At 43.6% G+C, this 104522-nt stretch overlaps 4 protein-coding genes across 16 annotated transcripts; 3 read left to right on the top strand and 1 right to left on the bottom strand.

The window, feature by feature from the left end:
* The first annotated feature begins 17189 nt into the window (after positions 1-17189).
* Positions 17190-27988, top strand: LOC106581000 (arfaptin-2). 7 transcript variants are annotated; one of them, XM_014162640.2, is made up of 10 exons: positions 17190-17452; positions 17961-18062; positions 18222-18254; positions 18672-18780; positions 22128-22229; positions 22797-22912; positions 23129-23350; positions 23597-23754; positions 25480-25654; positions 26017-27988. In XM_014162640.2, the coding sequence occupies exons 2-10, from the start codon at positions 17970-17972 to the stop codon at positions 26170-26172; spliced, it is 1164 nt and encodes a 387-aa protein (XP_014018115.1). In that variant the 5' UTR covers positions 17190-17452; positions 17961-17969; the 3' UTR covers positions 26173-27988. The 7 variants fall into 7 exon arrangements, with proteins under 7 accessions (XP_014018115.1, XP_014018114.1, XP_045559680.1 ...); XM_014162639.2 differs by having other exon boundaries at positions 17961-18074; XM_045703724.1 differs by having other exon boundaries at positions 17961-18074; positions 25865-27988.
* A 4931-nt stretch (positions 27989-32919) lies between these two features.
* LOC106581001 (inverted formin-2) lies at positions 32920-43211 on the top strand. Of its 4 annotated transcripts, none has more exons than XM_014162646.2 (13): positions 32920-33245; positions 33674-34205; positions 36766-36827; positions 37935-38037; positions 38310-38395; positions 38532-38632; positions 38988-39058; positions 39254-39361; positions 39452-39522; positions 39647-39764; positions 40169-40333; positions 40598-40749; positions 40923-43211. In XM_014162646.2, the coding sequence occupies exons 2-13, from the start codon at positions 33762-33764 to the stop codon at positions 42346-42348; spliced, it is 2907 nt and encodes a 968-aa protein (XP_014018121.2). In that variant the 5' UTR covers positions 32920-33245; positions 33674-33761; the 3' UTR covers positions 42349-43211. The 4 variants fall into 4 exon arrangements, with proteins under 4 accessions (XP_014018121.2, XP_045559676.1, XP_045559678.1 ...); XM_045703720.1 differs by having other exon boundaries at positions 33584-34205; XM_045703722.1 differs by having other exon boundaries at positions 32920-33250.
* A 2610-nt stretch (positions 43212-45821) lies between these two features.
* On the top strand, positions 45822-74721 carry LOC106581003 (tripartite motif-containing protein 3). Of its 4 annotated transcripts, none has more exons than XM_014162648.2 (15): positions 45822-46000; positions 62129-62307; positions 64230-64470; positions 64754-64905; positions 65207-65387; positions 65755-65925; positions 66097-66393; positions 68147-68411; positions 69027-69130; positions 70088-70255; positions 70493-70661; positions 71098-71157; positions 71377-71447; positions 72202-72342; positions 72486-74721. In XM_014162648.2, exons 2-15 carry the CDS (start codon positions 62162-62164, stop codon positions 72636-72638), a joined length of 2319 nt encoding a protein of 772 aa, XP_014018123.1. In that variant the 5' UTR covers positions 45822-46000; positions 62129-62161; the 3' UTR covers positions 72639-74721. The 4 variants fall into 4 exon arrangements, with proteins under 4 accessions (XP_014018123.1, XP_014018125.1, XP_014018124.1 ...); XM_014162650.2 differs by having other exon boundaries at positions 62129-62465; XM_014162649.2 differs by lacking the exon at positions 45822-46000 and adding an exon at positions 55943-56401.
* Positions 74581-102016, bottom strand: LOC106581002 (complement C4-B). Its single transcript, XM_014162647.2, has 40 exons — positions 101719-102016; positions 99301-99496; positions 99021-99207; positions 98878-98948; positions 98697-98782; positions 98535-98617; positions 98349-98436; positions 98160-98265; positions 97886-98012; positions 97627-97742; positions 97224-97400; positions 96888-97085; positions 96459-96653; positions 96122-96268; positions 95190-95322; positions 94966-95034; positions 93496-93702; positions 93116-93233; positions 92797-92867; positions 92427-92566; positions 92039-92242; positions 91478-91529; positions 91286-91369; positions 90855-91058; positions 90532-90764; positions 90034-90138; positions 89680-89848; positions 86164-86378; positions 81963-82118; positions 81815-81874; positions 81613-81706; positions 81308-81488; positions 81106-81193; positions 79866-79940; positions 79620-79722; positions 79342-79431; positions 79138-79230; positions 78967-79050; positions 78620-78761; positions 74581-75111 (listed from the first exon to the last, which is right to left on the bottom strand). Exons 1-40 carry the CDS (start codon positions 101778-101780, stop codon positions 74970-74972), a joined length of 5151 nt encoding a protein of 1716 aa, XP_014018122.2. The 5' UTR covers positions 101781-102016; the 3' UTR covers positions 74581-74969.
* Between the last annotated feature and the right edge of the window lie 2506 nt (positions 102017-104522).

The raw sequence follows: 104522 nt of genomic DNA, 5'->3' as shown, positions 1-104522 counted from the left end.
GGTAGGGAACAACACATCTGCCACGCTGATCCTCAACACAGGGACTTACTCTGTCCCCTCCTGTACTCCCTGTTCACTCATGACTGCACGGCCAGGCACGACTCCAACACCATCATTAAGTTTGCCGATGACACAACAGTGGTAGGCCTGATCACCGACAACGACGAGACAGCCTATAGGGAGGAGGTCAGAGACCTGGCCGTGTGGTGCCAGGACAACAACCTCTCCCTCAACGTGATCAAGACAAAGGAGACGATTGTGGACTACAGGAAAAGGAGGACCGAGCATGCCCCCATTCTCATCGACGGGGCTGTAGAGGAGCAGGTTGAGAGCTTCAAGTTCCTTGGTGTCCACATCACCAACAAACTAACATAGTCCAAGCACACCAAGACAGTTGCGAAGAGGGCACGACAAAACCTATTCCCCCTCAGGAGACTGAAAATATTTGGCATGGGTCCTCAGATCCTCAAAAGGTTCTACAGCTGCACCATCGAGAGCATCCTGACTAGTTACATCACTGCCTGGTATGGCAACTGCTCGGCCTCCGACCGCAAGGCACTACAGACGGTAGTGTGTACGGCCCAGTACATCACTGGGGCCAAGCTTCCTCCCACCCAGAACCTCTATACCAGGGGGAGTCAGAGGAAGGCCCTAAAAATTGTCAAAGACTCCAGCCACCCTAGTCATTGACTGTTCTCTCTGCTACCGCATGGCAAGTAGGACCGGAGCGCCAAGTCTAGGTCCACGAGGCTTCTAAACAGCTTCTACCCCCAAGCCATAAGACTCCTGAACATCTAATCAAATGGCTACCCAGACTATTTGCATTGCAACCCCTCTCTTTTATGCCGCTGCTACTCTCTGTTATTATCTATGCATAGTCACTTTAATAACTCTACCTACATGTACATATTACCTCAATTACCTCGACTAACCGGTGCCCCCGCACATTGACTCTGTACCAGTACCTCCTGTATATAGTCTTGCTTTTGTTATTTTACTGCTGCTCTTTAACTGCTTGTTACGTTTATTTCTTATTCTTATTCATATTTTTTTAACTGCATTGTTGGTTAGGGGCTTGTAAATAAGGATTTCACTGTAAGGTCTACACCTGTTGTATTCGGGCACGTGTGACTAATGCGATTTGATTTGATTTAATAATAACTTTACCGGACCTTTTTAGCTGTACTCATGATTATTTAAAAATACCTCCTCTCCTGTCTGTGAGTTCTCTCAATAGTCATCTCTCAATATTCAATTTTTTTCTCCAGATTCTTTCAAATGTATTAAATAGCCCTGGTGGTTTTAGATAAGTCTTTCAGCATTTGGGGGGTGCCAGGCAAAGGGTACAACTCATAAAGTAGGGTAGGAAACCATAGTCTTGCAAAATGGCTCTTTTACTATCATGACGATGCAGAGGGTTTGTACTTCAGGCATTACACATGTCAGTCATGTCAGCCACGGCGGTAAATAACTGTGTGGTTAATGCCTGGAGGTGTGTGATGGTATCTGCTGAGGAGTTGGAGGGCCTGGTGCCATCAGGGGGAGAGGGACCTGGGGCTTAGGGGGAGAGGAGGACTGGGGGTCTGGGCAAGAGGGGGACTAGAGGTTGGATGAGGCTTGAGATGGGGAGTGTTCCGGGCCTGGGAGAATATGGGGGACTGGATGGCTTGGTGCAGTTGAGGGCCTAGGGCTTATGGGGAGAGGGGGTCTGGGGGTGAGGATTTGGATGGGGCTTGGGATGTGGTTTAGGAGGAGAGGGCCATGGCTGTAATTCACAGTGTGGTAATGCCTGGACGTGTGACAGGATCTTGAAACTGCTGCTCCAGTTTCAACTGTTCTGCCTGCGGCTATGGAACCCTGACCTGTTCACCGGACGTGCTACCTGTCCCAGACCTGCTGTCCCAGACCTGCTGGAACCCTGACCTGTTCACCGGACGTGCTACCTGTCCCAGACCTGCTGTTTTCAACTCTCTAGAGACAGCAGGAGCGGTACAGATACTCTCAATGATCGGCTATGAAAAGCCAACTGACATTTACTCTTGAGGTGCTGACTTGTTGCACCCTCGACAACTGTGATTATTATTATTTGACCATGCTGGTCATTTATGAACATTTGAACATCTTGGCCATGTTCTGTTATAATCTCCACCCAGCACAGCCAGAAGAGGACTGGCCACCCCTCATAGCCTGGTTCCTCTCTAGGTTTCTTCCTAGGTTTTGGCCTTTCTAGGGAGTTTTTCCTAGCCACCGTGCTTCTACACCTGCATTGCTTGCTGTTTGGGGTTTTAGGCTGGGTTTCTGTACAGCACTTTGAGATATCAGCTGATGTAAGAAGGGCTATATCAATAAATTTGATATGATTTGATTTGGAAAAATGGGTTCCAAAAGGATTTTTCGGCTGTCCCCATAGGATAACCCTTTTTGGTTCCAGGTAGAATTATTTTGGGTTCCATGTAGAACCCTCTGGGGAAAGGATTCTAAGTGTAACCCAATAGGGTTCTACCTGGAGCCAAAAAGGTTTCTCCTATAGGGGACTGTGTGAGGGGAGGTCTGGAGGCTTATAGGTGGTTCTGAGAAGGAAAAGGGTCCTGGACGTGTGACATGATTTGGTAATTAACTGGTTGGACTGGTGCTTGGTCATAATGTGACAGGGGGACTCTGGCTAGGGCCTGGGGTTTATTGGGAGAGGGGGACTGGAGGCTGGGCCCTGGGGTTTACTGGGAGAGGAGGACTCCGGCTAGGGCCTGGGGTTTACTGGGAGAGGGGGACTCCGGCTAGGGCCTGGGGTTTACTGGGAGAGGGGGACTCCGGCTAGGGCCTGGGGTTTACTGGGAGAGGGGGACTCGAGGCTGGGGGAGGGCAGGGAGGGATGGACTGGAAGGTGGGAATGGGACTGATAGAGAGACTACTGGGGTAGAAAGGCCTGTGTCTAAATGTAAGTGTATGAGGGGGACTGGTGGTTGGATGGGGATGTATGGGTCTAAGTGTGAGAGAGTGTTTAAAGAGTTTATAGCTGAGGAGAAAAAAAATAGCACTCTTTTCCCAAATAGCACTCTATTCCCTATGTAGTGCACTATATTTGACTAGGGCCCATACCCAGCCTAACCCTAGCTTCGTGTCCACATCCTGGTTCAACTCTAACCCTCTACCACAACCCTTATCCTAACTTTAATCCTTACCATAGCTTCATGTCCACATTCCAGTTCAACCCGAACCTTTAACCACAACCACAGAACTAACACTAACCTTAGCCTGAATCTTGTACAACCACAGCACTAACCCTAACCTTAGCCTGAATCTTCTACAACCACAGCACTAACCCTAACCTTAGCCTGAATCTTCTACAACCACAGCATTAACCCTAACCTTAGCCTGAATCTTCTACAAACACAGCACTAACCCTAACCTTAGCCTGAATCTTCTACAACCACAGCATTAACCCTAACCTTAGCCTGAATCTTCTACAAACACAGCACTAACCCTAACCTTAGCCTGAATCTTCTACAACCACAGCACTAACCCTAACCTTAGCCTGAATCTTCTATAACCACAGCACTAACCCTAACCTTAGCCTGAATGTTCTACAACCACAGCACTAACCATATCTTCATGTCTACATTCCGGTTCAACCTTAACCCTAGCTTCAAAAGTAGTGCTCTATACAGGGAATATAGGGTGCCATTTGGGACATAAACGAAGAGGGAGGTATTAATCAGCACATGCTATGTCTGCTGGCTGTGTGGATGTTTCATCACATCTGGCCTGCTGCAGTGATTTACAGGAACACCTGCAGGTGCTGTTCTGCTTCACTCTGCTCCTCACAGCATTCTGGGGAAGAGGGAGAGAAGAGGAGGGAGAGGTTAGGAGGGAGAGAGGAGGCAGGCCCTCCATTCTGTGGGAGACAACGGTTGCATCCTAAATGGCACCCTGTTCCCTATTTAGTGCACTACTTTTGACTAGAGCCCTATGGGACCTGGTCAAAGTAATGCACTAAATAGGGAATAGGGTGCTATTTGGGATGCGAACGAGAGAGGCAGACCCCTTCTACAGTAAAGTCTGCCATATGTTTCCACATGATAAGGAAGGGAAAGAGGGAAAGGGAGGTCAGACACAGTGCTGGAGTGAACAGGCCCCTCTCCTCCTCTGTTCCCTCATCCCCCTCTCCTGCATGTAGATTTATGTGGGTATCTAAAGGGAGCAGAGGGGGTCTGAGGGGGACTGTGTCTGGGAACTGTGTCTGGGGACTGGGGTGCCTGGTCCAGGAGGATGTTATTCTAAACAGTATCTCAGGGAACTAGAGAAAGAATGAACAGGACATCACAGAAACAACTTCCTCTTTGGCTCTGTCCCAAATGGCACCCCATTTATTCTTTACACAGTGCTCTACTTATGACCAGAACTCTATGGGCCTTGGTCAAAAGTAATGCACTATACAGGGAATAGGGTGCCATTTTGGACACAGTGTGAGTGTTTCAGCAGCACAGTATAAATTAGTCTGCTGATTGCAATCTACAAGGCAGTATATGTACAGTATACTGTGTGTTAAAGTAACATTACAGGAATCATAATCTCCCACAGGTTGCTCAGGGACTAGGGAGTGTGAATGTTGGGATTCCCCAGTAGAGTCATTAGCAGTGATGTAGCATTCAGGCTGCTGTTTAGAAGGGCAGAGTCACTGGTTAGGAGCCTACTTGATATCATCTCTCTGATATGACAGTTATTTCCTGCTGTACTCTATGCATCCAAAATGGCACCCTATTCCCTATATTGTACACTACTTTTGACCAAAGCTCATAGGGAATGCAGGGAAAAGGGTGCCATTAGAGATGCAGTGTATCACTGAATCTGTGGGCTTTCCATTGGAAAGTCTCCAAACTTGGTGTCAAAATAGCCACAAGTGTTAAGCACCAATGTACTCAACTGCAACACCACTCTACTTACCAAAACAGTGATGACTGAATTCCAAAGTGCAATGTAAATGTTAATGTACAGTAGGGCCATATTGTATGTTGTACATAAAAACATGTGCTGTACAATTTTTTTTACTTGCCTCTGAGAAGTTGTTAAAAAGAACATGAGAAAACCTGCCATTATGGAGCAGCTGTAGCTATACAGTACTGTGCCTCAGAGTTCTGCACATTCTATAAGAAATCAACTGAAAATCGACTGATTTATCCAAAATTCCCTGCTTGAATTGTTCAAATAAGTTTTGTTTTAATTCCATCAAATGAGATTCCAAGGTCTTTACTTTTCTCTTTCCCATTGGCAGTCCAAAGCTTCTATGGTTCAATCCACACTACTTTTATTGCATTCCTCAGTCCAAACAAAACTACTACAGTATCAGTCTCGCATTAAACACATTGCCATTGCTTCACTTCATTGAGATCCGTCCGTCAAAATACTTAAATTAACAATGAGGCTTAGGTCTGTATTTGAACTTGTTGTTTGTTATCCTCCTGAGGCCAGTAGCAATGCACAGTACAGCTGGTTCAATATTACTACTGGTACAATCCCTCTGACAGCTACTGTCTAGTTGGAAGACTTCTGGCATGTTCTAGATCTCGGTTCCCAAACCAACTTCATGTCATATTGCTCTCCTTAACCACCTTTTGAAACATGTATGTTCTCTGAGGAGCAGAACACTAGAAACAGAGCATATTTTTTCCAGACATTTCTATCAGAAGGATTTCAAGGAGAGTCTATCACTCCAGGTGGATCCTCATAGCTCAGGTCTGTCTAAGGGGGTTCTGTCTAGTTTTCAATAAATATTCCACTGACAGTATTTCATAATAACTATCAACCTTACAGGGATTTATGGAGAAGATAAAAAAAATACAATAATAGTCAAATGAATGTATTTTACCCAAATAGGATAGCATACGCTCTAACGTCCTTAGTTGGGCTAAATGAAACATGCATGGTCCTTAAAGGCTAAGTTTGTAGCTTACACAGCACTGTGAAATAAGAATATCTGGGGGATCAGAGAGTGAAAAAGCAACAGTGATAAACTTAACGTAAGAAAACACATAAAACAACTTAAAGATCTTCCTCTGCTGCTGCTGCTACGTGCGTGCAGGGCCCCTGTTCACAGCCCTCTGTGTGCCAACCACTGGTAGCTAGCTAGAGCTCACAAAAACTAAATTAAAAAGGGTTTTAACGCTTCAGTGAAAATGCCAACAGGCCCCTTGTGGGATTTACGACATCTAAATTGCTCAGTGTGTTTACTTGCGGCCGGCTTCTGACTAGTCATGGATCTGATGGTCTGTTGCTGCAGGTGAATTTAACGGGTGTATCAAGGCCTCCTGGTGGGGTAGTGGGGGGGGGGGATGCTGGGGCAGCTGCTCTCCTACTGGTTGGTGAATTTCCTGGTTGGGTTTTATAGGCAGCAGGCTCGCACGGCATCCACAGGGTCAGACTGGCAGACTGACACAGAAAGCAGCCTGTGAACCACAGCAACACTCCTGTGAATGAGGAGGAATGGAGAGGAATTACATCATATACACTATATAGTGCTATAATTTTGCCCTGGTCAAAACTAGTGGGAACTACATAGGGAATAGGGTGCCATTTGGGATGCATTTAAAGTCTATGTATCCATAAGCTATTTTTGTCCTTCGAAGAGAACGGGTTAATAAAAATACTAAATAAATGTAAAATAGTCTTTATTCCCATTCTCTTTGGACCCACTCTCCAGCTAAGGCCTTCTCTGAGGTCCCAAATAGGCCTGAAAGGATTTTGATGGTAAGAAGGAAGAAAAAAGTGTGAAAAAGAGTGTGAAAGACAGCACTCGGATTCCAATACTTTGGAGAGCGAAGATTTTTGCTTTTCATCCATATGATCTGTTTTCTGATTTTCTCACTTGTCAGGGAACTTACAAAAGTGAAAACTCCCAGTTCCTCTGCCTACACTGGAAAGAAGAAACCTTGAGAGGGGAGAGGATGAAAGGGAGAGAGCGAGAGAGAGAGAGAGAGAGAGAGAGAGAGAGAGAGAGATAGAGAGAGAGAGGAGAGAGAGAGAGAGAGAGAGAGAGAGAGAGAGATAGAGAGAGAGAGGAGAGAGGACGAGAGGGACAGGCAGGATAAACACACTTGAGTAAATACTGTTTCATATCTTCTACTCTGCCAAAAGCAATTTTATTGCAATCTAAATAAACCAAAACAAAAACACCATATATTCCTTAAGGATGAGGTCTAGATTAATGAGTGCCCCACGTTGATATGCAAAGTACTAATACATTGGGTAAAATATGTTAAAATCTGTTCCCCTATCCAGTTTCTACTGGAGAGGATAAACGATGATGACAGATCAGAAGTATCTCCGTTCTGTTGATGGCTTCTGTCCATATAGCTAAACTACTACCAATGGGAACAGCTGATGTATTTCATTGCTAAAAGGAATACTTGAGTAGTACATCTGTAATCTACAACCAAAATCTTACCATATGTTAACAGCCTATCAGTCTCTCAACACTTTGAGATAAACATATATATTAAGCTTGATACCTCGCTCTATACTCTATATATATCAACTCTACTCACTACTACTCAATCTATGCAGTGTGGTCTCATTGCTCTATTTTCAACCAGGTCAAGCTACAGGACTGTTTTGTAGCACAGATTGGAATATGTTCCGGGATTTATCCGACAACATTGAGGAGTTTACCACATCAGTCACCGGCTTAGTTAATAAGTGCATTGACGACTTCGTCCTCACAGTGACCGTACATACATACCCCAACCAGAAGTAATGGATTACAGGCAACATCCACTCTGAGCTAAAGGCAAGAGCTGCCACTTTCAAGGAGTGGGACACTATTCTGGACACTTATAAGAAATCCCGCTAAGACCTCCGACGAGCCATCAAACAGGAAAAGCAACAATACAGGACTAGAACGCCGGCTCTGACGCTCGACAGATGTGGCATGGCTTGCAAACTATCACGGATTACAAAGGGAAACCCAGCCGTGAAGCTGCACAGCAACACAAACCTACCAAATGAGCTAAATGCCTTCTATGCTCGCTTTGAGGCAAGCAACACTGAACCATGCATGAGAGCACCAGATGTTCCGGACGACTGTGTGATCTCACTCTCTGTAGCTGATGTGGGTAATACCTTTAAACAGGTTAACATTCGTAAGGTCGCGCCCCAGATACCAGGATACATACTCAGAGCATACGCTGACCAGCTGGCAAGCATCTTCACTGACATTTTCAGCCTGACCCAGTCTGTAATACCAGCTTGTTTCAAGCAGATCACCATAGTCCCGGTGCCCAAGAACACCAAGGTAACCTGCCTAAATGATTATCGCCCCGTAGCACTCACATCTATGGCCATGAAATGCTTTGAAAGGCTGATCATGGTCCACATCAACACTATCATCCCAGACAACCTGGACCCACTGCAATTCGCATACCACCCCAACAGATCCACAGATGATGCAATCTCTATTGCGCTCCACACTGCCCTCACCCACCTGGACAAAAGGAATACCTACAGCATTTAACACCATAGTCCCCTCCAAGCTCATCACCAAGCTTGGGACCCTGGGACTAAGCACCTCCTTCTACAACTGGATCCTGGACTTCCTGATGGGCAGCCTATAGAGAGGAGGTCAGAGACATGGCAGTGTGGTGCCATGACAACAACCTCTCCCTCTATGTCAGCAAGACAAAGGAGCTGATCGTGGACAACAGGAAATGGACAGGCGAGCAAGCCCCCATTCACATCGATTGGGCTGTAGTGGAGCGGGTCGAGAGCTTCAAGTTCCTCGGTGTCCATATCACCGAGGACTTTAGATGGTCCACACACACCCACACAGTTGTGAAGATGGCCCGACAGTGCCTCTTCCCCCTCAGGATGCTGAAAAGATTTGGCATTGGCCCTCAGATCTTTAAAAAGTTCCACAGCTGCACCATTGAGAGCATGTTGACTGGCTTGATCACCGCTTGGCACGGCAACTGCAAGGCACCCGACCACAAGGCAATATAGAGTGGGATGAGTACGGAAGAGTACATCCATTGGGCGGAGCTCCCTGCCATCCAGGACCTCTATACCAGAGGAAGGACCCAAAAATGATCAGACTCCAGCCACCTAGCAACAAGGCTGATGAATAGCTTTCTTTTAAGTAACTCTCTTGCACTTACTCTATGCACACACACTAGACTCTACCCACACACTCACACATACTTACAGTGACACCCCAACACACACATACATATACTTTCATACCCACTATGTGTGCTGCTGCTACAGCCCAGTCCACTATCTATCCTGTTGCCTAGTCACTTTACCCCTACCTATGTGTACATAGCTACCTCAATTACGTTGTACCCCTGACTCGGTACTGGTATAGCCATGTTATTTTTCCTCGTTATTTTGTTTCACTGTGTATTTCTTCCTTGTGTCACTATTTCTATTTAATCTTTTTTATCTTTATCTTTAACTCTGCATTGTTGGAAAAGGACCCATAATGAAGCATTTCACTGTTAGTCTACATCTGTTGTTTACAAAGTATGTGACAAACACAATTTGATTGACTGATTGAGGTCAACCAGTCTTTGGTATTAAAGAAGCCCAGCACAGCAGAAGCAAACTGAGTGCAATCTGCATACCAGCCAGCAGCGGAGCGGACTGCAGCCCCAGAGGCAGATAGTGTGAGAATCGCAGCAGGCAGCAGCATGAGTAAATGAAAGCGGCGCCGCCTCACTCCCGCTACACCCCTCTTCCTGTTATTGATGTCTTGACTGGAACCTCAGGAATCCTGGGTGATTACTATGGAACGGAACGCTCTGCATCTTGTTGCCATGGCAACACCCACATCTTTTGTCCAGCAGCCTGGACCTCACCTCTCACACCAGTGATCCATTAGTTTAACCACTACCACAACCCTGAACCAGGTCAATAATGGGTTGTGTTGCAGACATGAGTCGGGCTCCTTTTGGTCTAACCATCAACACATTGTTTTTTCCCATGGGAGACCCGTATTCAAGTTCCGTCGTGACAGTTGCGTCTCAAATAGTACCCTATTCCCTTTATAGTGCAGTACTTTTGACCTGGTCCCATATAGCTCTGGGTGCAATTTAAGATGCACACATGGTCAATGCAACTGTGGGCAATAGGTAACAAAGCATACAGGATCAAAGAAACCAAATTTACAGTCTACAGTAAGAATTTGCAGGCTAAAGTTTGAGGGAGTGTTGTCATTCTGTTCAGGTAGCAGGTAGTGGATTATTGAAAAGCTTTCGTATTGACTCTGCATGTCACGTCTGCCTTGCTCCATCCTCCAAACACAAACAAGCTGCTATTCCTCTCTTTCCTTCATCTGCTGTTTTCAAACCCTTGAGAAAACCACAAGGCTTTGATGGATATAAACGAAAATAAAAGAGAATAAATAATTGTTATCCGTCTGGTCATTTATTCTATTCCTATTGTTGTCTTTTCAGGGGTTTTAAAGCTGTATGTCTACTACAGTCACGCAGAATACAGATCCATAATGATGATGTACTGCTCCCTCCCAGATACAACACTGATTAAACCACTGGGTGGAAAAACCCTTGACAGCTTGTTTGAAATGGCACATTATAGATACTATAAAAGGATCATCTCCATATGCTATATACTATAAACACCGTGCAGTGTTTGTAATTGTTTTCCCAGAGAATAATGACATAGCAGGCAAGACATCCACAGTGTGGTGTATTGCCATGTGTTTCTACGGTTCTCTCTCTCTCGCTCGCTCTCTCTCCGGTGCTCTGATTGCTGCAGTAGGAACACACACTTTCTCTCTCTCTCTCCGGTGCTGATTGCTTCAGTAGGAACACAGAGGTCTGTGTCAGGACGGGTCGCCTGCCAACATCTGGAAGCGCGCTTAATGACCATTAAAACACAAGACGAACCCTTCACTAAAATGGCAGGAGGTAGGAGGACAGGGAGGGGAGGGCGGTGGTCGAGGAAGTCTCACGCTCCCCTCACATGCACTCATTGGCCTTCGCCAGGGCACATGTGACATTGGCCTTCGCCAGGGCTCCATACATGAAGCATTTAAATTTAATAGGACCTTGTTCTCTGTTAATGGCTGCCAGTGAACTCACTTTTCTCCTGTGTGTGGCTTTTTGTGTACAAGGTTAGCCTCAGAGCCATAGAGCCTGATACAGTATTTACAATACAATCATCTAGGGAGACCATTGAGGTGTTCTGACTGTTGACTTTTACATTGAGATTGTGTTCTCAGCCTGGCAATATAAGCATTAGATAAATTCAATTAATCAATAATTTAACAACCAGGACTGTACAGTATATTACTCATAATAACCATTATCATGCAATGTGATAAAAGGAAATTGGGACTATATCAACAATGGACTGATGAAACAAATTCCAAAATATATTTTGGGGGTGGAGTTTTCCTTGAACACAGCAATTGCACTGAAATGGACAGGATTAAATGAACATTGTCATAACAAAACAAAACACATGATCATAACAGAAAGGCATTTTTCTCTGCAGTTCTGGGTTTTACAGTGACATGCCAGTACAGCTGAGCATTTCCAGTTTCCTCTGGTCTTGTGCAACTCAGGCCAGGAAGGTAGCTCCTGTCCTGATCTCCTCTCTTCCGCTTGGAGAAAGCAAAACAACTGGTTTATCAATTCAGAGCAGCGAGTCCTTGAGAAGACGACTGGCGAGCGCACCTCTTTGTGGACCGTGAATAATGCTGGAGGTCAAGGGTGAGGTTAGAGGATGTTGAGTCTGTCACTCTCTTCAAACACTAAAAACATTCTACATGCATTTTTCACTGGCTAACACGGACGGAACTACTGGCTCGCAGGCAGTCGGACCTTCCAAACTCCTCCAAACACGCAACATGTGAAATGGTTTTAACATCCAGGTTCAAAACAGCTAGAGGAGAGACATTGTTTCACAGGCTTTTATTTCAGACACTCCCTCAGGCTCCTGGGTATCTGTTTGTAGGAGCATTGTATACTGTATACTGTAAATCAGGGGTGTCAGGTGATCTGGCCCCCAAGGGGGTCTAATCCGGCACAAGGGTGGTTTGACTAAAAACAATATATATATATATATATATATATATATATATATATATATATATACAGTATATCCTTGGGGGGAGAACAAACTCAAGATACTTTAAAATAACTCAAACCAAATCGAAACTGTGTAGAAATTATAATGGATCTACATTTATACAATTACTTGATTGTCCAGCTCGCTAATAATCACTAAACAATCAGGGAGCATCGAAGATTCCAAAAACAATGGATAGAGAACTATTTTTTGCTCATTTTGACAGCAAGGAAATATAACACATTTTCAGGGTGGCCCTCCGGACCTCATTGAAGACCAAATGCGGCCCCCGGGGCAAAAAGATTTTGACACCCCTGCTGTAAATGCATAGGCCTACTTCTAACTTTGCTTTACATATCGAAACACATGATTGCTGATGAGTAGTGTATTTATTAATGTAAAGTTTATGGAGTCTCTAGGTCCATTGCTTATCTGCTTCATGTTTTCCCCAATGATAAACATCCTGGACCTGGTATGTAAAGGTTTGTATTCTCTCTCAATCAGCATCTCAGTTTAAAGTCTCTGCTGGGCGTTTGCCTTGAAAGATGAGCTTCAGAGAGAGAGAATATGAACAAAGGAGACCTAGTTTGCGTCCCTAGTTGCGTCCCCTATTCCCTTTACGGGATATTCCCCTATAGGTCCTGGTCAAACGTAGTGCACTATATAGGGAATAGGTTGCCGTTTGGGCCGCATACCCAGCTTCTCTCCTCGATTGATATTAATGCATTTCAGTCCTGTAGCCTGTTGCTTTATGATGTTAGAGAGATGATAAGAGGTCATGTTCCGGAGGAAGGCACCAGCACCAGCCAACTGTATCATCTACATTCATGAACAGACTGACTCACAGCGGGAAGCATATCCCAAATGGCACCCTATTCCCTATGTATTGCAATTCTTTTGACCAGGGAGATGGGATTCCAGGCAATAGTAGTGCACTATGTATGGAATAGGGTGCCATTTGGGATGCACCCCTGATAAGTCTCACCGACTGGGACTGGTGTTATTCTGGGGTCGTTGAGGTGCTCTTTTTTTGTGTACTTTTTTAGGGTCGCTCCGATTTCTCATCTGATGGAGTTGTTTACACTCCTTTGCTTAAACAGAATATGTATATCTTCAGGTCATACTGTTAAGGGGATGTATCAAAGATTTATCAAAGACAAGCGGATCTGTCCCTTGTCAGCAACTAGGCACTTTCTCTACTATCTTTCTTTGACTATACTGACAGTTTTTGTTTTCCAGCATAAACTCCCTTCTACTTGGTCTGTGTCCCAAATGGCACCCTGTTCCCTTTTGACAAGAGTCCTATGAGCCCTGGTCAAAATAAGTGCACTATATATGGAATAGGGTGCCATTTGGGATGCGACCTTGCTCTCTTCTCTGTGATAAAAGTAGTGTGTCAAGGTTTTGACACGTTTTGAACAGCTTCTCTCCTGACTAAAAGGTAGTCTTAGAGACTACTACAAGACAGGTTATTCAGTCTTAACACCAGTAGCCATACACCCTTTTCCTGTTATGGGAAGTTCTTGAATTTCTACTGGAATATCTTTGGGTTGGCTAACCCTCAGTCTTGCGTGTAGTGTAGGGCCTGCAGTATTACAAAGCTCCTGACCTGTCCTGTGTCACTTAGTTGGTAGAGCATGGCACTTACGATGCCAATGCTAGGATTGTGAGTTTGATTCTCGCTGGGGACACACTTAAGAAAATATATGCTAATAAGACTGGATAAAAGCGTCTGCTAAATGGTATATATTATTCAGATTCTTACACAGTTGAAAACTTGGTTACCTCCATGTACCTTTCCAGGTTGCGCAACGGTAGCCAGAGGCTTCTTCAAACCTCTCTGCTTCTTCTGTTCACATCTGTAAACTTCATGAACTAGAACATTCAACAGTAGGCTATGCCAAAGATGGTTCTGTGGCTATGCTCCAGTCCAGTCATGTAAACCTCACATCCGTGACTGTATCAGATTTAAAAATACACATTTTCACTGTATTCCCTGTGCTTACAGTGACACCCTCTGGCAAAGTTTGGTACCTTACTTACTACATCATTATTATTTTTTAAATATGACAGACAATGAGACATCATAGAGTTTAAAAAAGAAGAATAATAATTTAACCTTTACTTAACTAGGCAAGTCAGTTAAGAACTAATTCTTATTTACCAAAAGGCAAAAGGCCTCCTGCAGGGACGGGGGCTGGGATTAACAATTGAAAATAAAATAAAAACATAGGACAAAACACACATCAAGAATTGACAAAAACATAAAAGACAAACAAAACAAAAACAGAAACATTAGTTATGACAGTATAAGATCATGTGACAATTACACTTATTCCTAAAATAATTTGTTATAATATTAGGCTGTAGACAAGCTTTTCTTATTATTTAGTAATTTTAGAGACTCAATTAAAAACATAAAGTCTATCAAAAACCCTTTAAAGCAGGGGGTTGATTAAAAAAAGTTGGTTTTGTGGATATAACATTTACTAACCAGCCAAAATCATGACATTAGTTATACATTTCAAAGAGTTCAGAGTACTGTCAAACAAGGATATAACATCATTGCATTTAATATCAATAGAGTGAGCAGTTTTCCTCAGTATGTTTTCCTTCATATCTATCCAAAATCGAATCATGTACAAACAACTGTAAAACAAATGTGTCAGCATTTCAGGTTCATCATTGCAGAAGGTAAACTTGTTGTCAATGTCTGTAAACCTTGACACCATCGTGTTGGAGGGATAAATGTTGTGTAAAATCTATAGGTGCACCTCTCTTATCTTATTAGAAATACATTTAAAAGGACAAAGCCAAAAGGATTTCCCTCTTGGTGTGATATTTATTTTGCTCTAAAAAAATATTATCTTATGTGTTTATTTGTACACTTGGGACTTTTGATATCAATACCATTAATAAATAGATTAGGTTCTATTCTAAGTGTATCTTGAGAACACATATGACTTTTCATTAGCTGGGAAATACCAGAGGGAATAGCATTAACCACCAGGGTTGGGGAGTAACAAATGACATATAATCCGTTACATGTAAGGGATTACAAAAACGGTAACTGTAATCCGTTGCATTACCAGCAAAAATATTGTAATCAGATTACAGATACTTTTGAAAAACTAGATGATTACTTCAAGCATTACCTTTAAATGACGAAAGGAGGTTTGTGGGAAAAAATATTTGACATTCAAATCAGCATTGAAAAAAGGTGCAAGTTTAAGTTTGTTCCACCTGTGCGAGTCTGACCACAAGTCAGAGACTTGAGACGTAGAGTAGGTGAACGAATGATCTCCGCATGTGTGGTTCACACCGTGAAGCATGGAGGAGGAGGTGTGATGGTGTAGGGGTGCTTTGCTGGTGACACTGTTGGTGACTTATTTAGAATTCAAGGCACACTTAACCAGCATGGCTACCACAGCATTCTGCAGCGATAAGCCATCACATCTGGTTTGTGGGACTATCATTTGTTTTTCAGCAGGACAATGACCCAACTCACCTCCAGGCTGTGTAAGGGCTATTTGACCAAGGAGAGTGATGGAGTGCTGCATCATATGACCTGGCCTCCACAATCACCCAACCTCAACCCAATTGAGATGGTTTAGGATGAGTTGGAGCACAGAGTGAAGGAAAAGCAGCCAACAAGTGCTCAGCATATGTGGGAACTCCTTCAAGACTGTTGGAAAAGCATTCCTCATGAAGCTGGTTGAGAGAATGCCAAGACTGTGCAAAGCTGTCATCAAGGCAAAGGGTGTTTATATATATATATTTTTGTATTATTTAACATTTATTTAACTAGGCAAGTCAGTTAAGAACAAATTATTATTTACAATGACCCCCGCCTAACCCGGTACTTTGAATAATCTAAAATATATTTAGATTTGTTTAACACTTTTTTGGTTACTACATGATTCCATATGTGTTATTTCATAATTTTGATGTCTTCACTAATATTCTACAATGTAGAAAATAGTAAAAATAAAGAAAAACCCTTGAATGAGTAGGTGTGTCCAAACTTTTGACTGGTGCTGTACATATATAATTTATAAGTCCAAAAATGGGTGTACTGTAGCAACTACAGATTGCCCCTTTAAGTCTATCCAAAGTGTGTGAGTTTGAGCATGTCAATTAGGCCTATGGATAAAAAAAAAATATCAGCATGAATTAGATTGAGCAATAAAAGCCTCCCTTTTATTTCATAGACTGGGACCCGCACTATGCAGCTGTTGCAAGAGCGCATTTTTCACTGGCTGTAAAAACAATGGTTGATAGGCAGCTTAAACTTCTTGAATTCAACCATTATTGTGTTCAAATACACATTTAGATTTGTGAACATCCATCCACAACAACCACAACTCGTAAGGTGCAAATAGCTAAATGAGAGAGTAGCAGTGTGATTCACATCAATGTGCTATGTATATATCAATAATAAGTGATATCCGTATCGGTGTAGACTACACCACTGCTGTCATCCTTACCTCCAAGCGTTTATTCAAATTGGATTATTTTTGGATGCAGCAGTCGCACCATTGGAATACATAGCTTGGACTGTAGCCTACAAAAGCGTATTCCTGCTATTTTCCCTCGATCCATCAAACACATTTGGTGTGTCATCATATTTGTCTCTGATTTATGGTCAGACTCGCTCACGTTGAACAAATTTAAAATAGCGAATGTTTTCAATGCTGATTGAGAAAACAGAGAAGTGTCAAACATTTGGTTTTCGCAAACATCCTTTCTGAATTAAAAAATAATCCTCGAAATAATAATTTCGTTTTTCAAAAGTATCTGTTATCTGATTACAATATTGTAGCTGGTAATGTAACAGATTACAGTTTACATGTAACGGATTACTCCCCAACCCTGCTGAGAACCATAAAGATGCTGGAATTCAACCATTTAATCGTAAAGGTATTATTCATATCCACAAAATCCAATAACTCAAAACCTCCTTCTGCCCTAGTTGCAGAGAGAACTTCATTTTTAAGGTGGTGATGTTTGTTTTTCCACACAAACCAAACAATCCAAATCACTAAATGTTTGAGGGCAGAGGGTAGTTGATGTCGTCAGCTGTTCGACGTGACGACTTGACGTAGCGACTTGACGTAGCGTTACGTGTAGCACCAGAGGAAGGAAGGAGGGAGGGATTGGGCTTCAGGGATTTCATCTGCATACTGTGTCCGGTTCTACCGGGGGATACTAACGGAATAACGACTATAGTCATGCGTTCATCAACAGACGAAAAATAAACATTGCAACGGTGTCATTCCGTTCATAATAGTAATATTTGATGAAATACCGTGTGGAATAAACAGCTACATTTGACATTTTGGGAGATCTGACTACTGCACCTACACAGCAGGTAACGTTAGCTAGCTAGCAGATCATGCTAACTGAGCTCATCATAATTTTCAGCAGCACCACCAGTTTAGCCAGCTGGCAAGGGACGCAAGGTTGGAGCTAGCTAGGTGTTGTATTGCTGGGACTAACAAGCTAACTAGATACAACACGAATGATGATCACGAATAGCTAGCTATGGCTGCTATAATGTGTTGTGAAATGTGATTGCTTGTTGTGAGAGCAGGTTATCGCTGCTTTCAGCACTGTAACTGTACCAGTGGACAGATCAGCCAGCTGGCTAAGGAATATGGACACTGCATATTTACATATCACAGCTGGCTAGGCTGGATATTATCCTGAATTAGGCAGATTCTACTCATATTTACATTGAAACCATTCCTATCATTAATGTGAAAAGCTCAGTGTGTGATGATCGTGCTCTCTCTCTTCATCACCTCACTCTTTCTCCATCTCTCCATCTCTCCATCTCCCATCTCTTTGTCTCTCTCCCAATGCTCTCTCTCCTGCAGACGACCACCATGGCAGACAGTTTTATGGGCAAAGCGGCTACCATGGAGATTCCTATCAACAGCAATGGAGAGACCCTGGCCGAGGATGACAGTTTGGAGCAGGTGGGTCATATGGTCTGTGTCCCATGGGAATAGGGTGCCATTTGAGATACAGTTACTATGTACAGTATATATATGTATACTGTGTGTGGTGACCTCTCATTACATAAACTATTTGTTTGTGTATTTTATTGTACTGTATTATGTCTCACTTCTGTGCAGGCTGCAAAGATTCAGTGGACCTTAGATGAGAAGGTAGGGATATGCAGTAGAAGGGATGAGAGAGAGTGTGTCACGTCGTGGTTGGAGAACTGTAGATTTAGATGTAGTGTACGTGTTAACATAGAAGACTTTCAGACTAACCACAATAAACCTTCATCGATAGTTTTTCTCCTAATTGTTTTTCACCTAATCTACTGAACCATTTTCATGTGTGTGAGTGTCTGTGTACAACAAAGATTAGGCCTATATGGAAGGTCTTCGACAGGTTGACAATAAACTCTACAGGAGCATTACGCATTAGTCAGTCCCTCCAGGATTCACATTTGTTTTTTGGCGCAGCAAAATCAAGTGTTTTTGGCCGCAAATATCATAAATCTCTGCGAAATCCGTGGGGGACTGATTAGAGTTAGGCTATATCTATTCCATTGATGTGTTGTGGCTTCACCTTAGGACCTGCAGCAGGTGATGGTGTCTGGTCCCAACCTGAATGAGACCAGCATTGTGTCTGGAGGCTACGGAGGACCTGCAGGGGGCATCATACCCACCTCCTCCATCAAAGGTACACACAGCTCTACTGCTCTCTCTAGCTCCATTAAAGGTACACACAGCTCTACTGCTCTCTCTAGCTCCATCAAAGGTACACACAGCTCTACTGCTCTCTCTAGCTCCATCAAAGGTACACACAGCTCTACTGCTCTCTCTAGCTCCATCAAAGGTACACACAGCTCTACTGCTCTCTCTAGCTCCATTAAAGGTACACACAGCTCTACTGCTCTCTCTAGCTCCATTAAAGGTACAGACAGCTCTACTGCTCTCTCTAGCTCCATTAAAGGTACACACAGCTCTACTGCTCTCTCTAGCTTCATTAAAGGTACAGACAGCTCTCTCTCGCTCCCTACTGCTCTCATTGCTTTGCATTGTCCACTTAATTATGCCCACTTAGGCCTTATTAAATCAATGAATAGCCTAGTCCCTTAAGCAATGTCTGTGCTGCTTGCTTGGTTTGTTAGCATTAAGAATGGTGAAGACTACATTTTCAACTGCCCCAATGTGGTTTGTCCTGATGGAAGTCAATTCAGTTTTTTGTTTATTTTAGGAGCTTTCCTGCATGCTATTCTGCATCAGTGACTCTATTTTGACATAATCTTCTTTCAGTTCTTTCAGGAGTCTCTATAGGTAGCAAACAGTCTCTCTACTGTATTGGCTATTTTGATTTTAAGATCTACTTCCTACTCTCTCTTACTGACTATCTTAACCAACCCTGTCCTCCAGGCCCCGCTATCCACTTCAACCCTCAGTATGTGGACAGGAGACGTCCCCATGCCCCTAACTGTGCCCCTGTCCCTGGAGCCGAACCTCAGCCCACAAGTGGCTTTACACCTCTCAACCACCTTCCACATAACTGTATACTTCCCTCTTTTAAAGGAAGACTCAGCGAAATGATGTTGCTACAAGCAGCACCGCAGCTATGGAGATGAGCGAGATGCAAGACTTCGCGTTCCTTTTTTATTTTTGTACTTTCAGTGCATTCGGAAAGTATTCAGACCCCTACATTTTTCCCCTCATCAATTTACACACAATACCCCATAATGACAAAGCAAAAACAGGTTTTTAGAAATATTGCATTTACATAAGTATTCAGAACCTTTACTCAGTACTTTGTTGAAGCACCTTTGGCAGCGATTACAGCCTTGAGTCTTCTTGGGTATGATGCTGCAAGCTTGGCACACCTGTATTTGGGGAGTTTCTCCCATTCTTCTCTGCAGATCCTCTCAAGCTCTGTCAAGTTTGATGGGGAGCGTCACTACACAGCTATTTTCAGGTCTCTCCTGAGATGTTAGATCAGGTTCAAGTCCAGGCTCTGGCTGAGCCACTCAAGGACATTCAGAGGCTTGTCCCGAAGCCACTCCTGTGTTGTCTTGGCTGTGTGCTTAGGGTCTTTGTCCTAATGGATGGTGAACCTTCGCCCCAGTCTGGGGTCCTGAGCGCTCTGGAGCAGGTTTTCATCAAGGATCTCTCTGTACTTTGCTCCGTTCATCTTTCCCTCGATCCTGACTAGTCTCCCAGTCCCTGCTGCTGAAAAACATCCCCACAGCATGATGCTGCCACCACCATGCTTCACCGTAGGGATGGTGCCAGGTTTCCTCCAGACGTGACACTTGGCATTCAGGCCAAAGAGTTCAATCTTGGTTTCATCAGACCAGAGAATCTTGATTCTCATGGTTTGAGAGTCCTTTAGGTGCCTTTTGGCAAACTCCAAGGGGGCTGTAATGTGCCTTTTACTGAGGAGTGACTTCCGTCTGGCCACTCTACCATAAAGGCCTGATTGGTGGAGTGCTGCAGAGATGGTTGTCCTTCTGGAAGGTTTCCCTTTCTCCCTGACCAAGGCCCTTCTCCTCCGATTGCTCAGTTTGGCTCGGCGGCCAGCTCTAGGAAGAGTCTTGGTGGTTCCAAACTTCTTCCATTTAAGAATGATGGAGACCACTGTGTTCTTGGGGACCTTCAATGCTGCAGAAATGTTTTGGTACCCTTCACCAGATCTGTGCCTCGACACAATCCTGTCTCGGAGGTCTACTGACCATTCCTTTCGACCTCATGGCTTGGTTTTTTCTCTGACATGCACTGTCAACTGTGGGACCCTATGTAGACAGTTGTGTGCCTTTCCAAATCATGTCCAATCAATTAAATTTACCCCAGGTAGACTCCAATCAAGTTGTAGATACATCTCAAGGATGATCAATGGAAACAGGATGCACCTGAGCTCAATTGTTTTATGTGGTGTAATGAATAATAATAACAATTTAAAAAATGTAAAGTCACACAGTATGTGCACGGGTTCGTTTCATGCTGTTCACAGCGTGGTAGCCAGGGCACCAAAACACCGGAGAAGTTGAGCCTCGAGCTTCAACACTCTTTGTTGTTGTGGAAATTGACCCACTGTGCTGTTTACTCTCTGCCTCTACGTCATATTGCTGAGTCTACCTGTTTACACTTTTAAGAGTGTTTTCATGAGTTACTCTTTAATTCTGTGGGAGAATGAGCCTTGTCTGTAGCCTGGGTTGCTGTTTAACCCCAGACACAGTTGAAGTCCCTCTCTTCAACAACACTGTGTACCTCTACAGATGTCACAGGAAAGAAGGGAATGCTGCTGTACTGTCTAATGCATACTGAATGCATGTCGGTGGATGTTAACAAAAAAATTGCATATGTTTACTAACCTGATTGACTTCATTGCAGAGCTGTTTGATTTACTGTGTTATGTTTGCGTGAATGTTTCTAATGACGACAACTGCATCCCAAATGGATAGGGCACTACTTTTGACCAGAGCCCTATGGCTCCCCCATAGGGAATAGGGTGCCATTTTGGATGCTTCCTATGTATGCAAATGTCACATGAAGCGGTTAACGAATGAAATATTCATTAAATCACCACATGACATGTGCATCATTTCATGCTTTACTTCTACTTATGTTCATATTTCATACTTTACTTCTACTTATGTTCTCAACATGTTCATATTTCATACTTTACTTCTACTTATGTTCTCAACATGTTCATATTTCATACTTTACTTCTACTTATGTTCTCAACATGTTCATATTTCATACTTTACTTCTACTTATGTTCTCAACATGTTCATATTTCATACTTTACTTCTACTTATGTTCTCAACATGTTCATATTTCATACTTTACTTCTACTTATGTTCTCAACATGTTCATATTTCATACTTTACTTCTACTTATGTTCTATTGTTTTTTTGACATGGAAAACCTTCATGATTCACTATCACATCCTCTCACCTCTGTAACACCTTCACCAACCTTCATCTATTCTCTCCATCTCATATATCACATATCCTCACAACTCCTCTCCCCATCTCCCCCCTCCCATGTTCATTCCAGACCTGCGAATGAAGTCCAGGGGACAGGTTGTAGGTCTGGTCCCCAGCCAGTCAGCAGCCAGCAGGATAGCCAACCAGAACCAGACCGACCAGCCATTCACAGGTACCAGAGGAGTAGGGTTGCAAAATTCCGGGTTCCCCAAAATTCCCAGGTTTTCTAGAAATCCTGGTCAGAAGATTTCCAGAATTGGAAGGTAATTCCAGAATTACTATAAGCACTACATTTTGAATTCTGCAACCAGGGTTTCTGGAAAACGTGGACATTTTACCTGGGAATGTTACTGGAACTTTCCAGCCCTACACTGGACCCATACATCACCACCCTCCTTTACTCCACTTCACCTTGTTCACTCATTCATTTCATTCACTCTCAACCGGTCACTCAATCACTGTCATACTATTTGTCTCAAAGACATACTTGGTACATGAAAGGAATATTTCAGGTCTTTGCTTTGAGTAGCAGTGATTAGGAGAGTGCCCAAGGATGCACTGATCTGCCTTTCTGTGTATCGTAGCTACTGACTGAAGCTGGTTTTGTGACAGGGTTCATAGTAAATGAGATGGAAGGTCCATCTTGTTTACTATAGACTTTATCAACTAGGTCTCAGCAACTAGCCACTTTAAGGAATCCTCTGAGAGTGAGCATGTTATTTATTATCCTTTGTGTCAGGGTCTGGAATGCACCACAGTAACAGCAACCAGAACATGTCAGTGGAGGAGGCTAACCGTGGTGTGGCTGTGGAGAAACTAGACAGCGTTAAGAAGTGGGGCATCAACACCTACAAGGTACAGAACAAAACCTGTCTCCTGGGGAAAATGTGTTGAAGCCATCCTTCATTGAATCCTGAAGGCTGGGAATAATTTCCTCCTTGGAAAGCAAGTAACTCTTCTATTCGGTTCTATTCTGATCACATCTCTCCAAGTCGTCTTTATCCCAGTGTGCCAAGCAGATGTTCTCTCCTTTATCCTAATCACATCTCTTCCTCTCCATCTTTACACCAGTGTACCAAGCAGATGTTCTCTGAGCGGTTTGGCCGTGGTTCTCGGACGGTGGACCTGGAGCTGGAGGCCCAGATAGACGTGCTCAGGGACACCAAGAGGAAGTACGAGTCTGTCCTGAGACTGACCAGCGCCCTGACCAGCCACTTCTACAACATGGTCCAGACCCAGCAGGCCCTGGGGGACACCTTCGCGGACCTCAGCCAGAAATCACCTGAACTACGGGTAAGAAAGACCTCTAACCCCTGACCCCTAAGCTTAACCCGTAGACCTCAGCCCAGCCAGAAATCCGCTGCAGATGGCACACTGTGTGAAATTGGCCTCCAGAAATGTAGCCTGAAAATCCAGGCTGTAATTTTTGGTTGGAAACACAGCCTATCAGTTTCACTTTGGAATCCAGGCTACCTTACTGACTGTTCCTCTACATGAGGTATTTATTCAGGATGTAAATGCAGGTGTTTGTGTCCACAGGATGAGTTTGGCTACAACGCAGAGACCCAGAAGTTGTTGTGTAGGAACGGGGAGGCTCTTCTTGGCGCCATCAACTTTTTTGTGTCCAGCATCAATACACTGGTCAACAAGACCATGGAGGACACACTGATGACCATCAAACTGTACGAGGCTGCAAGGTAACAACGATGATGGGGTTAGAAAGGTGCAGGGTCGGCCTCCCGAGTGGCGCTGTTGTCTAAGGCACTGCATCGCAGTCCTAGCTGTGCCACTAGAGAATCTGAGTTCGAGTCCAGGCTCTGTCCCAACCGGCCGCGCCCGGGAGACCCGTGGGGCGGCGCACGATTGGCCCAGCGTCGTCTGGGTTGGGGGGGGGGGTTTGGCCGGCAGGGTTGTCCTTGTCCCATCGCGCACTAGCGACTCCTGTGGCGGGCCGAGCGCAGTGCACGCTGACACAGTCGCCAGGTGTACGGTGTTTCCTTCGACACCTTGGTGCTGCTGGCTTCCGGGTTGGATGTGCGTTGTGTCAAGAAGCAGTGCGGCTTGGTTGGGTTGTGTTTCGGAGGACGCACGGCTCTCGACCTTCGCCTCTCCCGAGTCCATACGGGAGTTGCAGCGATGAGACAAGACTGTAACTACCAATTGGATACCACGAAATTGGGGAGAAAAAAGGGTAAAAAACAGTAAAACATAATAAAAAAAGAAAGGTGCAGGGCCTGGAGATACTGTGGTAGTTTCCTCCTTATAACAGTTTCAAATGATCATACTCCCAAATGATGAGGTTTACAGTCTTTTTTACAGAGATCTGTGCTCCTTTACACCATGAAAATGTGGCCCTATATCTATGATTGCCAGAGACATTATATAGAGTGTGTTTGACATGACATCATAGTTCTGTGTGTCAGACTGGAGTGTGATGTGTACCATGCATACCTGGAGGAGTTGAACCTGGGTTTGAGGGTTATTCGTTGTTACAGGGTGTTATGTGGGTGTTTTATAGGATTGGGTGGTATACCGTATACTGAGGTATTTCTTTCTAAAATTTTTATTTTAAGAAATTTGAATATTTCTCGCTACTTTTTAAGTTAATACCTGCTGTCAACTTGTACAATACGTTAGGAGATAAAGCAGATTGTGTTCTTCATTTCACCTGTCAAATTATTTTACATTATGAAGCTTACTGCAGTTCCCCAGAACAGTTAAGCCTGTCACGTGTGTGTTTATAAATAGCACAACGGGAGACAGCGGGAGCTGGTGAGTTCATAGCATTCTTTATCTATCGGCGAGTCTCTGTTGTGCGGTGCACATGAGGTGATGAAGTTAACTTGTATGCAATTCACTACTAAATGTTTGCCATGAGATATCATATAATGGCTTTCTGCGAGGAGTCAAAGAGCTCTGAATGGGTTGTCTGTACAGCTCCCATTTGATCCCTGTGCTTCCTACTTGTGTTTTTTTCTCCTCCGTTCTTCTCTCCTCTGCTCCATGTACACATGCTGCTCTTCCTTCAGAAAAGCATGCATCACAACTTTAGTCATTTGCACAATTTCTCTCGTTCACCTTTACTTGTAAAAGACACCTGGGAGCCAGAAATCTTTCTGATTGAGAGGGGGTCAAATACTTATTTCCCTCATTAAAATGCAAATCAATTTATAACATTTTTGACATGCGTTTTTCAGGATTTTTTTGTTGTTATTCTGTCTCTCACTGTTCAAATAAACCTACCATTAAAATGATAGACTGATCATTTCTTTGTCAGTGGGCAAACGTACAAAATCAGCAGGGGATCAAATATGTTTTTTCCCTCACTGTAAATTGCGGGATGGCAGAAGAACCAACGGTATGACTATCTGGAGACGGCCCAAGCCTATGTTTTTACCTATCTTCCCCTCTCTCTCTCCCAGGCTGGAGTTTGATGCGTACAGGGCCGACCTGGAGGAGTTGAGTCTGGGTCCTCGTGATGCTGCCACCATGGTGCGTATAGAGGTGTCCCAGCAGCAGTACCAGGTGCAGAGAGACAAGTACGAACGGCTGCGCTCAGACGTCACCATCAAACTCAAGTTCCTGGAAGAGAACAAGGTGGGTTAGTTAGTTGTTTGGTTAGTTAGTTTACAATAATTCTACATCCTCTCTCTCTCTCTCTCTCTCTCTCTCTCTCTCTCTCTCTCTCTCTCTCTCTCTCTCTCTCTCTCTCTCTCTCTCTCTCTCTCTCTCTCTCTCTCTCTCTCTCTCTCTCTCTCTCTCTCTCTCTCTCTCTCCCTCTCTCCCTCTCTCTGTGTGTGTGTGTAGGTGAAGGTGATGCACAAGCAGCTGCTGCTCTTCCATAATGCTATCTCAGCCTACTTCTCTCTGTGTGTGTGTGTAGGTGAAGGTGATGCACAAGCAGCTGCTGCTCTTCCATAATGCTATCTCAGCCTACTTCTCTCTGTGTGTGTGTGTAGGTGAAGGTGATGCACAAGCAGCTGCTGCTCTTCCATAATGCTATCTCAGCCTACTTCGCTGGGAACCAGCAGCAGTTGGAACAGACACTGAGACAGTTCAACGTCAAGTTAAAGCCCCCAGGGTCAGACAAGCCCTCCTGGCTGGAGGAGAGCTAGAATCATCAGCTCCCAGTCTTCTGGGCTTGTATGTATCAAGCATCTCAGAGTACTAGTACTGATCTAGGATCAGTTTTGTCTTTTAGATCATTATGAATCAGATTATATGGATAGGCAGGACTTGATCCTAGATCAGCACTCCTACTCTGAGATGCTTGATACATATGGCCCCAGGTCTCAGTCAGGTCTCTGGTATATTAGGGACACAGACGGAGAGACACACCGGGGTTGGAAGAAACAAGAGGAATGGATGGATGAGTAGACGGATGAACGGATATATGAAACCTACACAAACTGTATATACAAACCAGAGATGGGACAAGTAGAGACTAGTGATGATGATACTAAGGGGAAAAGAACGCTTATCACTTACATTTAGTTTTGCCAATACATTGCTCATTTGTTTATAGAATGTCTATTTTATGTTTGTTGTGTTAATAATTATTCTCAACAGAGCATCATTATGTTGTTGCTATCTAGCGTAACTTTTAATATATCATACTTTGAGAAGTTATTCTAAGATTATACTTTGCACATAAATGTAATCATTATTTTCAAACTGTTTTCGCTCTTTTGTATAGCGTTATGTAAAGCATTCCAGAGGTCATAATTTCAAAGGTCAGTAAACTGTTTACATATGTAGAGGATATTAAGAATAGGCTATGTATCTGGACCAGTTAGATTGTTTGTACCTGGTGACGATTAGAGGTATATTTATTAATGAGCAAAGGGAGAAGCCTACAGTCTGTGGTATACTTTTGATGACAGAAGTTATGGGATAAAGGGGCAATCCCGGATTTGTAAAACAAAGCAGTCAACAATCAATGGCTATATATCATTCATTTAAAAGTCAAAAAATGAATTTGTACCAATCCCAGATTGCCCCTTTGTCTACCAATAATTTTGAGGACAGGGAAATACAACTTTTACGTTTACAATAATCTCCCTCTGATTAATCCTGCATATCATTTTATTACACATATATTACACATGTATTGTCTTTAACATATCCAATATCTCAATAATCAAATAGAGTTAACATTTGTTCAGAAAAATACCTTGACTTGGGCCTCCCGAGTGGCGCAGCGGTCTAAGGCACTGCATCGCAGTGCTTGAGGTGTCACTACAGACCCAGGTTCGTTCCCAGGCTGTGTCACAACCGGCCGTGACCTGGAGTCCCATAGGGCGGCGCACAATTGTCCTAGCGTCGTCCGGGTTAGGAGAGGGTTTGGCCGGCACGGATGTCCTTGTCCCTTCGCGCACTAGCGACTCCTGTGGCGGGCTGTCTGCAGTGCACGCTGACACGGTTGCCAGGCGCACAGTGTTTCCTCCGACACATTGGTGCGGCTGGGTTCTGGGTTAAGTGGGCATTGTGTCAAGAAGCAGTGCGGCTTGGTTGGGTTGTGTTTCGGTGGACGCACGGCTCTCGACCTTCGCCTCTCCCGAGTCGGTTGGGGAGTTGCAGCGATCAGACAAGATCGCAATTGGATGTCACGAAACTGATTCCATTCAAATGTATATGTTCTTGTTAGATTTTTCTTTTGTTTTCTCTCACATTTTTACATCAATGTTGTGTCTCGTTTTTAAACGGATATGGACCTGGTGTACGGTATATTAAATGATGGTGGTTTACAGTATATGGTTTGATATTTCCATAGAGACTTGATGTTTCCCCACAGAATCTGTACAGTAATAACAATCCGTCCACCTGCTGTCCACTGAATATGTTGTTGTAGTCATCATCTGTATAAGTACTGTACCATATTGTGTTCATACATTACATGGCAATACAATCCAAAACATGGCTGAAAAATGATTGGTACTTCCATCTGTGATTGTCTTCTTTACTGTTAATCAGGCAACGGTCCAGGCTTGTGTCCCAAGTGGCACCTTATTGCCAAAGAAACACACTATGTTTGAGTAGTGCACTATATAGGGAATAGGCAGGTTCTGACAACCCTGCTGTAAGGGTTAAGATCAAGCTGAGTTTTATCTGATTTGTATTTGAAGTCAGAGTGAGAGCTGATAACTGTCTGGTCTATTAAACAGCTTGTGAAGTTATAGATCTTTCATCGGTCTGTTGACAAACCTACTGTAACTATTCCACCAGGTAGATAGGGACAGTAGGCAATATTTGACACACAGAAAAACCCAAGATTCAAAATGTAAATTACTTTTTAATTGCAAGAATCACAATCCAACATCTACAATGGTCAAATTCACTATAAATCCGTTCATTATATTCATGCTCACTGTGATTCAGGAATGTTTCCTTTAGAAAACAAATGTTTGGAGCATGTGACATTCTTTGTCTGAACCTTGCTGTGTCTTGTGATTCATTTCTATGACGTATTACTTTTTGACAGTGGATAGAGGGGTCTGATTAGCAAACGTTATGAGGACTCAATCGTTTGTCCCAAATGGCGCCCTATTCCCTACATAGAGCACTACTTTTGACCAGAGCCCTGTTCAAAAGTAGTGCATTTACAGAATAGTGTGCAATTTGGGATGTGCTCCATGTTTAATCACACAATATTGCTATTTAATCATGTCATACATGTCAACACCATGATCGGTGATGTGATGAATTCCACTGTCTTTATGTTTACATGTTTCACCTAAAAGTCTAGGGCGCCTGAAATGTAATATCCCAGAAGGTGGTGGTCAGGCCCTGAACCGCTGAATGTGTTCAGTTAATGATACTGAAAATATCATAGAAAGACTCAGTATTAACACAAACTAGAAAAGGACATTTCATATAAAAGAAAATGTGTGTGCTTGTTAGTCTTGAAGTATTATGGCTGGGAAATAGTAGCAGTAATGGTAGTAACTGTCGTAATAATGGTAGTAATAGGGTTGTCATAAGCTACGAGTTAGTTAAAGTGAGTTGTTTTGGGGTGGTTTGTACATGTGGCGATATTATAGTGGCGTATAGTGGGCTAGTATAGAGCATAGTGTCGCTGTCTGATGAAAACCTCTCCAAAACAGAAACTTTTCAGGAAATTGAAAAATAGCCATGTTTTCAAATTAACGAACATACAGTTATAAACTTCAGAGCCTATTTTTAATACATTTTCTTAGTCCTAGAGTCATGAAATGTTCAGAGTACATTGAGGGGAGTTACTGCTTTCAATACAAGAAAAACATTGGCAAAAATGGATATGAGGTTTTCATCAGACAGTGACGATAGAGTAATATGGCACCATAATCTATAAAATCTGTTTGTTTGAACATTCTGAAAGTTCTGTGGCAGTTGTTCTGCCATTGAAATGAATGAGGATACAACAAGCTTTATAGTTTATACAATAGCCTATGAATGGTAGCAAAAAGCTGTGTTGAAGCAATCTAAGTTGAGTCTGACTGCACATGTCAATGTTGGTTTGGTGTTTGTAGCATAAACGGTTCAAGAGCAGTGCGGATCCAACATCGAAGGTTGAATATGGGCATTTGTGGTGGTGGTTATGGGTCTGTTAGCGGAAATACAAAGCTTTGTTAGTGTGTTTGAAGCTTTTGGAGGTAGAAAAAAACCGCTATGCTATTATGCTAGGTGGATACAGTGAAGCAGCTCAGGTAGATTGTATGGACAAAACAAATGTTTCTATTTGCATTACCAGTTTCACAGCTCCGGGCAAGAACACACTCTAGGCCAGGTATGGAGATCGCTTTAGCCAGGTTTCTCAACTCCACAATGTACAGTACAAATACAATGGAGTTGAGTGGTGATGAGTGTGGGAGGACTGCACCTCCGACTTCATCGAGTCGCTTCCCTTGTACGTATGTTTGTCCTGTGTAAATGCAAGCTTTTTATTTGGTTGCTGAAATCTGTCGTTTTTGATAAATGTAGCATTTTACGCTAACTCTGCCAAGGGAGCCATTATTTGTTAACGGAGAAGGAGCAGCCTGTCATTGCACACCATGTTTTTTTGTTTTGGCAGGGGACGCATAAAATGCCAAAACGATGGATTCCAAATCCAACTGACAACTCTATAACAATCAGGACAAGCACAGGTACACAGTAAGCCTTAAAGAATGGATATTTATAAAATGATCAAGTGGTAGTGCATGCTTAAAGTCCTAACTCCCACCTGGACTAGAGGGGAAATAACTATGTGAGAATGCTGTTCAGAGACTACAGCTCAGCTTTCAGCTCAACTCCATAGTCCCCTCCAAACGTATCACCAAGCTCGGGACCCTGTGACTGAACACCTCCCTCTGCAACTGGATCCTGGATTTCGGTCAGAGACTTAGAAGTGTGGTTCCAGGACAAAAACTTCTCCCTCAATGTCAGTAAGACCAAGGAGCTGATCGTGGACTATAGGAGAAAGAGAGGAGAGCAAGGCCCCATACACATTGACGGGGCTGTAGTGGAGCGGTTTGAGTGCTTTAGTTATTTGGCGTCCACATCACTAAGGACTTAACATGGTCCACACACACCCGTACAGCCCCTCTTCCCCCTCAGGAGGCTGAAAAGATTTGGCATGGGCCCTCGGATACTCAGAACGTTCTACAGCTGCACCATCGAGAGCATCTTAACTGGCTGCATCACCCTCTGAATGGCGCACACACAATCCATGTCGCAATTGTCTCGAGGCTTAAAAAAATCTTATTTAACCTGTCTCCTCCCCTTCATCTACACCGATTGAAGTGAATTTAACAAGTGACATCAATAAGGTATCATAGCTTTCACCTGGATTCAACTCGTCAGTTTATGTCATGGAAAGAGCAGGTGTTCCTAATGTTTTGTACACTCACTAGCTTAGTTGTGTATTTTATTCCTGTTGTGTTACTATTTTTATTATATATATTTTTAACTCTGCATTATTGGGAAGGGCTCTTAAGCAAGCATTTCAAAGTCTACACCTTTGCATTTAGCATGTGACAAATACAATTTGATTCGATTTGAACTTCCTACTCCATTGGAAAACAGTGGATTACGTGGCACAGTACTAGTCTGACAGACATCACATAAAATGCTACTTTTATCAAAAACTACCGATTTCAGAACCCAAAGAAAAAATTGCATTTACACAGGACAAACATAGGTACAAGGAAAGTATTAACAAATTTACATTTTTACATGTATCAGCTGACAGTGACACGATGAAGTCGGAGGTGCACTCCGCCCACACTGGTTTCCACTCAACTCCATTGTAGCCTACTTGTACATCGCATATGACCAGTTTTACACTGTTTACATCTCACTGGATTATATCAAGTAAAACTTTGGGATAATTCAGTAAGAACACTAGGCCTACTGTAAACTGACACATTTGGGTGGCCAGACACAGCGCAGATTTTACAGTACTGCTGTCAAAATGGAACATGGCACTGGCAGTTAGGGGGTTAACAGGGCATCTGGCTCAGTCATTAATGTATATATACACTAGATGACTAAGAGTGGGCACTGTGTTGAAGCCACCGCGCCTCCATCTTGGCACTCCAATATTTTTGAAGGTATAGAAATGCATTTATTAATGTTTACATTCGTTTTTGCCACACACACAGACACCTTAATGCATGTTTTTAATTTATATAATGTTAGCTAAACATAAAAAAAATGGAAATGTGAAATTAATGTAGGAGAATATAACACATTTCATCTGGTAAAAGAAGAAACAAAGAAAAAAAATGTGTTTTTTTGTTAGTTTTTCCCCCATCTTTCAAATGCAAGAGAAACGCTACAATGTATTATTGCAGTTTAGGCACAATTTAGATTTTGGCCACTAGATGGCAGCAGTGTATGTGCATTGCTGTTCAAAATGTTGTATCAAGTCTGCCCAAATGTGCCTAATTGGTTTATTGATACATTTTCAAGTACATAACTGTGCACTCTCCTCAAACAATAGCATGGTATTCTTTCACTGTCATAGCTACTGTAAATTGGACAGTGCAGTTAGATTAACAAGAATTTAAGCTTTCTGCCCATATCAGATATGTCTATGTCCTGGGAAATGTTCTTGTTACTTACAACGTCATGCTGATCATATTAGCGCACGTTAGCTCAACCGTCCCGTGTGTGGGGGGTGGGGCGATCCAGTAGAGGTTAAAGTATAATTTCCAGAGATTACTAATATTACTGTTCCCACTACATCAACAAAAAATACTTAAATAAATGTCATTTTGTCCTTGAAACATTTAAAGATGCACAATGCAGAAATCACTCTGCCATTTCATGGTTGCTAAAATTCTAATAGTTCACCTAATTTCAGTTTATGTGACAAAACAAGCAAGTATAGTGTAGAAAATCTAAACAGCTGTGAAATATTTTTCCCATAACCTTCAATAATATATTTTCAGCTGTTTGAAGCTGTTGTACAAAACCAAAAGTAAAAGATTCAAAAACGTTACTTAATAACGGGATGCATAGAAATGACACACATAGAACAGATTTACCGCTTCTTAGACAATGAGAATGACAGATCTATAACACACATTTCTACGTGAATTTGGTGGGGTCGCCCAAAAAGTGACATAGTGCAGCTTTAATTGAACAACTGTATAATTCGATTATTTCTATGGGGGACTGCTCCTACTTGGGAGTGCCAATATGGACGACCGGTGGCTGCAAAGCCTCTCAATGGCCAACATTTTGTACACACGATACAGGGTTTATATACATCTTTAGGCAGGTAAAGTTGCGACATGCTTTTACGTCTCCTCTGACACCTCGGTCGTCACGAGTTAACACAGCCACAAGGTTCTAATTATGGCTAAACCCCGCCCCTTTCTACAATTGATCTTCTTCAAATCTGATTTTAAACCTTAATCCTAACCTGAACTACACTGCTAACCTTATGCCTAACCCTGACCTTAAATGAAGACGAAAAAGCATATTATATACGTTTTGGAAATGTTGACTTTGTGGCTGTAAAACCTGACTTTGTGGCTGAGTTATCTAGTGGAAACCTAACAGCACTGGTAGCAGACCAGTGGTAGTAGTCAACTCAACTCACACGTCTTATGTTGAAGTTTGATGAGGAAGGCGGCGTACTAACTCATGGATTGAATTGAATTGTAGTTTTTGGTGTTTCAAAATTGTTTTTACTCTTAGTGGAACGTTGCATATCGAGCAGGTAAGGTAGGCTACAGAATCCTCTTCCCTTACTTTGAATGTTATAACACATTAGTAGCTTAAAGAGAAAACCTGATCAAAATAGGTAGCCTACTGTATTCAGTTTTTCTGGTGGATGTATTATTTTGATTTGTAAATTCATACACGTATTTTATCATTAGGCTGCTTTCAATGTCTTTCGAATTAAGCATTTGTTGATATGTTGTCTCATTTGAGCACTTCAGCAACAACTGTCATGAGGCTTGTTCGGTGCTGGGCAAAACAGTATAGGGAAGTAAGTTCTGCTGCATGCCTACCATGCAGTGTTAAAAGTTTACCGGTACCATTATTTCTTTACAGGAGGGATCAATCAAGGAAAAGGATTAAATCACCCTCTTCAATAACTGATTTTCAACACTAATCAAAGAACATTTCCGTGACACCTTGCAGGTACAAAATGGAGGTGATGATGAAGCAATAATGATGAGACCATGATCTGTTCCTGATCCTTGGTCCATCTAATTCCTTTCCACTAAAGATGGAGTCAGCAGTCACTCCACCACCTCCTCCTCCTCCACCACCCCCCCCTCGCCCTCCCACCTCCTCCTCCACCACCCCCCCTCGCCCCCCCACCTCCTCCCCCTGGTCCCCCTCCCCCCCCCCTGGTCCCCCGCCTCCCCCTGGCCCCCCTCCCCCTGGCCCCCCTCCTCCCCCTGGCATGGGCTTCGGGCTATCCAGAGGCCTCCAGCGCAGCGGCTCCAAGATGCGTAACTTCAACTGGGATGCAATCCCCAAACACGTGGTGGTGGGCAAACACAACATCTGGACGGAAGAGAAGACCCTAGGAGAGTATGAGCTGGACACTCAGAGGATTGAGGAGCTGTTCAGTCACAGCCAACATCAGGGACAGGGACAGGTACAGAAGGCTCTGAACAGACAGAGTCTCAGAGGCAAGCCAACCAACGGTCAGGGCACAGAAGTGGTGAGTTGACCTAACCTAGTGTACCAGGAAGCACTTCTCTAGTTTTATACTGGCAGCTGGAGTTGAATAGGATAAGTCAAGAGGTACCACAACAGCCGGAACCACGTCAGCTATTTTGCTCCTCGATCAGATACTGTATAAGTCTGCAAGGCATACATATCCTATCTGGTCCCAGCCAAGGCCTCTCCAATGTCATGCAAAATTCTGTCATTCTTTTCTTGCTCATGATTTCTCACCTGAGAGTTTGTTTTGAGCAGCTATACTTTCTGGGAGTAGACGAGAGACCGAAACAGTGTATTGAATATGAATATTTGTTCTGTTTATGACCAGAGATATTGGATATGTTGACATGTGTTCTTTAGAACCCTAATTGATTTTCTTAGGGAGTGTGTGTAGTGGAGTTGTGGTGTACATCATATCATCACAGGGTGATGTGTTGTTTTCCTACAGCCTTTCTGTTGTAACAGGCTCACTCAGGGAGTCATAGTGGCCAGGGTTAGGGTTACGGTTAAGGTGGCTAGGTGGAGGTTGGGAAATACATCAATTCCAGCAGCCCATGACTCTTGTTTATCTCCATGATGCTACTTTTTTGGGGGTCTGGGCCCTGGTCAAAAGTAGTGCACTATAAAGGGAGTAGGGTGCCATTTTGGAAGCAGTCTCTCTATTGGTGTGGGTCTGGCATGATTCTATGTGCGCCTCACTGGGATCAAACTCAAGTACATCAGGAAGCAACGATGTATTAGTGAAAATGTTGTGTTCAAAACAAACCAATCAGTATGAGCAAAGCTTGTAGACGATCTACCCTAATCTCTTTTTGTATGATTCATTATCATGCTGTAACTGGAAGGCTGTCGGTCCTTTCTGTCCACATAACTATCAAGTCTATAACATCATTTGAATGCCAACTGCCAGAGTGCTTGATTTAACTAAACTCTCAGAGAATAAATTGAGAATAAATATTTGCCCTCTGCAAGTAGCATTAGTTCACCATCATAGGCTATCTAATCTGATTTCTAGATAAGCATTAGTTCACCATCATAGACTATCTAATCTGATTTCTAGATAAACACTAGTTCACCATCATAGACTATCTAATCTGATTTCTAGATAAACATTAGTTCACCATCATAGACTATCTAATCTGATTTCTAGATAAACATTAGTTCACCATCATAGACTATCTAATCTGATTTCTAGATAAACACTAGTTCACCATCATAGACTATCTAATCTGATTTCTAGATAAACATTAGTTCACCATCATAGACGATCTAATCTGATTTCTAGATAAACATTAGTTCACCATCATAGACTATCTAATCTGATTTCTAGATAAACACTAGTTCACCATCATAGACTATCTAATCTGATTTCTAGATAAGCATCAGTTCACCATCATAGACTATCTAATCTGATTTCTAGATAAGCATTAGTTCACCATCATAGACTATCTAATCTGATTTCTAGATAAACACTAGTTCACCATCATAGACTATCTAATCTGATTTCTAGATAAGCATCAGTTCACCATCATAGACTATCTAATCTGATTTCTAGATAAGCATTAGTTCACCATCATAGACTATCTAATCTGATTTCTAGATAAGCACTAGTCCCCACACAACAAAGTGGTGAATAAGCAACACAATTCGACTAAATTAATGATCATCATTTTACTATGTATCCATTTCCCTTTTTCATGTGTGATATTGTGTGACTTATTGGAACTATGACATGTTCCTCTTAATGTTTCTCTGCTTATCAAACGTAGGATGTTTATGCAGCGGTGTTTCATCTAGTTATCCTTTGCTGTATGAACTGAAGGGTGGAGTCAATATAGCCTAACTATTCTTCATCAGTTTACCCAGGGAGAGTAAATTAAGCACTAATATTTGCTAATTGTTGCCATACAGTTGATATGTTTATGTATTGGATAATGCTACCTCTATAACAATGAACTGGGTTGTGTGTTCAGTTAAGATACAGTACTTCCCTTTCTGTAGGTGTCGGTTGGGATTTTACAGAACTGTTGTGAATCATTGTCCTGGTTTACAATGCTATTGTCATATTGACAAAGCTATTTTTGATCCTCTACTTGTTTGCTAGTGAAACCACCCTTCTATCACATTTAGGCTACCTTGGCAGTACAATAAAGGTCAAATGTGGAGCTATTGAAACTGGCCTTTAGTCTCTTACCTGTCCCTTGTTCCTAACTCAGTATAGATGAGCAAGACTTAGGAATGTCAGTATGTTGTCAGCTGTTGCAATAGCTTATCATGGGCTCTCAAAAACAGGTCGATCAAACCAGTAAAACCTTAACCGTCGGAATCAGTTGTTGTTTGGGGAATGAGGATGTATTTGTGATAAAGAAGAAGACTGTGTTTAAGGAAAACGCTAGGCTCCTGATAAACTCAACGCCTGTTATTGACCTTCTGATATCTAAACGTGTGTGTCTGTGTGAATGTGTGTGTTCTGGAATGACCAACTGATGTTGGTGCGTTTGTGTGTTCTATTTCTATTGACTAACTCATGTCTTCATGACTATGTGTCCCACCACCAGGTATCTATACTGAACTCCAAGAGGAGCATGAACGTTGGGATCTTCCTGAAACAGTTCAAGAGGTGTGTCAGAGAGAGGCAAAGATACACTGAATTCCAAATGGCACCCTATTCTCTAATTGTGCACTACTTTTGACCAGAGTCTGATCTAAAGTAGTGCACACTATAGGGAATAGGGTGCCATTTGGGACGTAATATAAACTGGAAGTGTGCTGAAGGTGTGGAGCTGTGGGTTTGTCAGAGCCACGTGTTTCAGGATAAAGATCACACAGTGGTTGAGTCTCAAATTGCACCGTCTTGCTATAGTGCACTCCTTTTGACCCCATGGGGCTCTGTTCAAAAGTAGTCCACTATATAGGGAATAGGGTGTAATTTGGGACAGCAAGGCTTGGTAGTCCTGAGGCTAGGCTGCTTGACATTCCCAGCTCTGTGTTTCTGAGGTACAGCAGCCTGTCCCAACAGGTTGACTCGACATGATAACTACTGCAGGAACAGTGCAAACAGGTCATTCCACAGATTAACTATTGAAACAGGGCATTAATGTGTTTGGAAATGGTTTTCTCTGAAGGCCCACAGTATTACTGTGTTATATATTACAAAATTACTACATGCATTGGGCTACAGTGTCTAATTTTCTGAAGATTCTTGGAGTACAGAAAACTCAAAAAACAATAAGCATAAAACAGTAAGACATAGAAGTATTATTATCCAAATGTTTTGTCATTAAAGTGGATGCACTTTTCTGTTTTCTGTTAAATGTATTTTTGTGTCAGGGCTTTTTTTCTTGTGCTTCTGAGGATAGAAAACATAGTTCCAGTTCAGCTGTAGTAGGTGTATACAGTATGTGTAGCAGGTAAGGGCTTGTCTATGGTTGGTTAAGTGGAAAAATGCCGTAAGAGGGTGTTCAACCAATGAGGTAAGAAGGAGCTTTGCTTACCAGGCTTAAAGAAACATGGCAACGAGGAAATGAGCAACACATTTAGAGACCCAACCCTAGAACATGAGTAATTCAGGAAAATAACCACATTGTGTAGTTGGAGATGAATGAATCACAGCTATTCTCCTTGACTAGTCCCCTAGGAGAACCTATTGAATGAATCAGTCGATGACGTTTCCAAAGTCATGTTGATTATAATACTGTAACTGATCAGTGTCTGTGTCTCTCCCCAGGCCAGTGGGAGACATGATCAACGACATCAGTTCAGGAAACGGCCTGAAATTTGGGACAGGTAAACTGAAGGAGCTGTGTAAGCTGCTGCCAGAGAAAGAAGAGGTACAGTACTTCACACAGCCTTTCCCAGTAGGCAAGCATAGATCAGGCCGCTGTCGCTTTGACACCCGTGTTCTGCATAGAGCAAACTCCAGTTCGACCACCATTGGGTGAGCTGAGGTTTGCCGCCAGCTTGCTGCCATTGTTGATGCTAACTACCACAGTGAACTGACCATATTTAGCTTGAGAGACAGTTCTAACAGTGTTCTCCCAAGTTACAACCCTTACCGTAATGCTGTGTCTTACTAAGATTGTTACCTGTTGTGTGTGTGCAGGTGAAGCAGCTAGTTGGGTTTAAAGGGGACCAGTCAGCTCTTCCTGAAGCAGACCTGTTTATGGTGTTACTTATCAAGGTTCCCAGGTGAGTGAGTGTGTGTGTGTGTGTTGAACCATCTACAAACGTCTAATTCACAGTTTTGTACAGTCTTGTGTTTTCTGTGTCTTGAATGCCTGTTGTGTTCTAGAATGTGAATCATTATTCGTGCCCTTTCTTTTAGTTATGAGGAGCGCCTCAACAGTTTGGTTCTCAAAGAAGAGTTTTTCCCGCTCATGGATGAAATGAAACAATCCATCGCCACCATGATCACAGCTGGAAAAGGTAAAGTTTGTGTCTGGATGTTATCTGGATCTTAATAAGGTAAATATGTATCTGTACTAAGCTCAACTGTCTCATCTGTCTGTCTGTCTCGTCTGTCTGTCTCGTCTGTCTGTCTGTCTGTCTGTCTGTCTGTCTGTCTGTCTGTCTGTCTGTCTCGTCTGTCTGTCTCATCTGTCTGTCTGTCTGTCTGTCTGTCTGCTCTTCTGTCTGTCTGTCTGTCTGTCTGTCTCGTCTGTCTGTCTCATGTCGTCTGTCTGTCTGTCTCGTCTGTCTGTCTGTCTGTCTGTCTGTCTGTCTGTCTGTCTGTCTGTCTGTCTGTCTGTCTGTCTGTCTGTCTGTCTGTCTGTCTCTCCAGAGCTGTTAGAGTGTGACGATCTACACTCTGTGATCCGCCTGGTGCTGAAGACGGGAAACTACATGAATGCTGTGAGTGGAAAACAATGATATCATAGATGATATTATATACTGTATACCTTTATCTATGGTGTAAACTAAGTTTTTGGCATCTGAAGCTTTGAGTAAGCCCAAGAAAAATAACTCATTTTACAAGTTTTCAATAATCCTCAGGTTAATTTGTCAGCCTGTCTGACTGTCTCTCACTTGTCCTCTGTGTGTCCATAGGGTGGCTATGCTGGCAGTGCCATTGGCTTCAGGATGGCATCGCTACTGAAACTAGTGGACACAAGGGCCAACAAACCAGGCATGAACCTCATGCACTATGTAGTCATGGTAATTAGAACCCTTATTTAAAGCTCATCCTTTATCTAGAATCTTGTTTTTCTCCGATGCAGTAGTTGTTCATGTGTATGTCGATTGTAGCAAGCTCAGAAGGTTGATGTGGCCATGCTGAAATTCCCAGACAAACTCACACACATCGCTGATGCAGCAAGGTACAGAACACAATGTCTTACACACTTCAACAATATTTGCAATATTGCTGTTTGCCCCACAATACGGCATTCTATTGTATTGATTGTGCTTTTCTGTATTGAGTGATTGATATTGGTGTTGCAGGATCCATAAGGAGGACATAGAGAGTGAGTTTCAGAGAGAGGTGAAGAAAGTAAAGGAGGCGAAGGAGGAGGCGCAGAAACAGGAGGAGCTATGGGCTCAGATGGAGGACTTTCTCAAGGTGAGGTAGCCTGCCTGTGTATTCTCCATGCCTTTCAGATCTTGTATCGCTACTTTCCCCTATACTGTATACCTACCTATGTAATGTTTCCAGGGCCACAAGTTTTGCCTGACCACTTTACCTGAACAGGAACAACTCTGGGCCCTTTTTATAGCCTCAATAACCTCTGGTGGTGAATCTACATCTCTAGGACCAGTGATGAGGTTATTGATGTTTGTGGTCCCCTGTAGTTTCAGAAATGTAGTCCCAGACCCTAATGGCATCCTTTATCTTTTTACGTATAGTGCACTACTTTTGACAAGGGTCCATAGGGTTTTATTCAAAAGTACTGCACTATATGGGGAATAGGGTGCCATTTGGGACACAGCCTTAGTTATTTCTGTTCTGTGTGTGGTCCCTTGTAGGAAGCAGAGTGTCGTCTGGCTGAGACTGAGCTCTCTCTGCAGTCGCTGGGTTCAGTCAGTGACTTGGTGTCTGAGTACTTCTGTGAAGACCCCAGCAAGTTCAGACTGGATGAATGCTGCTCCATCTTCAACTCTTTCTGTGCAAAGTTCCTGAGGGCCATCCAGGTAAAAAACGCTTTAGAAAGTAGTCTACATGCTCCTTTTACATAGTGTTATTTATGCTCTCTGTATTACGGACTTTCATCTTGGCCCCCTTGGGAGCGTAGCTTTCCTTGTCATTCTTTTCTGTGTGAGGACTTTTGGTTGGCTTTTGTCTTCATTGAGTTACTCTTTTCTCTTTAGCCTTCCCTGCTTTCTTGGTGAAGTTCAGTGTTCACTGTCTCTGGCGTGTGTTATTGTGTTATTGTGTATTATTGTATCTGTGTGTAGGAGAACCGTGATCGTGAGGTGGCGGATATAAAGAGGAGAACCAGAGACAGACTGCTGAGTGATGCTAATGCTGCTAAACGCCGTTCCACCGCCACCTGCTCCATACGGGACAAGGACATGGAGGGTGTGGCCCTGGAGTCCGTACTACAGAAGTTAGACATACTTTAATTAATGAACATCACTCTTTTGAACTTTTCTTTTGAAATATAATCTGTTATTTTGCGATTTTCCTTTTGTATTGTATTTTGTGTTTTTCATTTTTTCTGTAAAGTGTTTTGTGACATTCATGTTTACTTTGAATAAAGTTTGATTTGATTTGATTTAGGTTCCTGACCAATCATGTGTCCCAAAGGAGAAAAGGCAAGGGCACACCCTCCTGCACCAGTAGCAGCCTATCAAAGGTCCCCATTCAAGCAAACCTCCCCTCGGCAGAACAGGGAAACCAAGGTTCTGTTAAGGCCACAGAGGTGTGTAAGGAGAATGAGTGGAACTCGGCCAGAGACCTGACTGGGACCTCTCAGAGCGACCAGAAGGACCAGTCCCACAGCAAGAAGAACTGGAAAGAGAACATGGTTCCAAATCCAGAGGAGACACAGCAAAACCCTAAGAAACCAGAGCAGAACCACAGAGGTTCTAGTTCTGGTTCTACACAGCCTACCAGGAGAACCGGTAGCAGCAGCTCCTCCACAGGTAGACCCATCTCAGTGACGATGAAGGACAAGGAGGAAGAGGAGGAGGAGGGAAATGAGGAAGAAGCCCAGAAGTTGCGTGAAGTGTCCAGGAAGGTTCTGAGGTATCAGAGCAGCCGTGGTAGTCTTTCGTCTGGGGAGTACGGCCTGGAGCAGCAGAAGTCTCCTAATGCCACCAATAATAATAATAACACCTCCACAAGATCACCCAACGCTACGAACACTAATGCTATATCCTCCCCCATCTCCACCATCACCTCCACCTCCCCTCACCAGGTGACCTTCCAAGAGGACAGACAGCGGCTGCTGGGGGATGCATGTAGAGGCAGCGAGAGTCTGGCTAGATACCTCCTCAACCCTCACCTCTCCCCCAAGGGAATACTCACCCGCAGACACACCTTCACCCTCCTCCCAAAAGCCCCTCCTACTGAGGAAGAGGAGGAGGATGATCTGTTCACTTTTCCTACTACTCCTACTCTGGGGGTCATAGGGAGGATGAAGTCAGTAGACACTGGTCTGATGTCCCCGAAACACAGAGCCTCTGGAGAACCTAACCTCACCAAACTCCCTGGCCACTCTGAGAAGTCTTGTGTCCAAGACCTGGTGTCTAAGAGCCCCATGTCAAAACACAACGTCTTGGCAACAAGTCTCAACATCCCCAGGGACTCTGAAAACAGAGGCTTGGTGGTACCCACCACCCCTCGCCACTGTGAGACATCTGGTGTCCAGCAGGACAAGGTGTCCAACATCTTGTCAGCAGCAGAGAGACCTACACACGTAGAGCTAGGAGAGCTGAACCAGGACAAGAGCTCCTCTATAGTCAAGACAAAACCTCCCCCCTTACACCTAGAACTCAACCACAACCAGGATGAGGAGATAAAGGAGTTTTCTCCCACCCCTCTCCAGACACTCGTCTCCCAGAAACCCAAGCAGGCTGACCCTCCTCAGAGCCCCAAACACAATATGGATAACCCTGCTAAGAGCCCGAAGCCCAAACCTTCAGAGAGCAATGGATTCATGTCTTTCTTTAAACGCCTGAGAGAGAGGAGCAGGCCAATGTGAGGAACCTGGTGTCCAAGACCGGGTGTCCAAGAGTGTCAGCAGAGAGACCTACACACATAGAGCTGAACCAGGAGAAGTGGACAAAGGAGTCTGTCCTGGACAAGCCCTGAGCCCAAACCAGATGGCTATGGATTCATGTCTTTCTTTGAACAACTGGGAAAGAAGAGCAAGCCTTGCTAACAACAAGGATATAGACTCTAGAGGTGCTCTAGACTCGTGATTCATCTATTTATTCAGATCCAGACTACTCAGACAGATGTTACATTGCCCTATGGACTATTGAATATATTTATATCCATCCATTGATTTTATAAAGGTTTAATTCAAGGGAACTGTTGAAGTGGATTTGTAGTGTAAAATAATGATCTGTTGGGACTGGGAGAATGTGTCCAAAAGACAAATGTAACTTTATACCACTAGGTGGCAGAGTGCAACAACGCCACATGAAGCGTGCTGTTGGCCACCAACAAATCACTGTTTAGTTGTTGTGCCACCTCATATTCCAACACAGAAGACCATGACACTTATTGTAATATTGTTGCCATTGTCTTTAATAATAGTGATATATTTACATCAGTATTCTTCTGACTAAATAAAACCACTGTTGAGTGGAATGGACCCAATGTGATCTTTACCTTGGAAAATACTGGAACTATCTTTGCCATATACAGTACTATTAAATTATATTTGCCGGAGGATATACTGTAGAAATTACATTAAATGACAGGCGAGGGCCTGTAAAGACAAATACACAGTATTAAGATCAAAGAATTTCATGGACAAATCTGTTTAATAATAAAAGTGTTTTGCATTACATTTATCACATCATTTCAAATTTGTATTAAAGTGCTCCTCTCCTTAAAGTGTTCCTCTTCTTTTCCTCATTTCATATGTATGTACTGTATTATATTCTACTGTATTTTAGTCAATGCCACTCCGACATTGCTCGTCCTAATATTTATCTATTTCTTAATTCCATTATTTAACTTTTAGATGTGTGTGTATTGTTGTGAATTGTTAGATACTACTGCACTGTTGGAGCTAGGAACACAAGCATTTCACTACACCCGCAATAACTGCTAAATATGTGTATGGGACCAATAAAATTTGATTTGATTTTACAAACAACCAAACACTATTGTATTGCTCTTATTGGGGTCAGTGTTACAAAGACAGCCAGTCTCTTAGCCAGGCACAGCCAGCTGAATGGCAGGCAGCTCCATGGTGGGGAGGACGGCACTAATCCAAAACCAAGTTGTTGAGGTCTCAGTCTCAGAAATGAAGAGAGCCAGGCCATGGGCCCTTGTCAAAAGTACTATATAGGGAATAGGGTGCCATTTGGGATGCAACCCAAGCTACCAGCACCTGGTGGCATAGCACAATGGAGGGAGAGAGCAATGGACCCAGTAAGTACTCCCCAAACTGCTTCAGTGTGTGGCCCCCAGCACCCCAGCCTCCACCTGCCTCCCCAAGGATGTACCCCCTGCACTCCAGCCAGCCTGCCGCTCTGCCAGTCCCAGGGACCACCCTGCCTCTCCTGGCAGCCGGGGCCTGGGACTGGCCCCGGCATGAAGCCCCAGAATGTACACCATGCATCCCCCTCTGCACCATGTGCCCCCCCCCCTCCCCCTGCCTACTCATGCACCCCAGTCTGCCATTCTACCAGGCACAGGGACCCCCTGCCTACCCCCAGCTAGGCCAGGCAGGCCTGATCCCAGGGGGTGGGTGAGGGATTAACTTTTTGTGTTGCAGAGATCTCTGGGAGAGAGGAGTGAATGTGGCACTGTTTGTGACTTGAGTCGTGATGTATTATTTTGATAAACCTTTGTGATGATCCTCATGAAAAAACACCAAACGATACTAAAAACCACTATATTAAATCTTTAGCTTTCCAGAAAGACATTATATATTGAAAACTGTTCTGCTCTAAATCCTGCGCTTGATAAGCATACAAATAGACAGACAGATGCGTGGATAAGAGCTTCCATTATGTAAAATTATCAGAGGACAGTTATTGCTTGAACATTATATGCTTGCATTCTAAATGGGATCCTATTTCCTATATAGTGTACTACTTTTGACCAGAGGTAGTACACCATATAGGAAATAGGGTGCCATTTGGGACACAGAAGTTATGTATGTGTAGAGGTAGTCTGTCTCTGTTATCTACTGTACAGTCTGGTTTCTGCTATCTGTGGCTGCTGCTGAGTCTGCCTGTCTGTCTGGCTGCCATCTGGGCTGGATGCAGTCTCCATAGCAACCCCATCTCTTACAATGCAACCCTGACAGGGCCGTCTATGCCCACCCCCACCCCTCCTCCACCCCCTCCAAACCTGTGTCAGCATAAACACAACACCTCCTATTGCCACCATGTACATTATCTCCCTCCTCTCTCTCTCTTTGACTCCTTCTCTATCTTTCTATCTCCTCCACCTAGATGCACCAGTTTTCTAAACCCATCAAAGAACTTTATGGCTGTGGAGGAGAACAAAAGAATCGTGAGGATCACAAAGCCTTTGTTGTTGAAACACTAGAGATGATCCTGGACTGAGTCCCAAATGGCACTCTTTCCCTTAATAGGGCATCACTATATAGTGAGCTACAGTACTTACCCTATGGGCCCTGGTCAGAAGTAGTGCACCATATAGGGAACAGGGTGCCATTTGGGACGCCACCTCTGGTCTTATTGGGTGTGTATATTACGATGTGTGGATTGAGGTATTTTTAAACACCTCTTCTGAAAGCATCGCCTTGCATGTTCCACTGCACCCCACAAGTACCCCCATCCCTACCCCCAAACCCTAGCACCACCCTGTCCTCTTGCCTTTCACCCTTCAGGATACAGAAGTCCCAGCTGGTCTGCTCTACTGTTTTTACATCCCTCCATCACTCCCTCCACTTCTCTTCTCATCTCCTCATCCTGTACCAACTTTGCATAAAGATAAGCCATTTCTACTGTGGGTTTATCCAACCCCTAGATCTATTGTTTGAAATCTTGTTTGGAATCCTAGTCCTAGTTCTTTTCTATAAAGATCACCCCTCATCAGTTGCTCAATGGGTAGGCATCTAAATGATCTGTATAGAGGTCTAGACCATTAGGCTACCACTGAAGCTACATTTATTCATGGTAAATACAGTCATTAGGGCTTGGCCATTGTCTTCTCTACAGCTTCTCTATGTGTTCCTTATGTCTTAAATAGCATCCTGATTCAGACAGTCGGAGAACCAGAAGAAGCAGTGAAAAGCGTCCTTTGTCCTTTTATGGGCAGGGGGCGTGGTTAACAAAGGTCACACCCTATTGCAGCAGACAGTCTGTATCCTCCATCACATTCTGAGGATGCTCTACATCATTTATATCTCATTTACATACGATATACACCATTGGACAACTAAACTCCTCCCACTGCTCGCTAGCCAATCCTCCAACAGTCTTTGTATGGGTCCCGCCTCTCCCTCCCTTCCTTTCTCGTCTCCTTCGTCTCCCGGTCTCTCGCTCCTTCTCTTCCCAAACACAGCAGACCCTGCCCTTTTATTCCTTTCTCACCGTTCTCTCTGTGGATTCTGTTTTAACAAAGTAGGACTTAGACAATGGACAGCTCTATGTGTGGACTTGGATGCTGACACTTCTCTCTAAGGCTGCCTGGAAATTCATGTGAGTACAATCCTCCCATTCAGCCTCTCTCTCTCGCTGTCTGTCTTTCTGGGCTTTCTCCCCAGCCAACCGTAGTGCAGTGCCATGTCCAGGACTTTTCGCTACATATGGATGCAAGGAAGCGTTTGAATAATTGATTACAGTATCTCGTCTGGCATCTGCCTCAGTTCAATGAATCTCAGAACAGGAACAGCAGTGATTATTGACCACTAGGCTTCTACGGCTCTTCTATTCATAAGAGGGGGAGAATGGTACACGCACGCACACACACACACACACACACACACACACACACACACACATACACTTCTCCATTTTGGCTCCTGGCTGCTTGCTCTTCTCGGTGGCAGGTGGGCATCTATACTGCAGTCTATGGGCAGGGCTTGTGGCTGGAAGAGGTTACAGTATTTTGGAGAATTGATCATATATGTCTATATATGTTTGTTATGTTTAAATGTTACGCTCTTAGGAAAAAAAGGTGCTAAAATGGTTCTTCAGCTGTCCCCATAGGAGAACACTTTAAATAACTCATTTTGGTTCCAGGTAGAACTCCTTTTTGGTTCCAGGTAGAACCCCCTTTTTGGTTCCAGTTTTGGTTCCAGGTAGAACCCCCTTTTTGGTTCCTTTTTGGTTCCAGGTAGAACCCCCTTTTTGGTTCCAGGTAGAACCCCCTTTTTGGTTCCAGGTAGAACCCCCTTTTTGGTTCCAGGTAGAACCCCCTTTTTGGTTCCAGGTAGAACCCCCTTTTTGGTTCCAGGTAGAACCCCCTTTCTGGTGCCATGTAGAACCCCCTTCCACAGAGGGTTCTACATGGAACCCTAAAGGGTTCTCCTATGGGGACAGCCCAATAACCCGTTTTTCTAAGAGTGTATGTTAGGTAATGTTATGTTATGTAATATAATAATGTTATGTTTCAGTGTTAGGTAATAATGTTATGTTTCAGTGTTATGTATGGTAATGATGTTCTGTTGTTCCAGTGTTAGGTAATGTTAGGTAATGGTACTGTAAGCTCATACTGTCAGACAGGAACATGTGATTCAGCAGCTTAGATCTATGTTCAAGTCATTCTATGGCTGATCATTTGGCATTGTATTGTCACAGGGTTGGGTGTCTAGGTACCTCCCCTATCCTGCATCAAACATTATAGATGCCCAGTAGTGTTCCACAATGTTGATTGACTTTCTTAGTGAGATGTGCTTAAGTTTGTTGCAGTGCTGGGTTATGTTGGGTTGTAGAAGACTACTTTGGATCTGTGCATGTTTGACTACTGGGTAGACTGTGTTTGATGCTGTTCCTACTGCCTAAGGGTTGCATGTCTGACTGAGGGTTGCAGTCAGGTCTTATTTACGGTGGGAGCTGACTACAGCTAACAGCGGTTCCCAGATCTGTTAATATATTAGTGTGCACTATTAGGGCACTGAACACAGCTAACAACTGATCTCAGGTCAGTGTGTAGGGGAGCTGCCCACAGCCCTGATCTTGCTCAGAGCAAGCAGCCCTGCATGCGTTAAATCAGACATCAGCAGCCATGACACAGGCTGTTAGCTGTAGTCAACACCCACCGTTAATGAGACCTGACTGCAACCCTCAGTCAGACATGCAACCCTTAGGCATGGTCTGACTGGTTACAGGATGCTGTCACTACTACTACTACACTATTAATATTACACTATTACTGTAGTTTTATAATGTAATACTGTATACTAATACATAATTGTGCTGTGCTGTATTAATAATGGTATTAGTAAGAGTCTTTGCTGTAATTCCATGCTGCTTTATGGGAGATTAATAGACAATAGTGCATTGTGACTGTGAATGCTGTGGGTTTGTAGAAGAGAGAGAGAGAGTCTGGAATCTTGTTTGGAATCCGAGTTCAACCCCCGCCCCCACAGTGGCCTCCATCATTCTTAAATGGAAGAAGTTTGGAACCACCAAGACTCTTCCTAGAGCTGGTCGCCTGGCCAAACTGAGCAATTGGGGGAGAAGGGCCTTGGTCAGGGAGGTGACCAAGAAATGATAGAGTTCCTCTGTGGAGATGGGAGAACTTTCCAGAAGGACAACCATCTCTGCAGCACTCTACCAAGCAGGCCTTTATGGTAGAGTATCCAGACGGAAGCCACTCCTCAGTAAAAAGGCACATGACAGCCAGCTTGGAGTTTGCCAAAAGGCACCTAAGGACTCTGACCATGAGAAACAAGATTCTCTGGTCTGATGAAACCAAGATTGATCCCTTTGGCCTGAATACCAAGCGTCACGTCTGGAGGAAACCTGGCAAAATCCCTATGGTGAAGCATGGTGGCAATATCGGAATCGGCCCGATGTCTAGTTTACATTTTTACATTTTAGTCATTTAGCAGACGCTCTTATCCAGAGTGACTTACAGTAGTGAATACATACATTTAATTTCATGCATTTAAAAAAAAAAAAATGTTTTGTACTGGCCCCCCGTGGGAATCAAACCCACAACCCTTGTGTTGCACACACCATGCTCTACCAACTGAGCCACAGGGAAGAGTTTAACGCCAATGTCAAAGCTGACGTGCATACCTATATAACGTAGGTAGATGACGTAATGACGCCACGTAAAATACAGCGTTACACAGAACAAAAGCAGAAAAATACTAAGCACACTCTTCCAACAACTAAACAAGTTCAAGTCGAGCAGTCATCTGAGAGAGTAAGAGCATTTCAGTGAGACAACTCAAAGGCGAAATCCATTAACTCCAAGATAATGGAATTCATTGCCCTCTTATACGGCTGCTGTCATTTCAATGGCATTTCAGGACATGTTTGAAACTTGGAAACGTGAACACACTCCGAGCTCCATTTGAACAACTGACTGGACAAATAAGCTCATCAACTGCGTCTGCAGCAGACGTGATGCCCTCTGTCATGGCATTGAAACACCTGCTCAACAAAACTAGCGACACAGACCGTGGGGTTAAAACTTGCAAAAGTACTCGAGGCTGTGAACAAGCGATTCGGTGGCATTCTCTCTTTACTGTGTCGCCACCATGCTCGATGCTAGGTACAAGAACCGCTACTTCGATGCAGACAAGAAACAGGGTTTATGTGAATTGTTACATACAGCTGGACAAGATGGAAACGGACACAGTGACAGTGTGCACTGAGGAAGTGAAGCCACGGACAGACAGAGCTGAAACTTCACTGCTTGACATGTATGATGAAATCCTAGTTGAGACTGAACAAATGAACGAAACAACACAGCAAGTAAGTGAAAGAAATAGATTTTGATGATATTTTACTGGTAATGGGGACATATGAAGAATGCCAACAAAATAACTTTGTGTGTGTGTTTCAACTATTTAACTGTACTAGAATGCTTAAAAGGCCGCTAAAATTGTAAATATCGGGTATCGTTTTTTTTGCAAGGAAAATATAGGATATCGGTATTGGCCAAAAATGTAATATCGGTGCATCACTAAATTTTACCACTACAAACTGGGAAGAATAGCATTGTTCACCTTGTCACCTATCAGTCTGTAAGCCACAGGAACAGCTGTGTTCATTTTACTGTGAAGTGAATTGATTGGTTTACAATACACTAAAACATTTGGTTTGACTTGATGTGATTTGTTGGAATGTTATTAGATTGAGTCTTAAACACTCTGAGGGCAGCCAGTAGGACTCATTCTTCCTAACTGTATTTAACCCTTACCACTATTAGTATCAACACACCACAATCCTCTTTCCACAGTCCTCTTTCTCTAGTCTCCAAGCAGGAAGGCACAGGCATAACGTTCCTATTAATGAGATCAAACAATAGTTTTCAGATGTAGGGTTGTGATCATCCACAGTAGAATAGTCCTGCAATGCATGACAGTATGAATGGCAGTTCTCAGAATCAGTGTCTACAGTGGTTCAGCATTGGTCTGATTGGGTGAGTCTCAGTGAAAAGCAGCGTTTAACCTCGTCATCTGACCACCTTGGAGCCATTTTGCGTCTGTATTGGCCGTGCATTCAGCATTGGTGTAGTCCCAGTCCTACAGTTTTATGTATGTCAGAACATTGTTAATGTAGGAGGCAACCAGTATGCCTAGGGAAACTAGCATTGGTCTGATTGGGTGAGTCTCAGTGAAAAGCAGCATTTAATAGGCTGTTTCCGAGAGAGTGATTTTAATTTCCTATAGCGTCATAGCTGGCTGGTTAGTGAGGTACTTTGTGCTCATCCTGACCCCTGGTTCTGAGATAATGGACTATGTTCGCATCCCAAAAGGTACCGTATCCACTACATAGTGCAATACTTTTGAGCAGAGCCCTTTGAGCCCTGGTCAATACTAGTGCACTATGGAATTAGATGCCATTTTGGACACAGACATGGACTTTATTAGCTTTCTGAATTCATATAGACACTAAGCACCAGGTTCACTATCTATCTGTCTATAACTGGTGTGTGCCTGTGCTGTATGCAGTATTGTATACCAGAATGTTTGTTTGTGTATGGAGAGTAGAGATGAGCTCTTTTCCATTTGAATGTGTTGAGGCTGATTTGCATCTAGCCTAATTTTTCCCACCTGAATCAATAAACTCAAGTCATGCTCTTTCAACTGGCACCCTATTCATTATGTATTAAACTACCTGTGGCCAGAGCTATACAAAATATTGTTTATCATTTCAGACAAAGTGGGCCTCCTATGGGCTTGGTCAAAAGTAGTGCACTATATAGGGAATAGGGTGTCTTTTGGGATGCTGACAGGGCCTATGTGAGTGACAGTAGTTAGCAGCAGATTGCAGCCTGGCTTGACAGGTGTGTGTGGACCTTTCTGAGATCTGCAGTCAAGGTGTGTGTGTTTATGGATTTTTCACTGTAGTAGCTACTGTAAATTGGGCAGTGCAGTTAGATTAACAAGAATTTAAGCTTTCTGCCCATATAAGACATGTCTATATCCTGGAAAGTTTGCTGTTACTTATAACGTCATGCTAATCACATTAGCGCACGTTAGCTCAACCGTCCTGGTATAGGGCCACCGATCCCGTAGAGGTTAAAGTACTTAAAGAGACCAAACAATCTCTTTTTTTTTATCAAATTATCTCACTAAACAGAAATGGCTGGTGTATCCTTGTCTCTTAGCTTTAATAAGACTCAATTCCTCTTTTATTGTCGTTTCTTCACCATAACTGGAGAGAGGACACTGGCTTTTGGAGTTGAGATATACTTTTAGTGGAAAACAGACTCGGGCTTCTATTTATCCCTAAAAAGTATTTCAGTAAAATGCTATAGTCATACACATTTTTGAAGTGCAAAAATGAAAGTCCCAGATTGTTTTGGTAAAGCTCTAATTCCAGGTCTGTGTCCGTTGCACTTACAGTATAGTGCACTACTTTTGACCAGGGCTCTTGGGCTCGGGTCAAAGTAGTGCATTATGTAGGGAATAGGGTGCCATTGGGGACTCAGCTTTGGTGCTGTGCCGGTGTGCTACAGTATGTCGGCTGTATGAAGGATGGTCAATGGGTAGACTGAGAGCCAAGGCCTTTTCTCTACGGTAAAATATGGATGGCCAGCATGCTTGAGTTACTCTTGACTATCAGCTGTACCTTCCAATTACTCTTTAACATGAGAATCCATGTACTTTAAACTTGGGCTCAGCTGTGTTGATGTATTTTCAGCCTCTACATTGGACTATAGAACAGTCCTCCAGCTCTATAAACTAAGGGCGATTTAAATAATACAGGAATCCAAATACTCAATTAATATTCAGCCATGCATGACCCAAGTACTGTAGACTACAGTCTTGCATATGTGTTCCCTGTGTATTTCATATAGCCTGTACAATACATAAATTCTGTCTACTAATATGACTGATGACCATATGTTGGATATTCTATATGCTTGATGCGCTCTCTATGTATCCCCGTTCCACTACCTTAACCTGGGTCAGGGTACGACCCCAAGGCACTAGGTAGGGAGCGGAGAGTTAAAATGTATGGCTAGTTGTTTTGGCTTTTTACAGTATATCGCTTTTCAGGAGACAGACACAGTTAGTTTAAAAGATTATGGTTAAGGTGAAATATCTGTGTCTTGTCAAATTGATGCATTCTTGTTTGTTTGACAAATGAGGGGGGTGTCCTGATTTCTACCATAACTTGTACATGTTAGCTATCTGGAGCCCTGCATTCTACTCTTTAGCAAATGTAGCCTACCTACTGTTACTCAAATCTCTCTGCTGTCATGCTTCCTTTTGATGACACCGACATATCACTCCCAGTGACAAATGGGAGAAACCGACGGCCTTGCTGTCTTTCACAGTGTTGTGATGTAGATTACTGGATGATGACATGCCCACAGCAACAGCTGTAGCTGGAAACATAAACCAGCGTCTATATTTAATCACACTTAGACAGCACTGTAGACCTACAGTACACATCCCACATTAGGTCACTCAGACTGTCATCTGCAGCCCACCTCCCAGCTGACTGCTCTGTCAGACCTACGATGTACAGACAGTATAGAAACTATACAGTATCTTTACTGTATGGCTATGTAGTGCTCTGGGGCTTTGGTAGAATGTAGTGCATTAGATAGGGAATGTGGTGTTATTTGAGCCTCACCCCAGGAGTTGTGACTGCCTTAGTCTCTCTCTCTCTCTCTCTCTCTCTCTCTCTCTCTCTCTCTCTCTCTCTCTCTCTCTCTCTCTTTCCTCTAAGTGGAGTCTTCTGCTCTGTGAAAATGTCTGTCTACAACGGATAACATCATTTGCTATGCATTAGTCAGGCAAACAGCAGTAGGCCTATATTCACTTGTTCATCCTGACATACTTACACAGTGGTGAGTCACTCAGATGATGAAAAAACGAAATGTAATACAACAAATGGACATTTTTGCAATCAGGGTAGATCTAACCCTGTGGTTACAGGGCAGTGGTGGTGTGCGTTAGGGCTGAGGTGGATGCAGGGATAGAAATTAAACTAGCCTATGGCTAGTACTTTTAAGACCGGGCTGGTAGAACATTTGCAAAATTAGCCTGCCAGGCCAAGGAGATTCAGTCTTTTTAAATATCACAGATTTTGGACACACATGCTACCTGTGCTAGTAAAAATCACTTTCTACTAGCACAGCTGGTCAGTCCCCAAAATCCTTAAATTCCATCCCTGTACGTGTTGCAGAGTAAATCCCTGCAGGGCCGATTAAACAGAGATTGATGTTTTGTGTGAATCTAAGGCTGCAGTGTGAGGTAGCAGATTAAACAACGTCCTACAGAGAATGGTCTGATGATGACGGGACCTTAGAGAGGAATGACAATCCAACCAGACAACTAGTATTCGCAACACCTTCTAAATGTTGCAGCATATAGAATAGGGATTTTACTGTATGTATTTACAGGAGGTTGGTAACATCTTATAGGTTATTCACACACCAACTTTGTGGCCCTGTGGTTTCTGTCCTGTGATGGGAAGGTTGGGAGTTTGGTCCCGGGTCGAGTTACCAAAGACTCTAAAAATGGGACTCGATGCATCTCTGCTTGGTACGTTGCATTAAGGAGATGGATTGGAGGTAAGGCCCTGTCTCTAGACTAGCTTTCTATCCAAGGGGTGGTACTTGTACAGTACATCATGCTGCTTCACGCTACAGAAACAGGAGTTGGGCTCCTGCCCAATGGGCCAGTCTGGCTTGGACAAGATGCTAAAGCCTTTACCAATGCCCATGTCCTGGCCAGCTAGGGTGTGGATGTGGGGCCTCTGTGGTGCAGCTTTAATTTACTGTAGATGAGAGGTGACTAGATGTGTTAGTTGCTGAGCGTCTGGGATTGTGTCACTAGAGTCTGATAGACTGCGATCCAGACGGTGGACTTAGCCCAGCCCTGTAGGAGTCCATTAAGCCACTTAGTGGAGAAAGAGAGAGAGAGTGGGTGAGATACCATACACAGAAGGTATGACTGGGTCTCAAAAATCATTGGGGTCTCCTCTCCCTCCAAAGCATGACTAGAACCCCTCACACAATGTCATGCTGACATTAAGGGCAGTATGACAGGGTTCTTAGGTGAGAATTACTGTAGACATGCATTACTCCTCACTGGATTAATCAGAATTAAGAATCAGATCTGACTGTGGTTATTATCTGATATGGTGCTGTGTGCCTAATGGCTCCCTATTCCCTTCATAGTGCAATGCATGACATAGGGAATAGGGCGCCATTTGGGATGGAATCTGAGTCTCCATAGTAGAACAAAATCACTTTCTGTTGTTTTTCCTTTTCTCTCATGTATCAACTGTCAATCACATGTTGGTATTTTTATTATATGAGTGAGGGTTACACACTGTACAGTGTTTGAAAAACCCCTTTCATGCTGAAACGGATTCACCTTTCTGTGTGAGGTTACAATTCTGTGTAAACCTTGGCTTAAGAATCTCCTTTTCACACCCACCGTTATATCTGCCATTCAACCTTTCTCCACGGACTTGTCAGAGTGCATTATTGCACAAAGCTGCAATAATAATAAGTGAACAGTGTTATTTTAAAGACAGATCCTCTTTCTGTGGCGAAGCGAGTGGGAGGAACTGGGAGGGGGCTGCCGGGTGAGTGTATGTGGAGGGAGGGGAGGTAGACTGCCGCAGGACTAGCGTTTCGACTAGGGAACATACAGAGATAGAGGAGGGAAGGCTGCTGCAGGCTTCGTGTAGCAACTAGCCAGCACACACACAGAGCAAAGAGGGAGAGAGAGGGGAGGAGCCTGAAGCGTTTGTCTTGGCTTGCTTCCTTCTGATGTCACTGTTCAGCTGCTATCATTCAGCTGCTGAGAAGAGAGGGAGAGGGCTACAGAGGGAGAGAGGGAGGGGGCTATGGCGCGAGAGAGGCAGAGGGAGGAAGGGAGAGAGGGGGTGTGGGGGAAGAGGGAAAGGGATCTGCAGAGATTCCGTCACAGGGTCTTGTAATCACTGGGCAGGAAAAAACAATGGACCCAAGAGCCTAGCCTGCTGCTTCTGCAACTGCTGGCTGAGAACAGCTCCAACTGTATGATTGTGTACCAAATGGCGCCCTATTCCCTACATAGTGCACTACTTTTGACAGAAGTGGTTATTATCTGATATGGTCTGTGTCCCTAATGGCTCCCTATTCCCTTTATAGTGCTAGGCAAGTTGCTGAGATCCGACTGCTACTGTTTCTGCTGCTGGGATGGTTCAGAAGGGAGAGGGAGGGAGGGAGAGCTCAGTGCTGTCATTGTATATGTGCTGAAAGCAGAAGGAATGTGATTGTTTGAGCTGCTCTCAGCAGCAGAGACAGATGCCTCTGGATGCTCTGCGTACTGGTCTGAGGGAGACTACAGCAGGCTAGCTCACCCTACTCTCTCTCTCTGTATAGAAGCTAGTTCCCTGTGTATTTCTGTGTCTAGAGCTAGTTCATCTACTACTCTCTGAATGTATAGGCTAGCTCCCTACTTTTCTCTGTATAGAAGCTAGCTCCCTGTGTATTTTTGTGTCTAGAGCTAGTTCATCTACTACTCTCTGAGTGTATAGGCTAGCTCCCTACTTTTCTCTGTGTGTAGAAGCTAGCTCCCTACTTTTCTCTGTGTGTAGAAGCTAGCTCCCTGCGTTTCTCTGTGTAGAAGCTAGCTCCCTGCGATTCTCTGTGTAGAAGCTAGCTCCCTGCGATTCTCTGTGTAGAAGCTAGCTCCCTGCGTTTCTCTGTGTGTAGAAGTGCTCTCTCTGTCTCTCTGTGTGTGTGTGTGTGTGTGTGTGTGTGTGTGTGTGTGTGTGTAGAAGCTATATCCCTACCACCATACTACTGTTATGTACCTACTACTGCTCACAGGCATGCAGAGACAGATATACAGACAGGTGGTCCTCTCAGTGCTACTGTTATTCAGCTCTCCTTTAGGCCAGCTGGGAGTCAGGCAGGAGGCAGTACAGGGGAAGGAACCAGGGAGGAATTTGGGGAGGGACATTTTAAGGCTTCCTCTTTTTACTCCTTCCTCTTTCAGCACCAGAACAACACAACAGAGAGAGGAGCTAACTGGCTGGAGAGTTACACAGAGAAGAGCTCTATGCTTTGTCTACTGTGTCAAGCGACTAATCTCACAGTCTGGTGTGTAAATAAATACTCACCTGAGGAGAGAGAAAATGACAGCCAGGTGGGAGAACAGAAAGATGGGGTAAAGAAGAAGGGAATCCCAGCATTCATTGTGGTCTGTTTGTGAGCAGAGCAGGAGAGCTTTAGGAAAGCTCCAAGGCTCAGCGGTCTGCTGGTCCGCTGCTCCATCACAACAGAACAGAACTGGGCAGAGCAGAGAAGTCCGATTTGAGAGATTAGTTGAATTGACTTGTCTCTGAGGAGAGATTACTGACCGAGCCTCAGTCAAGCCCAGCACATGAAAGATGAGTCCAGACTGAGGGACAGCCTACAGTCCTACACTACAGGCTCTGATGGTGGTGAAGATGTGAAAGGTGAGTAGACGTTTCTCTCTAAGGGAAGACTTGCGTTAGCTCAGCGGACTAACACAGTCTTGTATTCACATTCATTCTCTGGATTAGTTGCATCAGGGCTGTGCTGGTAAAGATGTGAAGGATGAGTCACTAGACATTTCTGTAGAAACAAGGTTGAAGCATAGAAAATAGAGATTGTATAATTCATTAGAGTGGAAATTGGCGTCCTAGCAACATGACTAAAAATGCAGGTCTATGACATCATCCACTCTAGTGAATTGTAGGATAACTATGGGTGTATGTTTCTCACATATCAGGGAGTTTCCCCCTGTCTCTGTATTCCATTCCCTGGATTAGTTTCTATCTAGGTCACTCACAGGCATGGCCTGAAACTGTATAGCATAATATTATCACACGCTACCATATGCCCTTTTTTAACACAATATTTTCTCCAAAATTGGCTGTTTGTGATACAGTATTTCCTGCCCTCAGTGAATACGTTATTTTAGACAGTGTGGACATTGTTCTCTTATCAAGCCTGATTTAAGGCCCACAGATTTAAGGCCAGTTTGTTATTTTGTAGCATACCGCTTTCTATCTCTGGTAACCTGCCATGTTGTATCACCCTGTAATGCTGAGTCCCAAATGACACTCTATTCCCTATATAGTGCACTACACGTGACTCGAGCCCTATGGGCCCTGGTCAAAAGTAGTGCACTGTATATGGAATAGGGTGCCATTTGAGATGCAGGCTATGAATACCTGCTATGAGATCTTTGCAACACAAATGTCAGTGTTATAACATCTCAAAAGTAATTTCAACCTGCTTGTTTTAAACGTGATCTATACATAATCCTAGGTGTTACTGACAAAAATGGATTTGTCTTCATACTTTGCAGAGCAGACAATCATCACTACATAACAGGTTGTATAAGAGTGTACACTTAGAAAAAAGGTTCCAAAAGTGTTCTTCGGCTGTCCCCATAGGAGAACCATTTTGGTTCCAGGTGGAACACTTTTTGGTTCTAGGTAAAACCCTTTTAGGTTCCATGTCGAACCCTTTGCAGAAAGGGTTCTACATGGAACCCTAAAGGGTTCTACTTGCAACTAAAAGGGTCCTCTTATGGGGACAGTCAAAGAACTCTTCGGATGGCACCTTTTGTTTCTAAGAGTGTAGTGAGTCATAAAAGGATTGGCTATTTCATTTTTTTTATCAAAGCTGTCTGAGAGTAGGACATTACTCTTTAACAAGGAGCCTATGACTGCTTCTGCATAAGGACATACTTATTACCAAGCCTAAATATATAAGAATAATAAAATACATCTAGAAGAATAAGACAAGCTTTTACATATGAAGCTAAAATAAAGCATCAAGGTTATGGAACGGGTTGCAGCTAGTGGGCGGATGTGTTGAGGTAGGCATGTGGCTAGTGGGCAGATGTGTTGAGGTAGGCGTGTGGCTAGTGGGCGGATGTGTTGAGGTAGGCGTGTGGCTAGTGGGCGGATGTGTTGAGGTAGGCGTGTGGCTAGTGGGCGGATGTGTTGAGGTAGGCGTGTGGCTAGTGGGCGGATGTGTTGAGGTAGGCGTGTGGCTAGTGGGCGGATGTGTTGAGGTAGGCGTGTGGCTAGTGGGCGGATGTGTTGAGGTAGGCGTGTGGCTAGTGGGCGGATGTGTTGAGGTAGGCGGATGTGTTGAGGTAGGCGTGTGGCTAATGGGCGGATGTGTTGAGGTAGGCGTGTGTTGAGGTACGCGTGTGGCTAGTGGGCGGATGTGTTGAGGTAGGCGTGTGGCTAGTGGGCGGATGTGTTGAGGTAGGCGTGTGGCTAGTGGGCGGATGTGTTGAGGTAGGCGTGTGGCTAGTGGGCGGATGTGTTGAGGTAGGCGTGTGGCTAGTGGCCGGATGTGTTGAGGTAGGCGTGTGGCTAGTGGGCGGATGTGTTGAGGTAGGCGTGTGGCTAGTGGGCGGATGTGTTGAGGTAGGCGTGTGGCTAGTGGGCGGATGTGTTGAGGTAGACGTGTGGCTAGTGGGAACACTGGGCTCTATCACTGGACTGATATGTGGTATAATATTACTGTACAGTAGCACTGGGTCTGATGAAGCTGTGGGTAGGACTGAGGACTGTGGGTAGGCCTGTGGGTAGGACTGAGGACTGTGGGTAGGGCTGAGGACTGTGGGTAGGGCTGAGGACTGTGGGTAGGGCTGAGGACTGTGGGTAGGACTGAGGACTGTGGGTAGGGCTGAGGACTGTGGGTAGGGCTGTGGTTAGGGCTGTGGGTAGGGCTGTGGGTAGGGCTGTGGGTAGGGCTGTGGGTAGGACTGAGGGCTGTGGGTAGGGCTGTGGGTAGGACTGAGGGCTGTGGGTAGGGCTGTGGGTGGGACTGAGGGCTGTGGGTAGGACTGAGGGCTGTGGGTAGGACTGAGGACTGTGGGTAGGACTGAGGACTGTGGGTAGGGATGTGGGTAGGACTGTGGGTCGTTGTAGCAGTGGTCTGATAGTAGCAGGCCTTCGTCTCTCCTCTCTGCAGCGTCTATAATAAGGCCTGTCAGTATCAGGACCTCAGAGCGGCACGTGGCTGGTGTCACAATGATCTGCTCCAGGCCGTGCTGTGGTTGTGGCTCAGGCTCTTTTCTGTCCTGCTGTGAGAATTCAATAGGCCTACCCCATAATGTCTCTATGACCTGGCTCTCAGGAACTCTCAGAAGACAAAGACCATACAGCATCTATCAAGTAGTCAACCCAAAACATGTTATATATAGGTTTATAGGGTGTATCTACAGATTGCGAGAGAAACTGCTGCTTGATTGGTGAATGTGAATTGACCATGTTAGAGCAGTATGTCTATGTACAGTTGTCACTAATAGTTACCACTTCATAGCAGTATGTTGTTGGTGATGTAGGGGTTAATCTGTGTTGTACAGCATGTCATCATCACACTGTTAATCTGTGTTCATATAGACAGTACAACATGGCATCTCCACACTGTTAATCTGTGTTCATATAGACCGTACAGCATGGCATCTCCACACTGTTAATCTGTGTTCATATAGACAGTACAGCATGGCATCTCTACGCTGTTAATCTGTGTTCATATAGACAGTACAGCATGGCATCTCTACACTGTTAATCTGGAGTTGACCCACTGATACAAATCATTGTAATGCCAGCTCTGGCTTTATGTGCAGATATCCTATCAACATCATTACTGTCTCTAGGCCCACTTCAAACCACTGATTTTGTCATTTTACTATACCCTAAAAATGTAATGTATAAATCAGAGAAACAAATCCCAAAAATGTAGTTAATGGGTTGCGTCCGAAATGGTACCATATTCCCTACATAGGGCAATAGGACCCCATCAAAAGTAGTGCACTATAAAGGAAATAGGGCACCATTTTGGGCTCAGCCATGTTTTCTTGTTACCTCTGTGACAGCGATCATCAGTCCAGACTTCTATGTTTGTTGTCCTCTGGCCCTGTGGTCCTGTGGTCCTGTAGTCGTAATCACATGGATCCATTTGTCTCCCCAGTCATTAAGTCATGAAGCAGTTCAGTAATATTACCTTAGTTATTACCTCAGTCCCCCTGAAGGAGCTGGAGTCTGTTAGTGGAGAGGAAGACAAAGAGAGGAAGAGGTGACGCGAGAGGGATAATCTGGGGGGGGGGGGGTTGCACACCAAGCGAGGAGTTTCTGTTACGTGTGGCTTATTTGATCGATTAGAAGTTTCGTAATGATTACGTTGTTACGAGTGTACGGAAATAATATGGACTCGTGACATCCTAGCTACTTTAAGAAAAAAAGTACGAAGTGTTTTATATCAAAGTTATGCCTGGTCATCACTAGTTACCACAGTCACAAAGTCACAAATCAAATCGTATTGGTCACATACACATATTTAGCAGATGTTATTGTGGGTGTAGTGAAATGCTTGTGTTCCTAGCTCCAACAGTGCAGTAGTATCTAACAATTTACAACAATACACACATCTAAAAGTAAAATAATGGAATTAAAAAATATATAAATATTAAATCGAGCAATGTTGGAGTGGCATAGACTAAAATACAGTAGAATAGAATACAGTATATACATATGAAATGAGTAAAGCAGTATGTAAACATTATTAAAGTGACTAGTGTTCTGTTATTAAAGTGATTCCAAGTCTATATGCATATAGGGCAGCAACCTCTAAAGTGCAGGGTTGCGTAACCGGGTAGAAGCTGGCTACTGATGGCTATTTAACAATCTGATGGCCTTGAGATTGAAAAACAGCTTCTATCTCTCGGTCCCAGCTTTGATGCACCTGTACTGACCTCGCCTACTGGATGGTAGCGGTGTGAACAGGCAGTGGCCTGGGTGGTTGATGTCCGGGTGCTGTAGATGTCCTGGAGGGCAGGTAGTTTGCCCCCGGTGATGTGTTGGGCAGACCGAACCCCCCTCTGGAAAGCCCTGTGGTTGTGGGCGGCGCAGTTGCCATACCAGGTGATACAGCCTGACAGGATGCTCTCAATTGTGCATCTGTAAAAGTTTGAGGGTTTTAGGGGCCAAAACAAATTTCTTCAGCCTCCTGAGGTTGAAGAGGCGCTGTTGCGCCTTCTTCACTACACTGTCTGTGTGGGTGGACCATTTCAGATCGTCAGTGATGTGTACGCCGATCAACTTGAAGCTTTTCACCTTCTCCACTGTGGTCCCTTCGATGTGGTTAGGGACGTGCTCCCTCTGCTGTTTCCTGAAGTCCATAGTCAGCTCTTTTGTTTTGTTGATGTTGAGTGGGAGGTTATTTTCCTGGCACCACTCCACCAGGGCCTCACCTCCTCCCTGTAGGCTGTCTTGTCATTGTTGGTAAATCAGGCCAACTACTGTTGTGTCGTATGCAAACTTGATGATTGAGTTGGAGGCGTGCATGGCAATGTAGTCATGGGTGAACAGGGAGTACAGGAGGGGGCTGAGTACGCACCCTTGTGGGGCCCCTGTGTTGAGGATCAGCGAAGTGGAGGTGTTGTTACCTACCTTCACCACATGGGGGGTGACCCGTTAGGAAGTCCAGGACTCAGTTGCACAGGGCGGGGTTCAGACCCAGGGCCCCGAGCTTAATGATGAGCTTGGAGGGTACTATGGTGTTGAATGCTGAGCTATAGTCAATGAGCAGCGTTTTTACGTAGGAATTCCTCTTGTCCAGATGGGATAGGATGGTGTGCAGTGCGATGGCGATTGCATCGTCTGTGGATCTATTGGGGCGGTAAGCCTCCTCCCTACTGCCTTCCTGCCATTTTTTTAAGACATTTATTTTCATTGTTAGAGTGGCCAATAGAGTATCTGGTCAATATAATGGATCATCTGTGTTTATAGGGATATGGTTGGATAAACTAGGAGAGCACCCTTGACTTTATCTCCTGATGATGATGATGATGACGTTGTTTCTGGACATCAAGTAATTATTCTATACGATGACATGACGCCATCTTACTCCTGTGAAGCCTTGAAGTGATCGTGATCCTGTTCTCCCTTCCTATGGTCAGGTGGGGCCTCCTCTTTCTCCATAGTTGCACTATGATTTTCTATTAATTCACTCACTCTGTAATGGATTTAAAGGGAATTAACTTGTGTAAGAAAAGCCAATGCTTTCACCAATCCAATGCTTCGACAATCTATGAAGAAAAGTAAGCAAGGATACCCTCTAGGGAAAAGACCCTGAATTCGTAAATCAGCTTGTGTGACAGTGTTCTCACCCGCTCATCTCTCTTTCTTCAGGTGAAGAGGTGCTTGTGCTCCCTCTCCCTGTGAATGTCTGTCGCCATGGCGAAGCGTGAGACGGACAGCACCAGCCCAGTGGTCCGGCAGATAGACAAACAGTTCCTGGTGTGCAGCATCTGTCTGGACCACTACCACAACCCTAAAGTCCTGCCCTGCCTACACACCTTCTGTGAGAAGTAAGTCTCTACCATACACCCTACACCTAACCACTACCACAACCCTGAAGTCCTGCTCTGCCTACACACCTTCTGTGAGAAGTCTCTACCATACACCCTACACCTAACCACTACCACAACCCTGAAGTCCTGCCCTGCCTACACACCTTCTGTGAGAAGTAAGTCTCTACCATACACCCTACACCTAACCACAACCCTGAAGTCCTGCTCTGCCTACACATCTTCTGTGAGAAGTAAGTCTCTACCATACACCCTACACCTAACCACTACCACAACCCTGAAGTCCTGCTGATTGACCACAAGAAGCCCAAACAGATCTAATATTTGACTAAAACATAATCATTTCAAACCTTGCTTACATTAGTATATGATCACATATCTCTCTATTATGCGTGGGAATACTTTGGAACAGATGTCCAAAATTAAAATCACTTGGAGCTGATTTGCTGGTGTTTTTACAGTCTTTTATGTCCAACAATTAAAATAAAAAAACTTTGGGGGGGGGCAAATAAAATCACAGCCAGTTGGGGAACCCTGCCCTGCACCCTAACCACTACCACAACGCTAAAATCCTGCTCTGACTACACACCTTCTGTGAGAAGTAATTTGAATCCTACCTCTCCCTAACCTTAACTACTGGCACAACCCCAAGGTTCTGCTGGGGTCTGGTAGATTTTTGTGCACCGTAGCCTACTGTGTGTAGGAGGAAATGAACTCAAATTAATGGTCTTTGCAAAACTACTTTACCAGATGTATTTCTCACTTATTTTAATCTAAGAAGGAAAATGTATTTCCTGCCCTGCAATAGTGAGTTGTTGAACTAGGTCAGGGCATGAGGTAATGTTTGCGAGAGAGAGAAAGTTCTTGCGGCATAAAGTCATGAGTCATGTATGTGTTACGGCATAAAGTCATGAGTCATGTATGTGTTACGGCATAAAGTCATGAGTCATGTATGTGTTACGGCATAAAGTCATGAGTCATGTATGTGTTACGGCATAAAGTCATGAGTCATGTATGTGTTACGGCATAAAGTCATGAGTCATGTATGTGTTACGGCATAAAGTCATGAGTCATGTATGTGTTATGGCACAAAGTCATGAGTCATGTATGTGTTATGGCATAAAGTCATGAGTCATGTATGTGTTATGGCACAAAGTCATGAGTCATGTATGTGTTACGGCATAAAGTCATGAGTCATGTATGTGTTATGGCACAAAGTCATGTGTTATGGCATAAAGTCATGTATGTGTTATGGCATAAAGTCATGAGTCATGTATGTGTTATGGCATAACGTCAGGGAGGGTACTGGTACTGCATGCCATAGATTTCCTTATCAGCTTGGCTTCCCAGTGACTTAAGGTGACAGGCAGTCTCCCCAGGCCTGGTGGAGGGAGAGCAGGGTGCATTCTCCTGAGGGTGTCACGCTACTGCTGCTTCACCCATCTCACCAGATATTCACATGGGGAGGAGGGGCCACAAGCACCTTTCAGCTGGAGAGAGAGAGAGAGGGAGCGAGAAAGAGACTGGGAGAGATGGAGGAAGAGAGAAGGAGAGAGAGAGAGAGAGAGAAGGGAGAACACAGAGGAGCAGTGAGCATTCTCTTGATGGTGGCCCAGTCCACAGTGGTGCTGCCAGCTAGCAGCTCTCTCCACCCCAGCTACTCTCACTTGACAGGAATGCTCTCATCAGCACTCTCCATATTGCCTGACACAGCTCACTGACATCTGCCCTGTCCTCTGCCCTGACTGTTCTGTTCACATCATCTTCTGGACAGGGCTGCAATGTTGTAAGCTCCTTGACTTGACCCGTTGTATTGGTGCCAATTGGTGAAAGGGTTGACATTTGTCTAAATGTGATGAGCACCATTAACTTGACATGGTTTATAACAAGATATCCCTGTTGTTCTCTCCTGTCTTTTCCAGATGCCTACAGAACTACATCCCCCCTCAGTCTCTGACATTATCGTGTCCAGTGTGTCGTCAGACGTCCATCCTGCCAGAGAAGGGCGTGGCCGCGCTGCAGAACAACTTCTTCATAACCAACCTGATGGAGGTGCTGCAGAGGGACCCAGAGTGTTCTCCTCCAGAGGCCTGTAGTGTGCTGGAGTCAGTCAGTGCTGCTGCCGCCTGCCAGCCGCTCTCCTGCCCCAACCACGAGGGCAAGGTAGGCTTCTATTACCCCTCTACTGCCCCATCTACCCCTCTACTGCCCCTCTGCTGCAACTCTCCTGCCCCAACAAAGTGGGAAAGGTAGGCTTCAGTCTGGCATCTAATACATTGGCGTCGCTGACTGTTAGAGTGAAAACAACTGATTTTAGATCAGTACCTGTATCCACAAAGCATTTCAGAGTAGGAGGGCTGATCTAGAATCTGTCCATATAATCTGATTGGTGAGTCATCATGTGTGTTGAGCTGTGCTCTGTGTTGCTCCCCTCCGCCCCCTGCAGGTGATGGAGTTCTACTGCGAGTCGTGTGAGACTGCCATGTGTCTGGAGTGTACTGAGGGAGAGCACAGAGAACATGTGACTGTCCCTCTGAGAGATGTCTTGGAGCAACAGAAAGCAGCCCTGAAGACCCAGCTGGACGCCATACGCAACAGGTACTGGATTGTAAACCGGTCTATACTGCTCTGTCTGTAATGAGGGAAGGTTTTAGGGTAATTAAAGCCCTATTCTGAGTTAATTGATCACTGTGTACACACTGGATAAGTCTTTGGTATGTGCAATGATAAAGTACCAGAGTGCAGTTTTCCAGTCTCTGGGTTTCAGCTTCTAATGGAGGACTGAAGGTCGATGGAAATTGGCACACACATTTAGTTAGTTCCTCTGTTCATGCCTGTTGGTTACTTGATCTGACAGTGGGAAGTTGTGACAGTATATGGTTTCCTCTTCCTGTCCCAGGCTTCCCCAGCTGAGGGCTGCTATAGAGCTGGTAGGGGAGATCTCCAAGCAGCTGACTGACAGGAAGAACGAGGCGGTGACAGAGATCAGCAGTACCTTTGAGGAGCTAGAGAGGGCGCTACACCTCAGGAAGACCACCCTCATCACTGACCTGGAGAACATCTGCTGCACCAAGCAGAAGGTACCTGCAACCGGATTAGGTCTGCTGTTCCAAATGACACCCTATTTCCTATTTAGTGCACTACTATTGACCAGGGCCTATAAGGTTCTGATCAAAAGTAGGGCACTGTATAAGGAATAGGGGGTCATTTGGGACACATTGATGGTCTACCTCTCTCTTACTTCTGTGAATGACTATCTCTCGACTCTCTCTCTCGGTCTTACCTCTTTTCTCCCTCTCTCTTCACTCTGTTTCTGACTACCTACCTACCATTCTCTCTCTCCTCTCCTCCCTGACTCTTACTATCTCTCCCCTCCTCCCTGTCTCCAACTATCCCTCCTTCCTCTCCTCCCTCTCTTAGCATCTCTCCTCTTCTCTCTGTCTGTAGGTGCTCCAGGCCCAGCTCTCCTCTCTCCTGCAGGGTAAGGACAACATCCAGAGCTGCAGTAGTTTTACAGAGCAGGCTCTTAGCCATGGCAGTGCTACAGAGGTTCTGCTGGTCCAGAAACAGATGGGAGAGAGGGTCAGCGCCCTGGCCCGACACACCTACCCAGAACAGGTTTGTTTGTTTGTTTGTTTCACATATATACATAGCCTATATAATCATTGTATATGTCCCAAATGGGCCCCGGTCAAATGTAGTGCACTATATAGGGAATAGGTTGCCATTCGGGACGAAGCCATAAGGATGCTGGTTAAACGTAACAAGCCTTCCCTTGCCCCCTCCCAGCCCCATGAGAACAGCCATCTTGACTGCCAGGTGGAGACAGAGGGTCTTCGTCGTTCCATCCAGAATCTGGGTGTGCTCATCACCACAGGAGCCGTAGGCCACACCTCCGTCGCCACGGGAGAGGGACTACGCCACACCCTGGTTGGCCAGCACACCACCGTCACCGTGACGACCAAGGACAAGGACAGTGAGCTGGTGAAGACGGGCAACGCGGCGCTGCGGGCCGAGATCGTGTCGATGGACGGGGCGGTAACCACGGAGACAGAGGTGGTGGATAATAAGAATGGGACGTATGAGGTGAGGATAATTGTACTTTGTGTATGACATTGTAACTTGCAATATATGTATTGTGTAATGTATGTATCGTACAGTTGAAGTCGTACGTTTACATACACTTAGGTTGGAGTCATTAACTCATTTTTCAACCACTCCACACATTTCTTGTTAACAAACTCTAGTTTTGGCAAGTCGGTTAGGACATCTACTTTGTGCATGACACAAGTAATTTTTCCAACAATTGTTTACAGATAGATAATTTCACTTATAATTCACTGTATCACAAAAAAAATCCTGAAAATGATGTCACGGCTTTAGAAGCTTCTGATAGGCTAATTGACATCATTTGAGTCAACTGGAGTTGTACCTGTGGATGTATTTCAAGGCCTACCTTCAAACTCAGTGCCTCTTTGCTTGACATCATGGGAAAATCAAAAGAAATCAGCCAAGACATCAGAAAAACAATTGTAGACCTCCACAAGTCTGGTTCATCCTTGGGAGCAATTTCCAAACGCCTGAAGGTACCACGTTCATCTGTACAAACAATAGAACGCAAATATAAACACCATGGGACCACGCAGCCGTCATACCGCTCAGGAAGGAGACGCGTTCTGTCTCCTAGAGATGAACGTACTTTGGTGTGAAAAGTGCAAATCAATCCCAGAACAACAGCAAAGGACCTTGTGAAGATGCTGGAGGAAACAGGTACAAAAGTATCTATATACACAGTAAAACGAGTCCTATATCGACATAACCTGAAAGGCCGCTCAGCAAGGAAGAAGCCACTGCTCCAAAACCACCATAACAAAGCCAGACTACGGTTTGCAACTGCACATGGGGACAAAGATTGTACTTTTTGGAGAAATGTTCTCTGGTCTGATGAAACAAAAATTGAACTGTTTGGCCATAATGACCATCGTTATGTTTGGAGGAAAAAGGGGGGCGCTTGCAAGCCGAAGAACACCATCCCAACTGTGAAGCACGGGGTGGCAGCATCATGTTGTGGTGGTGCTTTGCTGCAGGAGGGACTGGTGCACTTCAAAAAATAGATGGCATCACGAGGAAGGAAAATTATGTGGATATATTGAAGCAACATCTCAAGACTATCAGTCAGGAAGTTAAAGCTTGGTAGCAAATGGGTTTTCCAAATGGACAATGACCCCAAGCATACTTCCAAAGTTGTGGCAAAATGGCTTAAGGACAACAAAGTCAAGGTATTGCAGTGGCACCACAAAGCCCTGACCTCAATCCCATAGAACATTTGTGGGCAGAACTGAAAAAGCATGTGCGAGCAAGGAGGCCTACAAACCTGACTCAGTTACACCAGCTCTGTCAGGAGGAATGGGCCAAAATTCACCCAACTTATTGTAGGGTGCTTGTGGAAGGCTACCCGAAACATTTGACCCAAGTTAAACAATTTAAAGGCAATGCTACCAAATACTAATTGAGTGTATGTAAACTTCTGACCCACTGGGAATGTGATGAAAGAAATAAAAGCTCAAATAAATCGTTCTCTCTACTATTATTCTGACATTTCACATTCTTAAAAAAATGTGGTGATCCTAACTGACCGCAAACAGGGATTTTTACTAGGATTAAATGTCAGGAATTGTGAAACTGAGTTTAAATGTATTTGGCTAAGGTGTATGTAAACTTCTGATTTCAACTGTATGTATTGTGTCAATTGTTTAATGTACAGTTTTTATTTTGTATACAGCAGGACTATGTTCCCCTGGAGGTGCCTGATAAGTTTCTGTTCCATAATATTCTGCAGGTGGGCTATACCATGCGCTCTGAGGGGGAGTTCTCCTTCTCTCTCCTCCTGTACGACCAGCCGGTCAGGGGCAGTCCGTTCCGGCTGCGTGCGGTCAAGCCCTCAGACGTCCTGCAGTCTCCAGACGATGTGAAGAGGAGGGTGAAGAGTCCTAGTGGAACGGGGGGCCACATCAGACAGAAGGCTGTGAGGAGACCCTCCAGTATGTACAGCACCACCAAGAAGAAGGAGAACCCCATCGAGGATGAACTCATCTACAGAGTCGGTGGGTGATGATCATAGAGACATGTAATCCCTATCAATATTAGTCTAACTCTGTGGTACAGTTGCTCATATTGACTTTTTAGTCATTTAGGTGATTATCTTATGAGTTAAAAGAAGTGGATTTAACTAAAGTAGGTAAGACAATAAGTCATATTGCAAGTAAAAACAGCTTTCTTTGCTACGCTCTTTGATAATCAGTTAAAAAGCCTGCCTGGTACAAAACAAGCCATGGGGAAAGAAGGGAATGCTAACACTGGTTCAATGCTCCTATCATTTTTTAAAGCACTATTACTGATGAATACATTCACATTGACTGGTTATTTTACTCTTGTATCCAGAGGCAGTGCATGCAACTGAAGTTGGTACAGTAAGACCACATAATAGCTCTCTTAGTTTTCTCAAAGTGCAGACTGCAGGGTATAGACAATGCTGTGGGAAATACTCACACTTTGTTTCACTGCTCCCAGCAATCTTACTGATGAAGATCTTTTGAGGTCTCTGTGATAACTCGTAACTCTGCTATTTAGCCCTTGGGTCCATGGACACAGACTCTGTGTTCTTATTCTATGTGTGATGGTTTGACTCAGGCTTCTTACTGGATGTGTGTATTTGACAGGAACCAGAGGGAGAGATAAAGCAGAGTTTACAAACCTCCAGGGAATCTCCACCTCCAGCAACGGACGCATCGTAGTGGCTGACAGCAACAACCAGTGTATACAGGTGAGACTACAACCATACAACCAGTGTATACAGGAGAGACTACAACCATACAACCAGTGTATACAGGAGAGACTACAACCATACAACCAGTGTATACAGGTGAGACTACAACCATACAACCAGTGTATACAGGTGAGACTACAACCAGTGTATACAGGAGAGACTACAACCATACAACCAGTGTATACAGGAGAGACTACAACCATACAACCAGTGTATACAGGTGAGACTACAACCATACAACCAGTGTATACAGGTGAGACTACAACCAGTGTATACAGGTGAGACTACAACCAGTGTATACAGGTGAGACTACAACCATACAACCAGTGTATACAGGTGAGACTACAACCATACAACCAGTGTATACAGGTGAGACTACAACCATACAACCAGTGTATACAGGTGAGACTACAACCATACAACCAGTGTATACAGGTGAGACTACAACCATACAACCAGTGTATACAGGTGAGACTACAACCATACAACCAGTGTATACAGGTGAGACTACAACCATACAACCAGTGTATACAGGTGAGACTACAACCATACAACCAGTGTATACAGGTGAGACTACAACCATACAACCAGTGTATACAGGTGAGACTACAACCATACAACCAGTGTATACAGGTGAGACTACAACCAGTGTATACAGGTGAGACTACAACCATACAACCAGTGTATACAGGTGAGACTACAACCAGTGAGAGAAAGGTAACCATGTGTATAAGTGAGAGCGTGCAGAGTGGAATGAGTGTAGAAATTCATGGATGCAAAGCAGGAAATGTATTAGGTTAAGGCTAAAGTTTCAATCAAAGTATCACAGGTCAAACACATATTTCAGAGCAAATCTCAAATGCCACCTTGTTCCTTATTGTCCCTTTAGAAAAAGGTTATTTCAAATCCAAATCTGTTTCTGAGTGTTGTTGTTGTTGCGGTATTCTTATCCAGGTGTTCTCAAACGATGGGGCATTCAAGCTGAGGTTTGGGGTCAGGGGTCGGTCGCCGGGGCAACTGCAGCGCCCAACGGGGGTCACCGTGGATATGAACGGTGACATCATCGTGGCCGACTACGACAACCGCTGGGTCAGCATCTTCTCCTCTGACGGAAAGTTCAAGGTGAGAGGTCATCAGGTCACTCTAGGAGACTGGTCTTGAGAAAGACCTCGAGCTGAAACGTCAACATTAAACAGTCTCTACTATATCCCCTCTCCTTGTATGTTCTATACATACCGGATGCACTGAGCTTTCCCATAGCTGCCTCTTTGATTTGCACATCAGATCAGACTCATCACAATTCACATCTCTCCCTGTCCATCCCTCTGACCCTCCATTCTCTCCTTCGCTCCCTGACAGAGTAAGATCGGTGCAGGTCGTCTGATGGGCCCTAAGGGCGTGGCGGTGGACAGGAATGGACACATCATCACCGTGGACAACAAGGCCTGCTGTGTGTTCATCTTTCAGGCCAATGGGAAGCTGGTCACCAAGTTTGGAGCCAGGGGGACGTCAGACAGACAGTTCACAGGTAGGGGAGACACTCCTTGCTTGATCTATCTGTGGGTTTGCAGTTTTGGGACTTATTCCACTGTTTGTCACTAGTTTTGGAACAATTCCTGTTCGATTTAACCAGGCAAACCAAAAGAAGCACCGTGAAAGTATTTGACATGTACAGTATACTGTATTTGCACCAGGTCTGGGCACAGCTAGCACTGAGCAACGACACAGACCCATGTACTATACGTAATATATGCACTGAGCTGTCCCTTTGATTTGCACCTCAGACAGTTTGCAGGTACTGGGGGGAAAATCTTGTATTCTCCTTGTTTTCACTCTTTGGTCAATGTGATTCTCTTCCGTTTCTATAATCTTCCAATGATATGGTTCCACTAGCTACATGGAGAAACCTGTCACTCGTTTCAATCTCATCTCTGACTTTGACCTTTTTATTGTTTATTTTTTAGAAAAAAGTGGTACAAGCATTTCACTGGAACCAAAGCTGAGTAAATCTGGCCCTGCGTTCAGTAAGTATTGATGTATTGTATAGCAGTCTCTTCATGATACAACTGCCCATTGCCGTGTCTTACATTGTACATTGCTTGATGTTTCCCTTTGTGGCTAGTGTTTCCACAGTCCTGTTGTGTACAATGTCCTAAAATAGTCTGGAACTTCCTCTACTGCACTGTTATGTTGATGACTCATCTTCTCTCTCCTTCTCCCCCTCCTTCCCTACCCTACCCTAGGTCCCCACTTTGTGGCGATCAACAACAAAAATGAGATTGTGGTAACAGACTTCCACAATCATTCAGTGAAGGTACACCTCACTATTCTCTCTTTGTGTGTGTGTGTGTGTGTGTGTGTGTGTGTGTGTGTGTTACTGTAGTCATATCAGGTTGGTTTAAAATGCCTTGACTTCAGGCCTTCAGTGTTCTGTTGTTGCAGCTTTATGTCACTCCCTCACTGCCATCCTGTAGTTACTGTACGTCACTGTGCCACAGGAAAATGTTCCACTCCCACTGTTGGCTATCTGATGTCAGTTTGAATCATTTCAAATGAAAGGAGTAGAAATCGCCGTTATAGTCAATGTTGGATGTGTGTAGTAGACTACATCTGAACTGTTTAGGTTAGGGTTGTGGTTTAAAGTTGTGCTTGAGGCTAGGATTAGGGTTGAACCGGGATGTGGACATGAAGCTAGGGTTGAGATTGAGGTTAGAGTTAGGGTTGTACCTGGATGTGGGCATGAAGCTATGGTTGAGGTTAGAGTTGAACCTGGATGTGGGCATGAAGCTATGGTTGAGGTTAGAGTTGAACCTGGATGTGGACATGAAGCTTTTGATGATGGATGTTTTTTTTTATTAGAGTTGAACCTGGATGTGGACATGAAGCTAGGGTTGAGGTTAGAGTTGAACCTGGATCTGGGCATGAAGCTATGGTTGAGGTTAGAGTTGAACCTGGATGTGGACATGAAGCTAGGGTTGAGGTTAGAGTTGAACCTGGATGTGGACATGAAGCTATGGTTGAGGTTCGGACACACTACTTCTGAACAGTTTGAATCCCTTCCCTAATAGGTGTACAGTGCAGACGGGGAGTTCCTGTTTAAGTTTGGTTCCCATGGCGAGGGGAACGGACAGTTCAACGCCCCAACCGGCGTTGCCGTGGACGCCAACGGGAACATCATCGTTGCCGACTGGGGGAACAGCAGAATACAGGTCAGTTAATGATGATCTTGATGACAAGGTCAACAAGCAGCCTTAGTCATTATTTTTTGTTTGCCCTTTTGCGTTAGATCAAAAGTAATGTAACTTATTATGAGTACAGCTGACCCTGACCTTGTTTTTGTGTTGTCCTGCAGGTGTTTGATAGTTCCGGGTCGTTCCTGTCCTACATCAACACCACAGCAGACCCTCTCTATGGTCCACAGGGCCTGTCTCTCACCTCTGATGGACATGTGGCTGTGGCTGATTCTGGCAACCACTGCTTCAAGGTTTACCGCTACCTGCAGTAGCCATTGCTTTAGGGAAGGTCTGTTGCAGGCCAACCACTACCAGGGTGCGTCCCAAATGGCCCCCTATTCCCTTCATAGTGCACTACTTATTACCATAAACCCACAGGACTCTGGTCAAAAGTAGTGCACTATGTAGGGAATAGGTTGTCATTTGGGATGTACCCCAGATCCGGGCCGGACAGACAAACCAATCACAGCCTGACCTGGGTCCCAAAAATAGGTCAAATACTTGAAAGTATTTGAGATGTGCTTGATTTATCTATTTATTTGAGTTTGCACTTTTGGGACTGTTTCAGGCAAACCAAATCAAGTGCAGCGCTTGAAGTATTGGAAAGCATTTGATCTAATGTATGTATTTTTGCCCCCAGGTCAGAGCACATGTGCTAGCACTGAGCAACGACACAAACCAATGTACTATACATAATATACAGGTGCAATGATCTTTCCCATAGCTGTCCCTTTGATTTGCACATCTGATCAGATCCACATCATTCAGTTAGACTTCTCTGAACCCCCCAACATCATGAAGTAACAATATAACCCCAGTTGACTCCTCCCTGTGGTGTGTTACGGAGTTACTTTGTCCCAAATGGCACCCTATTCCTTATGTAGTGCACTCCTTTTGACCAGTGCACTATGTAGGGAATAGGGTGCCATTTGGGATGCATCCTGTGTGTGTAGAGTGTATTTACCTCTTTGTTCGGTCATTGATGTAAAACTATGAGGAGGTATGAAGTGTGTATATACTGTAACTGATATGAGACCACACCTCGTTCAGATCAGTGATAGATTGAAGTATAATAGAGCCATGTTGTGAAGAAGCTGGTCCCAATGCATGAAGTTGTATCATTACCTTGTCAGCTCAGACAGGATGACATAACAGTGGAGTTTATGAACTCATCAGTTGTTTCTTCTCCATGATAAGTGCAATGAACGATGTGCTTACAGTGAAACCAACCAACGCAAAAGCTTTTGAAACTATTTCTTTTTCAGTTATCTAAGAACAAACTGACTTAACCTAAAGCCATCTCGCATATAAAAGGTCATCACCACCTGTGCATTGATTTGCTGTATGTACTGTAGAATGGATCATTATGCAGCTTTATCTGTGCTTTGATTTAAAAACATTTCTTTTGGTTATTCCGAGAACAGCAGTCTAGCATTCCAGCGTTTCTAACTAAGTATGGCAGCTGTCCTAAAGTGTGCTTTTTAAACCAGGAGTCCAGCTGGAGAAGAGATGTCATGATTAATGCATATGTGAGCAGCACAATTATTATAAACTTTTGAAAAAGTACAAAAATGAAAAATGGAATTGCTAATTTATTTTATACACTAGCTCAGCATTTACAAATTATTTTTCTAATTTGTTTTATTTGTATTTTTTTTTAATTCACGCCTTTGTCATTTGTCTCCATATACAGAAAAAAAACCTAGCCAATTGAGGGGATTTTTCAGAGTAGAACAAACAGTGCAGATTTAGAATTTGTAAGATTTGATTTGCCAAAAAATAAATAGTCGGTTTTGAAATCCAGTACCCATGATTATATTACTTAGTGTTATTGAACATGCAAAACTACATTAGTTATTTGACTAACTTCTGGTTTTCAATCTTAAATAAACACAGTCAACAGAATTACTGTTTATATAGTTTGTCTTCAGAAGCTGAAACCACAGTGTGAATGTTTCACAGCTTCAGCATGTTAAAGGACTAGAGCTATGTTTCATTGCCTTGTTATCACAGTTCATTACCAGGTTATAGCATTTCATTACTGGGTTAAAAGTTCATTACCAACTTAACTATTGTCCTGAGGGAAACATTTGCATTTGACGAGCTACAGTGGAACACCCCCTAGTGTTCATCACTGTAACAACACAACACCTTTGGTGCCACAACAGAGTCCCTATAACCTCTGACGTCATGAAGCCAAACAGCAGCCAGACAGACTGTAGCCAATCACAGGTTATTTTATTAAGGAGTATTAGACACATCATCACTATCTGTAACTTTGTTTCAACAATATGTCTCTCAATCTTCTTTCTCTGTGAATATGCACTGATAATAAAAGCACATGGTTTATGGAGATACTGAGTGTGCTTTCTGCTTTCCTCTATACAAAAAAATATATCCTTCTCTGTATCAGACTCTCTCTGTTGATGTCCAGGACAGTTATCCTGGGTCACGTGACATTCAGGAAGCACACCTTTCTGAACAGTTTCAGATAGAAATGTATTGCATAGAGCCAACATATTTCCCTATTCTCAATGGCAGAGAAACATGTCTGTTCTATATCATTTATTTCTATCTGGACGTTCACTGAAGGCAACCGTGGTTTAGATTGAACACTGGTTGAGCTCGTAATCTACCATGAAGTCCTTGAGCATGTTGCAGGCTTTACGGTTCTTAGTAACTTTACACTTCCTCTCCTCTGGAATCTCCTCCAACCACATCGCATTATCCAGGACATAGACAGGCCTACAGAAGACAACATTTAGTTATACAGGCCTACAGAAGACAGCATTTAGTTATACGGGCATGGGTAGGAGAACATTTAGTTATACAGGCCTACAGAAGACAGCATTTAGTTATACGGGCATGGGTAGGACAGCATTTAGTTATAGGGGCCTGGGTAGGACAACATTTAGTTATAGGTGCCTGGGGTGGACAGCATTTAGTTATACGGGCCTGGGTAGGACAGCATTTAGTTATACGGGCATGGGTAGGACAGCATTTAGTTATAGGGGCATGGGTAGGACAACATTTAGTTATAGGGGCATGGGGTGGACAACATTTAGTTATACAGGCCTGGGGTGGACAGCATTTAGTTATACGGGCCTGGGGCATGGGTAGGACAGCATTTAGTTATAGGGGCATGGGTAGGACAACATTTAGTTATAGGGGCATGGGTAGGACAACATTTAGTTATAGGGGCCTGGGGTGGACAATATTTAGTTATAGGAGCCTGGGGTGGACAACATTTAGTTATAGGGGCCTGAGGTAGACAACATTTAGTTATAGGGGCCTGGGGTGGACAACATTTAGTTATACGGGCATGGGTAGGACAACATTTAGTTACAGGGGCCTGGGGTGGACAACATTTAGTTATACGGGCATGGGTAGGACAACATTTAGTTACAGGGGCCTGGGGTGGACAACATTTAGTTATACGGGCATGGGTAGGACAACAATTAGTTATAGGGGCATGGGTAGGCCAACATTTAGTTATACGGGCATGGGTAGGCAAACATTTAGTTATAGGGGCATGGGTAGGACAACATTTAGTTATAGGGGCATGGGGTGGACAACATTTAGTTATACAGGCATGGGGTGGACAGCATTTAGTTATACGGGCATGGGTAGGACAACATTTAGTTATAGGGGCATGGGGTGGACAACATTTAGTTATACAGGCCTGGGGTGGACAGCATTTAGTTTTACAGGCCTGGGTAGGACAACATTTAGTTATAGGGGCCTGGGGTGGACAACATTTAGTTATACGGGCATGGGTAGGACAACATTTAGTTATAGGGGCATGGGTAGGACAACATTTAGTTATAGGGGCATGGGGTGGACAACATTTAGTTATACAGGCCTGGGGTGGACAGCATTTAGTTATACGGGCCTGGGGCATGGGTAGGACAGCATTTAGTTATAGGGGCATGGGTAGAACAACATTTAGTTACAGGGGCCTGGGGTGGACAACATTTAGTTATACGGGCATGGGTAGGCCAACATTTAGTTATAGGGCATGGGTAGGACAACAATTAGTTATAGGGGCATGGGTAGGACAGCATTTAGTTATACGGGCATGGGTAGGAAAACATTTAGTTATAGGGGCATGGGTAGGACAACATTTAGTTATACGGGCATGGGTAGGACAACATTTAGTTATAGGGGCCTGGGGTGGACAGCATTTAGTTATACGGGCTTGGGTAGGACAACATTTAGTTATAGGGGCCTGGGTAGGACAGCATTTAGTTATACGGGCTTGGGTAGGACAGCATTTATTTATAGGGGCCTGGGTAGGACAACATTTAGTTATAGGGGCATGGGTAGGACAACATTTAGTTATACGGGCATGGGTAGGACAACATTTAGTTATACGGGCATGGGTAGGACAACATTTAGTTATACGGGCATGGGTAGGACAACATTTAGTCATACGGGCATGGGTAGGACAACATTTAGTTATACGGGCATGGGTAGGACAACAATTAGTTATACGGGCATGGGTAGGACCACATTTAGTTATAGGGGCATGGGTAGGACAACATTTAGTTATACGGGCATGGGTAGGACAACATTTAGTTATAGGGGCATGGGTAGGACAACATTTAGTTATAGGGGCCTGGGGTGGACAACATTTAGTTATACAGGCCTGGGGTGGACAGCATTTAGTTATACGGGCCTGGGGCATGGGTAGGACAGCATTTAGTTATACAGGCCTGGGGTGGACAGCATTTAGTTATACGGGCATGGGTAGGACAGCATTTATTTATAGGGGCCTGGGTAGGACAACATTTAGTTATAGGGGCATGGGTAGGACAACATTTAGTTATAGGGGCCTGGGGTGGACAGCATTTAGTTATACGGGCTTGGGTAGGACAACATTTAGTTATAGGGGCCTGGGTAGGACAGCATTTAGTTATACGGGCTTGGGTAGGACAGCATTTATTTATAGGGGCCTGGGTAGGACAACATTTAGTTATACGGGCATGGGTAGGACAACATTTAGTTATACGGGCATGGGTAGGACAACATTTAGTCATACGGGCATGGGTAGGACAACATTTAGTTATACGGGCATGGGTAGGTCAACATTTAGTTATAGGGGCCTGGGGTGGACAACATTTAGTTATAGGGGCCTGGGGTGGACAACATTTAGTTATAGGGGCCTGAGGTGGACAACATTTAGTTATAGGGGCCTGGGGTGGACAACATTTAGTTAAAGGGGCCTGAGGTGGACAACATTTAGTTAAAGGGGCCTGAGGTGGACAACATTTAGTTATACGGGCATGGGTAGAACAACATTTAGTTATAGGGGCCTGGGGAGGTGGACAACATTTAGTTATACGGGCATGGGTAGAACAACATTTAGTTATAAGGGCCTGGGGAGGACAACATTTAGTTATAGGGGCCTGAGGTGGACAACATTTAGTTATAGGGGCCTGGGGTGGACAACATTTAGTTATAGGGGCCTGGGGTGGACAACATTTAGTTATAGGGGCCTGGGGTGGACAACATTTAGTTATAGGGGCCTGGGGTGGACAACATTTAGTTAAAGGGGCCTGAGGTAGACAACATTGGAGTCTCTCACTCAAACTGCACTGGAATAATCTCCTATTCTACACTGTACATATACTTTACATTTCCCAATATAGAAATCACAATCTATGGCCCAAATAGTGAAACTTTAACAGTATCTCAATTCAAAGATATCCTCTGTGCTGTCTTTTTTACCTGATGATTCCATGTATTATATCAACACTGTCTTACAATATATTGACTCACATAGTTAATTGAAAAGGAAGACAGGGTGCCATTTGGGACACAATCAGTGGAAGCAGCTGAGGGGAGGACGGCTCATAATAATGGCTGGAAAGAAACCATAGAAGCCATATGTTTGATACCATTCCATTAATTCTGCTCCAGCCATTACCACGAGCCCGTCCTCACCAATTAAGGTGCCACCAACCTCCTGTGCACCCTATTCCATAAACAGTGCACTACTTTTGACTCTGGCCGTAACCCCACTCTCTGAGGGTGTCTCAGGGGGAGTTGGGATATGCAAAAAAACTCATTTCCAAACTAATTTCTTACACACTTGTACATGTGAAATATCACAAATATAATAACACTCAACTAATTATTATTATTTTTATAACATGGTGCACTACTTTGACCAGAGCCCTATGAACCCTGGTTAAAAGTAGTGCACTATATAGGGAATAGGGTGCCATTTGGGACACACTCCATAACTTACTTCCCATTGTGGTCAGTGGTGTCAGAGATGGTCCCATCTCTCCCCATGATCAGGTAGTTACTGTCAGTCTTCATGTCAAACTCATCACAGGCTTTACGTTTGAGCATGTCTCTCACTGCTCCAGTCTGCATCACATCTTTACCTGGCATAGCAGAGAACCAGCACAACAATAATGTAAAGGAAATTATACTTCCAAGAGAATGTGTGCGTATCAAATGGCACGCTTTTCTCTATAAAGTGTACTACTTTTGACCAGGGCCCTTCCAAAGTAGTGCACCATAGGAAATAGGGTGCCATTTGGGATGCACATTGTAACATTGTGAAGACCTGTAGAGCAGAGCACTCACCTGTCTGTAGGATTTTGGTCAGTATTGTGGTATAATGTTTAAAAACTCCGTCATCGGATGAGTTGACAATCTTGACGACGTAAACTGTCAGAAGGACAACAAGATGGTGTTAGTACCGACTACAGCACATTAGAAAAATATATATAATTTGGGTTAGCGGTATAAACTCACCGTAATTCGCAACAGGAGAGAAACAAGCAAAGCTTCTGCGAGTCTCTTTCTCCATTTGTTTACTGTAAGTGACTTTCTTCTTTGGGCAGTCACCTGACACAAAGCACATAAAATACATACACAATAGTTGACAATATAAATTATATACTGTGAACTAAATATATATTCTGTCCTGAAAATACTAGCTGTATGGAGTGCACATACCCTCTGCACAGGAGCAGACATTGTCCTGACAGATCTTGGAGATCATGTTGCTCTTCTGCGGTGCGCTGTAGAACACAGTGCATCTCCTCTCTGTAGGGACATAGTTCAGCATTAGTTACTCAGACAATGGCTGTGTCCCATATGGCATCCTATTCCCTTTATTGTGCACTACATTTGACCAGGGCCTAAAGCCTCACCAGGCTGCACAGCCCCATGGAACTTCCAGATACCTTACCACCATAGACATGACATACCCTAAACTAAAGATGGTGGTATACCTGGGTTGTAGTAGTCATAGACCTCAGCAGCAGCAGGCTGCACCAGGCCCATGGGACTGATCTGTTTGGCCCGGAACATTACACACTGTGGTTCCTCTGTGATCTGGAATACATAGCGATAATACAACGTCAAGAGGCAAGAGAGGACAGCACTGGCGAGAACACGAGGTCTCAATTTATATGAGTTGTACAGTAGTCATAGCTGATACTCATTAACGTCATGGCTTTGGATACAAGAGGTCTTACCTCAGCGAAGTAGAGGAACACTTTATTTGGGGCGATGTCATAATGGTCAATGTACTTCTCAGTACCCTTCACATTCTAGAGGAGAGGAAAATAAAAAGATGTGAAATTCCATAGTCTGACTGACAACATGTCACTAGTCAGGTTTCTATTGACCTAGGTTTATTAGACAAAAGTAATGTCGCCCCCGATATGATGATGGAAACTGTGTTTTTAGAAGAAATTACATTTGCCAAATCATTTTGATGGTGCACGGGACACGTGATTTCACCGCGTAAATGTAAAGCTATTTATATACAAATATTCTTTCTTTGCAGGACAAGGATGGTCCTGACTTTCAAGAATGCCTGAATTGCTTTTCCGATTGGCTGGCAAGTTTCACCATCCAATTATGTCCGATCTACAGGAGTGCAAGGTTCACCATGTCACGGACCGTGGCGATACATTGGCACAGGAGAATTATTAGAATATGGCAAATCTTTTTTCATTATTGCATTCTATCCATACTGGCTTTCGCAGGCTACCTGAGACATGAAACAGATAGGTGGGAGGGCATACAGGCTGTTGCCATATTTATTATTGTACAATTTGCCTAAATGGGTAATAGAAACACTTCATCCACTACATTTAATTCGTTTAGCTGTGGCGTCATTAACTCAAGCTGTTTTTATAGACACAATAAACGCACCCTAGCAGGCAATTGTCTGATATATTTTATTGTTAGTGAAGTTAATGGAAACAGCTAAGTTAATGGAAACAGCTAAGTTAATGGAAACAGCTAAGTTAATGGAAACAGCTAAGTTAATGGAAAAAGCTAAGTTAATGGAAACAGCTAGCGTGAATGGAAACAGCTAGCGTGAATGGAAACAGCTAGCGTGAATGGCTAAAATGTGTTTTCTTCCTGGAACCGATTCTGCTATTTCAAAGGAGGGTTGCAATAACTGTGGTATATGGTTGTTTTTTCCTTTTGGATTCAATCCATAGTGTTGAAGATCCGCACTACAGCGCCACTGAAATGTAAAGGTCATTTCCGATTGAGCAGTCAAATGCAGCATTTACCATGAATGCAGTCTCAGTGAACACGGAAACATTGACTTTAAATTGAAATTGTGCTGTTGCGCGGATCTTCAGCACTACGGATTGAATCGAGCCCATAGATGAATGCACTGACTGTGGATAAAAGTGTCTGCTAAATAACAAAACAAAAGAAGGTAAATCAATGTCAAATGTAGGCGTACTGTACCTCCTCCAGATCCTGCATGTTAGGTTTGAGTCCACTGAGAAGGGAGATGTCCACGATGACCATGCCTGTAGAATTACCACTATTCAGTCTGTAGGAGAGGAGAGGAGAGATAGAACCATGTCTCCACTCATCCCACCCCATGCATGCATACACACGCATGCATACAATATATACGCACAGAAACACACATCACTGTACTCACCCCACACACACAGTATAGACTAGGGAGTCCTCCCTCTCCTCCTCCTGTGAGGCATGCCTCTTCCTGCGTGTGCGCAGGTCAAACCATTCTACCCTGCTCATGGGCTCATCACTAGGGTTCCCGTCCCCTTCAGACTCATAGTTATCGTAGTCGTCTAGCTCAGGACCATCGTCTGCGTTCTCTGTAACATTACACATTATTCACCGTTACACATTTATACTGACAATGAATAGTGTTTTATGTTTTCAAGCAGCACTCCAGCAAATGTGTTTCGTGTTTATAGATGCATTCTGACTGAAACTTACTTCTGTACATAACCTCTCCCTCCACCGAGACATTGAGACTGTAGAAATCACAGAACAAGTCCATCTTCTCCAAAGTTCTGTAGGTCTGGACCACCTGGTGATATATAACAAGCACTGTGGACACTTCCACAGATTCAGACAGCCTTAGAATGTTAGAATCTTCATCACTTACTTTTCAAATTCCTTTACTGAATTTACTTACTGATAAGGTCCCGTTTCCCTTCCCCTCTGTGTTAATAGTGATCGGGCTTCCTGGGTTCACCTGACCAGATAAACCAGACAACAGAGATGTAAAACAGCATTTGAGAAAGGAAATCAAAGCACTGCTGGAATTCTAAACTCAATCTCACCTGGAAGGCTGATAGGGTCAGGGCATTATGTTTCGTAAGATGAACTCCCTGTTTTCGGCCGTTTTGGTGACACATCTCAACATTAAGATCCAAGTCTTCAACATCATTTTCCAGGATGCTGTACTTAGCTAGAGCCTCAAGAGCTACAACTGTATCCTGTTGGAAAGAGGGAGCGAGAGGGGGAAAGAGGGAGAGAGAGATAGAAAGTGGGAGAGAGAGCAAAAGAGAGTAGAAGAGAAAGTGAAAGAGAGAGGCAGAAAGAGAGGCAGAAAAAGAGGGAAAGAGAGAGAGAGAGGGAAGGAGAGAGAAAGAGTGAGAGAGGGAAAGAGCGAGCAAGCGAGGGAAAGAGAGAGGAGAGAGAGAGAACAAGAGAGGGAAAGAGAGAGGCAGAAAGAGAGAGGCAGGAAGAGAGAGGGAAAGAAAGAGCGATTTGCACATTGTTACAACACTGTACATAGCCAATAATATAACATTTGAGTATAATGATTACTGTTCATTTTTTATTGTTTATTTCCCTTTTGTTTCTTGTCAATTTCACTTGTTTTGGCAAAGTAAACATATGTTTCCCATGCCAATAAGCCCTTTGAATTGAGAGAGAGAGAGAGAGAGAGAGAGAGAGAGAGAGAGAGAGAAAGCGAGAGAGAGAGAAAGCGAGAGAGAGAAAGCGAGAGAGAGAGAGAGAGAGAGAGAGAGAGAGAGAGAGAGAGAGAGAGAGAAAGCGAGAGAGAGAGAAAGCGAGAGAGAGAAAGCGAGAGAGAGAGAGAGACAACTTCAGCAATATAAAAAGCAAGAACAGGTGAAGAACAGAGCACGAGAGGATCAGACTGCTGGAGGAGAGGTTGAGGGGGATGGCGTGTGACAGAGAACAACCCACTAGAGAGGTGGCCACCCCCGCAGAGAAGCCAGCAGAACAGCCCACCTCAGTTCCCGACAAAAGTCTCGACACCACAGCAGAACAGTTCACACCAGACCCTGACCATAGCGTCGACATCACAGCAGAACAGACAAATGAAGAACCCCAAGCCCAGGGGCTCTCACCCCCTCTGAGCCACCCTGATAGCCCTCCTGACAACCCCCCCACACCCACTGAGGACATACACAAGACACAGATTGTACTCCTTATGGACTCAAATGGGAAAATATATACAAGAAAAAAACACAGTGTGTCTAAACTCTGGTGTCCAAACACCCAGCGCACCCTAGACCTTCTGTCTGAGGACCAACTAGGGTCACCCAGCCACATAATAATACACACAGGCACAAACCACCTGAGAACACAGCAGGAAAGGGTGGCCACAGCACTGAAGGGAGTGACTGAAAAAGCTTCATTTACTTTCCCCAATGCACAAGTGGTTATCTCCACCCTGCTACCATACAGTGGGTAAACGCAAGAATTTCCCATGACTGTGCCTCAAAACCAAATGTTTTCCTGGCCCACCACTCCACCCTGGACTTGAACAGTCTCTATGACCAGGTCCACCTATACAAGGCAGCAGTGCCCACCTTCACCCGGACTCTAAAGGACATCGCTCTCAAACGCAGCCTCAACACTTCACACAGGAGCAACAGATCAAGACACCCCGCCCAGACCAGCGAGACACTCCCCCCTGGACCTACACATACAGGACCCATGCTGAGAGGACCTACATCCAGACCACAACACCACCAGCCACATACACACCTCCACCAATCAACAACCTGCCCCAAGTCAACCATGCCCACACCCCATTTAGGCCCCCTCAGATCAGACCTATGCCCCTCCTGCCCACCCCATGCACCCCACCCCCGCAAAGAGGACTTCAACATGGAAGTCACACATACGCCCAGGCCGTGAGTGGGAAAACAGGCCCAACCCCCACTCTTGTACTAGCCCAAGCCAATGGCATGTACCAGATGCTCAGCAGGCTCTGCACACACTTACTTGGCTGAGGTCAAACCACACGACCAACAACATTGGACACTTTATGGAACACAAAGCCTTCACTATCTCATCCTGGAATATCCAAGGCCTGAGGTCATCTGCCTTTGGCCTAAAGAGCAGGAACCTGGACTTCATTAAAGAAATCAGAAATACAGACATTGTCATCCCACAAGAAAACCTGGTATAGAGGAGATGGACCCACTGGTTGCCCTCTAGGTTACAGAGAGCTGGTAGTCCCATCCACCAAACTACCAGCTGTGAAACAGGGAAGGGACTCAGAGGGTATGCTAATTTGGTATAGAGCAGACCTAACTCACTCCATTAAATTAAATCAAAACAGGAACATTTTACATTTGGCTAGAAATTCAAAGGAAAATGATCTTAACAGAGAACAATGTCCTCCTGTGTGCTACCTATATCCCCCCCACTAGAATCCCCATACTTTAATGAAGACAACTTCTCCATCCTGGAGGGGGAAATCAATCATTTTCAGGCCCAGGGACATGTACTAGTCTGTGACGACCTAAATGCCAGAACCGGACAAGAACCTGACACCCTCAGCACACAGGGGGGCAAACACCTGCCTGGAGGTGACAGCATTCCCTCCCCCATATGCCCCCTAGGCACAACTATGGACCTGGCTCTCAAGAGAAGACAGTCTATGTGCACACTGCCCACAAAATGAGGTGGAAACTGAGCTACACTTCCTAACCTCCTGCCCAATGTATGACCATATTAGAGACACAGATTTCCCTTAGATTACACAGATCCACAAATAATTCGAAAACAAACCCGATTTTGATAAACTCCCATATATACTGGGTGAAATACCAGTGTGCCATCACAGCAGCAAGATTTGTGACCTGTTGCCACAAGAAAAGGTCAACCAGTGAAGAACAAACACAATTGTAAATGCAACCCATATTTATGCTTATTTATTTTCCCTTTTGTACTTTTAACCATTTGTACATCTTTACAACAACGTATATAAACACATAATATGACATTTGTAATGTCTTTATTATTTTGGAACTTCTGTGAGTGTAATGTTTATTGTTCATTTTTAATGTTTATTTAACTTTTGCATATCATCTACCTCACTTGCTTTGGCAATGTTAACATATGTTTCCCATGCCAATAAAGCCCTTTGAATTGAAAGAAAGAGAGAAAGTGAGAGAGAGAAAGTGTGAAAGAGTGGGAAAGAGAGAGAGAGGAGGGGGCAAAGAGAGCGAAAAAGAGAATAGTATAACTAGGGCCAGGAGTTTTTCCAGGTCACGTCAGGTGGTCAGTGATAACTCCTAGCTCCAGATCATAATGCTCTGTTGGTCTACTGGTGGCTTGTCCTACGATACCTACCAATCTGTCTACTGGTGGCTTGTCCTATGGTACCTACCAATCTGTCTACTGGTGGCTTGTCCTACGGTACCTACCCATCTGTCTACTGGTGGCTTGTCCTACGGTACCTACCAATCTGTCTACTGGTGGCTTGTCCTACGGTACCTACCAATCTGTCTACTGGTGGCTTGTCCTACGGTACCTACCCGTCTGTCTACTGGTGGCTTGTCCTACGGTACCTACCAATCTGTCTACTGGTGGCTTGTCCTACGGTACCTACCAATCTGTCTACTGGTGGCTTGTCCTACGGTACCTACCAATCTGTCTACTGGTGGCTTGTCCTACGGTACCTACCTGTCTGTCTACTGGTGGCTTGTCCTATGGTACCTACCTGTCTGTCTACTGGTGGCTTGTCCTATGGTACCTACCCGTCTGTCTGCTGGTGGCTTTTCCTAAAGTACCTACCAATCTGTCTACTGGTGGCTTGTCCTACGGTACCTACCCATCTGTCTACTGGTGGCTTGTCCTACGGTACCTACCCGTCTGTCTACTGGTGGCTTGTCCTACGGTACCTACCAATCTGTCTACTGGTGGCTTGTCCTATGGTACCTACCAATCTGTCTACTGGTGGCTTGTCCTACGGTACCTACCAATCTGTCTACTGGTGGCTTGTCCTACGGTACCTACCCGTCTGTCTACTGGCGGCTTGTCCTACGGTACCTACCCGTCTGTCTACTGGTGGCTTGTCCTACGGTACCTACCCGTCTGTCTGCTGGTGGCTTTTCCTAAAGTACCTACCGTCTGTCTACTGGTGGCTTGTCCTACGGTACCTACCTGTCTGTCTACTGGTGGCTTGTCCTACGGTACCTACCCGTCTGTCTACTGGTGGCTTGTCCTACGGTACCTACCCGTCTGTCTACTGGTGGCTTGTCCTATGGTACCTACCTGTGTAGAGCGGAACCCTCCTCCATACTGCCTCTGCTCAGTGAGCCAGCGGGCGATGGGCGTCGCATACGACACGTCTCCCTCCGCCACCGTCTGGAGCAGGGCGTAGGCCGTGGTCTCCACGGAGATGGCCTTGGCCTGGGGAACCCGATTGGCCCTCTTCTCCCCACTCAGCCTTAGAGCATCACTGGCCTCCCAGTGACATGTAGCTACCTCTACAGGGGAGAGATAGCACCTTTTTTTCTAAGATTGTATCTAGAACCTTAGTGGGTTCTTGGCCTGTCCCCATAGGAAAACTTTTTGAAGAACCTTTTTTGGTTGCAAGTAGAACCTTTTTTGGTTCCAAGTAGAACCTTTTTTGGTTCCAGGTAGAACCTTTTTTGGTTCCAGGTAGAACCTTTTTTGGTTCCAGGTAGAACCTTTTTTGGTTCCAGGTAGAACCTTTTTTGGTTCCAGGTAGAACCTTTTTTGGTTCCAGGTAGAACCTTTTTTGGTAAGGTGGCAAAAAGAACCATCATTGGGACAGTGCACAGATGATTTATATGAGCGCTGGTGTGCCATCCTGAACAAATGCTCTATTGATTTAATTACATTAATTGTTGACCAGTTGAAAAAGTATTTTATTGAAATGTATAACACGATTGAAGAGAAACGCACGAGCTGGTCCCAGAACCCGCGGGACTGAGTGTCTTTAATTTATCAAGCAAGATATTGAGCCCTGCCCATGTCTCCTTGCTTAATAAAGGGTTATATTTTGTGCCTACAACTCAGTACAACGATTTTGATGTTAAGGTAGACACGGTTAAGTTTTTTTAGAAACATCCGTTTAAGGGAATACTTTAGCTCCCCTAATCGTGATATTTCTACTGAACATGTAGGTTGCTCACCTGCACATACTCCGACTCCTTTTAGAAGTAAGAGTTATTGTGTACCTCCATCCAATCGCAATCACTCTATTGAGACATATTGCAAACTCGACCAGCAGTATGGTCTCTATTATTGAATCTCTTGATCCTCTCCCTGATAATACTTTGTTAGTTACTTTTGACGTTGAGTCGTTATACACAAATATTCCACACGAGGGCGGTATTGAAGCTCTGGAACATTTTCTTCTGCAACGTGACCCCAATGAACTAACTACCTTCCAGTGCATGCATTATAACATTGGCTGAAATAGTACTCACACAACTACTTCATGTTTCTAAATGATTTCTTTATTCAGACTAAGGGTACTGCTATGGGATCCCCCATGGTTCCTAACTATGCTAATTTGTATGTGGGTTACATGGAGAAACAGTCCATTTTCAATCCTCTCAAAAATGTTTTCTTGCCTTACTTCATTATTTGGAAACGGTATTTTGATGATATTTTTGTTCTATGGAGGGGTGATGCAAAACAGCTCCAGGTGTTCCATGCTTTTCTTGACTCCTGTTCTGAGCATCTGAGATTTACTATGCAATCTGACACATTTCAAATCAGTTTCCTTGATCTCCTAATCTTGTGTGAAGATAATGTTCTATACACTGATCTTTACAGGAAACCTACTGATCGTAAGTTTGTTGAAGGCAGATAGTTGTCACCCTCTTCCCTTGGAAAACAGTTTGCCCTACAGCCAATTCTGTCGAATCAAAAGAATTTGCAAAAAAAAGATAAACAGATTTCGACAGAAATAATACGCAAAGAAAATTCAAGGAGAAGAGGTACAAAAATGGTCAGATTAATACTGCCATTGAGAAAATTCAAAACAAACCGAGACATGATCTTTTTCAAGGTCAGTCTCACAAAAATAAGCATTCTTGCGTTCTAACTACCCGCTATTCAAAGTGCTCTGAACAATTTAAGGAAATCGTCCACAAACATTGGCACATTCCAAGATCCGATGACAGTGTCGGTAACGTTAATGTGTTTTCGGACCCTCCTTTGGTCGTATTCTCTCGGGGCAGAAATCTCAGCGATCAATTGGTAACCTCTGATTTACCGCCCCAAGATATCCCTGCACAACGTCTATTTGCGCCCCTACTTGATGGAAACTTCAAGTGTAATGGCTGTGCCAATGCAATGGCACTTATACATGTAGATCCTTCAAACACCCCCAAACACGGAAACAGATCCCAATCAAAGGTGTTATCACGTTCTCCACAGTTATTTATCTTATAACTTGTCTTTGTGGTAAACAATTATGTGGGTAAAACAAAGCGTGAATTAAAAGTACGAATCTCGGAGCATCGTAGCACCATTAGGTGCAAAACCTCGATTTACCCAGTTGCGGCGCACTTTTTGGAAGCAAACCACTCGATTTCGTCCCTACGTTATATTGGCATCGAACATATAACCCTCCCTAAGAGAGGGGGTGACCTCGAAAATGTATTGTTAAAACGAGAGGCTGCCTGGATCTTTAATTTAAAGACTCTTGCTCCCTTCGGTCTCAACGTAGACTTTGATCTGAAGCCATTATTGTGATTTTGCTATTGTAAATGTTTGTAGGCCTATGTAGCCAAATGGTATCTATGATCGTATGCTATCCATGCATGTTTTTGGTATGTTATTTTAATATATGACAATTAACCAATGATATCAGGCCACGATTACAGACACCTGTGTGTGTCCTTTGACACTATATAAACGAGTCACCCCGCAGTGTTTGTCATTATACCCTGATGAAGACAGCTTGTCTGTCGAAACGTTGGATCTGAGCTCCTCGTGTTCTACTCCGCTAGCCAGCACCTCGCCTAAATAGGTGTGGGTTTCTTTCGCCACTAGAACCATTTTGGGTTTCATGTCGAACCTTTTCTAAGAGTGTACAGTAACTTTAAAGAGCGAGTAACTTCTTATTTTGAAAACGGCATATGTGCCATCGATGAGTCAGAAACATGTATTCTAGTGTCAAAATGTACTACAACGTAGAAATAGGATAATTTGGTCAGTGTCGTTCGAAACGGTCATTTGCGAGATGATAGGAAAAAAATGGTATGTCATGGAAAGCAGGGTACCTAATCAGTTTTCCTTGGGTAGGGTCAAACATGCCGACAGCTGGCCTAACCCAAGTAATCAATCAATTCGGAGTGCAGCTTCTTGCGACACGATCGTAATGCCCATGGTCAATTTGGTTTAACATTCGATATCCCTATGGAGTTAATGACCAATACGGAAAACGAGGCCAAATCAGCAGGTTCAGCCCCCACTTTAACAGCGGCATACTTTTGCAGGGGACACGATCAGTAAATATGTCGCCCTCTGCTGTTTAAATGTTGTATTCATACAGCCAAGGAAATCAATGTCTACGCAGAATACCCTATGCAGACTTTTTCTCCAGCCACGACCTGTAATACTTTACAGGAGCTATTTATCAAAGCAGGTTTATGTCCAAAGGAATTAATTAAAACAGTAGTTATGTAAACACACTTGTGGTAGATGAATATAGCCCTTCTGATCTAGAGGACTACTGAAGTAATATGACAATTAGATAACCCATAGTCCCTCTTATCCAGATGACCAGTAAAGTTACATGGTACTGACCGTTGTCACACTGTGCCAAAGCCCTGAGTTTGGTCTGAGCCATGGAAGCAGCATCTCCACCAGGGGACGTTAGAGAGAGGGCATAGGAGGTGATGGATACAGCGAAGGGCCTCTCAAGGGAGTCCACCTTCGACCCCAGGTAGACCTTGGCCTGCTCCATAGCATACCTCTAACACAGGGGAATGGTGGATATATTTAGCATTATAATTAGCAATATGCATTACTTAAACATTACCACAAGAGTCAAAAATGCATGAGCAAAACCCATTTGCCCATTTAGGATAATTCCACAACTTTTAGTCAGGTTAAGTCAGTGATGTTAAGGTAAAGTCCATGACTTGAATGATGTATTACCACTTCTGAGTCTTGTCCTTCAGGGTACAGTGGCACAGCGTGGTGCATGGCTATCAAAACGAACGCTGTCAGGGACACCTCTCCCTCAAACCCTCCCACTCCACCCTGATGGGAATGGAGAGATAGCAGACAGGTAAAGACACAGTAATGTATTGTATGTTATGGTAGTGTACCTGCATGGTCTGGTCATGGAGAACATTTGGGTCGTACATAGCGGCTAGAGGGGTGGGCTTGCTACCGGAAACTTGCCAGTTCGAATCCCTGACGGGCTGAAAACATTGGACGAGACGACTAGAGGGTTGTTAGGTGACAAATCCTAGAAAGACGACGTCTCCAGCCGCTGTGCCCTTGAGCAAGACACTTAACCCATAAACTGCTCACCATGCGGCGCACTATGGCTGCCCACTGCTCCAGTGTTTTTGTGTATGTGTGTCTATATTGGAGTGGTTGGGTACAGCAAAAAACACATTTTCGCACAGATGAATAAAGTATTCTTACCTGCATGGTGCGGTCATAGAGTGGGTTAGGGTCAGTGAAGGCTCCACTGGCCAGCTGTTTAGACACCAGGTAGGAGATAGACTGTTGGATGTAGGAGTCCTCCACTGAAATCACGTCCCTGCACTGGGACAACTCCTTGGCTATAAAGGCTGTCAACCAAACACTGCTTGGTGTTGACAGGAAAGCTCCATAGGATCCGTCTGTCTTCTTGAACGTCAGGATTCTGGCATATCCTTGGAAAGAGAAATAATCAATTCATTTCAACTGTTTGATTCCCACAAGGTTAGATGTCTCAAAGCGATTAACTTAAGGTGTCCCCTCACCAGTCCGTATCATGGCCTGAGCTTCGTCTCTGCGTTCAGCCTTCAGGTCGATCCACTGTCCCGTGGTGTCCAGGTATCTCATGGCGTGGATGGCTGGAGACATGGTGACCATCGTCTGCTCCGCACACCCCTTGGGCAGGGAGATGAGCCGGTCCACTCCATCCAGGTTCAGACAGTTCTCCACGGACTCTCCCATCACGCCACCTACATGGGGGGTACATGGGCACAGAGCTTATACATGGGACCAGGAGGTTTCCCCCTTATAGTAGTTAACTAGGCCTGGAGATTGGTCAGGGAAGACTCCTAGTCTGAAATAATATCTCCTGGAACAATATATATTTTTAAATGTAAACATTCAGTACTACAGACGCCACATGAACAGAAAGTCTGTCTAAAGGTGTGGGTAGAGCGAGTCTGTGGACCCTACATACCTTTGACACTGATGTAGGCGTCAGATTCCAGTCCAGGTACAGCACTAGGAGGAGGTGGGATTTTAAGTTCGATTGACTTGGCAGCTGTGTAACATAGATAGGAAGTCGAGAACCTGTTTTAACTCAATGTCTGATTTGGCTTGTTTGCATAAATGTCCCTTTTACTACCGATGTTCTGATAAACAACATTACCATTCCCATCAATGTTGTATTCATGTTGTATTGAGACCAGTTCCCCTTCCCCCTGTATAACAGAACAAAAGGTGAGAGTCTCATTCAGAATGGTTATACAGACATATACAGATGTAGGATCTGAATTTGAGCCAGTTTGCTACAGCAAGAAAATAATCCTGCAGCAGCAGGAAATTAGAATTATTAAATTTTTGTAGGGGTTGAAACATTTTTTTCATTTCAAGTCTGAAATGTTAAAGTGGAAATTACAAACTCCAGAGCCTTTTTAAACCTCAAATACACTACAAGTTTTGAATGTCATGCATTGCAGGAAAATCTTCCCGCAACAGGGTGATCAAATTAAGATCCTGCACCTGTACTGTAACTTTTGTAAAAAGGGAGAAAAATGGTAAGAAGAGATTCAAATCCACATGTTGCCAGTTGTGTTCAGCTCAAGAAAGAAGTGAGAACCACATGTAGCCTAATGTACATATGTATTATGGAGATATACAGTAGAACTACTGTGTATTAGTGGGAGAAAAGTGATACAAGTTGAAACATTTGCCAGTGTTGTGTTCATACCGTGACTTTGAGGTCCTTCTTGATCTGGTCGCGAGCGGTCTTAGTGTAGGCCTCTACCTGGATAGGGATGTTTCCTATGACCAGAGGAACCACGGTGAAGTAGACAGGGACAGTAGACTTACCAGGTACTGTGACCACCTCCTTGTACCCTCTGTCTCCCCCTGCACTGCACAGACCCTCCACCCACACCAGCTCTACTGTCACCTTCATAGAGAGAAACACATACAGTAGACATGGCAGTAGATGTTAGTATAGTAAACATGTCTATCAAAGGAATCTACACATGATAATGTCTGCAACTGCTGTTTATTTGAATAAATGGCTGTTGGGGGCATTTTGGATTTTAATATATTGTTTTGACATATATTGTTTTAAGAAAACAAGTTACCTCCATACTGTCGGTTCTGTAGTTGTACACCACAGCTTTCACCTGCAGCTGTTCGTTTCTCTTCACAGAATAGGGCAGTCTGAGAGAGACAAAGAAGTCCTGGAACACCACCAGAGGCTTGGGCTCAGCTATGCAAAACCCTGAAGGGAAAACCATCACTAACATTAACCACTTGATGACTGTCCTCTGAAAGTCTAATGGCATAATGATAACCTGAGCGCCAGTCTCTTTGTGTTATCATGCCAACTTCTTGTCACTCGTTGTCATGGTTGGCTTGACAATGACTGTCAAACTGAGTTGGCAAGAGCACAAACAGATTTGGGACCAGGATAGTGTAATGGTCTTAGGTTAGAAGGAAGAGGTGACCTGCCTTTTGTTTTAGAGATTCCCACTGCTTGAACCTCCCAGGTAGTGATGGAGTCAGGGACAGCAATACTGTGTCTGAAAATATGAACATGCAACATGATTTAACTACTAGTTACACTACAGTATATTGGCCTCCAGGTTTGACCCAGTCTGTTCACATGGTCAGGGAAAACTCTGGGCCCCAATCATGACAGTCCTGGCTTGTGTCCCAAATTACACCTTATTCCCTAGTCTACCAGTCAAAAGTACTGCACTATATAGGTAATAGAGTGTCGTTTGGGATGTAGCCCTGAAGTCCATGATGTTGCAGATTACCAGGTTACCTTACGAGACCAGAGGGCTCCACATCAACAATGTCCCACATCCAGGTCTGAGGGAAGTAAGAGCGCAGGTGGACAGACACCTCATCTATGGCCTCCTCCTCATCCATATCACCATTCGCTAGACAGGAGGACAGGGAAGAGGACAGGGAAGGGGACAGGGAGATATGCATATACTCATAAAACATAAAAAAATATTCAGCTTAATCAATGCAAAATATGTGCATATACTGTAGTACAACTAGTCTGCAAAAATACAAAAGTATTGATTTATCTATTTATCTATCTATTACTGAATGCACCACAATAATATGTAGATTGTAAGATTCTTCTTAGATGTCATTGTCCAACTACTAATGTAATAACATAATAAGATAGTGTACTTCTAGCCAGGCTATATGTCTTCCTGGTCTTCTTGATGTTGTTCCTCAGCATGGTGGCATCTCTGCAGCACTTGAGGAAGGCGGTGCGACAGGAAATGAGCTTGTGGGTGGTTTTAGCATGACGGCTCTCACAGGACAGACCCAGCCTGTTAAACTTGGCCCCATCCTGACAACACCTCTTCTCCAAATGATCCGGATACCTGTTGACTGCACACAAGAACTCTGTGTCTCACTAATACATTATATACATGTCATTTACTAAGGAATGATTTTGCTGAAACATATCTGAACACTAGTCATGAAAGGATTATTGAAACGTATCCTTTGGAGTGCTGTCCATCTTATATAACTAATAATAGTTGATAGTCTCACCATAAGAGTAAAACTAGCGTGCTCAGAGGATGGCGGGAGAATAGGAGAAGTCCCACCAAACTGGGAACATTCTCAGAACAGCTAAGATTCCCATTAAGTTCTAGATAGGGTTTTATCTAACATTAGGATAAAAAAAATACAAAAAGTTAAATACCCTTGGAATGTTCTCCTAACGTTCACTAAAATGTTTTACATGGTATCCAAGACTATGACTGCTGATCTAGGATGACTTTTGCTTGAGGACCTCTAAGAAAAGGCTAAATGTATGTTCAATTATGTTAAACCTAAAACAAATATCCTATGAACGTCATAAAAACGGACCTATTTGGAAATTGTGGAACATTGTGCAACATTGTGGGAATGTTCTCTGCAACCTTTGTGAATATCATAAGAATATTCTTGCAACATCCCAGACAACATCCCAGACTTAATTCATATGTTCTGTCAACATTCTTACAACATTAAGGGAATGTCCTGTGCAACCTAACTTAGACATTGTATGAATATCATCATAACTGAGCATATCTCTTGTAATGTACCCACCAGTTTCCCACAAATGTTCTGGGAACCTTTAAAGAACTCAGAAAGGCTGTTCTGTCAACATTCTTGCAACATCAAAACAATGTTTTGTGCACCCTGATGCAAACATTATCTGAATGTCAGCACAACTGCACAGTTGCCATATCCCCACAATGTTCCCACAACTTAATGAAACATTCTGGGAACCTTTAAAGAACAGACAAAATGTGGTCTGGGAACGCCCTTGTATGTTAGGTGAATGTTTTTTTTGCCACTTAAAAGAAACATTGTAGAATCGTCCGCACAACGGGACAGTTTTTGTGTTTTGGAAACATATCTTTTGTGATGTTCCCACAATGTTCCAACCTAAAGAAACATTCTGGGAACATTTAAAGAACATATGAAATGTGCTATAGGAATGATCTTGTATCATCAGGCAAATGTTTTATACAAACGTTATATAATCATCAGCACAACTGGACAGTTTTGTGTTATGAGAACATTTGCTGCGACCTAAAGAAAGTTCTGGGAACTTTCACAGAACCAATTTTGGTTTGCTGAGGTTACTGCTACACCTACTGATATCAGAGAAAGCCTGGTGATGGTTCAAGGCTCTCTTCGATCTTCCTATGTTGTTACAGGAGTAATCTGATCGGAGGACAAAAGAAAAATCATTTTACAATATTGTGTGGAATAAATTTCATCAACAACAGCAGCAGTGATATGCTTTAACCAACCAGGATCCTTACATGTACTATTCATTCAACATTATAATGAGTTAAATGTCTAAATGTAAATGGTACCCTTTCTCACGTGATCCTCTGTATCCACCCAGCTGGTTATAAAGGCGAGCCCAGCGTCCTGTAACACAGACTGGTAGTTCCTGCCTCCTCCCACAGAACACGCCAGGTCATATGAGTTCATGTAGGCAAACATCTAAAGAAGAAGATTACTTTATTGGTCCATTTACTACATGAACAACAGATATTTGTCTTTTGCATATCCCATTCTCCCTGGTAGACAAACACATCCTGTCCTGTACATACAGTAGATACATATAACAGTACATACTGTCCTGTACATACAGTAGATACATATAACAGTACATACTGTCCGGCACATACAGTAGATACATATAACAGTACATACTGTCCTGTACATACAGTAGATACATATAACAGTACATACTGTCTTGTACATACAGTAGATACATATAACAGTACATACTGTCCGGCACATACAGTAATACTAAACACAGTACATACACGGGGAGATATATTCTCAGGTATACTGTATTTTCACAGACAAACCTGCCCTCTGTGATACAGTACATTAGCTCAGCGTTTTCCAAACTCGATCCTGAGGACACCAAGGGGTGCACATTTTGGTTTTTGCCTTAGGACTACACAGCTGATTCAAATGATCAACTCATCATCAAGCTTTGGTTATTTGAATCAGCGTAGTGTAGTGCTGGGGCAAAAAACAGAACGTAAACCCCTTTTGGCCTCCAGGACTTAGCTTAGGAAATGCTCTATTAGCTGATACCAGGTCATAGCCTTGTGAAGCTGTCAACATACACCTGAGACTGAGCCAAAATCCAGACTAATAATGTTATGTTACTGTATTATTTCATCTTTATTTAACCAGGGAAGTCACATTGAGATTGAAATATCACCAGCAGGCACACATACTGTATGTAGCTATTCATTCAACCTGACAGACAGAGGTTATGTACCTTCTGAGGAGTGAGTTTGTTGTTCTTGTTGAGGATGTAAACAGCTGTATCTACAGCAGCCAGAGCTACCTTGTCTCCCTGGTCTGTTCGGACCACCACGTTCACCAAGTCAGCTGGTTTATGCTCTTTAAATGGAAGGATCTCGATCTGAAAACACAGCAACAAAGACATTGTCACAATCTGCCTCCATGGAAAACTATATCACTTTGATCTTTATTAGTCAAGTTAAAATCATAAAATGTGCCTTCTTGATGCACAGCTCTGACAACAGGATAAAACCAGAACTGGCTAAGTGTAGTAAGAGTAGAAGTAGAGAAACAAGTGGTAACTGTAGAACCTGTCCTTTGCAGATATCTTTGACATCAGCCCACACAGAGTCAGCCACTATGGTAGTCTTCTCTGGTGCCTGTGTGAAGTAGTAGGCCACCAATCTGAAGGAGGGGACCAGGTCAAGACTGTAGGGCAGACTGAAGGTGGTCAGCTCAGTCCTCTGGACCCTGTTCATCTGGACCACTCTGCCCTTACTCAGGACCTGAAAGAATGGAAAGAGAGGAAATAACACATTATTGCTCTTCACTACAGATATTGAAAAGGTTAATTTCTCAACCCCCAACGTGCTTATATTCATGTTGGTTACAGCTATGACAAACCGAGTCTACGGTAGTGTATGGAAACTTGAAGCTATGCACAGATAAAGTATGTTGCAGAAGTGGTAAATGGTCATCTCCATCCATTATTAGAATGGACTGATACTCCAGTATGTTACCATATAGTAGATGTAGGCTGGTCGTGGGGTGCCTGGTGGGGTGATGTCTCTGAGAGTGACCGTCATGGTTCCTCCAGGCTCCAGGGTGACATGTTCTATCTCTACACTCAGGTAGCTGTTCCCCTCAGACTGGACTGCTAACACTGTCATTTTGGCATCCGTCACTACTACCTCTTTATCCTCTCCCTCAGCAAACATCTGGAGAGACAAGAACACACAGTGCAAAGTTACAGTACGTCAATATTACCTCACATGGAAATTAGAGCCACATAGAACACTTGACAAAACTACATGGGAAATACAGTGTTGATTGAAAGTTCTCTGTCTGTCCTGTACCTTGATGTCCATAGACGTGGCCAGTTTGGGCACTTCGAAGGTGAGAACAGCCTCACCCTTAGAGTTACCGGAACCCTCCATCTTAGACTCCTGTGTGCCTCCTACAGAGGTCACTGAAACTGAAGCCCTCATACGGAGGTCAGGGGCTGGGGTTCCATCTGGGTGAGTGGTGGTAGCCTGAGAATGAAACATGCAGCATATACCCAGTCGACTATGTCTGTCGATACAGTCATATTCTAAATGGTAAGGCCAATACAATTGATAACACTGATAACTATTTTACTGTATGTCTCATTTGGAAAGGGATTTGTTAATGTCAATATGATGTCATGAATAAATACAATTATATTTTACTCTGTGGTGTTAACGTTTGTCTTAGAGTGCAGAAATGACCACACAGTACCAGGATAGAGAACTTTCCTCCAGGTGTGAAGTATTTCTTAGTCTTAGACATGTCAATGATGTATGGAGACGTCACTATCTTTACTGAAGTGCTCTCAGCTTCTTCTAAATCTCCGCCTGAGAGAGAGAGAGAGCGAGAGACAAAGACAGACAGACTGACAGTCACTGTCATACAGCACAAAGAGTTACTGTATATCCAAGAGAAAATACCTGAATCCTCTGCTATGGGCATGTTTTATCTAACTGTATGAAGGACTTACTTGCTGTTTCTAAAACTATAACAGCTATGTACAGATTGTATCCCTCCATGTGTTGGATGCTTTGCTTTTCTGCTTTCCCACGTAGGTCTTCAGTTGGCAGGGTAATGCTGGCGACACCGTCTTGAATCTACAATACACCAGAAAAAAGTTCACAAATGGCTCATCAGAAAAATAAAAGTCAATGGAACTGGCCTGGATACAAAACAATAACTAAAATTTGACTTTAATTTTACATTTTTTTATGTAAAGCTTTAAGATAATAAAGTGAACTCACAGAAGTCTTGTTTTCTAGGCCAGGTAAATGTATTCTGTTGCCTTCTCTGTCTATTAGTCCAAATCTAACATAAGCTATGCCATTGACACCTTTGCCATAGGTGTACCTGCAATCAACACACATTTACTTGACATGCTATGAACAATTCACAAAACAGTCCATAAATACAATCTGCTTCAACAATCTCACCTTGCAGAGACGCTGAATTGAAAGGATTCTTCTGTCAATAAATAATATGGCTTCAAAGCTGCTATCTTCACCTCAAAAGTAGGAAGAACTGAAAGAAATAGAGGTGAGCTTCACTTTGTTGTTGTTGTTGTTGTTGTTGTTGTTGGGCCGTATCATACAGTCAGGCAACCTATTTTTGATACTCACCATATTCCCTGACCTCAAACTCCACTGAAGAGTTGGACATGGGATGGTTGATAAAAGCGGCAACAATCTTCCAATGGCCAGCCCTGAAACATATTGACAGAGTAGTGGTCAGTGCTACTGATGTCCTGTGTTCCATAGATTTTATGTCAACATACTACTTACGTCTCAACATCAGGGATTATTATGTTCCTCTGAAGGAGTTTACTGGAGTGTAGAGCCTGGTTGTACACCAGCAGGCCTTTGGAGTTCTGCAGGGAGACAGTGAACGTTATTTAGAGAACAGAGATTTAATATAACACAATAATACAACTTTAACATACAGATAGATGTCTTGCAAACGTACAAATATCTTGACATTGATGCTTTCTTCGACAGGCAGCAGATAGTTGTCTAACGTGAAGACCCTGAAATTGACTGGAAAAGGACAAATTGGGATTATAACTAAAATCATATATAATAGTCAACATTTTTTATTTTAGACTTTACCATTCTCTCCTGGATTGTAGATTGGTTTGTCTGTCTGGATGAAAACATAACCCTTTTTTGTTGACAAAATGATTGTTTTTTTTGTTGAAAAGATATCCTTGCTCTCTGCGGACAGTTGGATATATGGCACAATTGTCTTTGTTTTTCCTATGTTTTTGATTGCCTCTTCGTACAGGCTAGGAACGACCTATAAAATATGAGAATAGAGGCAGAATAATGTAAATGCACGTTCCAGTAGTTCCACAGGGTATGAAAGGAGGTTAGCCTTCTGCATACTTACGCTCATTTTCACCACCTCCTGATAGCCATTGGCTTCATTGAGAGTTACAAACTTTTTTCCAGACAGATCTTTATTATTGTCAATTTGGTACAGAAAGTATAGTTCAATCTGTGTAGGCTTGGTAGCTCCCTGGAGCTGTACTGTCACTGTCTCCTCTACTCCCAGGTGGACTATGTTTGGAGCAGTGATGAGACATCTGCAAACACACACACACACACGAACACAAACGCACACACACACGAACACAAACGCACACACACACGAACACAAACAAACACATGCAGGAATAAGTAGAGGAATTTCATAAAAATAAAAATAGTGAAACATTTTTTTTCTTTTTCCTTTTTATATAAAACTATACTAAATATATTCACGTCACCAAATAATTGTTTAAAATACACTGTCTGCAATGAAGGTCAGTAGTAGCCTCAAAAGCAGGATGTAGGGTAGCACCATGGTGTAGCCAGAGGACAGCTAGCCAGAGGACAGCTAGCCAGAGGACAGCTAGCCAGAGGACAGCTAGCCAGAGGACAGCTAGCCAGTAGCCTCAACAGCAGTCTGTAGGTAGCACCATGGTGTAGCCAGAGGACAGCTAACCAGAGGTGGAAAAAGTACCCAATTGTCATACTTGAGTAAAAGTATAGATACCTTAATAGAAAGTTACTCAGGTGAAAGTCACCCAGCAAAAAACTACTTGAGCAAAAGTCTAAAAGTATTTGGTTCTAAATATAGTTAAGTATCAAAAGTAAATGTAATTGCTAAAATATACTTAAGTATCTAAAGTAAAAGTAAAAGTATAAATCAATTCAAATTCCTTGTATTAAGCAAAGCAGATGACACCATTTTCTTGTTTCGAAAATGTACGGATAGTCAGGGGCACACTCCAACATGATGCGTTTGTGTTTAGTGAGTCCTCCAGATCAGGCAGTAGGGATGACCACGTGTTCTCTTGATAAGTGTGTGAATTTGACCCTTTTCCTGTCCTGCTAAGCCTTCAAAATGTAAGAAGTACTTTTGGGTGTCAAGGAAAATGTATGGAGTAAAAAGTACATTATTTTCTTTAGGAATGTAGTAAAGTAAAAGTCAAAGTTGTCAAAAATGTAAATAGTAATGTAAAGTACAGATACCCCAAAAAACTACTTAAGTAGTACTTAAAGTATTTTTACTTTAGTACTTTACACCACTGCAGCTAGCTTCTGTCCTCCTCTGGATACACTGTATCACATTTAGGTAAGACCCAGATGCAGACAGTGTAGAAATAACAAGAGTTTATTACAACCACAGGGGCAGGCAAACGACAGGTCAAGGCAGGCAGGGGTCAGTAATCCAGGAAGGGTGTAATGGGTCCAGAACGGCAGGCAGTCTCAGGGCAGGCAGGGGTCAATAATCCAGAACGGTTGGGTAAGGGACAAAACGGCAGGCAGTCTCAGGGTCAGGGCAGGCAGGGGTCAATAATCCAGAACGGTTGGGTAAAGGACAAAACGGCAGGCAGTCTCAGGGTCAGGGCAGGCAGGGGTCAATAATCCAGAACGGTTGGGTAAGGGACAAAACGACAGGCTGTCTCAGGGTCAGGGCAGGCAGGGGTCAATAATCCAGAACGTGGGGTAAGGTACAAAAGGGCAGGCTGTCTCAGGGTCAGGGCAGACAGAACTGTCAAAGCCGGGACGGACTAGAAAACAGGAGCAGGGAAACAGGCAGGAGCAGGGAAACAGGCAGGAGCAGGGAAACAGGCAGGAGCAGGGAAACAATCTTTGATAGGTTTTACGAACAAAACGAACTGGCAACAGACAAACCGAGAACACAGGTATAAATACACAGGGGATAATGAGGAAGATGGGCGATAATGAGGAAAACGGAAGCAAACAGAACGAAACAGGGATAAACATACCTGTATTTGTCAAATAGAAACTGTTGTTTGCAACTGTTGGACTAATGATTACACCCTAAATCAGCTAGATGCAGGCAAGATTGTGCAAGGCGGTATTGAATGTATCCGTGTCTGTCACCTTGATTGCTCAAATTTCTCTCGACCTGTGCAACTACGTTGTAAAATTTCATTCATAGACTAGGTTGTAGCAACCTCATGATGGGTATAGGGAAAATTTGAGTATCATGCAGTAGCCTAAATCTATCGATGTTACATTGATCTGGGGGAATGGAATACGAATGACAGTCATCCAATATGCTGTAATAGAAATAAGGCCATGCTCATCCCCAAAAATATTGTCCTCCCTCATCTTAAAAGCCACCAACCGCCACTGACACACACACACACACACACACACACACACACACACACACACACACACACACACACCACGCAGTAGTAATATTTGAGAAAGCAACATGACAGAAAATGACCAATGATGCAAGTAAAATATATCGACAAAGAATTAGTATGGATAGAACATAACTCACATTGGCTTCTGCTCACTAACTGCAGTCAGTGCAGCCATGATCAGAAGCAGTGTATTCCTCATCTTTCTGCTTTACCGGCTGATCTGTATTATGCCACTGGAACAAAAGTCTTCTTTTCCTGTCTCAACCCCAAAATATAAAACAAAATACTGTAGAAGTTATCTGTAAAGTTCCAGTTTGTGAGTGGGAGGTTCTCCCTCTGTGCTCTGCAGCTCACAGAGAACAGGGTGCAGGATCTCAAATTGCACCCTATTCCTTACATAGTGCACTACCTTTAACCAGGGCCCATAAGGAATAGGGTGCCATTTGGGATGCACTCAGCATCAACACCTCCTCTAGCCCACCTAACTCTCCTCCTCTCAGCTTCTCTGACTCTAGTCTTGGCATTGGAGAAGGAACGTTATGAAATAAATCACGTGTTTTCCCAGAAACAAGATTTTGGTTGTGTCCCAAATGGATTCCTATTGCCTACATAGTTAACTATGTTTGATCAGAGCCCTATGGGCCCTGGTCTGAAGTAGTGTGATATACAGGGGCTCTGGTCAAAAGTAGTGCACTATGTAGGGAATAAGGTTCCATTTGGGAAGTAGCCTTTCCCAAAAAGCCCAAATACATAGACAACATCTGGTAATTCAACAAAAGACAGCAATCTGATTTTCTTGAAAACACTTTATTTGCAGACCACTTTGTGCTTTAGGTCTATGTTACAAATACTTACAGCACATATGCCTTTAACATTGACAATTCCCAAAACATCCAAACGGTATATTTATTTGCAATACATATGTGTGTATATATACAGTACCAGTCAAAAGTTTGGACAAACCTACTCATTCAAGAGTTTTTCTTTATTTTTACTATTTTCTACATTGTAGAATAATAGTGAAGACATCAACACTATATAATAACACATATGGAATCATGTAGTAACCAAAAAAGTGTTAAACAAATCAAAATATATTTTATATTTGAGATTCTTCAAAGTAGCCACCCTTTGCCTTGATGACAGCTTTGCACACTCTTGGCATTCTCTCAACCAGCTTCACCTGGAATGCTTTTCCAACAGTTTTGAAGGAGTTCCCACATATGCTGAGCACTTGTTGGCTGCTTTTCCTTCACGCTGCGGTCCAACTCACCCCAAACCATCTCAAATGGGTTGAGGTTGGGTGATTGTGGAGGCCAGGTCCTCTGATGCAGCACTCCATCACTCTCCTTCTTGGTCAAATAGCCCTTACACAGCCTGGAGGTGTGTTGGGTCATTGTCCTGTTGAAAAACAAATGATAGTCCCACTCAGCCTGATTCACGCAGTCTCCTCTGAACAGTTGATGCTGAGATGTGTCTGTTACTTGAACTCTGTGAAGCATTTATTTGGGCTGCAATTTCTGAGGCTGGTAACTCTAATGAACGTATCCTTTGCAGCAGAGGTAACTCTGGGTCTTCCATTCCTGTGGCGGCCCTCATGAGAGCCAGTTTCATCATAGTGCTTGATGGTTTTTGCGACTGCACTTGAAGAAACTTTCAAAGTTGCTGAAATATTTCAGATTTTCCGGATTTGTTTAACACTTGTTTGGTTACAACATGATTTCATATGTGTTATTTCATAGTCCTGATGTTTTCACTATTATTCTACAAAGTAGAAAATAGTAAAAATAAAGAAAAACCCAGGAATGAGTAGTTGTGTCCAAACTTTTGACTGGTACTGTACATGTTTCTGTGTATATAGATATATATGTGTGTGTGTGTGTGTGTGTGTGTGTGTATACACTCACACAGGCATTAAATGCATTCAACAAAATCCTGAAATCATAAAGGTGATGGTAATAACATGATTTAAAATCCAGATATAAAATCAGCAAAAAATAAGCATATTAAAATATAAAGAAATATTGGTATTCAATACTACTTTAGTGGTATGATATTGTAAGTTGCATAGCATTTATGTTTAAAAAATAAAACAGCAAACAATATACACATCTGAAGTTTATAAAGCAGTGGGTATATGAAGTCAGCATCTATCGATACAGTATGGAGGTCATTGTATGTTATCTTAGTATTATGACTGGGACATCCATTGACAATGGGATGGTCTATACCTTTCTTTATGCATCATTTCAGTGTAAACGTGGCAACCATGTCTGTAACATATTTTAATGGGGTTTGTGGCTAAATAGAAAATGATCTGTAGAGGGAAACAAATATTAGATCTTCATTATTGGCAATCCCTATGGAATATGTGATAAAATAAATACATATTTCTGTAATGTTGTAACGATAATATCTCTCAAATCCGTGACTTAGATTGGTTTTCCCTTTAACTGCATTGTGATAAAACATATTCCGCTCTGAGTCCCAAATTGTGCCCAATTCTCAATATTGCACAATACTTTTGACGAGGGCCCCCCTGGTAGTGAACAATAAAGGGAATAGGGTGCAATTTGGGACACACACACCTTAATGGATCGTTAAGAATGTTTTTATAATACGATACAAAATATAATGTAAAACCTTTGGAGAACATTTAGTACAGATCAGTCACCTTGTAGCCCTGTAGAGAAATAGAGTGTGTCCAGAATGGCATGGTGCCTTTTGGGACACAGACATAGACATAGCTATGAGTTCTTATCACTAAACTAGTCAACATCCTATAGAATCATTGACCAAAGAAATCCCTGACCATGCTGAACAGATACAGACACAGAACATAGAAGTACAGTACATAGAACAGACTATCTATGTTGTTTGTGCCTAGTGGATCCACCCAGAGCTGCTAAAAACTGTACATTGCAGACCAGCTGTCTTTAAA

This window comes from Salmo salar, chromosome ssa20 (genome assembly GCF_905237065.1).
Source record: "Salmo salar chromosome ssa20, Ssal_v3.1, whole genome shotgun sequence".
Classification (NCBI taxonomy): Eukaryota; Metazoa; Chordata; class Actinopteri; order Salmoniformes; family Salmonidae; genus Salmo; species Salmo salar.
The sequence above is the reverse complement of the archived record's forward strand: the minus strand, read 5'-3'. Positions and strand labels throughout refer to the sequence as shown.

Bases quoted from the DNA above. Each gene is read 5' to 3' on its own strand.
- LOC106581001 (XM_014162646.2), top strand. From the start codon at position 33,762: ATGGAGTCAGCAGTCACTCCACCACCTCCTCCTCCTCCACCACCCCCC. The intron at 38,038-38,309 runs GTACAGTACTTC...GTGTGTGTGCAG, and splicing joins TGCTGCCAGAGAAAGAAGAG to GTGAAGCAGCTAGTTGGGTT. The intron at 38,633-38,987 runs GTAAAGTTTGTG...CTGTCTCTCCAG, and splicing joins CATGATCACAGCTGGAAAAG to AGCTGTTAGAGTGTGACGAT.
- LOC106581003 (XM_014162648.2), top strand. From the start codon at position 62,162: ATGTCTGTCGCCATGGCGAAGCGTGAGACGGACAGCACCAGCCCAGTG. The intron at 65,926-66,096 runs GTTTGTTTGTTT...GCCCCCTCCCAG, and splicing joins GACACACCTACCCAGAACAG to CCCCATGAGAACAGCCATCT. The intron at 69,131-70,087 runs GTGAGACTACAA...ATTCTTATCCAG, and splicing joins GCAACAACCAGTGTATACAG to GTGTTCTCAAACGATGGGGC.
- LOC106581000 (XM_014162639.2), top strand. From the start codon at position 17,970: ATGGCAGACAGTTTTATGGGCAAAGCGGCTACCATGGAGATTCCTATC. The intron at 23,351-23,596 runs GTAAGAAAGACC...TTGTGTCCACAG, and splicing joins AGAAATCACCTGAACTACGG to GATGAGTTTGGCTACAACGC. The intron at 25,655-26,016 runs GTGGGTTAGTTA...GTGTGTGTGTAG, and splicing joins AGTTCCTGGAAGAGAACAAG to GTGAAGGTGATGCACAAGCA.
- LOC106581002 (XM_014162647.2), bottom strand. From the start codon at position 101,780: ATGAGGAATACACTGCTTCTGATCATGGCTGCACTGACTGCAGTTAGT. The intron at 99,497-101,718 runs GTGAGTTATGTT...GTGTGTTTGCAG, and splicing joins GTTAGTGAGCAGAAGCCAAT to ATGTCTCATCACTGCTCCAA. The intron at 79,432-79,619 runs GTATACCACCAT...ATGTCCCTACAG, and splicing joins CTATGACTACTACAACCCAG to AGAGGAGATGCACTGTGTTC.